This window comes from Stegodyphus dumicola, chromosome 5 (genome assembly GCF_044657685.1).
Source record: "Stegodyphus dumicola isolate Sdum_Otavi_A_Nest chromosome 5, ASM4465768v1".
Taxonomy (NCBI): Eukaryota; Metazoa; Arthropoda; class Arachnida; order Araneae; family Eresidae; genus Stegodyphus; species Stegodyphus dumicola.
Genome location: NC_140772.1, coordinates 104,965,586 through 105,105,724, shown reverse-complemented (window position 1 = coordinate 105,105,724; position 140,139 = coordinate 104,965,586). Strand labels below are relative to the sequence as shown.

Sequence of the window (140,139 nt, the reverse complement as noted above, 5' to 3'; positions counted from 1 at the left end):
AATTATTAAGAGGATTAAACCTCTGGCCTGGAAGGCAACCAGCAACCGAGTAAAAACTGCTAAGGCAAGCGGCCTGCTTCTACTAACTCCTTCCTCTTCCTTGCTCGGCAAAAAGCCACAACTTAAGTACTTGGCATTCGCCAGACAAATTTGCATAAATAAGTTAAAGCTTTTAATTCTGGCCGAAAGTAGAAAATAAGAAGTGATAGTAAAGATTTAAAATAAAATAAACGTTAGTAAAACTTAAGATCCTTACATACTTCCCGCCAGAGTTAATTAGTTTGAAACTGAGGACTAAAACGACCTTGTTGAAAACTTTTAGCTCTAGAATCTAACGCGAGGCCAATCTTTTACAAAAATTCCTCACTAGAAACTAGAAATTTAAAAAAAATTTGTTTTTACATTATCAGCTCCATGGACAATTACTTTTCATCTGTACTGCATCTAAACAGGAGCTTTTAGTTGAAATCTGGTTCCTTCCAGAGATCTGGAAGGAAAACTAGTTTAATGAAATGTTACACAATTAAATGGCAAGTAACATGAATATTTATATTTCTCCTAACATTCTTATTTCATTCATGACTTTTATTTAATTATCTCTCCCCGTGCTCTCTGACATGTGTTGTAAAAGAAAACACCGAACACGAATGTGTTTATGTACCAGTGTTCAACACTACCTCTATAATCAAACACTAACGTGTTAAAATTCAACATAACAAGACCTCGTAACACACCTTATCTTCATCTCTAAACCCTGAGGTACTATTCTGAAAGTGGCTAACTCTGAAGTGTAGCGTCAGAGAGCCTAACTACATTCATTCAACCTTTAACACATATTCACAATAATTTGGTCTTTTTACAGTCACACGAATAAGTTTAAAATTTTTGGCATTACTTTCACTTTTACCATATCACAGTATTTCTTAACATTTAAAATAACAGTTCACATTGTATATAAGGACATATTAACATGCCGCTAATTTTACGCATTTTAAAACATACATTAGTAGTACATTGTTAACTTCTATTCTTTTCCAAGCAAGTGCCAATTCTTCTACATTGAAATACTACATTTCAAAAGTCTTTCAGACTAAAACTTCTTTCTTGCCAGAATGTTTTAAATAAAATTTATACAATAACTTTTACAATATTCAAGTATTTACACATTCCTATTATAGATCAACTTTAGTTTTACTCGCGAGTAATTGAAAAACATAATACCAAAATAGGTAACAACTCATTTCTCGCCTTTTGGCGATAAAGGTAGACCTCACATGAGGTAAAACGTCTTGAAATCTGCCACTTGCAGTAAGAATGAAAGATTAACTTAAGTTTGCAAAGTAACATAAAGTTTTACTTATCTTTGTGATATTCGGACATTCTTTTCTCTGCCCAGTCCTGGAAGGTAGCGAATATTCGTGTTTTATTTATCCTCCTTCTTGTGCGGGCTGGCCCTTCAGTTCCTTCCTCTAGGAGCTTTCTTTTCCCTCCAGTTCGGTCACCCTTGAATACCTTCTTTTTCGCCTCTGCCTGTGGTCTTGGCCGTTTGATGGCCGCTGGTCTTCGCGGAACCGGGACACTTCTCTCTCGTTCCTGCTTGGATCTCGTTGCTGGCCGTTCAAATTTTCCTTGTATCTTTTCCTCCGCCGCTGGTGGTCCTTCCGCAATTCGGCGACATTTGCTGCGTAGAGTCCTGTCCGATGAGTAGATCTTCCGTTTGGGAGCCGGGTTATAGTTGCCGTTATTTCTCCTGGCTCTCTTTGCGTTCGTCGTACTTCTCCCTTCTTCATTCTGGGGGTGGTCGTGCGCTCTCTTTTCTGGACGGTGGAACGGCTTCTTTTTCTTGTTACCTTCTATTTTCCAACGGGGAAACTTTCTTTTCAATTCCTCCTGCCTCCTAATGGCTTGTCCTTGTGCTTGTCGTTATTCCACCTCTAGAGCTTGTGCCTGCCGTGCCGGATCCTGCAAAAGATCTTTAAATATTTGCATTTTATTACGGTCATAGTATGGTTTTATTTGGTCAATATTTGCGCAGCATATTTCACCATTCCTGGCTTTTAACACCACTACAGCGTGAGTTATTTTTTCTATGACATATGGTCCTTCAAATCGTGGAAAAAATTTGGCGGTTTTATCTTCTGGTGCTGAAGAAAGTGAATGGTTAATTTTTAATACTTCATCTCCTACTTTATAAGTTACTCCCCGTCGTTTCATATCATAATAGAGCTTCTGTTTTCTTTGTGCTACTTCAGTGTTCTTTTTTGCTTCTTTAATTAATTTTTCTATATCACCCATTTTAAATTCTGGGAGGCTCTTTGTTGAACATAAAATAATTTATCTAACGGCGTTATAATCTTTCTGCCTAAAAATAACTCAGCAGGAGTTTTGCCCGTTGTATCATGTTTTGCGGTCCTAAGGGCGAAAGCAAATTCATTGACATAGTTATCCCAGCTTTTATGAAAATTTTTAACATAACTACGGATAATTTTCACTATATATCTATTGACCCGTTCCGCTATATTTGATTGCGGCCGATACGGGACCACTTTTAAATGACGTATGCCCAGTTTTTGGCACATGTCTTCAAATATATTACTTACAAATCGAGGACCGTTATCCGATATAACTTTTAGGGGCGCCCCGTATTTTAAAATATATTTATTTAAAATAGAATCAGTAACTAATTTCGCGGAGGCTCGTTTTAAGGGAACAATTTCGATCCACTTACTAAAATGATCAACCATAACAAGGAGATACCGACTTTTATTTAACTGACTTTTTGGGAAAGGGCCCAATAAATCGATGCCAATTATTCCATTTGGAAATTCGGATTTAATACTATTTAGAAACCCGGCCGGGCGGAAATTAATATAATTAACGGCTTGACATGTTGGGCAGGACTGGACATACGCCCTTGTTAACTTTTGCAGTTCAGGAAAGTAGACTGCCTCGCGTACGCGCTGGATAGTTTTTCGAATACCAGCATGAGAAGCTAAAGGGCTGTCATAGAGCTCTTGCAGGATATTTAATCTAAGACTAGCTGGGATAACAGGTCGAAATTCGTTGTTGGAATTTGTAGTTTTTGTATAAAATAATAGACCATCTATTAGTTCGTAATGGGCCGCCCTATTTCTTATCGCCACAATATCTTGGTGGCTAAAATTTTCAGGATCCTTTAAATACTCATAAATGTTTCTAAATTTAGGATCCTTACCCAGTTCGGTTATTACAGTTTCTCGGGAATTTATTGTACACGCTGTGAGCATTGCCACCTTTACAGTATTACCTTCTTCATCTATTTTTATTCTGGATAGGGCATCTCCTACTCTATTTTCCTTTCCGGGGTATGCTTGATTACCAGATTATATTCTTGTAGCTTGAGTGCCCATCTTATTAACCTTGGGGATAAGTTTTTCCCTGAGTACAATCTAGTTACCGCCGCATGACCAGAATACACTGTTATTGGCGCTCTTCCAAAATAGACTCGAAACTTTTGCACTGCTAACAGAACTGCAAGTGCCTCTCTCTCAGTCGCGGAATAATTTCTTTGTGTTTGATTTAAAGTTCGACTAAAAAATGCCACGGGTTGCTGATTTTGCGAAAGTACCGCTCCTACCGCATAATCCGAAGCATCCGCTGAAATTTCTAAATTCTCATCCTTTTCAGGAAATTTCAACACAAGGGCTTGCGTTAATGCTTGCTTTAATTTTTCGAAAGCACTATTGGCTTCGGCCGTCCACGAGAATCTTGCCTTTTTCCTTTTTAATTTTAACAATGGTTCAGCAATAGCTGCAAAATCTTTTATAAAGGACCTATAATATGAACAAAGTCCTAGAAAAGAAGAGAGCTTCTTCGCCGTATTTGGCGGCGGATACTTTTGTACAGCGATTATTTTTGATTCGTCTGTCTCGATTCCTTTCTGAGATATTTTGTAACCTAAGTATTTTAATTCAGGGGCTGCAAATTTGCACTTTTCGACATTAACTTTTAGACCGGCCTCATTTAATAATGAAAACACCTGTCTTAAATCCTGTACATGTTGGTCCAGATTATCACTAGAAATAATGATATCGTCTAAATAGATAAATGTGGACTTTCCAAGAACAGGCCTTAGCACAATGTCCATACATCGCTGAAATGTTGCCGGTGCCCCTGAAAGGCCAAACGGCATACGCAGGAATGCATAAGTGCCAGACTTGGTTATAAAAACAGTCTTAGGCACGTCCTCCGGTCTAAGCCCTATTTGAAAATAACCAGTCGTTAATTCTAAAGTCGTCATATATTTGGTAGACGTTATGTTCCTTAGAATTTCTTCAATAATAGGTAACGGATATACCGGATATTTAGTTACGGAGTTTAATTTACGATAGTCAATCGCGAAACGCCACCTTTTTGGATGTGTTAATGGATAGTCATTGTTTTTCTTACATAAAACCACCGGGCTAGCATAACTACTTGAGATGAGCGTTATGATCTTTTTACGTAACATATCGCTAATGTGCCATTCTATAATTTTTTCTTTATTCTTATCATACCGGTATGCTTTGTGGCGAACTGGCATTGAGTTTCCGGTGTCAATACTATGGTTAGTAACTTGAGTAAATCCTGGAATATCACTAAATAACGAAGCAAATTCACTTACCACTTGTCGGATTCTTTGTTGCTCTTCCTTAGGCAGTTGGTTAAGGTTTAACATTGGCGGTTCCGTTTTTTCTTCTCGAACTGCTTTCATCGTCAGCTTAAGGGACACTTCATTAAAATCCAGCGTTGCTTCTGCCTCTGAAAGAAAATCTATCCCTAAGATAATATGTGCTTGCAGATTCTGTACTATAAAAAACATAACCTTTACTTGTTCGTCCTTGATACGGACGTATAGCGGTAATTTACCTATGCACTTGCATCTTTCTCCTTGCCCAGCTAACACTGTCGTATTATCCGAATTATATATGCGATATTTAAGAAAATACTTCCTAAAAAAATCTTCTGCCACACAGGAACACTGCGCGCCTGTATCCAGGAGTGCGGTGGCTGGGATGTTATTCACCAACACTTCAATCTTCGGAAGAGTCAAATTTTTCACCATTACTGTATTTAACTTGAAGGAAGAGGGGTTTTCTTGGCCTTCGGATTTCCGCACTTTCCCGTCAGCAGAAATCCGTTTTAGTTTAAATCTTTTTTTCTTTCCATGCTTTCCTTCTTTTTCCACTGGCCTTGAGACTTTTTTTCTGGATTGCTATTGAACTGTCGACGTTCGCCTGCTGTTTTTGGATGCTTGGGTTTCCTTGCCCACTGATTCGCTTTGCTTCCGTAGCCGTGTGCTTGACTTTGCTGTGGTCTTGGCTCACCAAATTGGTTTCGTTGTTGATATTGGCGTCTTCTTTCAATGTCCGCTGTTCTTCTACTTTCAAACTGGATTGCTAGCTCAAATAACTTTTCCAGTGTCGTCGGATTCCTTAATTCAATAAAGTCTTGTACTTGGGGAAGTAACCTCGGCAAAATCACTTGAATTATCTCAGGATCCGGACGGTTTCCATACAGGAGTTTGAAGACGTGAATTTTTCTTAAAATAAAGGTGGAAAGATTTTCGATTCTTTGCTTGATATATGCTGAAAAGTTCCGTTTCTAATTTCGCACGATCCTTTACGACAGGGAAGGCTTTTACTAGGGCAGTCTTGAAATTTTCGTAAATATAGGTGGGACTTCCCGCTTGACCCAAGAGACTTCTGCCTATGCATTTGAACCAATTAAGCGCTTGGCCCATCAAAGCGCTGGTAGCTAAGGTGACTTTTTGGGACTCATGCACGGGATACATCATGAAGTGGTCATCTAGTTTTTCCAAAAAGCTGGTTACCGGAGAGTTTCCATTAAATGTTGCTTCTGGTTTCATCGAAGAGCGCATGGTCTGGACGATGTAACCAAATCCTTCCAGGGCGGCAGCTGGCATTTCTGGATTCCGAGCCGCTTCTGCAGGCAGCACAGGTTCTTGAAACTCCGCCATGGTTATTCTTCTTCGTCGGGCGCCACTATCAGGTTCTGTGTTTCTCCTTACTTGCTTTGGGAACATTCAAGAACCGGACTCGGAACAGGGAGCTTACTAAAGCTATGTTCAATAAATGTGGGAAGTAGACAAGATACACAGGAAGGGTATACGAAACCCTTTATTTTTCATTCTTTACAATGGTTTCCGGACGTCGGAATACAGAGACCAACCACTTTTGGTCTGAACGTAAGAATATAAAAATATTAACTAAACTCTAACTTAACTTTGGAATAATAAACAAGGGCCTACGTGGAAGATTGGCCGTATATTAACAGGAAGCCGTATGTAGTACAGAGAACTGTTAACACTACAATACGTTTAAAATTATTAAGAGGATTAAACCTCTGGCCTGAAAGGCAACCAGCAACCGAGTAAAAACTGCTAAGGCAAGCGGCCTGCTTCTACTAACTCCTTCCTCTTCCTTGCTTGGCAAAAAGCCACAACTTAAGAACTTTTCGCCAGACAAATTTGCATAAATAAGTTAAAGCTTTTAATTCTGGCAGGAAGTAGAAAATAAGAAGTGATAGTAAAGATTTAAAATAAAATAAACTTTAGTAAAGCTTAAGATCCTTACAGTGTGTTCTCCACATTAGTTTTTTTTTTTTTTATTTTTTTTTTATTTATTTAAGAATGCAAATTACGTGTAGTACTTGTATTTCTAATATAAAACCATCTACATTAAATCTGATATAAAGTAACAAAACTATATTTTAAAAAGCAGTCTCTTATAACACAGAAAAAAAGAAATTTAGATTTACCAAATCTTTCTTATTTTCAACTACGCAAAGTTGTTCTTATTCAAAATTTCCAACCGGGTGAAAATTAAAAAAAAAAAAAAAAAAAAAAAAAAAAAAAAAAAAAAATTCTTGGGGTGGAGGGGTAAAGGAGGCTTTTCAGATTTTATATTACGTTTATTTAACGTTTCGTGTGTAACCTTTATTTGTTTAAGGCGTTTTGTGTTTTACTTTTATTGTTATCATGTTCTTTGCATTTAAACCACATAAAATTCAATGCAATAGCAATATCACAAAATATTTAAAAACAGCATATCTTTAGAATTTCCGATACACTGTCTCGCGAGCCTGGAGATAAAAATGTTTTTTTTCATACAGTGTTGCCATTGCTTGCTTAAAAATCGTTGAGTTTGATTATCAAAAATTTGTTAAACTTTTACGAAATTTAAAATAAATAATAAAACAAATTCGAAATTCAAAATTCGGACTTCCAAGTGCCCATGTTTGGTTGGAGGACTACGTTATTTAAAATTTGATATCTCTAGGTACCGTTCTTCTTTCACAATGCCAGAATTCTTTAGAATTCATAAACAGACTAAAGTTAATTATCGAACTGCAAACACATTATGAGTTATAATGTAGGACTTGTTACAAACCTGGCTGTGTCTAGGTTCCAGGTATCGTTGCAGGCTTTGAACCTAGACGATATTTCGAACTGAGTGAATGATATGCTGGATACTGTTGGATAGTGGATATGCTGGAATGATGTGCTGGACCAGCAAATACGCAGGACGAATCGATTGTATTTATTTCCTTACAGTCTCTTTTCCTCATACCTAGAGAATGACGGAGTAAAAGACAGCTAAAGAAACACTGAGAAGAATTTAAAAGGGAAGAATCTCGTTAAATTCAGTGTGCTTTGTCCGGAAATCTAGCTTTGGATTTTCAAATCACCAAGCTCTTATTATATGAGAAAAGCATATGGTAGGACTCGAACGTCTTTAATTCTTTCCTGCCTCCCTTCCATCTAATGGAAAACTTTTGGGTGTGAAACATCTTTAATTTCTTATATTAATCCTTTCCATTTAAAGGATGACTAGAAGGAATCAAATAGCGTTTTTTTCTTACATTTCTTTCTGCTATGGAACTTTTTTAATATTTTACATTCCGCCCTCCCATTTGAAAGATGTATCTTAGGAATCAAATGACTTTCCTCGCCTGCTATCTAACTGGGGAAAGAACTTCCAGTAGAACAACTCAACTCAGTGAAGATTGAATGAATCAATCTGCTAGTTTTCAGTTCAATCGTTATGAGTTTTCATGCGAGATCACATGGGGAAACGAATTTGACTTTTTTCGGGAATCGAGCCCAGATCTTCAGATAACAGTATAGGTATGCTGACTAATAGATTATAATAGGGAATGGGAGGAATATCTTTAAAGGAAGCTATATTTAATATAAAATATGTAACTTAACACTAAAAAAAACATGATTTGGGAAGGAGTCCTATTAATGACAGTACAACTATAAAAACACACTTGTATTCAAATTACCAATCTTTAAACTATGCGATTAGTTTATATCAGAATATTTACATGCAAGTGGTACAAAATCAGATTCTAGCTTTAGCAGATTTTAAGAATATTTACTATTTATTATGCTTCCTTGAATTTGTAAAAGTTTCAAGAAATAAAGAGCAACAGATAAACCTCTTGATTGGCCTGACAAATATATCTTCCAGATGGAATGATACAGCTTCAACATAGGACAGTTTATATAATGATTATAAAATTCGATTGCATAAAAGTTTGGACTGATAATCTAAAAGAAAAAATATTTATTAACGGTCTATAAATTTTTCATTACAATTCTACCGTTCCCCTTTTTGTTTCATCAGACAAGGTGTGACGGGTCTGTCATTGCATATCAACCCTGCATTAGACGAAAAAACAGCGCTCACAGTTTGCGGAGTTACGAAAAACTTCTGAATTGTCGATAAGCTATTTTGAGACACAGGCGGGCACTGGATCCAGGCCAGAATTTCTCCAATACACGGGGTTCTTCCTCTAAAAAGCTGCCAGTTGCTTAACTTATCTTCTCTTGCTGACAGGTGTGTAGACTCTACTACCTTCGCTAATAGAAGCTAAATGATATAGAAATAATGCAGCATTAAGCCTGATCATTTCTGATTTCAGTTTTAGTTTGTTAAGAGTTCAATTTAGTCGTGCTTGTATTTTATTGTAAGCACCGGATCTTGATGGGTTGCATATCTTCACTTTTCGAAAGAAAAAAATCTCTTTTAGTTCTGCATTTACTAACGCTTGAAAGTTACTATCAAAATGCAAGGTCAAAGACCTTTAGCAATAAAACTGGTATATTTTGAATTTTTTATTTTCCTTGGAAAGACGGGTTGAATTATTGATAATTGTAAAGATCTGCGACGGAAAGTTGAAAAAAAAAAAAAAAACAGCTTAGTATTTGTTTAAATTAATTGTAGTGAACATGGTACGTTATTACGGCTTAGCTAAAGGCGTAGGTTTAACATATCCTACAGATAACTCTATAACTTTGCATAACCTATTTTTTATTTTTTTCATTCATCATTTTCTTTTTTCCAGCAAGAACAGGTAATGATAATAATAATAATAATGCAGTAATTAATACTGATCATACAAACAATGAGACCTTTTACAGAGTTGCTAGAAATATTTTGTGCCTAGAATACTTGGGACCAGGACCCAAAACTGGATCCAAATAAATGAATCTCTAGCCCTGTTATAAAATTTGTGTATAGTCCGATTAAAATTTTAGATTTGAGAAATGAAGATTTTTTTAAATTATCCTTCATAGAGACTGGACTTTCAGCATCTCATATTTAAAAAGTACATTTTATTCAAAACGAAATTAATTGTAATAGCTTATCTAACACTCAAAAATAAATTTTTCTGAAGAATTTTTGGATTGAAATGCGTTTAACATTATTACTTTAAAAAATTTCAATTAAAGATTTCTATTTGGCATTAGAATCATCTTTATCAAAGTTATTACGGTTTTTGAAAGTCACGATGTGTTGTACTATGCATTTGCTCTCTATGTGATTTGGCAAGTGTTATTCGGGAATAGTCAGTTTCCTGCGAACTGTCGTTAGACGTAACTTAAGATGTTTTCTTACTGCTTAACAGCCTAAGTGATTCAATTGCAATAAAAGGACTCGTTAATTATTTAAGTCATTATATTATTATTTAGTAATATTTCTAATTGCCATAATTTAAAATGTATTTAATGTATAATATATATTTAACTGATAATTTTTATGAATATTTCCAGCCTTATTTTAATTAATAATAGATGTTTCTAATTCCTTATGTTATAAAACTCATTACAAAATCATTATGATTATTATTATACATATGGTTTAGTGGCAGACCATTGTCACATATAAGACAAAGTCCTTGTAGGGATAGCATTTCATACGCAGAGACACAAAACGATAATAAATTATCCATGTAGTCACTGGAGATGGCGCAAATGAATATCGGGTAAATAACGCTTTTCATTCATTTCTCTGTGTTGTTTCCGCTTACTTCGCGGAGGGGTGAAGAATGCATACTTTGAGTTCGGCATCTGTAGCTGAAACAAGAAAAATCAAGAGCTGAGCTAGTAAAGAGGCTAGAATCAAGAGTTAAGCTGTTTGGTTGATGGTACCATAACTGCAAGAGTCTGGTCATGAAGCTGGTTCGAAATAACAGGATTCTTTGGATATTTAAGGGAATTTTCAAGCAAATCAGACACTTTTTTGAGGGGGGGGGAACAATTAATTATATCAGAACGAATCATTTTGATTTGAATGTAATAACACAGCACCAGGCCGTTTTCTATTATAATAATCTTTGAAGTTATAGTTCTTGATAGAAATTGAACTATTGTTCACCTGATTAATTTTACGAAGGAATTTCCTTGCGAGTTTGGCGATAAAACTACTAAAAATGAAGAAACTTTGCTACAAATTGTATTAAAGAAGACTATTTACAAGAGAATTTATAAACTATGTCATTAAGTTTAAACTTAATAAAAAGGTCGGTTAAAGCATTTTGCTTCTAATTGCATAGTGTTTATATATTCCAGATCAGGTATAAGTAAATCATGTACAATTAAATGTGATACTAAAAACATCCTTTTAATTAAGGAGTTGTAGTTAAATCTTCCTGAATTAAAGTCAATGCTTAAATTGAAAATTTCACGCAAAGGAAGCAAACAGAACACTTTTCTTCTAAGCAGCATAAGCAACATAGTAAAATTCATGCTAAAAGAGTTTTAATTTTTAATGGAAGCTATTTTATTTTTAATAAATTAATGAAAATGAAATTTGCACAGAAGATGAAACATAGATGCTTAATATTTTCTTTCATACCATTCACACAATTCATACACCACAATTCATACAGTTTGGTTCACATATAAATGATATATGCATTCAATGGCTATAGTGGGATTTCATTGATACCTAATTCATATTATTTACACAGAATGGTTAACGTATGATTACTATTACTTAAATATTGACATTTTTTGGATATAAGGAGTAAGTACTTTGTGAATTTAAGTTCAATTATTGAACTATCGACGGGCCTGGACATGCAGTTCATGCATTTTGTTCCCTTACGCAGTGTATGCGCTCAATGATTATAACAAGATTACACTGATGTTTGATGTGAATATTAAATGCACACAGTTGTTACAAGCGAGTTACATTACTGCTTAAATAAGGATCTGTGTTTTATTCACTTATGCAGTGTATACATACCGTCGTTTCGACAGGATTGCACTGATATCAAAATTATACATTTTATATACACAGTGGTTGCATCGTGATAACACCAATGCTCAATTAAAGTATTCAACTAATGCCTAAATGTTCTAATTAGATACTTAAGTAGGTAGGGATATTTACTAGCGATGGATGATCAGCTCCGGAACCGATTCACTTTACTGAATCATAGAACCGATTCAATTCACTAAATCATAGAACCGATTCACTTCACTATAATAAACCAATGGTCACCACTCCGGCGAAAACGGTACGGCAGTTCACCGAGAGCTGTTGTTGGGAAGCGTGCTAAAAGTTTGGTTCCTGTTAATGTAAACACTAGCAGTCTTTCCTTTATTATTTTAGCGGAAACGTCTCTGACCTATTTTTTATGTGTGTTATGTATGTATATATATCTATATGTGTGTGTGTGTGCTTTTGCCTTGCTTGTGTTCCATCTACTAATTTAAAAACAAAACATTAAATAAACCGACGCATCTCAGCGAAACTGATCACCCCTGTTTGCAAATGGCTGGCATTTTTTTTTTCCGATTTGGCAGTACGAGGATCTGTTTAAAGTAAGTAGATTATAGGAACTAGTTCCTCGGATTCCCAGCTGTCAGCACTCCAGCGTGTTGACACTAGTCTCAGTTCTGGGTCCTTCGGATCTGATTATTCACACGCTCCTGTTGTAGCTGGGAATCTGATTACGACGGAGTCTTCATTATTCGTTCTTTCAAATCTGGCTCCTGGAAGTCTTGATTATTTGCCTTTTTCGCTTCCTCGGAGCTATTCCTTTGCGATTCATTTCGATTCTTTGGATACTGTTTCCTAAGCACATCTTTTGTAAGCACGAGTCGGTGCCATCTGATAAATTTAATTTGATTTAATAAAGGTACTTTACACTCTTTTCTGAACTTCATCGTACTTTGAGGGATAATTACCTGCAGAGTCTTTTAACGTCTGGTTAGTTTATACTACCCATATATATACGAGACGTTATGCCTTTTTTCAGATCTAATTTATTACACAATTTATATTCAATGGCCAACATTACTGAACCATTAGTACGATTTTGAGTTGACATGCTCCTAAGTAGTGTTTTATTGTTTTTAGTTCAGAAAAAGGTCTTTCGCCGGTAGCAACAGTTATGGGCAAGTTTAGCAAAATTCATAAAGCAATGTTTAAATTTGGCCTGATACTAAGGAAGGTAATGCATTTAGTAACGTCAGCTGAACCTTCTTTCTTTTTTGAAATTGAAGAAACAAGGTTTATTTCGTCTCTAATTGTACAGCGTTAGGATCAGAGGAATCCTACCTATTAAGACGTTTCCCAAATCTTTACAATGTGCCAGTAATTCATTTTACATATGTCTTTAAGTCTGGACATCGTATAAAACCTCAAAAGTATCGGCAAAAAGTAGGTTGAAACTCAGCTCCAGGACACTGAACACCTGATATATAGTAAAGAAAAATATTATTTTATATTTCTCTTTCTAATCTTGTATATAGGCTCATCTACACCTTCATGTGAAAAATTTCGTTTTTTTAGATTGAACGCAATGACTTGGTGTGGTCAATTCAGTTTTTTTGCGTCTGTTTCGTATGCTAAATTTTCAGCTTCCTTATCAAAGGATTCATCCAATCTTAATTCATTAAAAATGCTAATGAGCTGTTTTGTAAATCAGTAGCTTGAGATAAATTAAAATATTTTGACTGAAGCAGCTTACTTACCGGATTAATATGATTCAAAATTTTATATCAAATGACAATCGATCATAAAAACTTAAATTGCTTTATTGTGATCAGCAAACCACTGGCGTCATTTCGAATCATATTATCTATTTCTACATTTTCATAAATACTTCATAAAGCATCGTGAATATTTTCTATTTCAAAACGTAAACCTAGACGACTTTATACGAAAACCCAACGACTGTCGCTCAGTGGTTTCAGTGTAAGAGTTTTAAGGTTTGACCCACCGACTACCCATTCAGTCGACGATTCAAAACATGTATGCAATTTTTGAGCCATATTAAATAAAATTCGCTGCCTCCAAGGAAGATTATGTCATACCGTTAACTACCAAGTTTAATCAATGGCTGCTGCAAGGTACGTAAAACGCTTTGGGATTTCAAGTTTTAATTCTTGACTATACTCTCACTTTTTCTCTTCTCATATTTGAATTACTGTCGTAACCGTGAACTCACATATTCTCTACTTTTAATCTATTTTGATTCTATTAAAACACTGTACAATTTCTTATCAGTAGATCTTTCAATGGGAAGAAAACCCAGAAAATGTTCATTAACGTTGCATTTAAAGTCCGCTTCTGATTTATGATTGGAAAAATATCTTACTACAAATGTCACTTGTTCAACCATACTCGCATCGGAAGTACAATCAATAATAAACTAATAATATTTTGCCTTTTGAAATTGTTTTATACATTGCCCACCACAATTTCAGGAATAGCATGTTTTTGAAAGCTCACATTACAAAAATGTCAGTAACATTTAAATTCACAATTTATATGCATCACATTAACGAAATTTAAGAATAAAACAATAGCTACAACTTTTAGTTTTAGAAATGAATACTTATATAGATGTTGGAAAAAAACGTAAAAGTTGTAAGTTTTGTTCACGAGTGTTAATCTTAAACTATTATCGCCGATTTCGTTGACAATATCTAGTAGAGTCTATCAGTGTCCAGGAGAAGTCATTTGCCCTATTCGTTGAAGTGGCGGGCGATCGGATGGATGGAAATGGAGGTGTCACAAGCTGATACTGCTAGACGTTTCAATATCTTACTTAGTATGGTCCTCCGACTGTGGAATCAGTCTGAATCAGAAAATTTTGGGTCTAGAGGCTATGTTCCAAGCAGACCAAGAGTTGCAACAACTGCGGGAGATCATTATTTGGCTCTTTCTGCACGAAGGGGGAGCAACATTACCGTGCCTCATCCCATGGAAGATCATTAAGTGGCAAGAGGAACAACAATCTCAGCTTCTACAGTGCGCAGACAAATGCATAATACAGGTCTGTATGCAAGACTACCAGCTGCTTCTATCCCTTTGACCCGAGGACAAAGAGTTATCCGTTTGTGTTGGGCAAAAGAACACGTCTCCTAGACCAGTCAGCAGTCGGTGTCTGTTCTCTTCACAGACGAGTCCAGGTTCACCGTACAGAGTCATTCAGGTCGTCAGCTGATCTGGAGGGAACAACGCACCAGATACAACCAACCCTGCACTGTGAACGCACCAATCCCACACAGTTACAGATGTGGTAGAATAATGGTTTGGGCTGAGGTCTATCTCGGTGGTCACACTGGCCTGTATGTGTTTCATGGAGAACTTTGAGCGGTGCGATATATAGAGACGAGATCTTTGATCAATATGTATGCCCATATGCCGCTGCTATTGGTCCTAGATTTCTTCTTATGGACGACAATGCGCGACTGCACCGAGTTCGTGTTGCTGAAAGATATCTTGAGGGTCACGATATGGAGCGTAGGGAATGGTCAAGTTAATCCCCAGACCTAAATCCAATGCAGCATCTTTGGGACTACCTTGGAAGACAGGTTGCTGCTTTAAGTCCTCTTCCAAAGTCGTAAGATAACCTTGAACGAGGATTACTCCACTTCTGGTTGTTGCTTCCCATTTCACAGACCGACAACGTAATTCACAACACGGAATACTTCTGTCGCCAAGTACTGCAACTAGGAAGGACACATTCCTTATTAGAACCCATTTTTGTAATGTAACCACCACATTTTTCCTCAAAAAACTATGATGTTCTGTTTATCCAAGACCGGATTTCTTTGCCAAGAGAGCAGTTTTTTGTTATGCATTCATTAAAGAACTGTTTAGTGAACATGTCTTCTAAATTTCTAGTTTTTATATTGATTCTCAAGTTAGACACAAAAAACTTGATGTTCCTTATCTTTTAGAGGGTAGCGTAATATAAGACTATGTTATCATGTAACAATGCAATAATTTTATTCTGAAGGTTTTTTTCTCTAAATAGGTTGCTTTCTTTTCTCTCATTACAGGGGATCCTATGAACATGTTCTTCCATTATAGCGTCAAATTCAGCTAGCAATTGAATTAACTTCAGCAAATTTCCGTTATTAAGTTCATAAAACTTGTCGCTTGTATCCCGAAAGGTTAAAGAAATTTCACCAAACAATTTAATAAATGCATAAAGTTACTAATTACAATTAATAAATGCATTATGCATAAAATTACTAATTACAATTAATAAATGCATTATGCATAAAATTACTTCATGTCAATATTTAATTTTAAAATTAATTAATCTTTGTGCAGCTGAATCTACTGCCAGAAATAGTTCCAGCCTTCGTTTCAGCTCTATCCATGATTTCAAATTATTTGCATGAGTTTTCGCGTCTTCATGCTTTTTTGATTATCTCACAAATATTTTCCAGTTGCTATAACCCTCATTTTAAAACGAACTCAATTTTGAATTCCAAAACGTCTGCAAAAAAACAGAACACAGAATCTTTTGACATTGAATATATCAGCCGATCACTTGACATGTAGTGTTCATTTTTAAAAATTTTTTCATAGTACTTTGCACTAAATCTTCGATTTAGAACTTAATTGTCAAACTGAAATTCGTAAACGTGTGTGTGTGATTATGGCAAAGCTTCGAGGGCTGTCTGCCTAAGGGGAGGGATGCCTTCGTGGAGGACTTTCTAAGGGGAACTGGCTCGTATACACGTTACACATGGGGAAAACCACGAAAACGCCCATGCAGCCAGCCCGTTCGCGGGATTCGAACCTCGGACCGAACTACCAGTGTTCAGCGACTTTACCGCTTGGCCGCTGGTGGGCGAAATTCGTAAACGAATAAAGGAGATAATGAATAATGTTCGATCTGGGTCACTTATACCACTAAGCCATAATCCTGGGTCTAATGACAGAGTTTGGATGAGGCGGCATCGTTCATTTTACGTTGTATTATCTATTGCCTGGAAGCATGTTGAGCTGTGTTGCTGTCTGGAACAACTTGGAATTTCTTCATTAACCCTTAGGACTCCTATGTCGAGTGTAGCTCGACATCGCATTTCTTACACCAACTCCTTTGTCGAGCTAGACTTGACATTATGCATTGTAATTTCTAAAATAATTTTAAATGTTTAAATCTATTTTTTTCTTTCAGATATTTTGTAATATGTAAATAAAGACTAAATTTATTACATTTGACCAATTTATATTATTTTAAATTATTTTTAGTATTATTTTTACATTACGATCAAAAGAATCATTTGTAGTATGGTGTAGTGTTCGAACACGCAACCCAAAGCCTCTGTTGTATTTCAGGGTTGAAATGACTCCAAACTCAAGTTATAAAACAATAGCGAGAATTTTAATAAAAATGTAAATGTATAAGATTACAAAAAGTTAAGATTACATCAATCTGATACGTGAATAACACTTAATCCAATAGTACTTCTAAACTGTTACAAATATAGTTTGCTAAAACAACAGCACATTCGGAAAGATTAGTCCGTGCTAAATCCCCTAGCACAACAAAATACTTCAGAACAATGCTTCAGAAAATACTTCAGAACTCTAGTTTTCCCGGTGGACATACGGTCTTGGAAAAGTCGGCTCGTTGAACTTGCAGAGGATAATTTATAACTCCCGTACACACTAACTGAAGTATTCGTCTACGCTCTCTTGAAACAACCTCGCTTCACGATGTCCAAACCTCGACTCTCCCGTCGCTTTTCATACGCTGAATCGTAGCGAGAATACTATCCCCTCGGGTAAGAAGCAGGTACAGTTGCAATCTCCAAACCGCATTCTAAGCCCCATGCAAGAGCCCCTTTGTCTGGGAACTATTTCCTTGGAGGGCAAGATAAGGAACATCTGCGTGACCTTGTCACAGTAGAGCTGTCTTTAGGAAAGCAAGTTCCCTGCAGTCTGTCTATCATAAGAAAAGCTCTCGTCAATTAGTTTTCAGTTGTCTCCTGCCATAAAAACGAGCTATGACCCATTTTTCGTAAGGGTGTTCCACTCAGCCAACAGTCGCCAAAGACAAAATAACAATAAAGCAACCCTTGGTTCGCCCCTATTTCAAATATACTAGCCCTGTTGCTACAGCGACTGCCACCCGCCAGACACTGTGGCTGGGTCTATTCTTGTCGTAAACAGATAGTACGGCTTAGAGAAAAATCGTATTTTTGTCGTCTTTGATATTTTTTACATAAAAACATATGTTTTAATTAAAATAATAATAATTGAACTGTTATATTTATTTATTTATTTTATGTACTAATGAGTATAAAATTTAGATGCCTCGAATCAAGAGAAATTAATCATTCACTTATGAATATGAATATTAAAGTAGGGATGACGAATGTATGACTCAAATAGATAATGAACTTGAACTATTGGAAGATGATACGAATTTTACAAAAGTGTCTGAGTGTTTTTTCGGTTCCTTTTCAAACCAAGATCAATTCTGATGAAGAAATTATTGTAAGAAGAAGAAATTTAGAAGACTTATAAGCGATTAATAAGGACAGCAATAAGCAACCACCTCTTTCTACATATAAATAAGCAGTTTGTTGGAAATGATGTAAAATTATGGACAAATGAAGAAGACAATTATCGTCATAACATAAAATTCTCAGTTGGTGAAAATGTTGTTAGGCCATAAGTTCAATCCAGCTGCACATCAGCTCTAGACCGAGCAAATATTCTAATTGGCCAAATTGGAAAGATGTAAATGAGAATGAAATGAAAGCCTTTATTAGGGTCATCATAAATATGGGCCTTGTTGTTTCACCAACTTTGGAATCATATTGGTCTCAAGAATTTCATATGAAGGTGTCATTATTTAGAAACATTTTTTCACAGAAACGTTTTTTCCAAATATTTTGGTCACTACATTTAGAAACAATTTCACCAAACAGTCAAAAGACGGGGACAAGGACAGAAAGAGTGGGTAACTTTCTGGACTGCCTAAACCAAAAATTTATGGAAATTATATACCTCGTGAAAATTTGGCATTTGGCGAATCTAGAATCTCGTTCAAGGGGAAAATAAACTTTCTCATGTCTAACCCTAAAAAAACCAACAAAATGGGGATTTCGAGTTTATGTTTTAGCAGATTATAAGACAAGTTATTTATATATGTTACCGTGAAAGACCGAAATTGGAGAATGTCGACTTTCACCGGAGAATATCAACATTCACCAAATACGTCGGTGTAAGATCGAATTTTTCACTACATTCTTGTATATTCGGACCCTCACCGGTGTATGTCGACAATCACAGATATGCTCTGGTGAAAGTCGAAAAGAGAGGTCATAAAGTGCCATAATAGTTTAAGTTGTTGCAATAAATAAGATTTGAATCACATAATTTAGTAAGTTTTTATTACTGTTCTCATTTAGAACGTACTGCATAATTAAGTAAGTTTTTAACTTCTATTATTTTCCTTTCTCATTTTGAATGTATTGTGTGTTTTAGGTTCTCATGTTCTTAAGTTCTTATTTCAAGTCTCAAGTGCGTTTATTCGAGACTGAATTACGGAGAAAATATAATATTGTTATATGTTCAACATTCACCATTAGTACATGGTGAATATCGACATTGACCGGTGTAAGTCAGAAATAAGAGTATTTGGAAAATATTTCGGACATACACCAAGAGACTATGTGAATGTTGACATTCACCGGTGAACGTCGACATTCTCCAGATTTCGGTGTTTCACCGTAACATATACATTTGTTCCATATTATGGTAAAATTATAACAGATGGCTTAATTAGACCAGACCTTAATTTCACTAGCAAAATTGTGATGCAACTCTATCGAAATTCACGAAATTCGATTCCTGAAGGTAAAGGGTATCATATTTTTACTGACAGATTTTATACGAACCCCACTTTAGGTGCAGAACTTCTAAAACCAAATTGCGTTCTTACTGGAACAATTATGACCAATCGAAAAGGATTCCCAAAACAAATAAAAAAACCAAAATTAGCTGTTGGACATAAAATCGCTTATAGAAAAGGAAAAACGTTAGTAACATGGCGTGACAAAAGCGTGGTCACAATGTTTAGTACAAAACAATCTTCTGTTTTACAACCTACCAGAGAAAGATCAAAGCTGACTGAAAATGCTAGTGAAAAAAAATAAACAAACCGACTATCATATTAGATCATAATAAAAGAATGGGTGCAGTAGACTTCACCGATCAGTACGCTACATACTAATTATTTTATGAGGAAGACTTTGAAATTGTGGCGAAAGTTATTTTTCTGGAGATCGGAAACTTCCATTGGTAGCTTATACATTTTATTCAATGAATATGCTACGAAGGAAAATATCAGAAAAATGTCACACAAAATTTAGAGAAAATTTATTGATGAGTCTAATCAACGACTTTCGTGCTCCTACACAAAATACCCGGCCGATTATACACATATGATACTATCCAATGTTTATATGGGAAGACTCATTTATTTTTTCTCATAAAAAACACAAGGACTGTATAGTATGTTCCAATCAGAAGGTCAAAGGAGGTTGAAAAGAAACAGCATTCTATTGTGATACTTGTAATAGGAAACCCGGTCTTTATCTAGGAGAATGTTTTAAAAAATATTATGATTTGAAAAAATGTAAATAATTAAGATAAATAAATTAGTTAAATATATAAATTTTATTTATTTACTATACTACTTGTTTGAGTAATACTAGCTACAACTCAACTCTGTTTAAGTTTTATGTTTTAAAATAAGTTCTATCGTTTCTGTAAGAATAACTGCTTCTAAATTTTTTGGAATATCTGCAATTAAAGTGTTTTTTCATATTAAATCCATAATTATTTTCGAATCCTTTAAAATATTGGCGTCCGTGGAACAGGACTATGGAAAATTTAAAACGGGAAAGAACACAATTACGGCAATATTTCACAACTTCTTTGAAAGAAGTGGACACTGTTCTAAAAGATGAAGCAGTAAGATTGATTTGATATCTGTATTTAATATATTTAGCGATAAAGCTGACAGATTATTTCAGTTAGATGAAAAAGTTAAAGTAAAATGGCTAGAAATGGAAAATTTTAATGAAGATGAATTTTATGATATGGATTTAACGGAAAGCTATCGAAATCAGTGGGTTGCTATGAAAACGAAAGTTGATTTAATGTTATCAACCACTGAAAGAAAGGGGGATATTTCCAGTGTAGTAAATGAAACCAAGCGAAATTTCCGTCTTCCTAAGTTAGAATTGAAACGTTTTGATGGTAATATTAAAAACTGGCAAGGATTCTTGGGACAATTTAAAAAGATTCATGATGATGATAGCATTGATGCAGATGATAAATTTCAGTATCTTTTACAAGCAACTGAAGAAGGTTCATCGGCTAGAGATTTAGTTGCAAGTTTTCCACCATTTGGCGAAAACTATTATAATGCTATAGAACAGCTGAAATCTCGTTTTGCTAAAGATGAACTATTAATTCAAATTTATGTTCGTGAACTTTTAAATCTAGTTTTAACGCAAGCGAAAAGTGGCGAAACTTTTACTTTGCGGATTCTTTATGATAAATTGGAGACGCAGCTGCGAGCATTAGAGACTTTAGGGGTTACGTCTGAAAAATATGAAGCAATGTTATAGCCTTTTGTAGAATCAGCTCTGCCAGAAGCTCTTATCAAGGAGTGGGAACGCACACATAACCGTGTAGAAAATAAAGACAAGATGAACATGTTAGGAAATTTATTAGAATTTCTTCGTTTGGAAGTCGAAAGTGAAGAGCGATTACAACTTGCTCGATCAGGGTTTGCGAATGATCAATTTGAAAAATTTAAAACGAAAGAAAAAATTCCTACTGCAGCTTGTATTGTATCTAATGAAAAGCAAAGAGCTGAGAAAAATGACAAACATTGTTTATTTTGTAATAAGTCGTTTCATAATACTTCAGAATGTTTTTAGGCTGCCGAGATGTCATTGGAGGCGAAAAGTGAAACATTGAAGAAAAGGAGAGCTTGTTTCGTCTGTTTGAAACCAGGACACAATTCTAAGATCTGCAAAGCTTATTTAAAGTGTATTATATGCAAGAAAAAACACCATAGCATTATGTGTCCAAATATAAATCAATCAAAACAAGACAAACAATCTGAATCGGATGCACAGGTTCTTTTGTCACCAAAAAATTCTCCAACGTTACTGTTAACTGTATTGGTGAAAATCATCAATGGTGACAAGTCCGGAATCGTTCGTGGATTATTTGATACTGGTGCTCAGAGATCTTTCATACGAAAAGATATTGCGGAGAAACTAGGATTGAAACTTGTAGATCAAGAAATGATGAGTCATGGACTTTTGGTGGGCAGTGAAACTAAACAAGAGTCCCATAATGTCTACAATATTACATTACAAAGCTTGTGTTCAAATTTCAAGTACACTATTTCAGTTTTGGACGAAAAGAAGATATGTGGTGCGATTCCACGTGTAGAGGATCCTGATATTTATCCAATTTTGAAAAGGAAAAGTATACGCTTAAGGGATACAGGAGAATATGTGCCTGAAATAGGTTTATTAATAGGAGCTGATTATCTTGGCGCATTATTGACTGGGAGAATTGAGCCCATTGATAATAATTTGGTAGCTATTAAAACAAAACTTGGATGGACGCTTCAAGGTAAACAAAGAAACTACTCAAAATCTTTGGAGAGTATTGTATATGCTAATAATTTGGATTTGACGGAATTATGGAGCCTAGATGTCATCGGTATAAGATGTCCTGCAGAAGTAAAGTCAAAGCAGGTAACCGATGAAGAAACGGTAGATTTCTTCCGTAAAACTATTAAAAGAAACGAAGACAAAAGATATGAAGTATGTTTGCCATGGAAAAGTGGACGTCCAGAATTAGAAACGAATAAGGAATTAGTCACTAAACGGTTAATGTCAACTACCAAAAATCTCATACGATCTGGACATTTAAAAGATGTGTTTAATACGATGATGTGTTTAATGAGTGGGTTCGAGATGGAATTATTGAAATTGTAGATAAAGACGAGAAAAAGAGACACTATTTACCACATCATCCTGTGATAAAAACTGGTGTAACAACAACAAAAATTCGTGCGGTTTTTGATGCGTCGACGAAAGATTCCAAAGGAAATTCCTTGAATAATTGTTTAGAAAAGGGGCCAAATTTATTAGAATTGGTACCCAAATTGATAATGCAGTTTCGAAAAAACGCAATTGGCGTAACGTCAGACATCAAAAAAGCATTTTTACAAATCAGTTTGAATCGAAGGGATAAAGTGCCTCTACGAATATGCCTCTACGCCCTGCAGCCAATGCTTCAGATTCCAGTGAAGATGATGATTCATCACCTAAAATCCTAGATTTTGTTACTAGAGCTGGTCGACGTGTTAAAATTCTCAATAGACTTAATTTATAACTTTTGTTGCAATTTATAGGTATCCTACAAATTGCAAGGTTGGAGGTTGTTTGAGTTGTTTGATCAAACATGTTAATGTTTTGTATATGTATCTCAGTAAGTTTGACAAGTAAAGAATGCTGTTCAACTTCTTTATTGGTTCTTCTTTACTTTCAAACTGGAACAATTTTATCTCCTAGATAAACTGCTATATTTATATGAAGCGATACAAAGATACTTTTCTCAATTTAAGGATATAGATGAAAACTGAGCAATAAAATATAAATACCAGCAACAGATTTGTGTAAAATAATATTTGAAGTATCTGAAATATTTAATTTATTTGGTAACATAGAAGAAAAATCCTCAAATGATGCTATTTTGTCCTTTCTCAAAAATTCATTAAAAATATGCTTCTCCATCTTAGCTCTTTTTTCCTCCCTGCTCATCCTCTGAGGGGTTGGACTTTCAGATAAGTATTTTGGACAACTAGAAAAAATGCATGGGTAATTTAATTTAGGATGCCTTTTACACATCTGAATAAAAGTACCTTCGTTTGTTGGTAAATAATCATAGCGAATAATATCATCTTTTCGAAATGTTTTTCACACACAACGCTGCGATCACTTGAAATAAAATTTTTCCTCGGAATTTTTTTTTGATCCATAAATCCCGTTTTACTGTATCTTTTGGAAATTTGAATACTGATACATATTCATTAGTGCCATCGTAATTGGATTTGCATGCTCGAACGCAACATCGTGCAGGCATGATGAAGACAGCTCTACGTAGACGTCGATCGTTATTCTTGTTAACAAATAAGTTAACTAGTAATCTCAATTTAAAAACGAAAATATCCTTAACAACATTACTTAAATTTAGCAATAAAAAAGACACGAATAATAAAAATACACAGTACGCAATCAACGTAACTGCAGACGCCTTACGTGACATCAAATCACGTGATTTTGCAGCTGACCAGGCCATCTAATCTCGAAGGCCACGATATTAACAAGCATTGAGCTGAAACACTTTAAACCATTACTGGTGTTAAATACGCTACCTTTCGAAAGTTGAGCCCTGGGAAATGCATTCAACCAGATATAAATATTGTTACATTTGATTGAATCTAAATTTCACAGTAAACTGTTAGGTGGAAAAATATGATTATTAAATTTTAATTGTTTGAATGCTTACCTAAATAGTGCACATTCGGGAAAAGTTGTATTTGTTACAATATTGAAACAGACAAGGGTTAAATATGAATGTAAGGCATTTTCTGCTTTTGTTTACTGCTTGCATTCTTGGTGTTATTGGCAGTAGGTCCGTCTAGCAGTCGGGAGAGCCGGAGTTCGAATCTATTGCTGATTGTTCGCGTTTCCTGCTCCGAAATAAGTCTAATGACATTACATGGGATGTGACTTTGCTTTTATGTTTTATTCTTTGAATAATTTAATGCCGCAAAGAGTAATAACAACCATTCTTGAGAAAAAAGGCTCTACTTTCAGCCATTGGGAATTAACCCATTTATTAATTGATAGGCAGAGACATAGCATCCAAATGGATTATTAACATTTTCCTTGGAAGTTCAGGGAATATATTTACTACTGTATGCAGCACTTTCGCTGTCAAAGTAATCACCTACTATCGTTGTTTTGTACAGAGGGGGGGGGGGAGTTATCGTACATCTAAAGAGATTCTGCACTCACTTCTACAACGCAGAATGTAACAAAGGATTCATGAACGTGATCTTGATACATATCTTCTGTTGCATTCTCCCTTCTGAACTAGTGCTGATCGGTCGATATTCCATAGGAACTGCTTCAATTAAAGACGTGGCGTTTTACAAGATTGTTGCGGTATTTGCCTTAAGATCCCTACGCATTTGTTATTCTATGGTACGTTTTGACATATCTGAGGAGAGCATATCAGTTCGCTCCTATCCATATCGTATGCTCAAGGGCGCATTCATGCTTCTTTATCCTTAGTCTCAAAGAGACACAAATTCGTGATATCTTTTTTTTTTTTTCCCCTTAAGCATATGAGTCTTTTTATGCACTCCAAGGAGACGACTTTTTTATTACGCTTCCTATAACGCGCTAACTGCCGGTAAGTTCCCTCAACGAAGTACACATATCACCAGACGATGCTGCGCCTTTACACTGAATTAGAACGAATCTCTCCGAAGATCTGTCTCAGTTATCTGGGATTATTTTCATAAACAAGATATTAGAAAATGGTCCTTAGGAAGAAAAGCTAGCGACTTCATCAATGGTCTCCTCTGTCTTAAACCGCCCAATAGTACGCCAGTGGTGAGAATATTCTGTATATCGCAATAAATCTAACCCAAACAATCTTTCTTTCAGCATCAACAAATCAACGAATTTCAGAAATCAACAAATTTCTTTCAGCATTGGATCTCTTAGCCGCAAATCACTTTATCTATGATTTACAAATTTCCTTTTTAAGAAAACGCAGTTTAATAATTATTTTAACATTTTCATGTCTTCATCAGCAACACTATATTGCTCTCAGTAAAATCTATGGATATCCTCACTATTGACAGAAGGCATCGCATGCTTAACATTTCGCAAATAAAAGACGAAAGACGCATTTCATCTGCATTTAAGTGTTCACACTTTTACACAAAGACCTTAGGATCTTATTTTTGGTTCAAAATATAATGACATATATTATGGAAAAACACTAAAGAATATGTTTCCTCGAAAAGGATGCCATCGTGAAGTGTTTTCTAAGAGTAACTAGATCATAATTACATTATTCAAGGGAAATTATATTTACGTCCCGTGCTGTTGCGCGTTCAGCCGCTAGGAATAGATCTGTTTGATATATTGATGTCTAATGGTATTATTCACGCGGCCTTGTAAGTGTAAAGGTAACTGGCCACACACAAACAGAAACCTCACTAGTTAACCTTTAGTTAATACATTCGGGATATTTTGGAGTGATTTCACATATAATCTTCAGAAAAATCCTTTGTGATGAGCAAAAGATAACCAGTTTGCCTGCTGTAAATTGCTGACTTGTATGTCTACTATAAATAGTAACAATGAATTTTTTTTTATGTGTTTACTTTTATGGTTTTACATCTAAATATTCGCCATCTGTTAATTAGAAAACGAGCAAAATCAAACTAGTAAAACGTATTATGATTTCTTTTTTAACTGAAAGATTTTGAGATGGGATTTGACGAACGATTTTGTAACCGTCTGAATTAAAAGTATGATTTACAAACTGGTTTTTTAGATAAGTAGCAAAAATACTAAAATATCCGTAAACGAGTAAAACTAAATTCGTGACCCAGTAAATTATTCTACATTCGAAGTGTACGATTTCTTTTTTTTAGGTGTATTGTCATGGATGTAATAACGCTTAAGAATAGCTAATTTGATGCTTGGAATCTATCCAGGTCATATAGTTGGCAATCATTCTAGTGCTTATGATAATACCTCGGAAAGGGAGATGAAATCAAATGAAAAATTTTTAAAACTGAACGAATTAGAATGCGATCTTTTTCGGTTACTTTTAGTAAAAGAAATAAAGGAAGAAAATCTTAAAAACATGGAAGAATAGAAATATATAAATGAAATACTTGCTAAACGTTCCTACACCTCCCCTCAATTTGAAGTTGTAGTTATTATTCTGGTATAAAGCTTAACATTAATATCTGGTTGCGTTAGAAAATCATAAACAAATAAAGTTTTAATAATTTCACATTATGTAGAAACATTTTTGTAGCAGAATTCAGTGGAAAATCACGTTCGACATAAATGTTAGTTCGTATTACATATATTAGGTTTACGACAGCTATTTAAATTTTTTTTCAATTAATTCTTATCTAATAATTGTAAGAAAAATTTAATTTCATAAGAAGTATATTATGTTCATTTAATAGTGATTTTCGTTATATTATCCGTTTACAATTCTATCTTATTATAAAATAGGGTTTGGTTCAGAGTTAAGCCAGCTATTTACGTATAGTGAAGGATTTCCTGTAACAAATTTAATACATGCATAGTATGATAAAGAATAGCGGGATGATAGTATTTAAAAGGAAATGTCAAAAAACACTTTCAAACATTTCAGTTAAAATGTCAATGAATAGTAACTAATAAGATAGAGGAATAATACATTTGTGTTAAAAAAATAATCATCAAACGCTAAAAGAAAAGGCGCGAACGTAGAAAGGGTAATTAAAACATATAGTTCACATACGAGGTAGAGGCGACATCGAAAGCAAATAGGCAACCTAAGTTATCATAAAACGCAATCGCGCAGTCACACCACAACGCCTTAAAAAGCGGCATTCCGGAACTATGTGTCAGTTAGCAAGCAGGACAGATACCTTATAAGGTATTTTTGCCCTCCTTTCCGTATACTTTCGGGGTGTAATTGAAAGCATACTCTACGCGTATTCGAGAGGTCTAGGGTTTGAGTCCCAGGGAGGTCACTGCACATTTTTCACGTCTCCTGCTTTAAAAAGACATAATGACTCTATACCGTGTATTCCGAGATAGTCAAAGCGGGAAGCATGAGCCAAAGACGCTATTTGCAAGACTGAAATGCATTGGAAGGCTATCGTAATGCTGCAAGCTGGTGCAAGACAATCCGCTTTTGTGAGAGTGCTGAATGTGTATCATAATGTTATCAATAGGCTGTGGAATCGTTACTAGAAGGATCGAAACCCCTGTAGAAGACGTGGATCTGGACGCCGGAGGATTACCACGACGGCAGCCTATCGCATGCGCCATAGATCACTAACAGCACGACAGCTGGCTTCGCATCCTCCGCTTTTCTTTTTAAATACAATTTCAAACCACTAAGTTAAAGTGTGAATAGAATACTAGAATGGTTTAAAAAAAGTAAATGAAGTTAAAATTCAGAATATATTGAACATTATAACGTTAAAAAAAGTGTGAAATTGCATCAAAACTTAAGTAGTGTAACAAATAAACAACATGTGCGGGAACGTTTGTGAAATATAACATATAAGTTAAAAATCAGGGTATGCTGAAATTTATGAAAGGTATGAAAAAAATAGTATGTGGAAATTAAATAAAATATTACAAATTAGAAACGTTAAGTATTAAAAAATTATGACAGTAAATGAATATGTTATTATGAACAGAAAACCTAAGAAATAAGTTAAAGTTTCATGGAAAACTAGAAAGGATAAAAGTATCAGAATAAAATTGAGTAATAAAAACAAATTATCTTGTAGTTTCATTTTCATGACATGATGAACTACCATTAAAGGAAAGTCTTTTTTATATTTGTTTCTTTTACATTGTTTTCAGAGTCGCGCATTGAATAATTTAACACCAGATTTAAAAAATATATTTCTAAAACATATAATTCACTTTTTCGTCAAGAGAGGGCAGCATCGCCATTTCATCAAAATTAAGATGCAGAAAATATTTCCCGTTGCCAATTTTTAAAAAACTGACTTTAAATGAAAAGCAGGATGTCTACAACTCAACCAGCAATCCAAAAACAATTCAACTCAACTCGTGACCACACCTCCTAGTGTGATGACGTTGCCTTTGGCCCCGCCCTCTGTGTGACGTCATTGACCGCGCCCACACCTCACACCACGTGCAGGTGAACCCTCACTTTTTATCTACTAGTCCCAACTGCGTTTTGCCAATGTTCGGGGCCTTCTTGAAATCAGAGCTCAACTCTCATCTTCCCGCCATCAGAGCCAAGCATCTTCAACAAAATTGTTTTCAAAGCTAGTAAATCTATAAACCACACTTAGAATGATCTCACCATTAGCGAAAGCAACCAGCAGGCTAACCTGCGATCCTTTCCTCTGCTTGGGGACATAAAGGGAGTTTCGAGATAGACTGGAGGCCTGATATCATCAACAGTCTATGTGAAATACCTTGTTCTACAGACAACATCAACTTTATTCGTAGCTACTTTGAGAACAGCCAAATCCCCTTTATCAGTGAGACAGTTATGACGAAGGAAACCACGGGAAGCATTCATACGGTTCGTTCTTTAGCTGAACCTCGTAGAACCTCATATTTAACATCACCTTCCTGTGTTTCTACTACCTTGCATACGCAAGAGTGTCACTTATACGGACGATTTTCATTTGGTCATCACCGGCAGAAGCATTATTGAATCAAAAGTGCAGAGCGACCTAACACGTTTACATGAACAAGAGAACAGAAGGTGGATATTTCTACCACTAAGACTTTGGCCTTGATCATTGGTTGTAAACATGCTGTAGAGGTCTTGTATTTTTTTTTTCCCCATTCAGTAAAGTTTGTTACATGAATTACCTACCTAGGTCTTACTTTTGACAATTATCTTTCTTTGATGTCACATATTCGTAGCCTCAATTATCGTATCAGCACTTTGAAGAATAATATGAAACAAACTTCTGGAATAAAATGAGTAATTCTCTCTTCTGATTCAAAAGTGCTGGTATAAGACCATCACCAAAATATTTCTGTATAGCGACCTCTATCTGAGGCACCCATCTCACCTTTCATGCGAGAAGATGAGTATTTCCCATTCAGAGAGAACTCAGCTCCTAATTATTTCCAGAGCCACTCAAAGAGCTTGTAATGTGCACTTGAGCTGATACTTGAATTAAGTTCTATAACCCTAGGAAACAGTTAGCAAGTTACGTTCAATTTCGGCTTGTAACTTCATAAGTTTAATAGCATCTTCTAGTTACTTTTTTCCCTTAATTTTCTTTCTTTTCTAACTCCTTCATTTATATTGTTACGAAAACCCAGCTGCGGTAAGATAACTTTCCTGCAAAGCGGGTTTAAGGTTGCCAGATTTGACGCAAAATAGCTTATTTGGCGACAAAATTGGCGATATGCCATAGACGGAGCGAGAATATCCTAGAACAGGGGTCTGCAACCTTTTGAGTCGGAAGAGTCAAAAATTACAATTTACAAAATTTCAGAATCAGTACCTAATTCTTGTTAATCGATTCAGAACGATTTTTAAATGTTTTTTTTTTAATAAATAATATTTGTGTATGGAACTAAAGAGCTGCTGCTTCACATCCCTGTGTGATACTGGCAAATAAATTGTGTTTTGGTTCTTCACCAAGTGTTACCACCAATCACTCCAAATTCACGAACCCGTAGAACGCAACGATATAAAAGAGATCTTACTATGAGTAAATTCGGAACTATAGAGAGGGGGGGAAATAACAGTTAAAGATTATTCTGAACCTGCTTGATTCAAATCAATATCCTTTATTACCAAAAGGGCCTGTTAGACATTTAATTACAGGTTCATCAGGATCAGGAGAAACAAACTGAACACTTAATTTAATATATGATTTATTAGAGTTTGACACATTATACTTAAGCACAAGACAATTATTTGATTCAAAATATATTAAATTACAAAAAAATTTTAATATGTTTGTAGATATATAAAAAGAAAATATTATAAATTGTCCTTCAAAAAATAAGAAAAATTATTAAAATTGTGTGATAAATGTAAAAAAAAAGTAAAATTCAGTTCGGATTTAAACTATTTTATTATTCTAGACCAAATAAACTCATCACTTGAAAATTTAATTATTATTGATGACTGTTTAACAGAGAAAAGCAAAAAAAGTATTATAGTTTTTTTTTTTTTTTTTTTTTAATCATCATGGTAGAAAAAAATGCATGTATCTCTTATATATATATAGCAGAAGTTTAGTTCTTAACACCTAAAAGTATAAGAAATAACCGTAATTATTTTATATTTTTGTAAGCTTGAAGGCCAAGAGAAATTCAACTGATTATGAGAGAAATAGATGGTCCTGACAAATTTTAAAAAGGGTGTATGAAATGTATTCAAAAATCTTATGATTTCGTTATACTAGATTTAGTTAATCTAAAAAATGAGATATTGAAGAAATTTTGATCCTATGTAAATAATGGAAAGAAGGAAGATTGTATTTTTATAGAAAGAGTTTTAATTTATATAAAAAAATTAGCATTTCCTTATCAAGGTTATTTATTATGAGCGGTATAGGATTATCAGCATTTTCATTTCTTTCGCTTGCTTTTTAAAGTTTTTCAACTGGAATACCAATAAATATCGCAATGTCTTGATCATCTCTTTTATTGATTTCAGTCAAGGCCAGTTCGACTGCAGCCACTTCAGCATCATAATTGGTACAATTTACATCAACAGCCCTGATAAAGTGCCTAGAGTAAATCCCTACACCACCATTACTATTAGCACCTATAGTACAATCTTCGGCATACATATTCAACCCGTGCGTTTTTTGGAAATTTTCCTCTAGTGATTAAAGCAGCCATCCTTGATTCTGTCTAAGTGTAGGATTTTTTACCGGCCGGCGTAACCAATTCTAAATTATAATTTGCCGAGTTCAAATGTCTTAGAAACACATCAGTCTCAAATAGTGGCTATCTGTTAAAAGAAGGGATATCAAAATTACCCAGTTAATTACCCAGTTCACAAGGAACTGGGTAATTAAGTGCATACTATTATTTTATGATAAACAACTTTCATTTAAACCTCAGGAGAAATACCAATAGCATTATCCTCATATATATATAGTAGAGACATTTATATATATATATAAATTTATATATATATATATATAGTAGACATTATAGTAGTATTATATATATATAGTATTATATATATATTATATATATATAGTAGTATATATATATATAGTAGACATTATAGTATTATAGTAGTATATATAGTAGACATTATAGTAGTATTATAGTAGACATTATATATATATATATAGTAGACATTTATATATATATATATATAGTAGAGACATTAGGTATTTTTTTGGAAGCAGGAGTCATGAAAAATTAGCACCGCCTTCGCCGGGAATCGAACCACGGCCCTCTGGAATACGCGCCAAGCATGCAGACTACTACACCATGAGGGCACGCTAAGAAGGCGGGAGAAATACCTTATATATTCCCCCCTTTTAAAGGGCGACTGGGGTTTTAGGGGACGCAATCACCAATTCCTGGGTGTGAAGAATCATCATCCACCACCCTTTTAGTTCGGGCGCTACTGTAGACTATCAGACATTTTTTGGAAACAGGAGTCATGAAAAATGAGCAACGTCTTCACCGGGAATCGAACCAGGGATGTCTGGAATATCTACCCAGCATGTACACCACGAAGGCACGCTAAGAAGGTGGAAGAAATACTTTATAATATAGCTATAACTACTTTTCTTCAGGGAATGTCAATAGACCTATGGCCATCATATCATTTACTTACAAAAGATCTTTATACAATTTTAGACTGATTTCTGTGCCGTTTAATGAATGTTTGAAATGTAAAGAATATTGTTAAATGCCCTTTTTCTGGGCTATACGTCTGCACTTGATTTCCATGATAAAAGGGCTTATTAAAAAATTTCCTATTGATTTCCATTCCTCTTCCAACACTTACCAGAATTCATTAATTGTGTTAAGCTTGCGCTTAGAAAGAGCTCTTTCCAGGAAACCAAAAGTAAATGTCGTTAGGGTGAAATGTCAGAGAACTTCTGAGGAAGGAAAAAGTATAAGTACAATACCTATATCAGTGTTAAATTTTTAAAGGAATACAATGGTACTTTTCGAAGTACGATTTGTTGCTTAGTATTGATGAAGTTTCACTCTTTCATTCGAACAAAGATAGGGAATTTCTTCCGAAAATATCGGGCATAAAACCTTCTCTTGATACCACGTTGAGTTGATTTTAGCATTTTTTTGTTCACTCCTCTTATCTTTAGTTTTATCTTATGACAATCTTAAACCTCCTTAATGAAATTTCCTTCGCTTTGAAGGAACCAGGTTTGTACAAAATTTTCTTTTCGTTTCCGATAGCTTCTTGTTGCACTCTAGGTAAACCCATGCTTCATCAAGGGTCGCAATGCATTCCCAATTTCTGTGCTGCTAAATAGTTTTCATGCAGGGTTCTACAAATTATTCTGCGTTGAGCCCCATGCCTCGGCAAAAGCTAGTTGAGCATTTAGATTTTTTAGGTTTGTTTAGGTTGTAAATCTTAGTTTATTATTTGATTTATTGTTCCTACAGTTATATTGCTTTGCAATTGATTTCTTCGTCGGAAGATTTTCTCTTGTTACCAAAGTTTTAAGGTTAGAAACGTTAGTAGCAATTCGTACCTTTTTCGGGTATTCGTTTGAAGTCTTCTTTCAAACGTAGAAGTAGTAATTAACAGTTTTTCCCTTTCCTAAGAGTTGCACTTAGAAATTTTAATAACATGCATTTCACGATATTTTTTAATTATGGAATTGGAATATTTCTCTTCGGAAAGCGCAATAATATATTCTTCAGTCCGCAGCTTGTTTACATGCGACATTTTGAAAGAAGAGTAGGTTTAAAACTATCAGACGATATTTCTCGTTCAAATAAAAAGCTGTTGCTAGAAATTATTTTTTCGAAATATTTGCTTTTTTTAAATTCTTTATAGAAATCGTTGTAACAATGAGTAACCACCCTCTGTAACTGTTTGAAGTTGATCTTTTTGTATTAATATATTCTTTTTGCCAAGGGCTATCATGCTAGCAAATGAACCATAGAAAATGAACTAATTTTGAAATTTATTGTTTTACGCCTAAATCTTTCGCAACTTTGAATAATTAGAAAATTTACAACCAGTTACGACAGAGATTGGGTCCCGTGCTCAAGTACTCTCACCTTTCAATCCCTGTGCGTTGTAAATTCTGTTATCTGATCTGGTCAGGATGATTAGTGGTAACTTTCGATTAATTTTCATTCAATCGAGATGACGCTTGCATTTTATAAATTCTTTTATTACTACACTATATACATATTCACATATAGTTTAAGAATATTCGTTAACCTTACTCGCATTCTATCGATTACCATCATGCGCCCTCTATCGGCGGCTTTCCTACAATGCCGTCTATCGGTTGTTTACAATTCTATGATTCACATTAAGAGCTACAATTATTAGATCGCATTAAAACTTGTTTAAAACATTAAAACGTTAAGCCATTTTCTAGAAGCTTCCACAAATGTCTGTCATTATATGAGTTGGTTTGCGCTTTAAATAATAACGACTGACACAAAATTCACACAAAACATTTTCAAAAAAGATTTGTTCTTGAAATGGATTGGAGTTTCAATTAGGTACTTGCTGAATGCGCATTTAGGTTTTGCCTCTCATGATCTGGCTCATGTCTTATCCAGACTTATGATGCAACGAGAGAAAATCACTTCTTCGTATTGAAATGTGTTTGAGCAGCATTTTGTTGTATCCAATAATCATATAGCCCTAACACAACGTCATATAAGGATTTTAGTAAGAACTGATATTTGTTTTGTAATCGGTTATATCTTTTTCGGAAAAGAACTTTTCGAATACCGCCATCCACACTGATCGCTTTCTTTAGCGTTTTCGAAATATTCGCGGAAAATTCACACAAAACAGAGATACAGAGCGCACTTATATTTTGCGTTAAACACGAATGCATAGAAGCAAACATAATTATAATTTTTAAAGTGCATAATTATAATTTTTTAAGTAAAAGTTTTTTTAATAAAAATTGTATTGTTCCCTATGTTCCTTTTTCAATGGTAATGAGATCCATAAATTAACCATATCGTATGCTTAGAATTTCAAGTCAGTGTTATTTTCTATGTTTCAATAACACCTGAAAATGGGGGCTGCACAGCGGCTCTTAAAAGAAAAACAACCATGTAGAACTAGTAGGTATTTTTGGAAGCAGGCAAGATGAAAAATGAGCAACGCCTTCGACGAGAATCGAACCGCGGACCTCTGGAATACGGGGCCCAGCGTGCAGACCACTACACCACGAAAGCATGCTAAGAAGGAGGGAGAAATACCTTATAACCAAAACAGAGACATCGAAATTGATAACAAATTGATTGAAACTTACAGCTGTTACTTTTCAAAAATGTTTCATCAGTGTCGAATATAGCCATTCTTTTAAAGTGATTACTTATATCTGAAACTCCGTCATCAAAGGCAGTGACATGGCCAGCCGATGAAAATGCGGCGGTTGAAGTAAATCAATACGAGTTGTGAAAATATACTAAGAGGCTATTTCTCTCTACATAAATTTTTCTATCTGGTTATGCTATCTGACCATTATACATTTAAGCTTTCATTTCGAAAATAGAGTCTACTTTACAGAATATGATGCTCAAAATAAAGTCGAACTGCCTCCCGGCACAATATTAACAGCTTCAGCGTTTGTCTAGTTGGGCCAACAATATCCATTCACCAAGCCCTTACTCTATGTCAAAGCGCCAAAATACTACACCTCAAATGCGTCACTGAAAGTTGTCACTAGCAAGAACCTGGAAACTCAAGTTCCAGGCCATAGCAACCTACACGCAACAGATACCACTGGTCGTGTCTGCACTTTTCAGGGCCGGATAAAGGGCGATTGAAGCAATTGGGCCCAACTGGACCCAGCATTTGAAAGGGCCCCGCGTTACCATCAAAATGAACAAAACAAGATTTCGAAATTTAAAGCAAATTGCTTTTGACGATAATGGATAAATTATGAATTATTCAAATAATTAAAAATATATTTATTTTAAGTTGTCATTGCTAGATGAGATTTATTAATGTGTTTATTATTATATAATATATACTTTATAATATAGAAAAGTGAAGACGCAAGGAAATTAGATTTTCAAACAATTTTAGAAGAACTTACAGAACAAAAACTTAGAGATATGTAAATTCATGTATTCATATTCGGTGACGTAAATTTATATTCAATAGATGTTTTTGTAGTTTGAAAATTTTTATTTTTTAATTTATGTAGAAGTTTACCTGTCTGATGATCCATGACATTTGATATATTTATATATACATATATATACTGAATTTGAACTTTATTTAAATATTTATTATATAGAGAAAGCCCCCGCAAAAAAAAAAAAAAAAAAATTCCAATCGAACGCCGCACCTATTCGATCCGGGCCTGGCACTTTTTATCCCATCGATGCAGAATGCTAAAAGAAAGCTGCTTCGCATTTGAGAAGACCAGATTTATTTAATGAAGTAAAAACCTTTGAGAGACAATTGTGTGAAAACTATCGAGAAGCTTATCAGAAACACAAAGTACCTGAAAATAATCGCTAATGGAACACAATATTGAAAGAGGCATCTGACACGTGTTTTCCAATGCAACTCAGGAATGTTTTGGCCGTTATGACCACAAAGCGAAGATATTCACAGAGATGTACAAACAGATAACACAATCCTTAACTCTACACTGGTGTGCAAAAATTAAGGACCAAGTCGAAAAATTAGCATATCAGCTGAACGAAGAGGCAGAGCGGACAGAAAGACCAATCAGGAGATTAAGTAAGATGATGTACGGTAGCACATGCGCAGATATGCAGGTAGACGTAATGGAGGAGTGTCTGAGTAGTATAAAGCATGTTGTCGGTGTAAGATCAGTATTTCTGGCAAAGAGATTACACGTCGTATAGCAGTTAAAATCACATCGAGTTACTGCCTCAGCGAGAAATGGCGAATAATCAATCTGTTAGACGACATCTGGATGCTTTTACCCGAGGTCGAATCATTGGGAAGTTGGAGGAAGGCCGCAGTGTGACAAGTGTGGCTGCAGAGTTCGGAATTGCTCACAGCATCGTTTCACGACTTTGGAGACAATTTCAAACTACAGGAACAGCTATCCGGGGGTTTAGTAGTGGTCGTCCATGAGGAACCACACCCGCAGATGACCGGTATATTGCCTTACGGGACCAGAAGAAACAGGCGACAGAGAAATCGCTAGACACACGACACAGGCGACTGGACGACTGATATCGCGTTTTACCGTGGCCAGAATGCTGCACGGTGGTGGTCTGTTTGCACGACGCCCTGTACGGTGTGTACCTCTAACGCCTGCCCATCAGAGAACGCGTTCTCTGTGGTGCCGGGAACACCGGAATTGGAGAGACAATGAATGGGGACGAGTACTCTTTACAGATGAGAGCAGATTCAGTCTGAGTAGCGATTCTCATCGCATACTCATCTGGAGAGAGCGGGGAAGCCGCAATCATCCCTCGAACATCATTGAAAGGGACAGGTATGGAGGTGGCGGTGTTCTCGTTTGGGGAGGCATCATGCTTGGTAGTCGTACAGACCTTCACATCTTCGACGCAGGTTCATTCAACGGGACCCGTTATTGTAACGAGATTCTTCTTCCATATGTGCGTCTTTTTAGAAGCGCTATGGGTCCGCAGTTCCTTTTCATGGACGACAATGCACTATGTCATCTCACAGTAGCTGCCGAACAGCTGTTAGAGAGTGAGGATATTGAACGTATGGATTGGCCGGCACGATCTCCGTATCTCAATCCCATCGAGCATGTATGGGATTTTCTAGGCAGACGCTTGGCAGCTCGTACCTTACCACCAGTAACGATTCCGGAGCTTCGATTGGCGCTGCAAGACGAATGGGCAGCAATGCCTCAACAACTCATTGACACCCTCATTCTCAGCATGGGCAGACGCTGTGAAACCTGCCTAGCAGTCAGGGAATATCATATCCCTATTAAAGACCGGATGTTTCTTGCTGGACACCCATCACAGGGATGTTTCGGCCTTCAGTCGCATTGCGCTCCATGCTACTTTTTCAATAAAGCTTCTTTTTATCCCTCTGATTTCTCTTTTAGTAAGTGTTGCTTACATTACTCATGTCCTTACGTATTGGGGATCTTAAGGTATTAAATGTGTTGATTTGGAAAGCTTTTGTACAAAGTTATATTGAAAAAACCGTCTCGTCCTTAATTTTTGCACACCAGTGTAGTTATACTCCGAAAAAGTGCTTATGCTTCTTGAGAACAAATGTATCTTTATTAACCGTAAAGATTTCTTGCAACCTGGCCTAGCGGCATCACATCTAAACAGTTAAAAAATCCTGGATGTGAATATTTGGAGAAAAAGCAGCTTTGACATGAATGCCCTCCTAACATTTGTTAAAATAATAAATCCCTATTGGTCAAGACCAGAGCACGTTTCTGACACTCTTTTAAGTGTCATTTGGGCTTAAAAGGGAGGTCTTCGTTTCATTAACGTTTCCGAAAGAATTGTGAAAACCAATTTTGTTAAATGTTTTGCTGGCTGAGATTGCGCTGGTTATATCGGCTTTGGGGATCGCATCGGCACTATTTGTTGGCCGTCGAATAGAGCATTCAGCTTTGAAACTGTGTTGAAACTGCGGGTCTCCGAACGTCCCATTTGTAACGTAAGCAAAGACTCTGTTCAAGCAGAAGAGCTCAAACAGTGCAAACTTATAGCTTGGGACGAATTCATTACAGCCGATAAAAGAACACTATAAGAGATTGTGATTTCTCACTCTTCGCCAGTTTATGAACTTAACTCTTGCCTTAAGTCATCGGCTTTATGGAAACAGATTCGCGAAATGGAGATCAAGAACGAACATGAGTATTATATTTTTACTAGATGAAACAAATGCAGAACAGTTTATACAGCAGTTGCTATTACTTGACAATACACAATTTTCTGTCGACACCACTTGCTAGTCTAATTTCTTTTCACTGAAATTTCTTCGGTATGGTCAAATTGCTGAACAATTTAACAGCTAACGTATTTCTGTATATACGGAAAAATTATATCTCACATCGATGGCTCTGTGACAGGCTCATTTTAGCGTTCCAAACCGATAGCATTTCCGTTTGGCAAATCTGTCACCCTTTCGTCCATTGATTCAGTAAACTGAGCATTGCCTGACTTAATTTTTAAACGCTCTTGATCTCCCAGAAATACCCCTGCATAAGCTCACTTTAATTTAAAAAAAAAAGTATGTTTGCTCCAGAATCGGCACTCTGATTGTTTGTTTGTTTATGCTCCGGGTGGACAAATGGAAAGCATCATGCACAGTCAAGCTTTGATAGAAAAATAACTTTTTTTTTATTTTATTATTTTTTTATCAAAATAAAATTATTATTATTATTATTTTCGAGTTTGGTAAAATGTTGTGCAATTCACTTCGAACTGAAGAAAGAAGAAAATTGTCATCTACCTTAGATTCGAAAGAACGTTTAAAGTTTACAATTGGGTTCCCCTTGTTTCTTGGCGATTATTTTTTGACGCCAAGATCGGTGCCATGCAGGCACAATTTCAAGATGGCCGCTACACAAAACCAAAATAAGAAGTCAAAGACTCAGTGCCAGGCAAGCACAAACTTTGTGTCCATGTACACATCGATCTGTTTTCACTTAAAAAACATCCTAGAATTGCACAAACTAGGCATTGCGCACTGCCTTAAATTTGTCCATGTACACATCAATTTATTTTCATTTAAATAACAGCAGGAAGCTAAAACAAAGTTAAAACTATCATGGTAACCAGAAATAAGGTTTCATCGCCAAAAATTTTTTTAAAAATGTCGCTAATCGAAGGGGCACCCAATTCTACACTACAGCCGAAAGAACTGCACCCCATCCCTCTAAATGAAGCCTCCTCACTATGCGTTATATCATTTCATTCATACGAGCGAAAGATGCTCCGCATCAGCCACTCAGCCAAAGACGCACACTAGATGCATGTTTTTACGTCACAAACTTCTCTTTTCCCTCATAATCCTTTACGGCGCGTCCGCTGGGAGAGAAAGGTTGCTGCAATGCTCTCACTTTCCTGTATTTCCTTCACTAATCACTTTCCTATATGTGGAATTAATCATATTTTTATTCTTAATATCGCTCATTGCTGCTTCGTTAAAATACAAGTAAGATCAACTAACGCAATCCTTCAGCTTAAAGCACGGGCAAAGCCCGATACTTCAGCTAGTAAAATAGTAGAAAATAAATATTAAACATTCATTTTTTTTTTTTTTTACCAAATATCGGAAGATATTTCTATGAAAAATTACACTTCAAAGAAGATTTTTTTTTTTCTGCTAATGATTATTTTTCTACTAATTATCAAAATGCGGGAACTTTATCAGTGACTCTAAAGAGAATATATAAAGAGAATATTGTAAATAAGTGCTTTTAAGAAAATTCAATTTCCAAAGGAAAATTAAATTGAAAATTTTTTCGGAGCTTCACTTTTGAGCATAGAAAAAAATTTACTAAAGCAAGTATAGCACGATTATTTCAAGCAATACAGACAATATCATGGGATTATATTCATTGTTTGTATAAATAAAGGAATTATAGTAAACATTCTCATATCAGCGAAAAAAATTAAACGTTGGCGATTCATATAAAAAAAATTAGAATTAGAATCCTCAACAAGCATACTGGCGTCTGAAAATGTGTCGAAACCCAGTTTTCAGGAAGGCTGAGAGCAAGTTACCTTAAAAGGTGTAGAAACGGTATTGTGGTATGGCAACATGAGATTCCTAGATGTTTAACATGGAGATATTATGACTGCTAGACGTTACTTTGTACGAGTGAAATGCTGAAACTGAGTACCGTGTGCTTCACATGCATTTATGATTAATTTTTGGCTTAATACAAGCAGCATCGAAAGTTTCAAAGTCAGCCATCTGTCAACTAAAGTATGTATAATATTAATGCTTAAAAAAGATGCTTTCTTGGATTTAAATAAGAATAATTTTTGATTGATCAAGTTGCTTGAGTTTGTTTATGTATGACTTGTTGAAATTACAGTTCAGTGAACATACTATTGTCCTTGCTGAAAACTATATTTGTAATTTTTTGGATTATTCCACGAACATTATTGAACTTGAATTCTGTCACTGCTGTTCTTTAGATTCAACTGCATCAGATGTACATTTGTAACTGTCATTTATCCTCATGGCTACTTCAAGTAGTGGTCGACGCAGAGTCACGAGCAAGTTATACACAGCAGAGGACCAGGCGTTTAATCAAATCGCAAAAGAAGTAAGTTCGGTTAGTTTAATTGCCGATAACGGTATTTCACTATCTTAGCAAATTTTCCTTTTAAAACCACATATGATACAAATACTTCAGCACCGTAAAATTTTATACAATTTTAGCTGAATTTAACCCTTTACAGCATTTTATCTTTTAATTTGAAGATTATTCATTATTACTTTATGCCTTATAAAATTGTAACTAGTGTATTATATTATTTTTGGCATGGCATGTGATCTAACCAATGTATTTGGGAACTGTTAATTCCCTCACAACATCTAATATTACTTAAAGAAAAACGGTATATAAATGCTGCTCTTTTAGTTAGTTGTAATGTATAGTTACTGTAATATCTAACTTAAAAATATGTCTTGCACAGCTGCTTGGATAATTCAAGTATTGTCAATGAAACTGATGTTACTTGTTTGCAAAGTTTTTCAGTTTGTGTCAGTCACTGAAGTAAATATCAGAATAATTTTATTAACAATTTGTAAATTTTATATACTCTTTAGAAGCTTTTATACTTGAGTAGTATAAGAAATTCATAAAATAATTCAATAATATATGAAAAGATCACAATAACAACCTCGTATTTAGCGTACATATATTAAATACTTTAAGTACAAGGTTGTTATTGTGATTTTGATTGTCACATTGGCGTGTGTCTCTTCTATTTTATATGAAAAGATACTTATTCTTGTATAATAAGTGATTGCATTGATATCTTCAATCAAATATGTGATTAGGATTTAGCTCTTGTACTCAGTTTCGCTTGAGTCCAAATGTTGTAACACCATTTCATGATTGGAGTTATACTGCAAGTTTAAGAAAGTTGACATTTAAAATACTTTGATGCTAACATAACTTGAAATTTTATAGTGAAAGGGTGATTATTGGATGAAGAAAAGAAAAGTTATTTTTTGTAGCAATATAAGTTGTTTATAATCATTTGGCAGTTTGTTTGAAGTATCTTGACATTTGTGTGCTTTCATACTTCCATTCTGTAATCAAATGTATTAAATTTGAAAAATGATGTTTGTTATCTTTTGAGCAAACATAAACCAAACTTGTAAATAATAACTATATTTAAATATATTTAATAAAATAATTTCAATTATATTAAATATTTATTAAAATGCCTATCAAGGATCTGCAAAATACTTATATAAGAATTTACAGAATATTTATGCAAGTGTAATTGAGAAATTTATTTTTGCTAAACGTTCAGGTAAACAGACATAGATTGCAGATAGTTTTGCCCATATTACTGTTAAATGTTTATTTTCTGTAAGATTGTTCAGTATTCAGTAGACAAAATTACTTTATGCAAGATCGTTCAGAGTTCAAGAAAAATTCTTATGTCAAATTTTTCCATGAATATTACATATACAGTAAAGTACCTATATGTGCAGTACAATACAAAGTCTAGAATCCAGACATCCAGTATCCAGAATAATCTAAAATCCAGACGTCTAACTTTTGCATAATACAGCATGAGGAGCATCTGGATTCTAATTTCACTTCATCACTAAATAAAATATTTCTGTATTGAAGAAACAATCATTTAAGTAGCATAACTCTGTATGCTCAACAATTTGGCTCCACAACTGCCTTTTTGGTTGTATACATATCAGATTGAAACATTCTACATTGCAACATCATTGATTTTACAGCTACTAAATAATTTATATCTTGTGACGACAACCTGGAGAATCATTATTTATATATATTTTTTTTTTTTTTTTTGGTTGATCTTTACGTTATGGAAACTTGGCGATTTTTTGGCAAAAATTTGGCAACCAACTCTCCTACAGCAACCCTCTATTTTTTTCCCCACCGCCATTTTGTCTTCACGAAGTAAAGACATGTATCTTTTCTTTTTATCTACTGAACACTTCTTCCAACAATCTACTAGCCGAATTACACTTATGCTAGAAATTTTATCAAACAAAACTGCTTAATCATGGCAAATATTCACTGCAAAATTGGGAAAAAGTGCACAATACCATACTCCGTACGCGTTTTTCAAAATAACACATACACATAAACCATGTACACGCTGACTTATTTTTACTTAAAAAAAATCCCAGAATTGCACAAAAATGGCATTGCGCACACTTTTCACTATATCCATGTACACTGCTTTTTTCTCATAAATTATAAAAATTTCACGAAAATACATGACAATTTTCTCAATCTTTAAACCCGGTAAAAAGAATATATATGAAATTACCTGATCGCAAAAAAGTATTTACCCTTTACAAATATGAACATTTCCACATATAAAATAAATAAAATATCCAAAAACTTTTACCTCTAAATCATCTATTATATTATAAACGTCACCAATGAATTCATACCGCAACTATTACAAATACTTAGTCTCAGATATTTAAATTATTTCCATGCACGTTTACTTCAACTAAAACGTATACCAAATTCCTACAAACATAAAATTCACAAAATAACTATCATTTCATTAAAATATAATTAAATTCAAAAACACTACTTAAAATATAAATGAGCACATACATTAAATTAATAAAAATTACCTTACAATCCTAATTACTTTAAACTAAATCATTGCTAATAACAATTTTCCCAATAATACCAAATTCCTTTCCACCTTACATTTAGAACAATGCATAAAAATAATATCCTCAAATAATTAAAAATACTAACTTACCTAATCTTCTTCAGAATCTTGATTACGTGGCGGATACACTTTTCTAATTCATTCAATAAAATTATTGAAAGATTTTTTTCTGCGAATTTTTCCTCCATACTTCCTCCACTAAATAAAAAGCAAACTTCTCTTTATCACAATGCCTAAATACCCATTTCGAATTCACTTTAGTTCGGGCCATGGGATCCAAAAATTAACCAACACTATTTCACACAACACAGAATAAAGCTAAATACAAAATTTCCACATTTTTTTCCGATTTCCCCCCTTTTCCGATTAAAGAACCGTAATTCGTCCATTAATATCACATGACATATCCCATGATCTCTCATTTCCCTCACGCAAAATAATGCGTAATCGGAACTGAGTACTGCTCACATTATTACCAAAGTCCCAGGTAGTAACCTTTATCGCCTCCAAAATGTCGCCAAACTACCAGTTACCATATTTAAAGATCAACCCTTTTTTTTTTTATTTCATCACTACATAAATATGAACAGACAGTAACTTGAAAAATACCTCAATATATAAACTATTGTTTCTTAAATATTAATAACTGAATTACAAAAGATTGTTGATGATGGAGATTCGATGCTGATAGATGAATTGTTCAAAATTATCAATTTACAATTTTTTGCAAAAGAAAGGAAAAAATCGTGCATTTTTCTTTCAGTGGTAAAGCAGGTCGAAAATTTGTTTGAAACATTTGTTCATCTGAAATAAATAGATGTGTGATACCAGCCTTGTGTTGACATTATAACTTGCTATGATTACAGACTCTGATTAACAGTGCTGCAAAGTATTATTTATGTTGTGGAGAAATTAGACAAAAATTTCTTTTCAAATGTAAAAAATGCATTTTTAAAAGATACTGTCCAAAAGATTACAATTAGTGCCGTTTGAATTGAGAATAATTGATTTGTGATTTAGATAAGCCCAGTGTTGGCACCAGAGGTGGTGCAGACGTACTAGGTACCAGAATTTAGGGAAGGCAAAATTTTTAGAATTTAGAGAAGTACCAAGCAACAGAATTAAGAGATGGTCAAATCTTTTGAATTTAGGAAAGATGCTGGGCTGCAAAATTTTTAGGATTTAGGGAGGCACTTGACAGCAGAATTTAGGACAGGCAGAAATTGCATTGGGCTGCAAAAATGTCTATCATTGTCTCTAGATAAGCTTTAAGTACATGTGAGAATTTATTCAGGGTTCAGATGATTATATGTCAAACAACAAAATTCAGCACAAGATGTATTTAATTAGCAATCTCATGACATATCGCCAGTAGAGTATAGCAGATGCTAGCTAGGTTTCATGATGGCAGTCACAAATTTGAAGGTTTTCCGATATCGCAAAGAAAAAGTGATATTTTCCAATTAATGGAATTTGTGAAGAAATGAGGAGAGGTGGTAGTAAATCAGGATGATATAACAGAAGTTTTTCATTCTGATGACAGTGCCACTATCGGGCAATGGATAGCAAAATCTGTAGCATGGTTCTAAATTCGGAAAATGTCACTAATTATAGTGAAGAAAGCAGCAGAGAGGTTGTTGAGAATGAAAGAAATTTTGATTGACACTTTAGTAGGAATTCTTGATATGGCAGTTACAGGACTTGAAGAATGGAACTTTGTCACTGAACAAAAAATTTATGTTTATTTGTAGAAAGTATTAGCTCGAAAATGAAGCAACTTAAAACAGCATACATTGAAAGAAATGTTTAAATAAAACAGAAAAATAAATATTGACTCACTTAAGGTCATGGTACTTTTCCGTTTGGCCGGCGCAAATCTCGCCAAGCAGACTTTATTGGCGACAACATACAGTATACACATAAAAATATTTAAAAAAGTGTTAGTTCTAAGAATTCTTTTTTTGAAGGCATAAACATTTTAATATCGCTTAAAATTTTATAAAAAGCCAATAAATAAAGACAATAAATTTGTAAAAAGACATTAAGAATTTATTATGCTTTCATGGTTCAACATCCTGATTCGCCGGTTCATATCACGTGACCCCAAGCGATCTCATTCACGTAAACTACTCTACAAAAATCTAATGCTCTCAGTAATTATCTACATTAATTTCAAGTTAAATCTTAATTTGGAACAGAAGCTTAAATGCAAGAAATATTTCAATTCGTACGAATAGCTTACTCAGAAATTATGTAAAGCTGCAGTGCTTTACTTCGCTAATGCATTCTCATTAGAATTGATGAATTTAACCTTTGACTTTACCTTTTCTATATTTTCGGCTTCGGGTAAGTGCTGTGATTGCATCCTGATTGACTTAATTACCGAAAACAACCTTAGACATAAAACTGAACAATCTGATAAAAATTCTATGTAATTATATGCCACCATTGAAAGAAACAATCAATATGATAAGAAAAAGCTGCAACTTGTTTTGAAAATGAGGCGTAAAAGGAATATTCCGTTCCAGCGAGAATTTTCCGTTTGGCATCGGTTGTACCATTTTTGGCGACTTTATCGCTTGCGCCGGCAAAACGGAAAAGTACCAAGGTCATAAATTGTTCATTATTTATTAAACCATTTTTTCATATTTTTAATTTTGTAATTTTTAAATGTCATCTTACTATATTTAAACTGATGATCTGGAAAAGTCCAGAATCTCTGAAGTCCCAACAAGTCCAGATCTCGAACTTTGTGCTGTATTATGTTGTTGAATGTCATAAAGAAAACATTGCCATAAATTTTGAAGGCAGCACTGATAAATGGCATTTTGTGTGTAGATCCACACATAGTGATTATTGCTAATCTTGGGTAAATTTCTATAATGTTATGAAAATATGGTGCTATACTCTTCAAATGAAAAATAACATCTCTTCTTTTATCTGGTTATTTCAAAAATTCAGGTCAGGATTATATAGAAATGAGGAGTAAAATAGTTCAGAAATTGTCATTAAAATCATGTTAATTTTAGAATTAGCTGGTATGAATTGTGCAATTACATTATTTTAGAATAGGCATTTCAAAGTGTCTGATTTATGGGTGACGCTAACAAACAAGATGCATAGAGGGCACTAACTCTGAATGTGAGAGGTGCAAAAAGTTTAGTTTGCCAGGACGGAGACCTAGTGAGAGGTCATGGAAAGGGGGAAGACTCTTGGGAGCCGTTAGTAAAAGCGAAATTAACTTGTATTAATTTAATGTACATATTTCAGTTATTAGTAGTGTTGTTTTAGTGATTTTTCATTCAGCTTTTTGACACACATGGAATTTAGATCTGTAGTCAGCATTACTGCACAATCATTATAGAAAAATGGAGTAACAAAAATAATCACTGTACATCAATTTTAATACAAAATGCTGACTGAAAATTACTGTGCATTTTTATGAAATATTTCTCCTATCCATTAAGCCTATAATCTATTGAAATTTAACTTTATCCACAGTGAATTAATAAAACATTTATTAGGAGAATTGAAATGTAAGCATTCACACTACAGGGATCAACATTTTATCTACTGAAGTTCAGAGCTTACGTTGGTAAACTGCCAAAAACATACATTACATCACCTAATGCTCTGAAGACGAATAAAAGCTAATAAAAAAAGAAATCACCTTAATCATTTGCATGTCAAGGCATAGGAGAAAATTGGTCTTGTAATTGTAAATTCTTTGTTTACAGGCAGAGTTTAGCTTGAGGTGTTGGGAAGGAGTGGGAAAAGCTGCCGAATTATTCTGTAGGCTTTATCTTTGATTTTATTAACATAAGTAGACTATGTTAAGTAAAGAATCATTTAACTTGACTCTTAAATGTTTGGTCATGTTAAAGATAAGAACCTGTACCTGCTTTCCAAAAAGAATCACTTTACACTTTAAAATGTCCCAAATCTTATATTTTTTTTATTATGATTTCGGATATTTTTGAGTTAAAACTCGTTTTCCACATCCTACAATAGCTTTCTATCTCTGGACTCTTTCCAATGCATGATTAAGTCATCAGCGTAGTTTACATGCATGGAATTGTGGCCATCCAAGAGTTTTAAGAAATCATTTATGTATATCAGGTAGAGCAACAATTTGAAGATTGAACTTTGCAGAGCTTTGACATACATCAAATAAAGATGAGAGGTGAAGCCTTCATATCTCACTGATAAAGACCTGCTATCAAGAAATGATTAGATGATTAATAAATAATGACATTATTAGTTCAAGTGTTTACTTCTATATATATATATATATATATATATATATATAAAGCACATGATTTTGTAATGGAGATTGACCCAAGTGAAGAAAGAAGAGGATACTTTTTGAGAGATATTGAAAAACTTAGCACTCCTTGTAGAGACATTAGGTATTTTTGGAAGCAGGCAAAGATGAAAAATCAATTCTTTCACCGGGAATCAAACCATGGACCTCTAGAATACTGGCCCAGCGGGCAGAACCACTACACCACAAAGGTGCGCTAAGAAGGCGGGAGAAATACCTTATATACTCCCACTTTTAAAAGGCGACTGGTGCTTTTAGGGGACCCAATCGCCAAATCCTGGGTGTGGAGAATCCTCATCCAACACCCTTTTAGTTCAGGCACCACTGTAGAGACATAAGGTATTTTTGGAAGCAGGCAAAGATGAAAAATTAACAATGCCTTTGTCGGGAATCGAACCGCGGACTTCTGGAATACTGGCCCAGTGTGCAGAACCACTACACCATGAAGGCACATTAGGAAGGCAAGAGAAACACCTTAAATCCTTACCACAAAATATTTAATGAGTTGTTTCAGACGTCATAAGCAAAAATCACCAGCTATTTAAAAAAATAATTATATTATGAATTTAACTATTAAGCAGTTATAGAAATCCTTTCAAATAACATTTGATCTGAATTATACCTAACCGATTGTTTTCCATAGAAATTTCATGGAACATAATTTCCATTTGATGTGTTAATAACGTAATCCCTGATTTTGACAAATTTTACTCTATTATCACACTGTGTATTTTGAATATCTTAGGCCTTAGAAATGTTGCACCATTCTCTTCACAAAGGTGTAACATTTTGTTTTCTGGTAGATGTCATTAAAACTTATTTTTTCAAATCGCTAAAGATAGCTTGTAACAATAAATAAATGATACTTTTGAAAGTCGTCAAGAAGTCTTCATTCACTGTGTAATTGTGATTCTGATCTGGTATGCTGTTGTCATTTAACATATCAAATTTCCTTTGCTAAATGAGTTATTTATTTGAGGAATATTTAAACATATTAGTATTGTTGGTAACTACAATGTGAAAAAAAAGTGTGTGTGCAGTTAAAAAAGTACACTTATTATGAATCTGCAAATCTGAAGTATTTGTTGAATGTGATGCGTATTGTGCAAACTGTTATTTCATATTCTGATTATGCATACAAAAATCCTGCAATGATATCTCAAAATACAAAAATTAGTTTACAAGATTTCCCATTTGCAGCAAAAGTATTTAAAATATTTTGGAAAACATCAGACATTTTCTTTCCAGTATTTTTGTGTCATTTGTATTTTGTAATGTAAAATTTAAAGTTTCATTTTTGTAGATATACGAAATACTTATTAATTAGCAATTAATCACTGCAATGCATCCAAAAGTAAAAAATTGATGCTATCTCAGCTGTATTAAATAAATGAATCTGATTGAAACACGTATCTTTTCCTTAGATTTTAAAATAAACATCTTTTGTTAGGTATGTGAGAATCTTGTTTTTACCATATTTCTTTTCCTCAGACAATTTGGCAAATTTTAAATTTTATTTTTATTTGCAGTTAATTCTGGTTTCTCCTCCCACTCCCAGTTTTAAGGAAAATAACCTACTGCTTAGTTATCTTACTGAAATTCATCATGGAGCACACACATGTATTAAAATATTTTTCATCTCAAGTTTAGAAGTACCTCCACATATAAGCCACTTGATTTCAGAACTACTGAAACAAAACAAAACAAAAAAAAAAAAAAAAAAAAAAAAACTTTACTGAAACCTCTCAAGTGCAAAGACTTTTCTTAATCCTGCACTTTTTCAGATTCTGTACAACGAGCACTGCAAAATGCCTAATGTTGTGCTGCGTACTATCTGTTTCTTGTTACTTGTTAAAATCTTTTCTTATTTGAAGAAATCACAGTTTTTTTTTTTTATTCTGAAATGTATGTTTCATGAAAATTTCAAATTTCAGCGGCCTTGAAATTTTGCTAATGGACTTGTCCAAATTATGTGAGTCTAAATCAAGCAGTATATAAGTAACTGATAGTATAAAATGGCAAGTGATGGTTTTAAATCAGTAAGGATTATGTTGAATTTTAATAATTCTTTAAATAAAATTTTTAAACATTTTTTTTTTTTTTTTTTTTTTTTTTTTTTTTTTGGGGTAGGATTTAATGTTTAAGGTGAAGAGGTTTTTCTTAAAATATTCAAGTAATTCTATTTTCCTTGATGTACCTGAAAATTGTCAGGTCTTAATAGTATAGATTTTACTATAAGATGTCTTTTAGAAATGTTTAAATTTCTGAAACCTTTTGATTTATTCTAAACGTGATAGAATGCCTATGTTGGCATCCATTCAAATTTCTTGCTCATTTGCAGACTTTTGTTAATTTTCTTTTGGAGTTATAAATTAAAATAAATGCAAATTTATATGCATTTAAATTATAAAACTCATGATTTGTTGATAAAGTATTGAGTCGAGAGCTATCTGCTGTAAGGGGAAGGAATCATAAAGGGCTTTCTAAAAAGCATATGAATGAAAGTTTTGTTCAAGTTCATATGTAAATGTAATTTTTATGAATACACACCAAAAATTAAAATTTTTGCAAGCTGAATATGCACTTGAAAATATTGCGTAAAGTATGCAAACAATGAGTGCTTTTTTACTTCTTTGTTCAAAGTATTGTAATCACAAAAAATTTCAGGTATCATATTTCAATTAAAGTATCCATTTTGACCATTCTCGAATCCATTTGAATGATTTTTTTTGCATGACATCTGTATGTACAAGCAGAAAAAAGTACTCTTTTTTTTTTTTTTTTCCCCAAAATGTATTGTAAAATATATGAAAAATGGGTTCAAAAGACATTTTCTCATGACATCTCTACATCCATACGTACATTTGTATCTATCCCACATAACTGGAAAAAAAAAAAAAAAAAAAAAGGTTGTTGTGGAACATTGAAATTTTGTTTATGGGACAGCTACAACATCTAGTTTCCTTTTTTAATTGCAGTCAGCTGCACCAAATATATATAGTACCCACTGTGTTATTAGGCTCGGTGAGCTCAGTTTTCTTATTCCAATATGTTGGTAAATTGTTCATTTTTTGCTTTAAAAGTGATTGAATTATGATGTTCTAATGTTAAGGTTTTTATGACTAGGGCCGAATTTAGACTTGATAAGGTCCTAAGTTATTATGGGGCCCTATATAAGTCCAGATGTTATATGTCAGTGCCAAATAAGATTTTTTGATACCTAGAGGGTCACTCTGAAATACAATTAAGTATATAGATAGTGAAATAATAAGTTTTTAACTTAAAATCCTTTTTATTCATAACAAACTTAAAAATGCAAATTCTGATAAAAAGAAACAAAAGTTCTTTTAAAAGGCACAATTTACAAAGGCTTATTGTCTAATCGCTTGAAGCATGTTATACGAATTAAGGAATTATATTAAACTAAAATATTTTGTTTCTTGCCTTTTCCAGTGCATGAAATCATCAAATGATAAACTGCACAGTTTGTCGCTTTCTATGCACATGGAGACTGAGGGAACATAATTTATCTTGAGTCATTGTTCTAAATTCATTTTTTATCCTCTTCAGCTGAGAAAAAGATCTTTCTGCAAAGCAATTTTCAACCATCATATTAATAAAAAATCTCAAAATTTCTTCTACATTAGGGAGTGCTAATTGGGCACAATAGTTGAATATTACCCTATACAGATCTTTATGTGTCAGACTATCATGTTCTGCTGAACCATAGGCTTGACTATGTCTAACATACTGATGAAAATGCTTGACTTCTCCTACAAGATTCATGTCCACATCTTTAGGATATGTTTGGCATTAAGCACTTACTCCTTCATGAATCTCTTCTTCTGTAGTTTTTAATTTTGTTAAGAATGAAAACTTATTTGCAGTGTCTTTGTATACTGACGCCTTTTGTGCCAGACTTGACTTTAATGCATCCATCACAGGTGTAAATGTTTTGGTTCTGAACTTGTCTCTTGGCACAGCTTGCTGTAAAGCATCATCATCATTGATATGCCTTCTTTTATATCTTCTTTTCTTGTAATCAACATCAGGCAATTTCTCCTTTGCTTTTTCTTCAAAATCATCAAACATAATCCTGGAACCTTTAACAATATCCCAAAGTGAAGCCTACAATTTACTACAAACATCTTGACTAATTTGGGGCTCTTGCAATGATTGACTAGTCTTGTGAAATTCATCCGGCAAGTAACTCCACAAATATAACATTACCATAAATTCAAACTGCTCCATTTTATTCAAAATGTTTGTGGCTTGATTTCTTGTTTTACCTTTCTCTTTAGTATCAATATGTAACTGATGCAATGCAGAAATTATTCCATCGTAACTACCAGGTACTGCACTTGTGGCCATTGAATGTGCTTCCCATCTAGTCTTTGGGAAAGACTTTGGAACTTTTTATATAGAGCTTTTTGAATTTTGAAATGACCTGCTGGCAATAAAGGAGTCATGTTGGAAGGCAGGAACTGGATCTTGATGAATTTAAATTCTTTGAGGAGGTCATCTTCTAGTCCTGGAGGATGTGCAGATGCATTGTCCATTACTAGAGAGGCTCAGAGTGGCAAATCTATCTCAAGCAGATGACCTAAATACTTCATTGATCCAATCTGTAAAAATGTGTCACCCAGTCTTGTTGGATCTCTAGTAGCATTTAGCCTACTCTTCTGGACTTTATAATATTTCTTTATAATCATGGATTGTCTGAATGGTAAATGAACAGCAGTTTAATTTTTAAACTGACACTTGTATTTGTAAAAAATTGCAGCCCGGGATTATCTTTCATTAGCTTGTGGCCCAGCAGTCCTTTTTACTCTTCTGTATTATAAGTTCCCTTCAGCATCTTTTTTCAGAAGAGACCCATCTCATCACAATCAGAAACTTGCTGTGGCTGATAACTCTCAGATTTCCTAGGCTTCTTGAATACACTGATGAAATTCTAGGCTTCCTTTATGTCTGAGCTTCTCTTAAAATTTTTTAACCGACCCCGGCTTTCCTTGAATGCGTCATTTTTGTCTGTTAACAATTTTGACATTGTCTTAATGAGATCAGTATTGCCTTCTCACAAATGATGTTTTTGTTAACCCTTTGACTGCTAATGTCTCTAAGCGCTTCATATGAGCGTGCGGCTGCAGAATGACCGACCAAATAAAGATTTCATTTTTCTCATTGCTAAACAACGAACGAGGTATGAGGTTTCTGCGAGTGTTGAACATATATGATAGAAATAATTTCCGAACACACACGTGAGACAATAATAAACAGCCTGTGGTGTCTTCATTCTGAAGTGTTGAGTGATTTAATTCACAGTAGTTGTCTTTTAATTATTTATTGTTAACAGTAACAAACATGATTAAAATAAATATGAAATATCATACGCGGCACAGTGCCAGATCTATACATCTTACTTCATCTTTACTTTCTGTTCTAACTATATTTCCCCCCCACCGCAGGAAAAGCGAACATCGTTTTATCCCGTTAGGGAATTTTAGTTGGAACATCCTATGGCCTGTGACGAAGGCATTTATCATAAATTCAAAATCTTACAATAAAATAGTTCATCTTATACTTTTACAAAACTTATAGCATACAACATAGCATGAATACTTTGTATATAAAGGACATTTTCATCATACTAGCTACTACTATACATTTTATCTTACTAACTACCACAAGCTAAATGCAAATAGAAAAGAAAACAGTTATCATCAAACAATACTAACACAAGTAACAAATTTCAGTTACTAAATACTAAATAGATACCTGAAAATTCTGAAAACAATCATTCTTATCTCTTTCCAAGTTCCAAATGATATAGCATTTGAATAGGCTTTTTTATTACACCTGAAGAAGTTTTCACTGTGATACTTCTTACCTTGTTATCATGGCCTCTATGCAACTCCATCACCTTTCCCAGCTTCCACAGCTGCCGAGGTAGTTTGTCATCCCCTATCAAAACTACATAATTTATATTAAAATCAGCAGTTACATTAACAGGTTTGAAGCAATTTGCATCTTTTAATTGGAGAAGATACTCTCTTTTCCATCGTCCAAAAATCATTTAAAATTTTTTCCCCGATACAAATATCTTTTAATTAAAATCCTTTTGTCATTTGCAATATGTTCTTTAACATGACCAGCCTGGTGCGGTAAGGATGTTAAACACATTTTCCAGTTGGGAAATGGAGCAGGAGTGAGAGGGAATGGCTCTGATTGTAAATGTAAGTAAGTAGTCTAAAATTTAGAGTAGATTCTATTTCTGTTAAAATGGCTTGTAATTCTTCAAAGGAAACTGAAGCCTTTCCTAGTACTTTTCTCAAAATATCTTTCGTCATCTTCACCATTCTCTCCCAGTATCCACCCCACCAAGCTACTCTTTCGACAATTAAATGCCATCTTATTCCTTTTGTTCCAAAATAATTTTGTACAGATGGATCAACAATATTTGCATATAACTTCTTCAGTTCTACATCTGCACCTGTAAAAGTTTTGGCATTGTCAGAGTTTATAGTTCGGCAAACACCTCTTCTTGACACAAAGCGACGAAATGCTAGAAGGAAATGTTCAGTGCTTAGGCTAGAAACAATTTCAAGATGAACTGCACATGTGACTGCACAAGTAAACAAACAAATATAAACCTTGTCTCCATTTTTTGTAAACAAAGATCCAGCAAAATCAACACCTGTGATTTCAAAGGAATTCGCTTCATGAATTCTTTCTGCTGGTAATGGAGCAATCACTTGAGTGCTTTTTTTAGCCTTAAATTTCGTGCAAACAGAACAGTTATTCAAGCACAATTTTACAGCTTGTGCGCCTCGGATGATCCAATAATTTTCTCGAGTTTGAGTTAGTGTATCTGAAACACCAGCATGAAGCAAATTCTCATGTTTTCTTTTGATTAGCAATTCAGTGAATCTACATTTTTTTGGTATAATCCATGGATGCTTTTCTTGAAACTGAAAGTTAGACTGTTGTAATCTACCACCAAGACATATGAGTCCTTCAGGATCGGGTTTATACCATATATAATTTGGAATCAGAACTAAGTGATTCCTTTCGGGTCACTTTAACCCTTTAGCTGTCAAGTTATTTTGATGATTTGGGTACACAAATTGTCAAATTTTTCCCGAGATACAGTCGGGTTTGACAAAAAGATGAAGCCGAAATAAACGTCTCCCGATATATATTCGGGTATAACAATACGATGCACTCAAAAAAAAATTACCCCGAGTAATACTCAGGCGTGACATTTTCAAACACCAGTGCTGTACCCGAGATTATCTCGGGCATGACAGTTAAAAGGTTAACAAGATCCTTTTCAAACTCACTACACTGTATAAAACGAATCCAATAGCATTCAGCAGTTAGCACTTCTTTACGCCTTACGGAATTCCTCTTAGAGTTATTAATAAACTGTAGGACATATGCAGCGATTCGAAGAACCTTAGATAAGTCACTGTATCTGTGCAAATTCAACAAGCTATCGATACATTCAACGTATGTTGGTAAAGCAATACAGTCCCTTTTCTCTCCTTTTCCGCTTCAGATGTATCAATATCAGCATTCGGTATTTATTCACAGTTTAGAACATCAACTTCTATTAGCCACAAGGGGCCTCTCTGCCATGTTTCATCATTAATTAAAGATTGTGCACTTACTTCCCTAGTAAGTTTATCTACAGGATTTAACTTTCCGTTGCAAAAATTCCAATTCGATGGATTTGTCTTTTCTTTGATTTCCAACACTCTATTGCGAACAAATTGCTTCCAATCATTTGCAACACCTCTAATCCAATGTAGACATATTATGGAATCTGTTCACATGAAAATGTCACTTTCTTTCAGAGAAGAAAACGTGGATCGTATATAATCAGACAATCGTGTGGAAATCAAGTTTCCTAGTAGTTCTAATCGCGGCAAAGTCATTTCCTTCAGTGGAGCTAGACGGCATTTTGAAATTATAAAACTTGTTGCACATTTGTCATGTCATCTTGAAATATGCGACCGCACCATATGCCTTTGGACTTGCATTAGAAAATATATGTACTTCCAGCTGCTGAATCTCCAGCTCATCAAAATATGGTCGAAGTATGACAAGCCTCTCAAGCTCAGTTACTTCATTCCACCACTCCTGGAACATAGATTCCAATTCTGCTGGAATATTTTTCATCCCATTTTAAGCCTTTTTCCCAAAGAGTCTGCACTATCAATTTAATTCCAACGCTGAATGGTGTAATTAAACCTAATGAATCAAACAACATGCCACATGCACTTAGAACTGTACGTTTTGTTGGCCTCACATATTTAAATTTTGTAAATTGATTCAGATCTATCTTCAAGGTGTCCTTATCATTGTCCCAAATTAATCGTAATACCTTTAATCTGTTTGATTTGATGGCATCCAACATTCCATTTGGGTTTCCTTTCATCTCTGATTAAGGATAGCTGAATTCGAAGACCATTGCCGTAAATTCATGATTGCTTCACTCAGTATAAATTTAGAGTCTTTTGCAAGAGATACCGCTTCTTCAACAGTTGATGCCCCACTTATTAAGTCATCAACATAAAGTTCTTTCAAAATAGAACACGATTCATATTTCTTCATATTAATTTTCATATTTCTTTAAATGAAGTTGTATAGTTGCTGTCAAAATAAAAGGACTGCATTTCACACCAAAAGGAACACGTGTCATTCGTAAAATTCTATTGTCACGACCATTGAAATCAAGTTCGGTTCCCCCTCATTTCTCCAAAAAAACTGCAAAAACTTTCGATCCTCCTCTACTATGCCAATTTCTAAAAATGCTCTCTGAATATCAGCACAAAACGCAATTGGATGATAACAAAATCTTAAAATAATCCTGAGCAAATCTAGATTAAGGTTGGGACCACTATCTAAACGATCATTCAATGACTGTCCGTCTCTAACTTTCGACAGCGCATCATACACAATCCTAACTTTCGTACTTTCCTTTAATTCGCATACTACAGCATGATAGGCATAAAATAACCAATTTTCCTATCACAATCTCCATCAAATGCAACTTGCTCAATAATACCATCCCTTAACTGCTCATTAATTATTCCTTTATAACGAAAATACAGATGCGGATCATGCCTAAATTTATTATTTAAGCTTATCAAACGTCTTTCTGCAACTTCATAATTACTGTTCAATGTGTTACAACCCTCCTTCCATAATAATTTAGTTTCATATCTCCCATTTTTAAACGTGGTATTTCTGTCAAACATATATATGGCATCTGCATCTGATCGCGAAATTTCCTTTTCCTGATGTATTCCTATAGCCTCCAAATCCCATAAATTCCGAACTCTTTCAAAATCCTTTTGTTCCTTCACAGAGATATGGTTTACACAAGTCTTATCATAATTTTCATGGTTATCCGATCCCATTTCCTTGCCTTGGATTACAAACCCAAACAAACTGTCCGTAATAACTAATCATTTCCCTAATATTATGTTTCTTTCATATAAAATTTCCCAAATGTAATCTGAGCCGATCAACATGTGTATCTCCTTCGTATTTCCAATGTCGGCCAATTCTATTCCCTTCTTACGTGGCTGCGTAAAATGTCATACATATTTATTCATATCTATTTTGAATGAGTATCTGATCTTTTCTAAAAAAAAAACACTTTGAAAGATCCTGGATTTTAGAAGTTAGCATTTGTAGATTAGTATTTAATACATTCAGCTAACAGTTGAAAAGTCTCAGTTTTGATTCCCGGTGAGAAAAAAGCTAATTTTTCATGTTTTCTCTCTTTAAAATATCCAAGTTTTTAATTGTAATTTTGAGTTTATAGCTTTGCTTTATTTCTCATAACCTTACTTTTAACAAAGCAACAATATCGTTTTATGGGAGAAAATGCTGAGAAATAATAGCAGTTGGCTGTCAAATCTATGTTTAATCATTTCGTATTTTAACAGTTATCTATAGGTAAGAAAACGAGCGAAATTCTGGAGCTAAGGTTAGTAATGTTATGGTGTTAAATTATTATTATTATTATTATTATTTAATAAATGTTTGTAAAAATCGCTGCATGGAAGTCGTGACAAAGAAAGTGCACATATGCATCGGATAATTTTACACGGACGGATTAAAATAATGTTAACTATAATGTTTTTAATTTTCTTGCTTTCTTCTGTTAAGTATTTAATTTGAAAGATAATGATCGTACGCATTTTGAAATAGTAATGCAGCTGCTAAAAATCGCGCGGAAAAACGCACAATAACTTTTCATCTGGTCATAAATTTGCGCTTGAAAATTCATGGTTGCCACCCAGAATCCTTCATAGACGATGATTATTTTGGGCCTGTAATACTGGTGCAAGTTTTAAGTGTGGAATCTATATTAGCGATAATGAACCGCGAAATTGATAACATTGCATGTCACATCGAAAAATTTTCATCCTATCTAAAGTATCATTCTATACTATTCTGCTTAGTACGAAATGCAGAATATAATTTGCTGTTTTCATTCTTTTCGGGGAGTGGAGGAACTGGTTTTGCCTAGTTTTGCGTAGGAGGTATTTTTTATTTTTTTATGCTCGGTACGGAAAGGAAGGAAGGAAGATCGACGAAGGGTGCGCCTCGACTTCCTTTGTGAGATATTATTTTATTTTATTGTGCCTGGGGATTTATAGTCGGATTCTTGTTTATATATATATATATATTTCTCTTCTGCTTTTGTTTTTCTTCTCGCTTTTCCAATGAGTGAATTTTGTTTTGATATTTTTGGTCTCAGCTTCCTTCTTACTTGATATCATTCATTTTAAATTTGTAGTGTTATTCTGTGTAATAAACTGGTGAAATACCATTGTTATAACCTTTCGGTCTACCATTTTATTAAAAATTAGCGTATTGAACTTAAAAATCAAACGCTTTTGATACAACGCAAAGTACATAATGTCCATCCATCGCAAAGTGGATAAGATAGCTGAATTCGTACTGGTTTAGGTTCCTTTCGAATGAGCTGATTGCATTGGGTTTTCCTCATTATAATGTGAATGCGAAACATTTTCTTTTAACAAATTCTCCATGAAGACGTACATTCTCTTAAGCAGATAGTTTTATTCTCTTATCAATAAATTAACCAATCAAGAAAAGTGCATTCGTGATCTGTATCGATCACGAATTGCAAGTTTTGAAATTCTGTCCAGAGATCTTTCATGTTATTGAGCTTGGCATCTGTTCACCTCTTGCCCTTATGTACATGTCTCTCTCTGTATCTATCCTTTGTTATTTCTTGCCCTTTTATACATATAGTATCGGAAATGATCTTTACGGTAGTAATAATTCTCCCAATTTTTTTTTTTTTTTTTTTTTTTACCATTTCCATGTGAAGGAGTTAGTCTCATGTCCAGATCTCCGCATTTTATACTTGGTATGGCAGAACGCTTTTCATCTTTTGCGAGAGATTTAGGAAGAAATGGTGAGTGATTGATGATGCAGTGAAAGCCGTTACAGATAGTATTATTCAAGCAGCTGCTTTTTTTTATATCTTTGGCGCAGCAAAAAATTGCTTAGGAAAGTTTTCCTAGATATCCTGCTTCGCCAAAGCAAATGCGAGAAAGATACTGCAGTAAAACCAGAACAATTTGTGGATTTGAAATGTAGCGTACTAGTTTTTAAGGTCATGGAAATTTTCTGAGATTATTCTCGACACTCAACATCATTTTCAGAGTGGATACTTGCGGAGTTTGCGTGTTAATCATCCACTACGTGAAATTTTGGTACCGCTAGATTCTGCAGTCTTCTCAACTGTCACTGCCAGATGAGAATCTGTCAGTTCTAATGGACAACATTTTTTTAAGTTCGGATTAAAGTACCAGACTTTGTTTTGATTTTTGCTCCATCTTAGCCAGAAAAATTCTAGAACTCTTCCAAGAGGCCAGTTCGTTCGTTTTGTACTTTCTGTCTAGATGATGACAACGTCTCCAATTTACAAATGTTTCGACTTTTTGCCATTTAAATCGTCGTTTTTGATAAATGATAGCGACTCTGGGATAGATATTCAGCTTCATCAGAAGTTTAAAAGTAAAACCGGATGTGGACTATTGGAAACCCAATAGAAACCGAAAGGATGAAGCTCTTTTCAGCCCACCTTAGAATTGGTCACTACACATAATTACCTCCTAAAATTAGAACTGGCCACGTGCTAAACATAATTACCTGATAAAAGCCGAGAGAGCCTGTTTGCTCAAAGTGTAGTGCTTGTTTCTTGTTGCGTCGCATTTTAATAGAATGCTCATACTTTAAAAGACTTCTTTTAAAGTATTTTAATACCTCTGACTTATCTGATTAATAAGAAAGGAAGTTGGTTTTAATGTATTTCAGTATTTAAAAGAAAGTAATTTTTATTATTTGGTCTGAAGTGGTTTAAAATAGCTTAATGTATTTCATGCACCGATATTTTACCTAGTCTTACATTTTAATTCATCTGACGAATTACAAGCATTTATTCATCATCTCATTAATCGGTGCAGTTCAGTATTTAATTTTAGTTTGCTTGTGGAAATTTGCTGATGTTAATTTTTTGGGAGGGCTGATACATTAAAGAATATTAAACATTATAATTTTTATAATGCCGATTAAATGCATCAACCAACAAACGAATTTCTTTAAGATTTATTGCCGAAAATATTATAATGAAACTTTTGATAGCAACCCCATAGTAAAGCGGTGATCATTTCTGAGAATACAAGTAAATATCGGTATCGAAAACCATCTCTTTGAGGGGACCACCTTCGCAGAATACGATACTTATCTGTAACGGATGATTATCTTAAGCCTTATTGTACGAGTATATTCAATTAAACAGTAGCTTTTGTAACAGTAAAATATTTGTGAATGATAGCCATGTTGAGATATTTCTTAAGATTAAAAGAAAGATTTACTGAAGTTATTTATAAAAACCTGTTTTAGTTTATATTGTTAAATGTATTTTTTTAAATGGTTATTCCATATGTTTAGCGTCATGAGAATTAATCTTTAATTTCCAGGAAGTTGGCCAGGTCATCCAGAGAATGTTAATTAGCTTCACCAAAGTTTAGGTTTTTGATATTATTTAACCTTGACTTAAAGGTTGCCTAAAAGTGTTTGCTTATGCGGAAATGATTATAGGTTTACAGCCTGAAACAGAGGAATCCTTCACATTTGTCGTTAGCGTAATTTTGTTATTATTGTCACTGTCATCTTTTTTATGAATACGAATATTTGTGTATGGCTACGTAATGTTTTACTTTTTTTATTTTGAATAAATGTATGTCGGTGGTCTCACACTTGCAACACCCGAAACCGTTTCAATTCTGTATTTGTAGCAAATACGGTGTTGCAAAGATCTCAAGATGTTAGTAATTTAAAATTCGAGTTTATATTACTTTGTTTACCATTAAAAACCAACATGAATAACACACCATATAATATAAAAAAATGAGCTATTAATTTACAGTGTAAAATAAATCTTATTCGGAAATTTGAAGATTTACGAATTTTTGTACTAAGAATAATCGTTTTGTTTGGGAATACATTTATACGCGAACATCTTTTCTGTACATTTAAAAATCGATAAGAAAAGAATCCATTTGACTAACGAGCATTACAATCTGTGATGAAGGTAATTTGCTGTAATTTCTATCCAAGGCTATGAACTTTATTAGAATCGAAACGCCATTGGCTGTCGAGCTCTAGTAAGAAATAAAGAAGTGTGTAATTATTTTTATTTTTATTTCGAAGAAAAAATTAATAAATAAGGGAAAGCGACTGGGTTGTCCTTATATCAGATTTGTCCCACATAGAAAAGTTTCTCAGAAGACTAAAAAAAGTTTTTATAATTTGTTTATTTTTAGTTTAAATTAAATTATTTAATGGCTAATGAAACATGTTAGAATTATTTCAAAGAAATGTCAGTCTAAGAATTTAATATTTAGCTATCAATATGCTTAAATTGCAGAGTGTAAAAAGTAAACATGTCTTACAGTTACTAAACTTTCATACAGAAAATAAAATGAAAATGTGAGTTCATTTCATTTATGATATTATTATTATTTATTATGTTTTGATAAATGTTAGTGAGCGAAATTAAAAATGAATTTTTGTTTGTTTTTTAATAAAAATTTTCATAATGGGAGGAAAGAGGAAAAAAAAACTGCCCTTTCAGTTGTTTTCAGAGCTTTGAGGCCACTGCTATATGTCATCAAGAGGAATCATTCTACAAAGATTCTATATGTTGCTTTTGATGCTGAGTTTATGAAATATCGTGTATTTCCAAGATTCGGTAAACCAGACTTCATTCACAGTAATCAACGAAAATAATTTTATTGTACAAGACAGTTTTTATAATCATTTGACTAATAAATGTTTATGAAGGAAATTACCATTTCAGGACATATCTGTCCTGAAATTCTATTTGAAGGGCATGTGGAACACTTCAGTGTTATATGAATAATGCTTTATGATATAGAAATAATGTATGAATAGTGCATACTATTTATTAAACTGTATATAATCAAGAATAACCGTTTTGGTTGCAGGGCAAGATAATTTTACTTTGAACTCGTAGACAGAAAAAAAAAATAAAGTGTTTCTATTGCAACTGTCGCAATGTCTGCTGTATTGATAAGAATTCGCCACGATTATTTCTGTACAGATTCGCGAATTTAATGATTGTTGGGATGGCTGTGATTCAGGTTAAAACGAAAGAAGATAATTTGTTTCAACATTTTTTCTGCTTTGTGATATTTCTGTTAATTGGAAATTATACTGGAAAAGTATTATTAATCTTCGATTACTTAATTATTTAAATTGGTAGAAAGTTCTTTAGAATCACTGATTCACTAACGGCGTTTAATTGATTTACAGAAACAGCAGGATCTATCTAAATTTATTAGTTAAATACTTTTTCATTTTGTATAACGCTATGCCTAGTTTTCAGAAGGTCGTAATTTATGTTGCATTGTATTAAATTCTTCTCGAAAATATTGTGAAGAGAAATTTAATTTTGTGATAAAATTGAGATATCTTTTAAATAATTTCTGTTTTCGAATTTTTAAAAAGTATATAAATCTTACTGGTTATTTTAAATGCCGAACTCTTTTATATAATTGATATTAGTTTTAAATTAATGGACTGGGAGGAACAAAGAATGCATTTTTAATAGGCTATAATTGTTATTTTATTTTTTTAAAATAAATTTCCAAAATTCATATTTAGTGTTTCCGTGGCGCCGTGTTAGATTCTAATTATTGACTCTTTAAAATGGAAGCAATTTTAGAATCATTCATTTCAGAATTTTCTCTTAATCCACCCATTGCACATATAATCGATTATAGTATATAATATATTTCTCACCTCTGGTAGTAATATAATTAAAAATAAAAATTTCGCACCATATCTTAACATCTATTTTTATTACGAAACTTCCTCTTATTCAATCATTTTACGATAAAATTAGATTAAAATTCAAACTTGGTATGTCGTTGATTTGTAATTGTACATTTCGAACTATAATCTTACGCAGTTCTATCACCTTCTTGTATCCGCATTCTGTGCTCATTCTGCAATGACCATGTCTTTCAAATAGGCATACATTTTGTTCGATAGACGACGCCACGTTAATAAGATTTCTTTTTCAGAAATTTTTTAAAAAATATCTTTGTAGTATTCATTCTGAAAACTGTGCGAATGCAAAATGCATATTAATTAGAAGTATTAACCAATTAGCCAAAATCCTAGAGAAATGCATTTCTGATATTTGTAATGAACAGGAAAGTCAGAAACCTCAGCAAGCAGAACTGGCGCATAATAAGTACTTGAAAATAAAATTTCTAGCTATACTTCTGGAAAACCTCACATACATATTTACGATTATTTTTAATACTTTCATTCTATTGGCAGTAATATTTTAATTTACTATTTCAGAGTTTAAATAAAGGTAAAATTAAGTTTAGATTTACCTCGCTTTTTAGCAAAAACTTTCCTTTCCAGAGAGAGAGGCACGCGTTTCTCTTCGTTAAGGAGCAAAATATTGAATTTGCCTTAATTTCATATTAGCAGTATTAAATCAAAATATTAATGAATTGGTAGTTACTATGGTGTGATGAATGTTTATTCCAGACCTCAGCAGATTTGTGTATGTCGTAATTATTCTGCGTCTTATCAGAGTTTAAATCGTAAACAACCACTTGTGGCGATGAAAGTCATAATTTCCAAGTCTTCTGAATTATTCTCAGTGAAATTCATTGGCGTATCTTCAGGATCCATTTATTAATCGTTTTGGGGCACGGTCATTATATTTTACGTACTGGCATCATTTGCTTCCAACCATCAACTCTGTGTATATTCTTCGAATTTCTTCTTAGGGTTTGATTCAAATGTCAAGTTCTAGTACGATTAAATTAAAAAGAATCACAACCATGTCCAGCAATTTTTTAGAAAGCCTTCTTCTCTTTGTATTTAAATACAACCTGGTAATACATCTAACTTTGGATGCAAAAAGTTGTCGAACTCTTTCCCTTCTCGAAACAGCGTCTCGGAATTCAAGATGTAGGAAAACGCAAGGAAATGCGGTGATATAAGACAAAGCATTGCTTAAGATGTGTTGGCAAAAAAAAAAAAAAAAAAAAAAATTGGGGGGGGGGGAACCCAAATTATGAAAAACAAATGAATAAAGTTTTAATTTCGAAATTAGTTTTCATTTTGACTTATACCTAATTTAAGCATTGTTACAAATTCGCTTTTGTGCTAAGTTTGTGTACAGAAGCTTTTGGTTCGTTAACATAAGGATACTGTTTGCATCATTGTATTAATTGATCCTTATTCCCTAAAGTTCTCAACTTGTTTAAAATTTGGGCTATGTACTGCTAATTCAACATACATTTTTGAGCTAAATAATTTTTCACCTGGTATTTAATATATACTTAAATCCATCTTTCTGAAACTGCTATTTCGTTCCCCCAATCCATCATAAATCCATCATTAATCATAATACTAGTAAATTATGCTGCAGAATATATATATGTAATTTTCTGATCCTTGAAAACCATTAGTGGGCTGTTCTGTTAAGCCAGTTTCAGTCATAGCAACTCAGATCCAACTTCAGTTAGAGATTTTCCCGATTCAGATTGTGCTAATAATATCCGTGGCAGTTTAAATTAAAATCACAAATCCCTCCATCTTCCAATCGCTGAAAGGCAAAATTTGGGCACAAGATCTATGAGTTCTTTATGATTGTCGACAATGTTTCAGAAAAAAAGTTTTTTTTTTTTTTTTTTTTTTCTCAAATTTACGCTCAACATTGTTATCTTTTTCTAGTACGTTGATGACATATATCTTTTGTTTGAGAGGTCCCGAAAGCTGTTTGTGGCAGTTATTTCTTGTGCGAGCGGCATTCTGTGAATCATTCATGCCATCTCGTTTACTGATTATGGCAGATCGAAATTTTGTATTGTATTCTCCATCTCTTAATTCGACTTCTGCAATATAGCTGCGATGCCCGTCGCTGGCTTTTCCTCCTTTTCATATTCTGGATTGTAGCAGCAGTTTCACATATAATCGTGACAAATTTGCATATTTCATTAATTTGTCAAGAGAAACTAGCAATCTTTGGGATATGTTATGCATATATTGCTAAAATTTTGTAATTTTAAAGTTTTTTATTTCAACATGCGTATTTTAAGTTATAACGCTGAAAGATTGTTTTTATCAGCGAGTGTCATTGGTGTCTAAATTTCTAGGTGTGACATGTTATTATCCAATTTTTATTCTTCGCTTATTATTTAATATCTGCCTTATTAAAGGAGTTGTGAAAGATAATGTTCTAATCAAGTTTTCTAGATATCTAGCTGTACTATGTGTATAATTTATGCGTGATATAAATGCAGATACCAACAGTATGGCTTCATTTCTAAATCTGTTGAAAAAGCTTGGAATAAAAGTAAAAATATGATCCGTATTTGGCAATGCTTTTCATTTAGTTATTTATTAATCCTTAGTTTTATTTATTAATTTAAATTAATTGTCCTGTTATTAGTTTCGAATTTTATTCCGTCAAGTAGGCATTTATTTATTTCGCAAGATCAATAATCGAAAAAGCGAAGTATACATGTGACATGTAGATTTCAAAAATAAGAGAATAGAAATTTTAACGTTGGCATCTAAAATGCCGGAAATATGAGCAGCTAATTTTCAAAGTTATGGGAGTTTTGCGATACATCAAGGCATATCTTGTACATAGGAACTTGATTGTTGGCTGCATGCCTTTGTTCAGCAGGTATTTTTGCGTTCTTATCTTCAATGTTGTTCTCCTTCGAATTCTTTCTGAAGAGCTTTCTATTTAAAACAACTCTTGTGATGTTAATGCAAATGAAAATTTGGTACTGTATTTTGCGGTAGCATGCGAAGTGGTTGCCGAAAGAGCGATTCGTTTTAGAAATTTTCTACCTTAAATTTTTGAAAATTCACTTATATTTCAGATCTGTAAAACAATCATGATTTTCTACGACTGGGAAATATTGCTACAATTCAAGGCGGTAAGTTAACACATCGGAAATAATGTAATATGAGTGAGAAAAAATGTTTGCGTGTTTTATTTTGTAAATACAGTGACTAAAATATAAGTTTAAAGTTAATATGAGTAGTTAATAATGATTTAAGTTTAATGAGTGGTTATGTAATTTCTTGGCAAAATATGCAACGTATTTACATGTAAAAAATCTTAATCACTTTACTTTTATTAAAAGATTTGAAAGAATATTATGACAGATGTATGTATAGATAGATATAGAAACAGTTAGATGTATAAGTGTACTGTAGATCCTTGATTTCTTAAATTTCGTATTTAATCATTACGTTGTGGAGTTCAGTTAATTTGTGTGCGTATACGCAATTCGTTTTATCTGTTTGTTTACCTTTTTAGCCTAAACAGCGTTAGCCCAGAATTAATTTCGTTTTGGCTTCACTGTAAACGGCGTTTCTCTTTTCATATTGTTGCCACCAAATGTTATCACCCTGTATTATATTTAAAGAAATTGAATGATGAAGAATCTGTATGTTTCTCACATCAAATTTTGGATAACGTACGTCACCACCCGAATATGGGCATATGCAAGCCCAAATTTGGAATTTATTTCATATTTTTATAAAGCATTTATGAGTTTTTGATTAAGAAACTCAACGATTTCAAAGCGAGCAATGGCAACACTGTACAAAAAAAAAAAAAAAAAAAAAAAAAAAAAAATTTTGTCTCCAGTGCGCTAGACTGTGTAACAGGAATTCAAAAGATATGCTCTTTTTAAATTATTTTGTGATATTGCTGTTGAATTGAATTTTATGGTTTAAGTGCGAAGAGCATGATAGTTAATAAGTAAAGTAATGCAAAAAAGTTTTTTTTTTTAAAAAAAAAAAAAAAAAAAAAAAAAAAAACATTGTGGCTTAATATAAAATTTGAAAACTTTCAGAATTTTTTGTTACCTTCACTTCAATTTGTACAATACTTCCTTGTACGAAGTAAAAAGGAAGTATTGTAATCGCGAAAAGTTTCAGGCAGCATATTTCAACGAAAATATCCATTTTGACCGCTTTCGAATGCAATTTAATGATGTTTTTGGGTGATATTTGTACATAAGGACAGAATAAAAGACTTTTTTTCCTCCAAAAAAAAAAATTATAAAACTGCTTTAAAATGAATTCTGAAAAGAATTTTTCATGACGTCTGTACGAACGTACGCACGTATCTCGCATAACTCAAAAACAAGTAGCCTCAGAACGTTGATATGATTTTGTATATAGGACTACTATAACATGTAGATGTGCACCTCGTATTTTGGTTGCAATCGGCCGCGCCAAACGTATATAAATATATTTATAAGAATAAATTGAATTTAATTAAAAAAATTAAATTTAAATACAAATTTAATTAAATATTCTTTGCGCCATTGCTGCAAGGAATGAAATTTAAATTTAAATTTTAAAAAACACTTATAAAAGTAAAAAAGCAAATTTAAAGCCTAAAAAAAGAAAAAAGGACAAAAATTTTTTTAAAAAAATGTGCAAACATTTAAAAGATTTAATTCTTGAACTAATCTACAATATCATTTAAATTCAGAAGCATAAGCAAATCAAGTGCAAAACCAATCCATGAAAATAAATTCACTAATTTAGCAAATTAAAATTAAACTAAACAATTTTTTTAAAAATGCATAAGTGAATGACTGTAGAGTAAGCAGGAGACAGACTTATCAAGGGGAAGTTGCCTCCAAACCTAACTCTCCAATCATTCAATTCGTGTTTCGTCATTCATGCAGGCAAGGGTAAAAGTCAAAACCAAAAGTAAAAAGAAATACCAATTAAGTGGTACCTTTAGAAATTAACATTTAAGAATTAAATTTAAGAATAAAGTTCTAAAAGGAAAAGACTAATGAAGTCTTTTGAGAAACAAGCAAGTAAAATCAAGTATTAAATTAAACTTTTTTTAAAAAATTAAAATTTTTTAAAAAATTAATTTTTTATAAAAAATAAAAAAATAATCTAGAAACCAATGTATTTTAGAAACACTTGTCTACAGAAACCTCCCTGACAGGAATATGCATATCAATAAAAAGAAACTAAAAAAGAACTGACATAATCCATATAAACCAATAAGAAACAAAAAGAACTAATTCACAATTTTAAAAAAAAACAAATATATATTTAAAAATATAATTTCATATTTAGAAAATACTTAAATACTACATAAAAAATTTTTTAAAAATACTTAAAGCAAGTAAATAGTAAGTTTTAATTCTAACTTACCTACTATATGAGTGTTGGGGTCTGCAAAAGTGTTGTTAAAGAGAAGTAAGTGTGTTTTTCAAATTACATAGATGGCGCTTATGTAGGTAAAGTTGAGTGTCAAGCTGCTATCTTTGTTATATTAAACATTTTTTGTAAACATTTATATTAAAAAAATTAAATTAAAAATCCTAAAGGTAGTAATTATCAATTATTTAGGGAGTTAAGTAGCTGAGCTAATCAAGAGATGTAAGTTTGCTTGAAGGAAAATAAAGTTAAGTGGTTTTGTGAATAAAAAATGTAAACTGTTTGTAATGTGAAATGTGTGTTCTGTTGAAAAATTGTAAAAAACATTAAGTGAAAAATTTTTTTTCTGTGAAAATTTGCAAATAATTAAAGTAATTAAGAAAAACTGAAATGTTTTAAAATTAAAGTTTTAAAGTAAAGTTTCCCAAAAATTCCTTTACGAAGTTAATTAAAAGTTATATTTAATGAAAGAAAAAATTAAAAGTTTAATGAACTTGATTTCAATTGGTATATCAAAACTTAACTAAATACTGGCTAAAGTATGGAAAATTTGAAATCTTCTTCTTCAAACACACTTCTCTTTAACAACACTTTTGCAGACCCCAACACTCATATAGTAGGTAAGTTAGAATTAAAACTTACTATTTACTTGCTTTAAGTATTTTTTAAAAAAATTTTATGTAGTATTTAAGTATTTTCTAAATATGAAATTATATTTTTAAATATATATTTGTTTTTTTTTTTAAATTGTGAATTAGTTCTTTTTGTTTCTTATTGGTTTATATGGATTATGTCTAGTTCTTTTTTAGTTTCTTTTTATTGATATGCATATTCGTGTCGGGGAGGTTTCTGTAGACAAGGGTTTCTAAAATACATTGGTTTCTAGATTATTTTTTTATTTTTTATAAAAAATTAATTTTTTTTTAAATTTAAATTTTTTTAAAAAAAGTTTAATTTAATACTTGATTTTACTTGCTTGTTTCTCAAAAGACTTCATTAGTCTTTTCCTTTTAGAACTTTATTCTTAAATTTAATTCTTAAATGTTAATTTCTAAGGGTACCACTTTATTGGTATTTCTTTTTACTTTTGGTTTTGACTTTTACCCTTGCCTGCATGATTGATGAAACACGAATTGAATGATTGGAGAGTTAGGTTTGGAGGCAACTTCCCCTTGATAAGTCTGTCTCCTGCCTACTCTACAGTCATTCACTTATGCATTTTTAAATAAATTGTTTAGTTTAATTTTAATTTTCTAAATTAGTGAATTTATTTTCATGGATTGGTTTTGCACTTGATTAGCTTATGCTTCTGAATTTAAATGATATTGTAGAATAGTTCAAGAATTAAATCTTTTATATGTTTGCACATTTTTTTTTTAATTTTTTGTCTTCTTTTCTTTTTTTAGGCTTTAAATTTGCTTTTTTACTTTTATACGTGTTTGTTAAAATTTAAATTTAAATTTGTTTAAATTTAAATATATTTATATATACAGTCAAAAGTCGTTAATTCGGACACCCATAATCCGGAATGATCTATAATCTGGACCTCAAAGCTAAAAACTTTCTGCGCATGCGCCGCGGTGGCACCTTGCACAGGCGTTTTACGCGAGCGCGTAAGACCTTGACTACTGCGCATATGCCTGTGCGCAACTGCAGAATACGTTTTCGCCTGCGCGTTTAATGTATAACGGACGGTGTAAGCTAAAATTATCTAATTATCTATTTCAGTTAATGTTAATGATTGCATTGTTCCTTAATCTTCGAATTGGATCCCGCTTATTATTTTTAGCAGACTGTAAGAGCAGTTTTATAAAAGTAAACTTGAACTTTCGATTATGTCAAATAGAATTTCTGATGCTGGAACTTCCAAAGGATCTACAAAACGAAAGTATGTTTCGATGTCCAACAAACAAAAAGTGGAATTGCTGCAAAAAATGGATAAAGACATGAAGAATGTGACAGAGAGGTTAGTGAAAACGAAAAAATTTCGATTGACAAGTTAGTCGGTGTTCTCGGCACAGCAATTAACGGGACTTGAACAGCGGAACTTTGTAACTGAACAAGAAATTATGTCTTTTTATAGAATTAAAGAGAAAGTATTATCACATAAAATGAAGCAACTTAAACAACTTACATTGAGCGAAATGTTTAATAAAGTAAACAAATAAATATTAAGCTTTTTTTTTTTTTTTTTTTTTTTTTTTTTTTTTTTTTTTTTTTTTGTAAATTTTGATACCCTCTAGATCATAATTGTTCTTTATTTCATAAATTACGGTTTCATATTTTTAATTTTAGAATTTCTGCATGCGATCTTACGAGATTTAAACTGATGATCTATAATCCGGAGTCGCCGAAGACCCGACGACTCCGGATTAACGACTTTTGACTGTATATCCACTCAGTTATCCGGCTCAGTGATGTCAGTTTCTTTACTCTTATATGTTTGTAAATTGTACATTTTTTGCTTCAAAAATGATTGAATTATGTTCTTCTTATCTCCCGGTTGAGGTTTTTATGCCTTTAGTAAATTTGTATACAATATTTTTAGAATCTGGAATTTTTTCGAGGAAATAAGTGTTTAAGATTTACTTCGTAATTTTTAATAAGATATTTTTAGTTTTATGTATTTTTGCCTTGTCGCAAAGTGAGAACTGAATTGATTGAATGAGAAATACTCAATCATCTGATAAAAACTTTTTTTTTGTTTTGTTTTGTTTGCTTAATTTCTTTTATACATCGTTCTAGCTTTATTATACAGTCAAAAGTCGTTAATTCGGACACCCATAATTCGGAATGATCTATAATCCGGACCTCAAAGTTAAAAACCTTCTGCGCATGCGCCGCGTTGACACATGCGCATAGGCATTCACGCGTGCGCGTAAGACCTCTTAAGACTGCACATTTGCATGTGCGCAAGCGCAGAATACGTTTTCGCGTGCGCATTTTATGTATAACGGATGGTGTAAGCTAAAATTATCTAATTATCTATTTCAATTAATGTTGATGATTGCGTTGTTCCTTAATTTTCGAATTGGATCCGGCTTATTATTTTTTGCAGCCTGTAAGAGCAATACTATAAAAGTAAACTTGGAACTTTCGATTATGTCAAATAGAATTTTTGATTCTGGAGCTCCCAAAGGATCGTACAAAACGAAAGAATGTTTCGATGTCCATCAAACAAAAAGTGGAATTGCTGCAAAAAATGGATAAAGACATGAAGAATGTGACAGAGAGGTGAGTGAAAATGAAAAAATTTCGATTGACAAGTTAGTCGGTATTCTCGGCACAGCAATTAACGGGACTTGAACAGCGGAACTTTGTAAGTGAACAAAAAATTATGTCTGTTTATAGAATTAAAGAGAAAGTATTATCACATAAAACGAAGCAACTTAAACAACTTACATTGAAAGAAATGTTTAATAAAGTAAACAAATAAATATTAAGCTTTTTTTTTTTTTTTTTTTTTTGTAAATTTTGATACCCTTTAGATCATAATTGTTCTTTATTTCATAAATTACGGTTTCATATTTTTAATTTTAGAATTTCTGCATGCCATCTTACGCAATTTAAACTGATGATCTATAATCCGGAAAAATCGATAATTCGGAATCGCCGAAGTCCCGACGAGTCCGGATTAACGACTTTTGACTTTAATCCGGACCTCAAAGTTACAAACTTTCTGTGCATGCGTCAACACATTGTCAACGCGTAATGAGTTGACGCATGTGCATAATATTTTGACACATGCGCGTAATACGTAAACGCACGGTATAAGCTAAGCTAAAATTATCTAATTATCTATTTCAGTTAATGTTGCAGATTGCGTTGTTCCTTAATCCTCTTATTGGATCCGTCTTATTATTTTGGAGACTGTTAGAGCAATTTTATAAACGTAAGCTTGAACTTTCGATTATGTCAAAAATAATTTCCGATTCTGGGGCTGCCAAAGCGAAAGCATGTTTCAATGTCCATATCAAGCAAAAAGTGGAATTGCTGCAAAAAAAAAAAAAAAAAAAAAAAAAAAAAGGATAAAGGTATATCCTTTCTTTCTCTAACCATTCCGAAATCTGTTTATCAATTTCACGCTGCTCTGCAGGGGGGAAACGTTACGGCGCGCAATGAACTGGAAGTTGATTTGTCAGCACTATCCTCATCTTCAGGGCAGATGTTTTTATTTTATTCGGCTTATAATTCCTTACTAAATGTAGTATTTCATCTCGATGTACTCCGTCTTTGATATGATTTAAATCAAATTCCTCGTCATTATAGATTTCACGAATACACATCAAATATTTTTCTGGTTGCAATTTTCTAATTTCGACTATGCTTAATGTATGCTTTACGCATGCGTTGAAAGAAATGTTTAATAAAGTAAACAAATAAATATTAAGCTTTTTTTTTTTTTTTTTTTTTTTTTTTTTGTAAATTTTGATACCCTTTAGAACATAATTGCTCTTGATTTCATAAATTATGGTTTCATATTTCTAATTTTATAATTTCTGCATGCCATCTTACCAGATTTAAATTGATGATCTATAATCCAGAAAAACCGATAATCCGGAATCTCGTTGGAAGTCCCAACAAGTCCGGATTAAAGATTTTTGACTGTATTTGAATAAAACATGTGGCAACGATTAGATAATTCTTTAAATGATATAAATTTTGTGCATCTGAGTTATAATATGAACGAAATATAATACTGTTAAGTGAACCTAGCGCCAGAGTGTCGCTATGGTAAACAAATAGAGTGAATTTTAAAGAATGCATTTATTCTGTTTTGCTTTATGCGTTATTGGCGAAGTAGATTTAATTCAATCCAATAAGTTTAAATGAAATGCAATAAGAATGTGTATAATTTAATATTCCGTACAAGGAAATAGTGGTGTACACATCAGATTTTTTCTTCTTGCGCTCACAAATCATTATGCGAATATGCATTTACAACTTGCAAAGCCTGAAAAACATATGCCTGTGATCTTATCCCGCTGCGATGATTTGTAGGTGCTTTATTTTTTACCACGATATTTTCTATGACGATGTTTTTAAACTGCGAAGTTATTGAACTGCATTATTTTCGACAAGGATATTTTGTACCATGATGTTTTAGGAACTGCAATGTTTTCTCTCCGCTTTCTCTTCTCCCACGGAGCCCACCAGCGGCCGAGCAGTAAAGTCGCTGAACGCCGGTAGTTCGGTCCGAGGTTCGAATTCCGCGAACGGGCTGGCTGCTTCATGGTTTTCCCCATGTGTAACGAGCCAGTTTCCCTTAGAAAGACCTCCACAAAGGCATCCCTTCCCTTAGGCAGATAGCCCTAGTGTGCTTTGCCATAATTAAATAAACCAAACCATCTCTTCTCCCACGATATTTTGTACCGCGACGTTTTCGCCTTTCGTTGTTTTCTCCACAATGTTTTTGCCGCAACGTTTTCAGTTGTAACCCAACCGACAGGCCAGAATTTTCCCCTCTTTTCTTCCTTCACCCCTCCCTCTGCCATTTTGCATAATGAAATGTTTTATTAACAAAAGAAAAAATTGCTAATTAAACATTTATGAAAACATAACAATTAATATCATAAATTAAAAAAACTCAGATTCATATTTATTTTCCATTCAAAATCTAAAGTTTGATACCTGCAAGGCATATTTGCTGATTACGCTTTGCAGTTAAATATTAGAAATACATAAATTATTAGACTGACATTTCTTTCAGGTAATTCTAACATGTTTAATTAGTCATTATGTAATTTAAACTAAAAATAAACAAACTATGAAAGTGGACATATAAGTGGGACAAAATGCGAGAATAAAAAATGACCACCTCTTTCTTTCTTTTATTTATTATATTTTTTGTCGAAACACACGTAAATATATATATATATATATGTGTGTGTGTATTTAGGTAAAAATGGTATGCATGAAAACAAATCCTGCACAATAAGACAAAAATTTAAATATTAGGAATAAATGATAAAGATCATACGAAAATATTCTGTCAATTCCATAAACAGTGTACAGTCTATAAAAGGGTCCATAAAAAAGAAATGAGAGAAGGAAAGCTGGCAAGAATAATGCAATAATTATTCAGAAAAAATTTATATTTTGTATTATATACAAAATTGGCACAAACAAAATCTTTCACCCCACTTGTTACCAAGTTTCTAAAGGCTTTGAGAAACTACCAGAACGTTGACAGAAAATCATAGATTTTGTTGGTAATTACTACCCACAAAGGCACTGTTTTCAGGTTTTTCTTTTCTAACTTTATTAAGAACGTTTTTTGGTGGAAAACTTTCATTACAAGCAGATATTTTGAACTTTTATCTCCTATCTTTTTTTTTTTTTTTTTTAAATTCATCATATGTGTAATAAAGGCTGTGAAGTCGGAATCGGAGTTGCGCAGATTTTTGGGTAAAAGGAATCGTTGAAAACAGGTCGACTCCGACTCCAGTTTTTCTTAGACAGTTTGAATTTTAAATGAAATTAAAGTGAATTGAAAAGAAAAATTAATGACAAACTGAGCCATTATTTTTATTTATGAGCTATATACATTAATAAATAATTATTTTCTATTTTATTAACATACGAATAAATAAATATGAGGGAGGAGGATGGATGTGATATTTGCCATTAGTGATTAAACTGATTCAATTAGTTACAAATCTCGCTGGCAAATTTAGGTAAGCAGCAAGAACTCCAAGAATTTATGCCATTCTTAGAAAGCGACCAGGAAAGGGAACAATTATTGATCAAGCAACACGATGAACAAGTACATATTTGATGAAATAGAGGTTGTTAGAATTAAGAAATTTTTTAAAAGATGTTGACAACCCTAATGTTTCACTAACAGGAAGACTGGAGAATGATCTTTCCAGAATTGAAAACTCTTCTTTTTACACCATATATAGCCACAAAGAAACTTCAATCTGAAAAATTAACAGAAGGCAAGAATGGAAGAATGTGACGTTTGTTCTTTCTAAAATGGAGGGTTTATTACAGAAGGAATCATTTCTTCAATAAAGAAAAGAGAAACTAGTTTGCTAGACAATGAGATCTTGCTGTGTTTAATATATATAGATCCAAAACACCGAATTTTGTTGAATGACAAACAAATTAAGAAGGCAAAGAAAGTCAACTATAAATTTTCAATAAGAATGAAATTATTTTCAGAACAATTAGAGTATTCAAATCAGGACATTCAAACTGCAGACATTGCAATTGAGTCTCTATCATCCTCTTTGTGATGAATTAGATTCTGAGAAATATTTTTGATAATATTGAAAAGGCTAAGGTAAAGTGAATGAAAATAAAGAACCAAGAGCCTTTAGATATAAAAATGAAAAAATACAAACAAGATTTCTGCACGGCCTTTGAAGAAATAGAGAAACATGATTGCTTTTGCAAGACACATCTTTTAGAACTTATGAAAATCTATCCTGAAAAGTTAACCACTTCACCGGCGAGCAAAACTTCTATATTTTGTACCATTTTTCTCTTCCAAAGGTAAACATTTTGTGTCTGAAATTTAGCTCAGTTAACGAGAGAAATATTTCCTTCCCCCTTCCACTACCTGTGAGGTCTATTGAGAAATTCTATTGAAATGAACCTGAACCTCGTACTTGTCACACTCAAGGATGTCAGTGACAACCCCATAAAGGCGACCATCGAACACAAAAGCTGGTACCTCGTAGAGGAGATATTATCAGCTTTGACCACACTACCATTTAAGACCAAGCTATGTCGTCCCTGGAAATCTGTTTTTATAATTATTTTAAATATAGGAATAATTTTAAAGTGTAATATATCATACATCATTTTATAAATAATAAAACTATATTCGTACGAAATATTCCTAAATTAAAAATCTTACAGAAAAATAAATAAAATATCTTAATATCTTATATAATATATATATATAAATGTGTGTGTGTGTATTCGGGGTAATGATGTGATGATAAAATGTGTTAAAAACTCGCATCCGTCTCATCTAATGCTATGCATTTTAGGACTTTTCGATTTGCATCTGATAATTAGTAAGAAGAGTAAAATCGATTGAAAGTTATTCAAATGCAAATGCCATTTTTGATTGTGAAATAAAAGCTTTGTTAATTAAAGCAAAAATCAGTATATTTGCTTATTTGAAATAGCTATAAATAATGTTTTGCTACTATTTTTCTTAATGCACTGTAATAAAACACGCTCGAATTACTTCTCATATATTTTCATACATTTAATTATTAGCCCAAAAGTGCTATTAATCTCATATCGGGATTTTTCGTCCTGTCACTTTAAATGTCTGAATCATTTTTAAATTGTTCCCACCAAGTATGTTATCGCCTTGCATTATTTTTAAAGAAATTAAATAATGAAGAATCTGCATGTATTGTGAAAAAATGATGGTAGATACAACCGTCAAATTTTGAATAATGTAATTTTCATGCGAACATGTGCACCTGAAAGCACAAATTTTAATTTCGAATTTGTTTTATTATTTTTTCATATTTTGTAATACTTTAATTAATTATTAGTTAACAGTCTCAAAGATCGGAAAGCGAGCAGTGGCAACACTATTCCAAATAAAACATTTTTTATCTCCGACTCGCGAGACTGTTGCCATTCGGAAAAAAAAATAAGATATTTCTCTTTCATTATCAAATATTTTGTCATTTTGCTGCTGAATAGAATTTTATGTAGCGAAAGTTTATATTTAATAAATAAAATTCACATAATGATATTTGATTAATAATTGATTAATAAGAATTAACTTAATATAAAAAGTCTAAATTTAATAAATAAATTATTAACCAATAATGAAGACATTTATTAATTAATCATGTTGCTTTTATTTACATTTTTAGGTACATGCACAATATAAAATCTAGATCAAATTACTGTCGGAAGAAGTACTCATAGAAAATAAATCTAAAAGTGCAAAATAAGCGCAATTAAATACAAAATAGAGTAACAAAATATCCGAAGGTTTTTCAGATTTTAACGATCGTTCCAAAAGGGGTTTGTTAAGGTATTTTAACACTCTCGCTGATTCCTTAATCTGCTATTGCACTCACTCAATCCATTTTTGTTTGCTAACCCATTTTTTGTTTGTCCTCTTAGCTTTATTAATAAGCATCGCTTTCATCGCACATACAGTTCAACAGCAAAATCACTTTTTTAAAAGCAGCCTATTTTTAGAATTCCGATACAATGTTAAAAGCTGCTATACATTTTTATATTCTATTCAGTCTTTTCTCATTTCAAAATATTAGTGTTCAGTTTTCTTAGTAAGATAGCTTACACTTTTTTTTTTTTTTTTTTTTTTTTTTTTGTCTTTTTAATACTAACTTTTCGTATGTTAACTTTATTCATCAAATATAAATTTTTGCTACATAAATTCTATTCAGCAGCAAAATCATAGCATATCTGATACTGAAAGACATATATCTTACATCTTTTTCCGAATGGCAACAGTCTGGCGAGTTGGAGATAAAAATGTTTTATTTAGCCACTGCTTGTTTTCAATTAATTGAAAATGAATTAGAGTTTTACAAAATATGAAAAACTAATAAAACAAATTCGAAATTCAAAATCCGCGATTTCAGGTGCACATGTTCGCGTGAAGGATTGCTTTATTCAAAATTTGATGGCTCTGTGTAACATCGTTTTTTCACAATCCATGCAAATTCTTCAATATTTAATTTCTTTAAAAATGATGCAAAGAAATAGCATATTTTGCGGCAACAATCTGAAAAGTGAAACGGTCATCTAAAGTGATTCGACGCAATAAAGTGATTCAAAGCAAAAATTCCGAAACGAGACTAATAGCTCTTTTGGGCTAATAAATTTAGATTAAAAAAAAGTCTAATATGTATTAAAAAAAGAGCAAATAAAATAACATGCAAAATGATAATCCCAGATTGTGGATAACATCAAGTGATTAGAAGTCTTGTGGAAATCAAACTAAAACGATAGCTTGTGCAGCCTGATTTGAAAAGCGACCAGAGCCTGTTTTTTGCAGATGCAAGAATTTTTCTTTTTACTTTTTGCTTTTCCACAAGCAAAAAGATTCTAATCTTTCAATTTTATTCTTATTCTGGGATTATTAATTTTAATATGAGTTTATTTGCTGTTAGACATCTTTTTGTTTATATTTATTTACTCTATTTTTAATTATTTAATTGTACTTATGTACTTATTTATCACTTTTATATTAATCCTCTGCCCTCTTATTTCTCTTCTCAAGAGATATTAACCACTCTTTGCTGTAGTCCTAATAAAGAAGACTTAGACGCTCCAGAAGGTTTAAAAAATTTTTTTTATTATTATTATGGATACAAGAAGTAGTCATTTTAGTTCCCTCCCTACAAGTTTTCCAACTATTTTTTTTTTTTCCCTGAAATAATAACCAAAGAAGAATAAATTAAGATTTATTCTTTCCAAAAATAAGTTAAACTATTGACCAAAAAATGAAAACATCTCGTTTATTTTTGTGAGCCCACCAGCAACTGAGCGGTAAACTCGCTGAAAACTGGTAGTTTGGTCTGGGGTTCGAATCCCTGCGGAGAGGCTGGCTGCATGGGCACTTTCGTTGTTTTCCGATTTGTAACATGTATACGAGCCAGTTTCCCTTACAAAGGCCTCTACGAAGGCATCCCTCCTCTTATGCAGATAGCCCTCGAATGCCTTGCCGTATACATCTAACATATTTTTTCTGCATTTCATTTAAACTTATTTTCTCGAATTATTCTAATTAACCGATCCCTCATGCAAGTTGAAAATGAGACGAAAAATAGCACTGAATATCCCGGGAAATTTTTGTCATGCAGATGTCAAGTTTCTTGTAACTTTTTATTTTTATTTATTTATTTATTTATTTTATAACGAGTACAGAACTAGCCTAAATAGGCATGGGAACCTGAAGAACACATTGAAAGATAGATTTCAATATTTATCCAAATAATTTTTTTTTCTTTTAATTTGACATTGTCAAAACATGCATATTTTCATCATTTATAATACTTTCATAATTGGATATACATGACTACCACCAAAGATTGAGAAAATAAAATAAAAGCCGTGTAAAAACATTTAAGCTGGTAAGGGGCAGTATATATATATATATTTGGTACTGCCGATTGCAATAAAAAAGAGAAGTGCACAACTAGATGTTATAGCTGCCCAACATACAAAATTTCATTGTTATAGGACTAATCGTTTTTGAGTTATGCGAGATACATACATACGTATGTACGTACCATACAGATGTCAGGAAAAAAAATCTATTTTGAATCTATTTTACTGTTTAACTACCCATTTAAGAAAAAAATGACTTCTTTATTCTGTCTGTACGCACAGTTGGAAAAGGATTGTGAAAATGGATTTGGGAACGGGCAAAATGGATATTTCCGATGAAATATGAACCCCAAAAATTTTCGCGCTTATAAACTTCCTTTACTTCTCACAGTAATAAAATAAAACAAAAGCGAATACAATCACTTCAACTAAAAAACAGCCAAATAACATGAAAAAGTGGTACGTTTTCAAAGTGAATTCATTTCTCTACATTCAAAAAGTTAAAAAAAAAATTCTTCAAGGAATCAAAATTAAAACAGAAAATATTTTATTTATAATAAGTTAATCATGAAGGGGTAAGGGAATTATTTCTATGCGAAATTCTTATTACTTCAGAAAGAGTTCAGAGTATACAGTGTATGTACTCAAAAAAAAAAAAAAAGGCCACGTTCGGATTTGAAAGGATAGCATTTAAAACCTTCAGACTTGTTTGTCAGTTAATGGGAAGGTGTGTGAATTGTTGTGCATCTCTCGAAATCTGTGTTAAGGGGGATTATTCCCTCGGAAAAAGCGATCCCCCGTCGTTTGCTTTTCAGGTACAATCTGTGGAGTGAGTCTGGTCAATTAAGCCATCAATCACTTCTTTTCCTTTTCGACTGGTACTGAGGGGTAGGAAAAATAAAAAGCGTCGAATCTCTCTCGGGGGTCACGGTTCATGCCAAATTTCACCTCGACGATAGTCTGCCGTCGCTGACGGTTAAATAAACATTTCAAACTGACAATACTCTATCGGGGCAAATGGTGAAGTGGTTAAAAGAAGTAGTCCTAACAGTAACAGCTCTTCATCCTCCTCAAGTCAGTGTGGAAAGTTCTCAGCTCTGAAGGTTATCAAATTGGATCTGTGCTCCTCCAACAAAGAAGATCTTGCTGAAGCTATACTGTTTTTTAGAAATAACTAATGCCAGTTTTTACATTTCATAATAAGTGCTAATTAACATAAATAATTTGCTATGCCATCAATTTTTTTCTGTAGTATCTATTACTTCTTTTATATTAAAAAAATACTCTGTAACCCATGTATATATGTGTACGTATACATATATGAGGGAGTCGGAGTCTATCATTTTCCCTACCGACTCCACAGCCCTGTGTGTAATTTATAATTTTTTTAAGACTGCGAATTTCTTTCTTGAGGAAATCTAAAAAAGCAGTTTCCTACGTATTTAAAAGAATTCCCTATCGAGTGGAGTAGCGCATTTCAAAATTTTGTAGTCCAGTGGTAACTGTAAATTGTAGTTGCTATTTAATGTACATAATTTAGGGAAAACATATCCATTTAGTGAATTTTCCTAAATATAAGAACTTACCTCATCTTCAAAGAATCTATTCTATCAAGGGATTATTATAGCACGTATATACAGTCAAAAGTCGTTAATTCGGACACCCATAATCCGGAATGATCTATAATCCGGACTTCAAAGCTACAAACTTTCTGCGCGTAAGACCTTTACGGCTGCGAGTATGCATGTGCACGTGCGCAAAATACGTTTACGAATGCACGTTTAATGTGTAACGAACGGTATAAGCTAAGCTAAAATTATCTAATTCAGTTAATGTTGCAAATTGTGTTGTTCCTTAATCTTCGAATTGGATTCGGCTTATTGTTTTTTGCAGACTGTTACAGCAATTTTATAAAAGTAAGCTTGAACTTTCGATTATGTCAAATAGAATTTCTGATATATATTTACTAATATGTAAAAGATCTACAAAGCGAAAGTATGTTTCGAAGTGCATTAAACAAAAAGTGGAATTGCTGCAAAAAATGGATAAAGGCATATCTTTTGTTTATCTAAACTTTACCGTTTGTTTATCTAAACTTTGTTTATCTTTAACACGGTGCGCAATGAATTGGAAGTTGATCTGTCAGCACTATCCTTATCTTCAGGGCAGATGTTTTTATTTTATTTGGCTTATAATTCCTTACTAAATGTAGTATTTCATCTCGATGTACTCCGTCTTTTATATGGTTTAAATCAAATTCCTCGTCATTATAATTCGCTTCCGATAGCGAAGAATGTGACAGAGGTTATTGAAAACGAAAAAATTTCGATTGACAAATTAGTCGGTATTCTCGACACAGCAATTATAGGACTTGAAGAGCGGAACTTTGTAACTGAACAAGAAATTATGTCTGTTTATAGAATTAAAGAGAATGTATTATCACATAAAAAACGAAGCAACTTAACTTACATTGAAAGAAATGTTTAATAAAATAAACAAATATTAAGCTTTTTTTTTTTTTTTTTTTTGTAAATTTTGATACCCTTTAGATCATAATTGTTCTTTATTTCATAAATTACGGTTTCATATTTTTAATTTTATAATTTCTGCATGCTATCTTACCAGATTTAAACTGATGATCTATAATCCAGAATCGCCGAAGTCCCGACGAGTCCGGATTAACGACTTTTGACTGTACTGAAAAAAGAAATTGAGGATGAGAGATAGTTTCGATATTGTTTGATCTAACTCATATTATTAGCTTCATCATTTCTATAATATTATGTATATAATAATATTTGGTAACATTTTCAAAATTAAGTGTGCTGGACTTTCTTATTGCTGTTGAAGTAATCTATGTTCAGAATTGCAGATATTTTACTCTTTTTATTTTATTATTGCAAAACTGAGCCACATTTTAAACATGGCATTGGTTTTTATGCACATGTAAGATAGTTTGACTACATGTTGAGCCTTGTTAGCTCCATGTACAAGGCAAGGCAAAAAGGATGGACATTTTTTTGTAAATCACAAAATCATTAATTTTTCCTAAAGAGAATTTCATTGATGGATTTGAACGTATTGAAATAGTATTTGACAAAATCAAGTGAGGAAAATAGAAAAATCTAAATTAACAGACACCATATAACATCTTCCATGTGGTGTCTGTTAAAACTGGCTAATTCTTGAAGACATTCTTGAAAGTTGGCATCCACTCTTTTTAACTTCACTCTGTTGATATGGGCAATTTCCACACGAATAGCTTCCTTCAGTTCTTCCAATGTATGGGGCTTATAATGAAAGTCGCTGTGCGGAATACCCAGGCTTCAATTGTTGCACAACAGTCAATTTTTAGGGGTGGGATTGAAGGTCTAAATGCAAAATATGCCTTCCTGAATGATTACCGAGTTCAGATTCATAAAAATACGTCAGAGCAGATCAACTCAGACTGCACAGCATGGCTTGTCTCTTTCCAAATTTTATACTACTCAATATACTGGATGGTATATCTCATGTATGAAGTGCTTTGACCCAACATAAGGTAGTTTTATGAGTGGGAACAGCTCAATTTCTGTGGATACTGAAATGTGGCAAAACTCTTGCTGAACTGTATGATTGACTCCTCGTTCTTGGTAAAATGGCTGTACTCAAAAACATTGTTCTGTCTTTCATGACTCCATTGATACAGCTGAAAGAAAAGAAAATGTTAGGACTTTACGAACCTAATGCTGCCTGCCACAGGTTTGTCACTTCATCTAGTAATGAGTAGTTCTAGCAGTTTCAAAAACCTTTATCTTTTCTGCCCCATCCTGTATTTAAGCTATTAAAAATTAAGCAAACTGTTGCATATGAAGATTGCTTGAAATCTGTATTGCATACTTGTTATAAAGTAATTTCTTAATTATGTGCACATTATAATCCATGGAGGGAAATGTTTCGCATTTTAGCTCAATAAAATTTCATTAATATTTTATAATCCACATTTGCTTAAATCATTTTCTCTTCCCCCCCCCTTTTAATTTAGAAGATGGAAAAATAAAGCTTTACAGTTGATTTTGATGACAAAATAAGTTTCAAAACGAATTTAACGTTAGATTGGCATAAGTTTTATAAAAAAGAATTTTTCTGTTTGAAGAAAGATTTTTCTGTTTTTTGTGTTACATTCCATTGAAAGTCACAAAGCTTTTTTGTAAAGCTAATATTAGTCTGAATTTTAATTGTATGAAATGTTAAGATTGCCATGCTTCTTCTCTATCTAATAAATAATTTTAATAATTATGTTTGAGCTAAATATGTGTAGTAACAGAATAGTTTCATAAAAATGATTGTGAATCCTGTACTTGCATTGTAGCTCTATAAAATTACATCTGTTAATTTAAAAAAACTCCTGTTTAGTGATTAGCAAAGGTCAAACTTAATTTGATGCTCATTTCAATAAAAGGTAAATACATCATAGCAACACATGTGTACCTTTTAAATTCTTATCCTATGAAATGCTTTTTTTTAATTAGATGGAGATTATATTTAACTTCTAGCTAATCAAAAATGGAAAAAAAAAAAAGGTTACATTTAATCTTTTCTGTATTATTATCAAAAGTAGAGGTGGTTGTAAAACTGACCAAAATATTTTTTGAGATATTTTAACTTGAAAAATATTTTGGTCAAAAAATATTTGACCAAAAAGTGTTTTGAAAGGAACTTAAAAAATGGAAATTTATATTTAAATTAGAGATAAATGGACCTCCAGTCTGATTATATCATCAGTAACTTATTAATGTTTGTCTCTTTTTTTTTTTTTTTACATATTAGGCTGAAGCTCGATTGGCTGCACGACGTCAGGCCCGGGCAGAGGCCAGAGAGATTCGAATGAAAGAGCTTGAAAAACAGCAAAAAGAAGTAACAAAATTATGTTTTACAAATTTTAATAATTTTATTACATGCAATTGTGACATATATTATTAAAAAAATTGGAATTTGAATTTCTATTTAAATAGTATCTTGTCCTTTACTTATAAACCAACATATCATATTACGGTGAAATTTATGTTTTACTGCTTTTATATGTTGTTTTAGAGGGCTAAGCAACAGAAATGAAGAATGCATATAAATATATAAATATTTAATTCTTAAAATACTTGACATAAAATGTTAAATGCTAAAATTTGACATTTTGGTTAATATACAGCTGTGCATAGCTAATGATTTACTAATATTACAATGTAATTGTATGCAAGTTACAGCATAAAGTTAATTTATATTCAGTCATCAAATTACTGTAATACATAATTGTGTTATTCAATCATACGAAGTTTTTCCTTAAGAGTAGATAATTACAGTCATAATATAACTATAATACAATATATTATTATGAGTATGTAGTATATAAAATTTGCAAACTTACTTGGACCTGTTGTTATCCATTCATGTGAAATCATTGTGTATAACACTGTCCTGTTTATTTATCAGTGATTCATTTGTACTATTCAAGTGTGTTGCCAAAAATGTTTGAATGGACTGATATCTAGCAAACAAAAAAGACATTTTTGACTTTGAATTAGAAAAAACTTCCATCCCAATTATGCATAAGCTATGTTTATTATCGATCTCTGAGAAACTCATTTTTGAAACCACTAGTTTGCGTGATAGATGGAAAATTGATGATGATGAAAGCCATCAAGGAAACAAAAAGTCCAATTTTAATAGACTTCAACCTCATAAACTCATCATGCGGTATTAGTATACAGTCATACCCTCTTCACACCTGAAGTTAAAATATTTACTTTAAAAATAATTCGTGAAGTTTATATGCTTGCTTTCTGTCTATAGATGGGAAAAAATAGATTTTTTTTTTGGTACATGTATATTTGGGGACCAAAAAATTTAGGTACACATATGTGTACCTTGGGTTTCAAATAAGTAAATAATCTCATATTTTAATACTTATAAATTTTAATATTTAAAGCCGCCATTAGTTTAAAATATAAAATAAAACATGAACACAATATAATTATACAATAACATCCTAATGTATGATTGTTTTAATAATTTTAAGTAACTTTAACTAATATTTTATCTTTATCAACACATTATTTTGTATGAAATTTTTCAAAGTAATTGTTTTTAATACACATAAATACATTTTGCATTTGATACAAAATATTCTTGTTCTTTATGTGCACTCTGGCATTCTACGTTTAGATGCATTTTTGTTATCCATGAGTCTTGGTAAGCGATTTACACCATCCAGACTCGTGTTCTTTACTGGTTGAGAAATTACTTTCCTCTGCTTTCTTAGGGTATTCTTCCTCACCTGAACTTGAAGGGAGTCTTAGCTCTCTCTATTAGTTATTAAATTTCCTTCATATCTGCACAATGCTGATGCATCTAGCATGCGATATTCCATGAGGAATTTAGTACCCGTAAGATTATTTCGCTTGTAATAGCGGACATGCATCACCCAACACTTTGATACCACCAAATCCACAAAATGGAAGAAAATTCAAACTGACCTCTTTTTTTTTTTTTTTTTTTTTTTTTTGTCATCTCAGTACACCAATAGTACGTGAAAGAAATCATATGCTCTTCCAAAGAAATGTTTTGCGGTCAAGGCAAAATAAGGCATTTTTCCTTGATGAGATTTAAAAAGGTACTTTCCAAAGTTTATCATCATTTTCATGGAATGCTAAATTAGCTGCAAAATGAAAATTTTGGGGCAGAGTGAATGGTCTGTCTCTGGCCATTGTTTCATGAAAACATCTTATTGATAGGTTTCTTGACTAATATAATTCTGCTTGAGGAAATTTTAATGTGCCCATCCAAGTATTGAGATCAACAAGTCACATTATTTCATTTGTGTTCATGTTTACAGATTTATATTTCTGATTAACAGACTACAAATTAGTTTGGGCAGCTCCTTCTTCAAAACATTCCATGCTCAGGTATTCAAAACACGAAGCCAAGGGTGAAAAAGGCTCTGAAGCATTCTCAAAGTCATCCTGCAAGCATGTTAACTTGAGTTACTATCAGTTACAACTAATAACATGAAATAACAAAGAAATTACAAACAATAAATTACATTAAAAATATAAAATGAGGTCAGTAATAGCTATGCATTGTCTTTATTTTAATGGGTCAAAGAATATGAAGAGTAGAAATCCAATATTATCAATATTATATTTTAATTCAAAAATAAAACGAGAAAAGGGTTAAAAAAACCCTGTAAAATACAAATAATTTAAGATTACAGTTACATACTAGATTATATAATCAGTTATGCCATCAGTGAGCTGTTTCTAAAACATAAACTTTAGAAACAGTAACTGAAATTACGTAATATTAAAAAAAAACGTATGCCAGTAACCAACTGAGCGTAATTTCTCTAACGGACTGACGTCCACATATGTTGACCTATACACATTTCAATGCATTGCCACAAAAAATAACTTTACGTGTGTTGTTTGTTGACGAACAAACAACAACATTAAACAAAAGCGCTAACCTAAATAGCTCTAAATATTCACTTTAAACATTAATTAAATTATTAATTAATTAATTATTACTTACATTTTCAAAGACTTTTCGACAGCGCCATTTTTGCAAAACAATCCGCTTGTAGCTCTGATTTCTTCAAAAGTATGCACCTGCGCTGCCATCCATTGGTAAAAATCAAAAGCTGAAACATCCCCGTACGTGGTAATCGAGTTACAATTGAGTAAAAGTGTACTGGAATATTTCTAGCATCGCAAAATTAAAGGTCCACATATGTGGACCTGTGGAGTCAGGAGGCTAAGCAAGCAATCCAGATATGTTAAGAGGTTTTAAACCCTTTCAAAGCACAAGTCAGATGTTTTTATGACACCATTTGATTTGTGCTTAGGTTTAGTTAGTAAGTGGAATGTGAAATAATTGCTTTCATCAAAGGTTTACATCCACATATTATGGCTTATGTGTTTGGCTTAGATAATGTATCAAATATTATATAGTCTCATTGGTCAAAGAGCATAAAATTTGAGCCAGTGCAGACGTCATAACAACATATGTTATGATATCTGCACTGGCTCAAATTTTTATATTCATAATATGCTGTTACATGAGAAACTGTCTTTGCCTTCAGCACTCGCAAAAAGTTATATTATAAAGTGTTCTATGCTTCAGCAGCATCAATGTACGAAATATCTAAAGAACTGAAGTAAATTATCACTATGTCTTGTAAAGTATCACAAAGACTGGGAAAGGGTGTAAAAGACACTTTTAATTAGCTCAATTAAAAGTTTAACAGAAGGCACCACTCAGGCTTACAGAAGCCAGCATTTATGGCTTAAATCAAAAATAAGGAATTTATGTAACTAAGTGAATGTGAGTTAGCCTGACGGCTACACAAATAGCGTAATGTGCAAGTTGACTCAGGCCTAAAGTCAACGTGACAAGCCTAATGGCGAAAATAATGCATCGCTGCAGAACTCAAGAGAATAAAATTAGCAACATGGCCTTCAGCCAGCAGAATATGCTCTGATTCTACCTTCTAAAAACTTTCTTTTAAAAACTATCTCTTTTCTACCTCATTTGAATACATATAAGCTAAAAATTTTAATTCTGGCAGGAAAATGGGAAACAAGAACGACAGAAAACCAAGTTAACATAAAATAGGTTGATTAAACTAAATGGAACCTTGCAATTTTCCCTACCAGAATTTAAATATACTCCATAGATGTCCTTTAAAGACCTCATTAAGAACGTAAATCCTAACTACCTAAGAGCCAACTTCTTACAATAACATAGAACTTAAGGTAAATAAAATTTTACATTCAAATGACAAAGAGCTGAATCTTGTACACATTTTTTTTCCATTTACAATATGTCAGCTGCATAACTCCTTCCAGGACGCCTATTCTATGATCACTGGATCTGTCTACAACTTAAGCGAACAATATTGACTCAAAGAAACCGGTATGGACAGCTATCAACAACTTATCGGAGAAAGCCATTCTGTGGTCCTCAGTTGGTGGGCGGGTGGGTCCATTTAACTTTACTGAAAGGGGACAAGGCTTCAAGGAGCTTTAGACCAATCGCAGTACAGACGAGTAACGAAATTTATAGCGGGCGCTGGCTGAAGTTCTAGGAATATTCTCCCATTATTTCACTAACTCACACGCTGCATTTGTAGTTCGAAAAAAATTGCACAAAACAGTATTATGACCAACACGCAGCGGAATATGCTGCTGTGTTATGTGAAGGAAAATTCCGTTTTTTAAGGGGAAACTTAACTCAGGAATTTAGAGCTAAGAAATAAAGAGTGATATGGGATACCACGAAAGCAATGGTAAATAGATAAAAGTAAATGAATTAAGCTTACTTCAAATCCTTTTAGAAATAAACAATTTTAATCATTTAAATTTATAATATGATTAATTTGCATTACAATCTAATAGCAAATTAAGTTTTTTTTTCTTTCTTTCATTTTTTTTTCCCATGCTTACATTAAAACTGTTTTCCCGCAATTTGTTTTACAGTTACTATTGGAAAAATATTTCTTTACATAATAAATTAGAAAGAAAATATTTCTTTCTTAATATTTCTTCCCTTTTTTTTATTTTCTTTTACTATGAAAATTTCTTTCAGGAAAAGAAATAAAATTCATTCGCTATTACAGTATGGCCGATTGCTGCTGCATTCAACTATCACACACGCATCAAAATGCTTTATTTTAAATAATTTATTCTATAATTAACATGAAAGAAAATATTTTTTCAATATAAAATATATAACCAAAATTAAACTAATCTATCCTGTATGTGTGATTAATTCGTTTTGCAATTTTTGTCGCACAATTACTAACACCTTTTGTTTAATATTACATTGCTGTTACTTGAATTTTGTTATATATATAAGAACTGCTCAGTTTAAATATTCTTCCTTCTCAAAAGATTTTATTCTGTTAAAATAATTAAAAGATAGTAATATTTTCACAGTGTAAGTACTAAAGTAAAAATAATCAGTGTAGGTCTCTTGCAGTTGAAGTCCTTGTCAAACCAGCGTTTCGACACATTTTAAATAGAAAACTAATAATAATCAATATCTCTTTTACAATATAAAAATGAGAATGCTATGAACAGCTTTTTTTTTTTTTTTGGTGTTGTTGTTAAATTTGCAAAGAAACAATGATTTTTTAATACTATAATAGGTTACAAAAGTACTATTCCATGAACAAACCCTCAGTCTTATAGCATTGTTACTTTATAGAATAATACAATAATAATGCAGTATAATTCTACTAAGAAGCCCACCAGCTGCCGAGCGGTAGAGTCGCTGAACGCAGGTAGTTTGGTCCGAGGTTTGAATCCCGGGAACGAGCTAGCCGGCGTTTTTGTGGCTTTCCACATGTGTAACTTGTATACGAGCCAGTTTCCCTTAGAACGTCCTCACTTAGAAACCAGTTTTAAAACGTAATAAAATTACACACAAAATAATAATAATAAATAAATAAATAAATAAATCTGAAAGCCTTCAGATTTTATATTACTTCCAAAGGGCCATTATTTAACGTTTTGCATGTTATCTTTATTTATTAAATATCATGTTTTTCGCACTTAAACCATAAAATTCAATTCAACAGCAATATCATATAATTTAAAAAAAGCATATCTTTAGAATTTCTGATACATAATCTCCCGCGCTAGAGATGAAAATGTTTTTTTCTGTACAATGTTGCCATTGCTCGCTTTGAAATCGTTGGGTTTCTTAATCAAAAACTCATAAATGCTTTACAAAATATGAAATAGATAATAAAACAAATTCTCAGTTCCAAATTTGGGCCTCCAGATGCCTATATTAGGATGGAGGATTACGTTATTCAGAATTTCATGGCTCTAGGTAGCGTTGTTTTATCACTGTGCGAGAAACATTCATACATTCTGCAGATTCCTCATTATTTAATTTCTTTAAATATAATAGAGTGCGATAATACTTGGTGGCAACGATTTGAAAAGTGAAACGCCACAAAATGGCAAAACGAAATTAATAGCCCCTCTGAGCTAAAACTTATTTTTGAAAGTATCACATTAGTAGTAATACAGCTACTGAAAAAAATATTATAAAGCTATTTTATAGTTTTATAATTTTTTTTTTTAATTTTTATTTTACAGTAGTGTGAATTTCGCGTAATAATGAACGACATTCCTTTTTGTGTTCACAGTATTATTGGTAAGGTATTCAACTGTTAGATTTTAAAGTAAACGTAATTCTTGCTGTACATAAATCGAGTAGAAGCTTATCGGATGTCTATATTTGTGTTAAATAAAGAAAGTTTATGTGCTTGATAAACTTATTATCTTCTACATTTTTAAAGCATACAATTACAATTTATATCTATAATTTCTGGAATAGTATAACTTTTCTTTCAGTAGAAATTGCGTTCTTGTTTTCTGAATGTGGCTCCAAATACTCTCTCAGTTCATCGCAAATTAAAATAACTATAAATTTTGGCAATCTGAAATACGCAATGAAAACATCTTTTGGCAGAGCAAAAGCATCAATATATTTTCTATAAATTCGCCACCGATTCAGAGATCTACGACCGTATTCTTCGTTTAAATATGAAAAAATCAGCAGCGAAAACACATACAAAGCCATTGTCTACTTAGTACGTCAACTGCACAACCCTGATTGACGACGCGGCAACACTTTTTCACGCGCTTTCGACAACTTCCGTACTCAGAGAATATAGGATGTCGGGCAGACCTGTTTTTTACTAGCAGCGACATCTGGCGGCCCACAACTTGCTGTCGACTCTCGTAGCGTAGAATAACCGTCCAGATATTAAGAAGGAAAAAGACTAGCAGAAAAAGTCAAAACATAGTACATTACCTCAATTTAAATTATTTCTTCTAAACCTTTTCTTATTTAAACATTTTATTTAACATTATCTGAACTTCTATTCAACTCATGTAATCTATCAATAAAATCACTTTCCCACTGCTGGCCAGTAAAGATCAAGTCGGTGTCTTTTATATAAGTGGCACAACTCCGCCACCTAACTCACAACATATATGTTAGAAATTCAGATTCGCTAGACCTCAGAAACACCTTACTTTCAAAACTGCACCTGATGTGCCAACAAGAACGTGAATTTATTTTTGGTTCGAGAGCCTACCCAACTCATGCACACAGCTAGCTTTTTGGTTTTAACTTTATTTCTCTTAATTTGCTAGCTTGCATTTAAATGTCTGATTAACACTACATGATTTTAATTCTTACACTATCCAAGTTTTAATTTACTTACATATATTGAACAGTACTTTTAACATTTACTATACGAAAACATTAGACATACTACATTAATTGAATCTTTTATCATACATTAAATTAGGAACATTCAGCTGTACTTTACATCAAGACACACAAGTTACTTAGAATTTCTTTATATGTTCAATAACTTTTCCTCACACCAGTCTTTCAGATCAAAACATAGCTTCTGTTTTTAAACTCGAATGAATGAGTAACTGCAATTTAACTTCCTAGCTTCTTACTACTTAAACAACTGCTTTAACCTCACTTTAAGCAAAATTCAAAATAGAATAGCAACTCTTGTACTTTTAAACATAAAATAAAAATGGATTTTAATAAGGAGAATAGGCCTTTTTGCTTTTCACTAATCTTCCATTCTTTTGCTCATGAACTCTTGCCAAATGGGGGAAAACTTTGGCTTGTCATAATTGGAACCTTCTTCAGAGCTGAGTCTCCTCCTTCGACAGAGCTTTCCTTTTCTGAGGCCCATCTTAGACCATCCTTACCTTTCCTTGACATTGAGAATTCTTCGTGTCTGCTGGTCACTTCTTTTGCCTTGAAGTTCTCGCTGGGCCTTTCTGTAGCAGTTCATGTGAACCGGAAGACTTTAATTTCTGCAGTCTCATATGCATTGCTGAGCTGGGCATTTGTTGCAAAGAATCTGTGGTGTCAACACATCAGTATACTTGTAGATAGGACACTTTTTCTCGAACTCTGAGTGTACATTGAATATTATTTGAATGTTCTCATGGCATACTGGACTCCTTTCTTTCTTGGCCTTTTATCCTTTCTAGATTCTGGCTGCTTCCTTATTTTCTTTGGTTGCTCATCTATAATGTTAGTTCCCCATCTTTTCATGAACATGCACTTTCGAAGTCCATTGTGCTGTGCCGCAGTTCCTCGCTAGCTCTGATTTTTCTTGCTGTCGTTCCCTTAATGAATATTTGCATCGTATTTCTATCATAATATGGCTTGATTTGGTCTACGTTTGCTACTGTCTGTTAGGTAAACAACCATTTCTTGAATTCTTTCAGTTATGTATGGTCTTTGAAATCGTGGACTAAAATTAGCCACCCTATCTTCCCCAGCACATAATGAGTGTTTTGTTAAGTACATGGTCTCCAACCTTATAATGCACTTCTTGCCTTTTTCTGTTATAGTACAATTTTTGTTTTTCCCTTGCCATATCTTTATTCTGATTGTTTATTATACATTGGATCATGGTGCTGTCTTCTGCGCAAAGAATAATTTATCCAGTGGCATAACTAGTTTCTCACCTAAGAATAATACTGCTGGAGTCTTTCCTGTCTTGTCATACTTAGCTGACCCTAAGGGAAATGATAACTCATTGCTATCCCAGCCCTTATAATAGTTTTTCATGTAGCAACATATAATTTTAACTATGTTCTCACTAACCCCCTCTGCTATGTTTGACTGTAGCTGATAAGGAACCATTTTTAAATGTTCTATGCCAAGTCCTGCTCATAATTCTTAAGTATTTTGGTAATAAACTGTTTTCCAGTATCCAATATTACTTTTAATAGAGGTCTGTATTTTAAAATATATTTATTTAAAAAAGAATCTGCAACTATTTTAGCCAAGGCTCTTCTTGGGGAGACTCTTTTTACCTACTTAGAGAAATGGTCTGCAGTAATGAGTAAATATCTGTTTTTATTGACTTCATTCAGGGTTCGTAGTGGTCCTTACAAGTGCTTATAAGTCCTTATATTTGAAAATAAAATATAAAGGCCCTTATAGGTGCTTACTTTTTCTTTAAAGCCCTTATTTTTTTGCTTTTAGTGCTTATTTTTTTACTTTTAGTGCTTTTTTTTAATGAACGTGCATTTTTCCCCATACCAAAGCCGAAACTAAATAAACAACTTTTCTTCCTTATATGGAACCTCAGATGCTGAATCATATTCTCAGAAATAGCTTTTCCCCCTTTCTCTGCATTAATGTAACCTTTGGTGCACGGCAGAATACAGACAGGTGCACGTCGTTCTCTATTGGTCAAAGAATTGCAAAATGGTAGAAAATTCTGGTGCATTCGGTATTCTTTTCCTCCCACCCAAATACTACACACGTTTGAATTTCTGTCGAGATTTTAATGATTTGCATTCTCGTTCCGCGGGGTCAGTTCATATTCACATTTTATTATATGATCGTTATGCTTATATTATGAGCATATGTATGGATATTTATGATAATATAGTTGCAGTAACTGCTGAAGTATAGATAAACTTCCAAAAATGGATAAGTGTGTTTTAACACAGATTCGCTTTTCAAGGAATAATATTCGGAATGGCCTAAATAAAGGTAAAGTAATCGAATAGTAAAAAGAAAATTTTTTTTTTTGCTAATACAGTATGGAGGTTGGGTTTATGTATGGAGGTTTTCCCCTTCTCCACAAAATCTCGAATGTTGAAACCATTACAGTTCGCTGCAAAACAAGCAACAGACTTTTTTTTTTGTCACTTTCCAATATGGATTGAATAGGACTAAAATATCTACGGTCTACTAACTCAAGCGAAGAATGATTCTGTTCCGGAAATTTAACGCAGTCTGTTCAAAATTAGAATGAAAAACATCCCAGAAAGAAAGTCTCTTTCTTTTTCTTTATTTAGTTCTTTATTCACCGAATATCGGGAGCTGTTGATTGCGATTGCATAATATCACGCATGGAAGAATTATGGTCCACGTATTGTGCAATATGTTTGCGATATTTTGCAGAGATAATTAATTTTGATGTTCAGTCTGAGATTTGTTTATGAACACTTAAGAGCTTTATTGTGTTTGCTAAGCAGAATATTTTTCAGTTCCATTGGTCTATTTTTATACGATTCACATATCGAAATGTCTAAAGCATTTATTTAGCCGAAAAATCTAAAGAACGGCTACAATCTACCCCTTACCCTGATCCTCTTTTTCCAGTTATGCTCGACTATCCAGAATATTCGAAAGTTTCCGAGTATTCAGGTTAGTTAAGCTTTTATTGTTAAAGGATGACTGCATGAAGCAATTTCCCATCTTCTGATTTCAGAAATGTTCCTCTTTTTTACTTAAATTACTTTGCTTGCAATATCTGTTAAGGGAAAACTGTTATACAGTGAAAATTTAGGAATGTTCAGAATTTTGATTTAAGTTAAATTATTTAAATATTAATATGAGTAGAAAAATAAATTGTATTTATTATAAGGTGCCAAGCGAATACAATAAATATGGCTTATTATTAGTTATTTTCTCTTTTTTGAACTGAAATTATGTCATTAAATCTTGTAATATAGTTTAGTTCTGCATATTTTGTTTTTCTCTCATTGTAAACAAGTTTTGTAAATTGAACTGTTGTTTAAAATTTAAAAAAAAAAAAAAAAAAAAAAAAAAAAAAAAGGTTATTGTTTTCCATGATTGAGGTAATGCTCATTCTCTCTTAATAAATACTGCATTTCTCATATTTTAAATTACAAGTCTAATTTTTCTTTTAAGGTAATGCAGTTGTGTATAATGTAATTAGACAGGTGCTTATTTTTTTTCTTAAAATGTGCTTGAAAAGTGCTTATAGGTTATTTTTTTAACTAAAATGTGTTCTTATTTTTTTAACTAAAATGTGGCTACGAACCCTGTCATTGCATGGATATGGGTCTAATAAATCCATTCTGACTTATTCATTTGGAAATGTTGCCTTTATATTATTTAAGTAACGAAGTTCAGGAGTCATGAACTGACGCTCCATTTATAAGCAGTTTTGAGTTGACTTGCCTTATAAAATATGTGTCAACATGATCAAAGACCACTAAAATTGAACACACCAATAGATGAAAGAATTGTGACACTTGTGATAGGTTAGGACAAAAGAAATTTATTAAGCAATATGTAAAAAAATATCAAAGCTAGTGGGATTTTGCCAGCATCAGTATGTCATATTTGGATAAAAAGTTTCGTAGAAAAGAAAAATATGTGCCTGGTGTGTCCCTCATGGCTCAATCCAACTTCATTGAAATGAAGACTTAATGTTGAAGCAACATAAATTTAAAAAAAAAAAAAAAAAAAAAAAAAACCTTTAATCAAAGTTGAAGTTGCTATCAATCCAGTGGATCATCCTTTTTGGAAAATTTCAAAATGCACAATGATAGGTGATGTAAGTGGTAATCTCTGCCTAGAATTACTAAGGATTATGACAAACTGAGATCCATAAGGGAAGAAGGTGTCTGTACAGATTATTACTGTGAATTGTTGTGAAATTAGAGCAGAGAAAGGTATTAAAATGATAGCTTAGGGAGGATAGGCATCTGTGGGAAATTTGTGATAGATCTGCTGAAGACATTGGATCATGGATAAGGAGAGAGACTATACAGTGTGTATCAATGCAGCAATGACAAACTTTCAGGAGAGATAGAATACACCTAGACGATGGGAAATCACATAGGAATGCATAGTAGGAAACGTTTTCCTGGTCTGGTAGTGATGACACAAAAAGGAAGGATGCAAACAGTGAAACAAAACATGTTTTATTATATTTAGTACAGCCAAAAGTCGTTAATCCGGACTCGTCGGGACTTCGGCGATTCCGGATTATAGATCATCAGTTTAAATCTGGTAAGATGGCACGCTGAAATTATAAAATTAAAAATATGAAACTGTAATTTATGAAATAAAGAACAATTATGATCTAAAGGGCATCAAAATTTACAAAAAAAAGCTTAATATTTATTTAGTTAGTTTATTAAACATTTCATTCAATGTAAGTTGTTTAAGTTGCTTCGTTTTATGTGATAATACTTTCTCTTTAATTCTATAAACAGACATAATTTCTTGTTCAGTTACAAAGTTCCGCTGTTCAAGTCCTATAATTGCTGTGTCGAGAATACCGACTAATTTGTCGATGGAAATTTTTTCGTTTTCAATAACCTCTGTGTCACTTTCTTCGCTATCGGAAGCGAATTATAATGACGAGGAATTTGATTTAAATCATATCAAAGACAGAGTACATCGAGATGAAATACTACATTTATAAGGAATTATAAGCCAAATAAAATAAAAGCATCTGCCCTGAATATAAGGATAGTGCTGACAGATCAACTTCCAATTCATTGGATAAAAGTTTAGATAAACAAAAGATATGCCTTTATCCATTTTTTGCAGCAATTCCACATTTTGTTTAATGGACTTCGAAACATACTTTCGCTTTGTAGATCCTTTACATATTAGTAAATATATATCGGAAATTCTATTTGACATAATCTAAACTTCAAGCTTACTTTTATAAAATTGCTCTAACAGTCTGCAAAAAATAATAAGCCGAATCCAATTCGAAGATTAAGGAACAACGCAATCTGCAACATTAACTGAATAAGATAATTTTAGTTTAGTTTATACCGTCCGTTATACATTAAACGCGCATGCGTGAACGTATTATGCGCACATGCATATTCGCAGCCGTAAAGGTCTTACGCACGTGCGTAAACGCCTATGCGCATGCATGAACGTGATGCATGGGCAGAAAGTTTGTAGCTTTGAGGTCCGGATTATAGATCATTCCAGATTATGGGTGTCCGAATTAACGATTTTTGACTGTACAGCAGAAATCTAATTAGAACAAAAACAAACAGCTATCGTCATTTAAGAAGGTATTCAAAATTACAACACCGGATCGTGATGCAGGCTTCACATCTCTGCATAGAAGACGCATGATGCGCGGCTCCTGCATCACAGTCCAGGTCGTAATTTTGAACACATTCTTTGATGATGATCATTGTCTCTTTATGTTGTTTTTGTTGTACTCCGAATAATAAACATGTTTTCTTGCCCTGTTCATGTCCTTTCTTTCTTGACTTTTGTGTCATCACTACCGCACCAGGAAAGTGTTTCCAACCATGCATTCCTATGTGATTTCCCATCGTCTAGGTGTACTCTATCTCTCCTGAAAATTTGTCAATGCTGTACTGATACACCTTATATAGAAGGGAAAACTGCTTCAAATTGAGTAAATCTGTGAGGGAAAAATTTAAGAATTATTTTTTAAATCTCCTTCATATTCATCATTAGGTTGTTCCAGTAAGTTTTACTTGCTCTAAAAGTAACATGATTACAGTATTAATTTGCAGAATTTCTCTCTCTCTCTTTTTTAAAATTTTATTTATTTATTATTATTATTATTTGTTGTTGTTTTGTTGTTTCTTTCTTTGGCATTAAGTATATGGTATACAGTTTAAAATCATTTAAATTATTATATACATAATATAATTTAAGAAATTAAATTTGTGTTTTCTGTAAGAAAGTCTTATTAAAAGTTCCAACAAGCTACATGTAGTTAATGAGCTGCAGTTAACCAGCCAGAGAGCCACACGTGGCTTGCTAGTTGCAGTTTGGCCATACTTGGTACAGTCAAAAGTGTTTAATCCGGACGTCCATAATCCGGAATGATCTATAATCCGGACCTCAAAGCTATAAACTTTCTGCGCCTGCGTAAACGCATAATGTGTCTACGCATGTGCATAATACCTTTAGGCATGCATTATTGAATGTATAACGGATGGTATAAGCTAAGCTAAAATTATCTTATTATCTATTTCAATTAATGTTGCAGATCGCGTTGTTCCTTAATCTTCTAATTGGATCCGGCTTGTTATTTTTTGCAGACTGTTAGAGCAATTTTATAAAAGTAAGCTTGAACTTTCGATTTTGTCAAAAAGAGTTTCTGATTCTGGAGCTGCCAAAGCGAAAGCATGTTTCGATGTCCATCAAACAAAAAGTGGAATTGCTGAAAAAAATGGATAAAGGCATATCCTTTGTTTCTCTAACCATTCCAAAATCTGTTTGTTGATCTGTCAGCACTATCCTTATCTTCAGGGCAGATGTTTTTATTTTATTAGGCATATTTATTTATGTTCTTGATGGACTCCATTTTTGATATGATTTAAATCAAATTCCTCGTCATTATAAATATCACGAATGCACATCAAATAATTTTCTGGTTGCAATTTTCTAATTTCAACTATGCGTAATGTATGCTTTACGCATGCGCATGTTGAAAAAAATGTTTAATAAAGTAAACAAATAAATATTAATTTTTTTTTTGTAAATTTTGATAGCCTTTAGATCATAATTGCTCTTTATTTCATAAATTACGGTTTCATATTTTTAATTTTATAATTTCTGCATGCTATCTTACCAGATTTAAACTGATGATCTATAATCCGGAAAAAAGGATAATCTGTTCGGCGAGTCCGGATTAAAGACTTTTGACTGCATATCTAAATAAGTATTCTTATGCATGTAAATAAATATATAAAGTGCATATTATTTTGTGAGTAAGACTGCGATTTGATTCTAATGAAGTATGTTATAATTCTGCTAAAAGTAACACCTTTCTTTCCTATTCATCATAGGCTGATGAACAAAGTGATAGGCATTATGAGCTACTTACAGATGTTTCTCGTAATAGCCGTCCTGCTATTGAAGCAGTAAGTTATATTTCAAAGAATACATTTTATCTTAGATTTGAGTGTGATATTTATGTTATTAAATTGTCTTTTAACACATTCGCTGCCACCAAAATTTATATATCCATCCTCAGAAGCCGAATTTAAAAAAAGTGTTTTAATGATTAAAAACGTTCCTAATATTTTAATAGTAAAGCCAGAAAAAAAGAAAAACCTTTTATTTTCGTGTTTAGTGTAAAAACATTTCTGACGCTCTAGAGCGTCAGTGGCACCTCACGTTCAACTTATTATCTGTATGCCACTGACTCTCTGGCGCGTCTCATCATTTTTCTGCGAAATTATTGACACATTATATAAAGTCACAGTTTAAAAGAAATAAAACGTTTAATTGGATAAAGAGAAGTGAAATTTATGAAAAATTATAAAATGTAACAGTAAAACATAAATATGTATAAATGTAAATGTAAGATTATAAAATGTAACAAATATTGTATAATATACATAAACAACATAATAGAAAATGAAAAAAAAATTAAACTTATTACAAACAAAATCTCAGTGTAGAACAGTACTGCATAAATATATTATCACTTATGGTATATTTCACAGCAATTCAAGCAATATCCTGGCTTGTCGGGACAGTCACGGCATTCATACGTAGTGTCCGTGCGTTTGCCTTGAGAGGAACAAAATGTACACCTTTTTCTTTGTATTTTGGTTTTACCAGGTGCAAGTTCTCTTTTCTGAAGAGTATGTCTGAGATTCTTGGGAGTCGGCTTTTGTTCGTATGTTGATGGCAAAAGTGATTTTACAACGTTCAGTCGGTACTCCTAAAGTGATATTTTTTTTCCGGAATATTTATTATAAAGAGCATGTGAATTCATTGGCATTACTTCAATAGTATGAAAGAACAATTTTTTATACCAGCGTAGTGATTTTCTCTCCGAGAGATAATATGACAGCATTTGATCTTGCCGATCTACACCAGACATAAACGCATTATATTTGATGATTGGCAGAGGCTTCTGCTTTATTTCATTTAGTTTATTTAAAATGTCAACCATTTCATTTTTGTATTCCGTAGAAATATAAGACACTTCACGCTTATCTTTCCATTTTCCGATCATTACTCCCTAACAACACCTTTCAATAGTATCGCCTTTTCGCAATTTAGTAGTTTGAACATTCTTTGGAGTGTTTTTTCGAGTGGTTCTCAATGTGCCTGTGCAGTGTGTCTTTTTATCTAACAGTAACTTGGCCAAGTCAAAGCTATTATAATAATTGTCCATGAAAACATGGTGACCGACATTTAATTTTTCATTCAGTAAATGCAAAACAATTTTTTGTGTATGGTTTTGCCCTCCATAGTCATCTAATAAACCAGTATACACGGCAATCTTTTGCACTATTACACTTGATGTGCTCAAAATATAAAGTTTTATACTGTACTTATGTCTTTTATTCTTTATGTATTGGCGAAACAATAATCTACCTCGCCAGAGAACCATAGATTCATCCAAAGAAAGTTCTCTATTAGGATAATATATCTCGCACATTCTTTCGTTAAAAAAATCGATAACAGGGCGTATTTTATATAACCTGTCTGTAGGTTGAGGTTCTCCAGGTTCACTATTTTTTGCAAAATGTAATGCACGTAAAATTAATAAAAACCGATTTCGGCTAATGCTATTTGCAATGCCTGCATTATGAAATAATGGGTCCTTCTTCCAGTAGTCCTGAAGTCTATTCATTCTTAGTGTCCCCATTTGCAAGAATGCTCCCAAAAAAACTAAAAATTCATCCACTTTTAAATCTTTCCAAAGCGTTATTCGTGACTTTTCTTTCGTTTTATCGCTATTTTGTATTTCTAACGCGTAACGATTTGTTTCTTCGACTATTTTTTCCAGAAATACTTCAGTGAGGAAAAGGCGAAAATATCCGATAGGAGTACTTTCAGTTGGCTGTATTAGCAAGGACTCAGATTTTGTAAATGTATGACTTACCATGCAACTTGAATCTGTTTTCCAGTCAACCTGTCGAATTACCGGTAATTGTTGATCTTCTGTGTCAGAATCCGACATTTTTAAGTTATCCACAGCGACATCACTATCTCCTTCCGATTCGCTCGTAGAATCCCAACCGTACTCTTCATCGTCTACGCTGTCATAATCAGAAAGATCACTCTTTTCTAGTAATTCTAATATTTCGGCATCAGTCAGTTTTTTACTTACTTTCCTTTTCTTAGGCTGTGAAAGTCCTCCAATACTTGTACTGTCCGCCATTTTTAAAAATGCACAAAAAAAAATTTAAAAACCACGCACTGAAATTATAAAAATAATGCTTCACTAACGTGCCACAAAAACCTCATCGTTCAACCTCCAAATCCGAACTAAAACTAAAGCAGTTTACTTATCATACTCGATTGTCGCCCCAGAGCGTCACCGGCATGGGAGGTAGCGCCATGCTGACGCGCCAGCGCGTCAGTGGCAGCGAATGTGTTAAGTAAGTTTTCAATTGAACAAGCACCATAAAATTATAAATATTTAATAAAATAAAAAGTTTAATGTTAAATTTATGTTTAACTTTCAAGTATTTTCTGCAAAATGCTTTTCTGCAAATGGCTTTTTATATTCTCAGGCATTTTATTGTTTTTATGTTTGTGTTGGCAAGTAACACATTATTATCCCCAAAACTTAAAAATAATAGCAGGCCAACTGATTATTCACTTATGTATTATTTTCATCTAAGTTGAACATCTGTGTAAGTTTGTTGAATTTGTTATAATATAGTTTTCCATTTGTTGCCAATAATTTTTTCCCCTAATAAAAATGATTCAATCTTCTAAACTGTAGGAAATGATATCAGGAGGGAAGAAAGAAGAATTTTCACTGCTGCCATCTTTTAAACTGCATCTTTCCTCATAATTAAAATTTCAGTCTGAAAATTAATAATTAAACAATTAACATGTCAAAAATTGTTATATTGATCCTTCCACCACCCACTTTTTTATTTTTGGGGTTAAACATGTTTATAATAATCTAAATATTTTGTTAGTAATTGAGTATTAGCAACCAGAAATTGAACATGAGCTTCTGTCTGCTCTTCAAAGATGTTGCACCAGGGAGAAAAAAGTGAGCGTTTTGAATGTGTAAAATTTGTGTGATATATTTTTATCTTGTAGTTACTGTATATTACCTTGCGTGATTAGAATTATAAATTCTAATTAATTTATTTTAATGACTAGTTAATTATTATTAATTTATTTAATTATAATTATTTATTTATTTCAATTACCAGTTAAATTTCTAAGGTTTGTTATTACATACATTTTGAGTCTGATAAAGTAGATAAATTGTTTGTAAATTAGTAGGGGAAAAACACAAGTGAAATATATTTCTCCAGTAAGTACTTGCTGTAAAAAAAAAAAAGTTGTAGTAGTTTTATTTACGTGACTCTATTCTTATGAGCAACAGAATACGATATAATCACTAATGTGACCATTATGCATGCATTCTATTCATTAATCTTGTTTTGTGCAGTCTTTTGCTTTTCTGTTTATCTCTATAATCTGTAAACCATAAAAATTGTATATTAGAAAAGGTTGATGGGGAAGAACAGAATGCTCTATGAAACAGGTTAATAAATGTGACACAGAGAAATATCTTATGGTCAAATAATAATTGTTTATAATACTTCATTGGTGAGTAAACGTTCCCACTAGTGCTAGTGCTGCAAACTGTGATGCTGTTTTGAATTCTTAGTTAAGCATTTTTCTAAATGAATTATATAGAATTTTGCTCTGATAATTTTTAAAAATTCCTATTGTTAATATTTAGTGACGATCTGTGACCAGTTTGCAGGTCTCCATTTACTTTCCACCAACACACTGTACTTCAACTGAGTGAAACAGAGAAATTTTAGCCTAAGATGCATTGCTTTATCAATATGAACTCACTTTAAATTTATCATTTGAAAAATAAAGAGTTATTTCAAGTGTGCCCTACCTCCTTTTGCAATTGCCAAAAAAGGATATTTGTTGCTATACTTTCAAACTACTCACCAGTGTATTTTAAAGAGTATATAAAAAAATATGTTTTTCTGTGTAGTACAACCTTTATAATTTCAGTTGTAATTGAAGATTTTAGCATAATGACATATGAAAAATGAAAATTTATAACCTTCACACTTTTTGAAATTGCTTTGATAACAACAAAAGTATGATTTAAAAAAAGAAATTGGAAGAGTTCTTTGGTAGTTCTTTGTTGCATTACCAAATAAAAAACTAATTGCTAAAAACTAAGCCAAATATCCCATTGGCATCTGTTTAATTTCCTTTGATCATGTTTGTGTACTTGTGTATGTGTAACAATTATGACAATAAAAGGTAAATCAATAGCACTTTTTCAAAAAGGGAGAAAGATGTTGTGAAAATGTCTGCAACAATAATATCAATCTTAAATCTGGGGAGGGCTGTATACAAGTATTACCGTATGTTCACGAATACCACACACCACCGAATAAGACGCGCACCCAATCTTTTAGATGCACCAAAAAAGAAACAAAAATTTTCGCGAATATGATGCACTTATTTTCACAAAGCCCACTCAAGCTTAATTTTCAAAAATAAATAAATAAATAAATAAATAAAAAACCTCTTTTCTGAATTACGAGCATAAAGAAACAAAGAAAGATGATACCGATTGATGGTTATTGGGAAAGAAATCTGAGCTACCACCTGCAGCTCCTGTCTAAGTAAGTAACAATTTAATGAGAAGGAATAAATCAGTTTGCAAAATTTAATTCTATGGCAGAAGAGAAAAACTGCTAATCTAAGAATGTTATATAAATTTATTTGTTAAACAACAGCTTCAGTCAGCAACAATTACTACACTAAATATGGCTTTAAAAGTTCCAAGTGTTCCTTTAAAATCTACCGGTAATCTAACAAAAGCAGATAACTTACTACACCATGGCACTTCTTTCCACTTTTTTCAGTCTGAAAATACAATATAGATTGTAAATCTTCCTCACCTTCTGTGCTGCTGTCATCACTCATGCTTTTCAAACTGCCAGTATTATTTTCTTCCTCATCATCCTACACTGCACAATCCTCACTTCCGTCCATGCTATTAATATTCTGCACTTTTTGAAGATCTTAATAAGTTCTTGTGAAATTCCATCCTGTGCGGCTTTGATCTGTTCACAGATTTGAATTATTTCGAGCTTCTTGATGTGACCAGTTGGTGTCAGTGCTTGATTTCCGGCAGCATCCATTCCATGTACATTCTTTCAATGTTGCTTTAAATGGATGATTAATGTATATATCTAGTGGCGTTGTATCCTCTACAAATCCCAGGCCAGGATTTATTATTTGAGAGGGTGGGTGCAGTAGCACCATATAAAGTTATATTTTCTGGGTGTATTTCATAGCTTCAAAAAGAAATAATTTGTGCCCACCAACTTGCATTTACTTGGCCTATATTGTTTTGTTTCGCGTAAACCATGCACCTTAATTTTTCCGATTAAAATTATCAAAAAACATGCCCATGTTGCTGGCGAACATATTGTATGTAAAACAGTTCAACTGCCCCAGCCCCAATGCTTTTAAAAATAATGAGGATCATCTAGTGCATTTGTTTAGAGAAAAACTGGCTAGTCAAGTATAGGGGGGAGGGGGGAGTTTAAGACAATTTTCCTATCATAAATAGATTCTAGCAAGATTTATATACTCACAATTAATGCATATTTGTCAACTTTTGTGAGTTTTTTTCGTAATTTATATGAAAATTGCTCTTATTTTTAGATCTTAAATGTTAAAAATTGTGGTAGTTTGGCAATTAGTGCAGTGATTTGTGTTGAAAGCATATGCATTTAGCAGATATTTGGATTAATGTTTAAATTCATACTGATCACATCATTCATTGTGAACCCAAAACAACTTTTCTTGTTTTTGCGGTATGAAGTCTTGTATTGTGCATTGCCAGATTTGATGACTTAATATTTTGACAATTTTAACATCAAGCCACAGAAATTTTGATCTGGTTGTTTGTAAATTTAATGACAAATTTTAAGGAATATAATAATGTTGTTAAGGTAATACTGAATTAAAGTAAAGACACTTTAAATTGTATTCTTTAGAATAATAACATTAGAATATTTCCTTCTGTCATGTTTTAAAGCACCTTTAATTTTCATTTTTGGTGATTTTCAAATATTTTGATAGTGAAACTTAACAAGATAATTAATCCTGTGAAGTAAAATTTCAGAATAATTTTTAGGGAAAGAAAAATGCTACAATAATTATGTTAAAATTAATTTCATTTATCTAATTCTGTAAGCATTTTTCCTGCTGTAATTCTATCAAAATTTTTAGGTATGAGGTATTTTCCTTTGTAAAATACATTTTGTGTCCCCGCCCCAAAAAAAAGTTTCCTGATTTTATTCTTATGAAGTTGGAAGATATATCAGTGGCTAAAAATCTGAAAATTTCTTAATAGAATGAAAATGTATTAATGATACAGAATAAGTGTGTTTTACAGGTAGATTGCAATAAATTCTTTTATGTTTGGAGAATTTTCAGAAAAGCAGTGAAAGCAAATTTATTCAAATTTTCTGTTGTACTTCTGTATTATTATGCCCCCATTATTTAAACGGCACTAAAAGCCTTCTTGTTAATTGTCTCTGCCAAAGAAACAGTTCTCTTGATAAGAACAGTTCAGAACTATTCTCGTGATGGATGGATTGTAAGGAATTGTAGTTAGGACTGGATGCTGTTTGGTAATGGTTTATGATGAGCTCCAAGAAAGATTTCCACACTGGCACAATTCATGGACAAGAGAACTTCTGGGACCTTTTAAATAATGGGGGCTATAATAATAAGGAAATACATTTTGTACTTTTGATCTCTCAGTGTCTTTTTCTTGACACATTTTTTTTTTTCTTTCTTTTCTGTTCTTTAATATTTGTGATTGCAAAATTGATTTCTGTGTTACTAAAAACATTGAAAATTGACAATTTAAAGGATTCACAGCAAAATATTGTTTCAGAGACTGAAGATTCATCTTTATTTCAACATCTGTCTTATTTTGTGTATAGAATTGTGGTCACTAAAATATTCTTCATCATAAACTTTTTCAATAAAGGACTTGCCATCACTCAAAACGCTTTCTAAAAGATTCTTTGATCTTTGCATTTCATCACCATACTAAGATACAGCACCATGTTAAACAATAAAGTAAAATGAGGAATTAAAATCAAATTAGGAACTCGCACAAGTAGGACATACCTGTTGAAATCATTTCCGAGAAAACTGTTTAGAATTATTTTCTTGGTTTTAGTGCCAAAATCTCTCTGGTAAATAAACTACAAAATACCTATATTTATGTACTTTTAGGTACAAGAGGCATAAAGTTTATGTATTGCCTTAATTTCTTGAACATATTTCAAGATCCACATATACATATACTTATTTCAAGATCCACATATACATATACTTTCTTGAAGATGTCATAAAAATATACAGGTTTTACATATACACCTTTGCTTGTCAAAAGGTTAAGAATGTGACCTCCAATTTAGTTACTAGAATTTTAGCCTACTACTAACAAAAGATATTGATGTAAACAACAAAAGCAGACAGCTCGGGTTTTTATAGGTGCAAGTGCACCCAGGGTAAAAGTTCTTTGCTTCCATGTATAGAAATGTGTGCAGACCCTTTTAAAATTAGTGTAATTGTATATCATCAGTCATCAATACTGTATTGCAACTCTATTCATCCATTTCAATCTAATAATACAAATAAAAAATACTTCCACAGGTAAGAACTCCTTCCTATATTTCTGGAGCATCATCTTATACTAGTTCTCGAAGAAGCAGTGAAGATTCAACAGATAATCTTGATCTGAGAGAACTAAGAGCATGTTTAAGTGGAAGAGACTTAAAGGTTAGTGCAAACAGAGTTCTAAACAATAATAATTTTTATATACATTAAATTCTTGACCAAGTATATTACCAGTTTTGAAGAATACCTATTAAAAATATGAAGCATCCGATGTCATATCTATAATAATTTATGTAAATTGTGAACTTGATTCATTCAGATTTTAATATTTTGTACTGTTATGGAACTTGGTTACTTTGTTCTGTATCATCTGTTATTAGCTAAATTGCTTTCTTCCTAAAAATGACCACAGCAAATGTATAAGACCACTATATGCTATACAGGGTGAGCCAAAAGTTCATTAAAACTTTTTAAAATCGTAAAAAAAAGGAAGAAATTATGATAAAGAAGAGGGTTTGCAAGAAAGGACTCACAAAGAAGTTTTTTTAGCAGCAAAAACATTTTTAGTTAAAAATATCACCAGTAGAAAATAAAGAAAAATTATTTGGAGTTTTTTTATTTGTAAAAAAACTCCACAGATAGAGTGAATTTTGAGTTTAAATATATATTTTATCTTAAATCTTTGATTTGTTAGAAGTATGGTAGTAGAAATTGTCAAATATTCCTTCTGTCAAATTTACTGTAACCGGAAAATAAAATTTAAGGTTCTACAATGAAATTTCAGCATTTTGTTTCCTTGTATTAAGTTACATCAGCTAAAATGAACATGCAAATCCTTAAAAACACTGTACCCTTGTATTAAGTTACATCAGCTAAATTGAGCATGTAGATGCTTAGAAACACTGTATCAGCATGTGGTGCTTGAGCTGCTGTATTTTGGCTATGGTAGGAATGTTGTCATCTTATTTACGTTTCATAACTTTTTCTGGTAGCTTCAAACTGGCAACATTTTCCCTCCTTTGCTCCTCTGAAGATCAATGAAATCATGAATGCTGATTCAGCAGATACAAGGGCACAACTATACATATAAAAATTTAATTTTTGTGCTTATAAAGATGTACCTCTATCTTAATTTAAGTAAGATACCAGCAATCTTGATTAGTTAGTATATTTCCTTGTCACAACAGTTGTTGTGTACATGATGTAAGGCATAAAAAGCCTCAAGTTATAAATAGAAGTTTCAATAAGTAATTTAGCATCCATAAAATTTACACTTCAACATCTTCCATAAATGAAGTATCTGCATTTGCAATAATAATACCTTTATCTTTAAATTAACATTGGTTTCATATCGTGAAATGCTAATACTAGATTTAAATGCAATACTGAAATCAGCAAATGTGCCATTTGAATTATTATGTTATATGATTATAAAGAAATTATGTCATTTAATTTCTGTTATGATTATTAATTCTAATCTTCAATCTAGGCGATTTTAATTTTTAAATAAAGGTAGTGAAATCACCAAATTTTAATATTATGAATGTTATATATTATTTTTACTTGTTTAGCCAGCTCATTAGAAATTTTGTATTTAAATTTTTTAGCTCCAGCTAGCTGATCTGGAAGAGAAATTTCGTAAAGCTATGATAAATAATGCTCAGTTAGATAATGAAAAATCAGCTTATATTTATCAAGTTGAGACATTGAAAGATGAAATTGAAGAGATGCAAGAAAATTTAAACCAAATCCAAAAAGAATATAGGGAAAAAAAGCGGGTGAGTACCATTTTAGATGTAATATTTCCATTATGGATTCTGTATTAGCTTTTGATATGCACTGTATTTTTTTAGATATAAATAATAGAAAGTAAATGTTTATTACATATTAAAATACATTTCATGTTAATTAAAATTTTTCATACATAATGATTAATTTCTTTATGTCTGTTTTTAGTGATTTGAGTTTATTAATGCTTTATCTTAATGATATTTTATGTGCTTCATAGGAAAAGCAAGTATTCATTTGTGTAATATATAAAAGTATAGTTATTCCTCAGATATCGCGGTTAATAGGGACCAGAACTGGCTGCGATTATGTGAAAAACCGCGAAGTAGTGTCACCCTTTCATTTTTAACATATGTACATTTTTTGTGTATGTATATTATCAATAAGTGTATATGAAACCATATAAGTGCATATGTTATAATTAGAACATTAAAGAACCCTTCAAACATGTAAATAAAATATTAATAGTATAAGTAACATACATAAAATAATGTATAAATAATATAAATATGATATGCGCGTGTATGTAACATACGTAGATGTAACTAAAGTGTACATACTGTAAATATGTTTTTAGAACTCTTTTATTCTTATAAAAATTTTCTTTTATGACAAGTTAGTAACTCACCTCTGATAATAGCTTCTCTTCACTTGCTCATTATAAATGTTGATGAAACATCTATGCAGTACAATAGAGGTGAAGATGATTTACTGCATAGGTTAATGAGAGCATTACTGCTCCTCAGATGACGCCTCATCGTCAGGTGCTAGAGGCACTGGATCATTGTGGGCAGCTTCGGTTAGAGCTGCTGTAAGAGGCGGCGTAGATGCAGCAGGAGGAGCTTCTGCAGAACGTTTTCAATGAACAAGGAACATCGTGATGGGGAGTTGTGACCATTGTTTTTTCTTCTGAACAAAGATGCCCTTGTACAATGCCATTGTACTGTCAATACGGTTACTGAATTCTATGGCTCTGACCATGCTGTCGTTGATTTCTGGGGCCCTTTGTTGCAGAGCTCTTGCAGTTTTCCCAAGGCAAGGCTACAGTCTTCAGCTTTGTTGTTGTCATCGTCGTCAGCTACTTCCTCTTCTTCCTCACTTGCTGATTTTTTCATTTCGGCGAGTCGGTCGCCGGTTTGGGGGTTCGAGTGGCACTCAACTAGTGTGTTCACGTCTTCTGTTGTCATGTCGGAGAACCCTTCAGTGACTACCAACCAAGCCAGCCTCACAGCCTTATCTACAGCGGAGCGGTGAGCTGCATCAGGTGTAAATCCCTCATAGTCATGGCGGGATGCTAGCCAGCCAATCAGAGACTTGAATTTTGAATTGTGTGGGCACTCCCTGCCTTTCTGCTGGTGTGCAAGCAACTTTCTCGCCATAATTTCTCAATTTTGAATTTTTGATGAATATTTTTGAACAATCCACGATAAATGAACTGCGAATTAGCGAGGGATGACTGTATATGTTTTATTGTGTTTAAGTGTTAGAGGATGCTACTTATTAAAAACAATCAAAAAGCTGCTCTGACATATGTTCTTGATGTACTCTATCAAGTTATGATATAATAAAAAAATAAGTGATTTATGTTGCCTGGGTATTAATTTATATGAATGATTAACATTTCAGTCTGATTATCTTTATTTAAATCATTGTTCAAATAAGTTTTAACCCTTTGAAGAGCACCGATATGTAATATATACCGGTTGTTTGTCAATTTTTTAACCTCAGAAAAAATTATAATTTCTCTACACCAAAAGCTATAATCGTAAGTTTCTAGTGTTTCCTTTCGATTCTAAATGGCCACCCTATGAATGCTCAATATTTTGCAGTTATGATATTAATATACCTCGTTCCAAAGTATCATGTTTGAAGATTGATAAATTCTATTGGAGGGAAAGAAAAAATTCAAAATCTGCAAATTTATGACGTACACATGCTGAACCTTTTATATTTACTGCATTTCAATCAAAACTGATAATTAAAAGAAGATTATGTATACGTTTTTAATACCGGTATATAGTATATACTGGCACCCCTACTGAGAGTACCTTGCCAATAGATAGCAGCACTAGGCTTCTCCTTCTCTACTGTGAGAGATGACAGCATTTCTTTATAATAGTTTATGATGTAACAATTTGTTTATGATTAATTTACTAGCTGTTTAGGATTCAGTATTATGTTCATGAAGGGATGGGGTGTTTACTGACCCTGCACTAGGACTGAATACAAGTATATTTGTTTCTTTTTATTCTTTTTTTACTTTGCGCAAGTTTCATTCGTCTCTATTTAGCTAAAATTTTAACTTAAGCACTTCATCCTTTCCCAAGAAAAAGACTTCAAAATTGCCATCTGGAGTCAAAATTTTACACAATTGTAGGCTTTAAATGTGGCATGTTAGTCCCCAAAAGACGCCCTTTGCTTCTTGTTTTCCAAAATCCTAGAATTCAACGAAAATGAAGGGAGGTGATTGACAACTGATTTGTCATTCGGGAGTCAAGCCTTCCTCCCTTTGTGTGGTGTGATAAGATCATACAAAGAGAAAGCTCACTTAAAAATGCGGGAAATGGAAGTGCACTGAAGATCCATCTCTTAATGTAATCACAAAAACTGCTGATTTGAAAGCATGCTTTTATTCTTATCGTCTTTGTTAATTTCAGATGAAAGACTAAGGAACGCAAGAGAAATTTAGGGTTAGTTTGTTTTTGAAATAAATTTCACAGTTTGTGAAATGAGGGAAAATATTTCTAAGGCCCATTTTAGATGCAAACTAGAATTTATCCAAAAGTTGAAAAGGAGCCCCTAGGAGGCCAAAGGGGTTAAAAATCGAAATAAGAGCTTTCAGGTGTATAAAGTTGTTTAACGGCGTTTCTTCTGAACAAAAAGATATATTGCATACAAAAAATCAAAAAGAGCCCTTACGGTCCTTGACCATGCTGTCGTCGATTTCTGGGGCCCTTTGTTGCAGAGTTTTTCCAAGGCAAGGCTACGTTCTTCAGCTTTGTTGTTGTCATCGTCGTCAGCTACCTCCTCTTCTTCCTCACTTGCCAATTTTCTCATTTCGATGAGTCGCTCGTTGGTTAGGGTGTTCGAGTGGCACTCGACTAATGTGTTCACTTCTTCTGTCATCATGTCGGAGAACCCTTCAGTGACTACCAACCGAGCCAGCCTCACAGCCTTATCTGCGGCGGAGGGGTGAGCTGCATCAGGCGTAAATCCCTCATAGTCATGGTGGGATGCTAACCAGCCAATCAGAGACTTGGATTTTGAATTGTGTGGGCACTCCCTGCCTTCTGCTGGCGTGCGAGCAACTTTCTCACCATAATTTCTCAATTTTGAATTTTTGATGAATATTTTTGAACAATCCACAATAAATGAAATGCGAATTAGCAAGGGATGACTGTATATGTTTTATTGTGTTTAAGTGTTAGAGAATGCCACTTATTAAAAACAATCAAAAAGCTGCTCTGACATATGATCTTGATGTACTCTATCAAGTTATGATATAATAAAAGAAATAAGTGATTTATGTTGCCTGGGTATTAATTTATATGGATGTTAACATTTCAGTCTGATTATCCTTTGTTCAAATAAGCTTTAAACATTGCAGGGGGAGGAGAACTGGAAATTTCTATATTTCCAAGCTAAAGTTGTAATTTTATAAATTACTGCCATAATTAAGGCATTTTTGATTGGAATATTTTTATTTAATATAATTTTCTTATTTTTTACTGTTTGTTATTTAAGTATCCAATTTTCTTTTACTTTTCAGTAAAAACTTTTTGTTTATGTTTTTGTATTGTGTATTAAAATAAAACAAAAAACAGTAGCATTATTTAAAATGACTTTTAAATAATGCTACTGTTTTTTGTTTTTTCTATTTAATATATATATATATATATATATATGCGTGTGTAAATTGTATCTGTACCTTTATATCTCTAGGTATATGATCTATTAACAAGAGATTTCAAAAGTGTTAAACAAGAAAATGAATGTCTGCTTCAAAGCTTAAAACAGAGGGACCAATTAATACAGGTAATATTTTATGTCTCTCTCTCCATTAAGTATAACTTAGATCATAAGTTCTTTTAAAAAGTGTTTGTGTTATGAAACATTAACTGAAATTTTCTCCGGTAAGTGCAACAGGAATTATTGCTCTTAAATCAGTCATTAAAACTAAAAAAATGCTATATATAATTGATTTTATATCCCCTTCCCTATTCATCATAAAATGAAACAAATTCAGGATGCACTTCTTATTCCTGTACACTTTTTGTTGTTGTTGTTGCTTTGTGTGTGTCTATGAATAACTAGTTATCCCCTTCCCTTCCTCTTCAACTGACAGAAAATGCTTAGTGTGCATGATTACAGTTTGCACTTATTTGCTAAATTAGTTGAACAACTGTATCACTAAAATTTTTCTAGACATCTGATAACTATATTATATTTTGCAACTTGAGTGAGTGAGTGAGAGGTTATTGGCACAAAACCGGAGATGATTAAATGCACCAAACACAAGATGGGATGATTACAATTGATGAAATTAAAATACAATAAATAAAACCAAGTGGACAAATGTACCAAATCCAGAAGATGAAGTCGTATAAAAACAAGGTAAAAGCACACATCAAAATCCAAGACACAATCTTTTTTTGTTAAATCAAACAAATTACATAAGGTGATAAAAGCCAGTCTCTTTTGAATAACAAAATTAATTACAATTGACCTCTCTTCTGATTAAATGGTCGAGAGGTAAGTCACAGCTATTAAAATATTTCTGACGAAGACTATTAAAATATGATGAACAGATACACAAACATTACAGTTTAAACGAATAGGCTCATTTTCAGCTTTCAGAAGGTAGTTATGTGTCGCTTTAGTGTCACCAATTCTGAGGCGAGTCAGAAGAACTTCCTCCTTACGATTTCCAGCAAAATCCCAATGCTCAATTCTAGGCTTTACATTTTTTAACTTGTTGTTAAGCTGAACGTTCCAAATTTGCTGCCATTTTTTCCGGATCTTTCCCTTGATGACACGAGCCCACCAGCGGCCGAGCGGTAAAGTCACTGAACACTGGTAGTTCGGTCTGAGGTTCGAATCCCGCGAACGGGCTGGCTGCATGGGTGTTTTCGTGGTTTTTCCCATGTGTAACGTGTATACGAGCCAGTTTCCCTTAGAAAGTCCTCCATAAGGCATCCCTCCCCTTAGGCAGATAGCCCTAATGTGCTTTGCCATAATTAAATACACACACACCCTTGATGACACAGCAGATGTCTCTAAAAGGGACAGCAGATTTTGCTGCGATATCTGCGAGCTCATTTCTCTTTATACCTGCATGTCGAGGAACGCAGCAGTACAGGACTTCATATCCTCGAATTGTTAAGTTTATATGAAGCTTGAGAACATCCACTACCACAGGATTTTGAGTGTTGGGAAAAGCTTCCAACGATTTAGGAGCACTATACGAGTCTGTATAAATTATGAACTTTTTGTGGCAGAGCTTTATTTTGCAACTTGAATAGTTCTGTTAATGTTATGTAAAGTAGAAGTAGTATTGTAAGTAGCTCAGAATGACTTTTTTTTTAATTTATTTTTAATAGATTATTTACTTTTTTATCTTTTTTTTCAACATCTGCATTACTTAGTTTATTTTGAAACAATACATCAATTTTGAGGAAGTGGTGGTAAGCAATATTATTTTGAATAAAGATGCACCTAGCAAATTTTATTAGCTTTATATTTTAAAATATTGATAAATAAAATGGAAAATGTCAACCGTGATTATGATATTGTCTTGTATTGAAAACAGAGCTGAGCATTTAATTATTTTTCTAATTTTCTTTATTTTGCTGGTGAATCACATGTAATATTTTTTAATTTTTTAACTTTTAATAATCCATTGATTTTTATTAATATGAAAAATTGGTGGTTCCAATAGTTAATTTAATCAATGAATATTTTAATTAAATTAAATTCATGATGTATATGCAATCCTTTAACACACATGCTGGAGTCAAAAATAATGAATTTATTTTTGACTCCAGCAATTAAATGAATTATCTGTGACTACAACAGCATCCCTTCTATAAGCAGAGAAGGAGGAGTGACTGAATAAAACAAGTAATAATCAATACAACGAAACAGTAAGGCAAAAAATTGATAAAGGTTTCAGATTGTAACAGTTGTCCAAAAGGATTTGTTAAGGTTTTTTGTCGCTAAGCTCGAAGTGTACCTGTCTGTTGCTTCACTCACTTCTACTAACTTATTTGTTTTTAGCTTTATTATTAAACATCATTTTCTTTGCACTTATGCCACATACAGTTGAATAGCAAAATTACAAAAATTTTGAAACCAACATAGCAAACCTACGTGTGTCTAGAATTCCTTATGTAGCCTTAAGTGTTAGCATAATTGCCTGTTCTCAGTTCATCATATCAACATTAAGTATTCTTACGTCTTTTTATTATCAAAGTTTTGTGTGTTTACTTTATTTATTAAATATCACATTCCTGGCGCTTACGGCACATAAAATTCAATTCAACAGCAAAATCATGAATCATTTAAAAACAGTGTATCTTTAGAACTGCTGATAGGCAGTCTCACAAGCTGAAGATAAAATTGTTTTATTCTGTGCAGTGTTGCCAATGCCCGCTTTGAAATCATTAAGTCTGTTAATCAAAAATTTGTTTAAGTTTTACAAAATATGAAATAGATAATAAAACAAATTCAAAATTTGGGGTTTCATATGCCAATGTTCAGGTAGAAGACAACATTATTGAAAATTTGATGCATCTAGGTACTGTTGTGTTTTCACAGTCCAAGAAACATGCATACATTTATGCAGATTCTTCATTATCCAGTTTCTTTAAAAATGATACAGAACTATAAAATTTGGTGCCAACAATTTGAAAAGGGATGCAGCCTTCTCTAGGGATTCAATGCAACAAAAAACTTCTTATGGCTGTTCCTTTTAATATATACTATAGCTAGAATTATGCAAACAGATATTCTGTGCTGAAACATTTCTCAGAATTCTGTCCTCTAAATAACTTTAAATCACTTTGAGATTAATATAAAATGTGATGTATTTTAAGTTTATGCTTCTTATTTCTTACCTGAGGCAAGTACATTCACTCCATCTTTAATGCAACTGAACTTAAATGACTGCATCATACTTATGCAGTTTTAAAAATGTAATCGTATAAGAAAATTGTTTCAATTTTTTTTTTTTTTTTTTCCTCTTTTCCATTTATTTATAAAGGAACATGGACTTGTTCTTGTGAATGAAAATGTTATAAATGGTGATATAAGTGAAGAACATTCCCCTAAACTTAATGGAAGAAAGAAAAGCAAGCAGTATTCTGCAGCCTTAATATCTCAACGTTCAGCTCAGCTTTTAGATCAAGTGGGAAATGGTTCTTTAGGTAAGTTACATGAAAAAAAAAAACGTAATACTCAGATTAAAAACCTTATTATGCTAACTTCTGTGCCTAAAATTCCATTCTGTGCATATATTTTCCATAAGCAACAAACCTGATTATTCTCTTCAGCATGATGTAGCTGCAAATAGTAGCCAGGTATTAAAATAATTTTAGGCTTTTCAGAAACTTTATACTTTTAATATTTTATGTTTAAAAAAGTCATGTTTTTTTTTTTTGTTTTTTTTTTTTTTTAACTAACCCTGAAGACACTGCACCATGACAGGGGAATTTATTGATGTAATTTTGTAACAGATTTTTTTTATGTAGTTGTTTACAGTTTCTTTCTAAAAGAAATAATGCATTAATGATTTATGATATTAAACCTATATGAGTAAAATGCACATAATAATGCACTGATGATCTGAATTGCATTCATACTTATTATTCAGGAAGGTGAACTTCAGTTTACTGAAAACTGATATATTTTCCCTAATGTCCTAATGAAAAATGCAAGATATGCTGGAAGTAAAAGTACATTATTCATGTTTTTCTCCATTTGTTTAACATCTAAAACTAAAAATAAATGTATGCCTGAAATTTTCAAGACTCATCAAGTTCAGAATTTGAGCATTTTGTAAATAATGATACAGTGAGTGGTTTTGATTTATATAAAATTAGCATACAGTGAGTATTAGCAATATATCAGCATACATTAAAGAGAAGAAAAAAATGCTTATTTGACCCTAAAAACTAAACAATTTTAGATTAGATTCACAGAATTGTTCTGTATATTTCAAGGATATCAGCTTTTAACTGATAAATTTTTTAGTTGAATTTAGAAAGCACTTGAATTGATTTTGGATGATTCTTCAAGAGCATATACTTCAGTTCTATTGATATATTTGTATATTCTGCATTTATAGGTTTGATAATTAATTATGCTTAACTGAATTTTAATCTCATTTTCAGATGTTAGGTTAAAGAAATTTGTAGAAGAAAAACAAGAACTTTTAGATGAAGTAAGCATTTTCAAATTGTTATTTATTATTTGCATTGAAAAATTTAAGTAATAGGAATAAAAATTTTCAGTTGTTAAATACATATGCTATGCTACAGGTTTAAAATTTGATTAATCTTCTATACTGATGTTTGCTTCTTGCATAAATGTTACTTTTTCCAAATGCTTTGTGCAGTATTTTTAATATGTGGTGTATATGAATTTATGCATACATGCTATTTTAACAAAGCTTTGAAAGTTAAAAGGCTTTACTTGTTTGTTTAATTGCTACATGTGAAGTTTTGATTTCAAAACATCTCTCTAAAAAAAAAATAAAAAAATACTGACATTGAATGAATTGTTACAGATCTATAGGTTACGTTTAGATTTGGAAGAAGAAAGGCAAAAATTATCTAAATTGGAGAATTCTTCAACAAACCATGGTCCTCATGTGAATGGACCAGATATAAAAGTTTTAGAAGTTCAGCGTAAGTTCATAAATATTTTCTAAGATTATGTGAAATGCATATATTAAAAATAATAGCATAACAAACAAAATAGAAGAATGTAAATTAAAGGATTTTTATTTCTTTAAAATTCAATAAGGATTATAAAAAGTTTAATCTTGATAAAAGTTTGAAAATTTACTGAAATCATTAAAAAAAATTTTGTATAGTTTTTTTTTTTTCTGATAATGTTAATTAAAAAGACAATTTTCTTTTCAAAAGTATAGGTTAATAACCATATTCAGTGCATATTTAAAAACAATTCTTGTTGTGCATAGACTGGCTGAAGGTTTTTTATCCAGTTCTTTTATTTAGAATCAGATGACGTTACTGGCCTTCTAACTGATTCTTTTTCAAATTTGCCTTCTTCATGTTGAATTATACTTTTTATATTGTTTCACAAATAATTAAAACACATGATAGTAGACATGACTTTTTCCCCATTTCCTTATCTGAAAAAGAAAAAAAAAAAAAAACTCCTTGTAGTTGGTTTTTCAATTTTTCAATGTTCTGAATTCCCTCAATTCAAATGTCACAGCAGGGCTATGGAGTTGGAATCGGTGTTAGGCACATTTTGGGGTAAAATGAATCGGAGCTGGAGTTGCTAAAAACAGGTTTTTGTTGGACAGTTTGAATTTTAAATGAAATTAAAGTGAATTGAAAAAAAAAATTAATAACAAACTTGAGTTATTATTTTTGTTTATGAACTATATACATTAATAAATAGTTATTTTCTATTTTATTGACGTATTAAAAAATAAATATAAGGTAGAAGGATGGATGTGATATTTGTCATTAGTGATTAAACTGGTTCATTTAGTTACAAATCTCTGATAAATTTAGGTAAGCAGCAAGAACTCCCAAAATTGATGCCATTCTTAGGAAGCGAGCAGGGAAAGGAGCAATTATTGATCAAGCAGTGCGATTGGGAAGTACATATTTGATGATATAGAGGTTGTTAGAATTAAAAACTTTTTTAAAAGATGTAGATAACCCTAATGTTTCACTAACAGAAAGACTGTGAAATGATCTTTCCAGAACTGGAAACTCTTCTTTCTACGCCGTGTATAGTCACAAAAAAACTACGACCTGAAGAATTAACAGGAGGCAAGAATGGAAGAATGTGATGTATGTTCTTTCTGAAATGGTGGGTTTATTGCAAAAGGAATCATTTCTTCAATGAAGAAAAGAGGAACTAGTTTGCTAGACAATGATATCTTGCTGGGTTCAATGTATGTTGATCCAAAACACTGGATTTTGTTAGATGACGAACAAATGAAGAAGACAAAGAAAGTCATCTATGAACTTTCAATAAGAATGAAATTATTTTCAGAACAGTTGCAGTATTCAAATCAGAACAGTCAAACTGCAGACATTGCAACTGAGTCTCTGTCATCCTCTTCTAGTGATGAATTAGATTTTGAGAAATATTTTTTGATAATATTGAAAAGGCTAAGGCAAAGCGAATGAAAATAAAGAACCAAAAGCCTTTAGATATAAAAATGAAAAATTGCAAACAAGATTTCTGCATGGCTTCTGAAGAAATAGAGAAATATGATTGCTCTTGCAAGACACCTCTTTTAGAACTTATAAAAATCTATCCTGGAAAGTTAAAAGAAGTAGCCTTAACAGTAAGAGCTCTAAGATTATATGAAATGCATATATACTCAAGTTGGTGTGGAGACTCTTCTCAGCTCTGAAGTTTATCAAATCGGATCTATGGTCTTCCGACAAAGAAGATCTTGCCAAAGCTATACTGTTTCTTAGAAATAAGTAATGCCAGTTTTTCCATTTCATAATAAATGCTAATTAATATAAATAATTTGCTATGCCATCAATCAAAACTTGTGTGTGTGTGTAGCATCTAGTACTTCTTTTATATTAAAAAAAAATAAGCTATAACTTATGCATATATGTTTACATATAGATATATGAGGGAGTCAGAGTCAGTCATTTTCCCTGTGTCACAGTGCAAAGTCACTGTTCACTATCTGCCTATGGATGTGCCTTATATATAATCCTTAGTAATCAGCATATAACCTGCCAAAATGTGATTTGTCAATCACTCATGTGATCATTATCTCTGAAACACTGAAGCATTACTTAACGCTTAATCAGTGCATCCATATTGTAATATTGCAGTTGTTTCATTGTGGTTCTAGACAAGAATCATGATGTTTTGTTCATCACAAATTCAACCATGACTTATATTAGTCATAGAGATATTTTTTTAAGTATTTTTACTTGTTGTGACCACATATTGAAGTCTGTCATTATCTAGCAGCAACATTTCTTACTTATCATTTCAAACACTTCATATGTATAACTCTCCACAAAATTCAGAACAGAGTTGCTTTGCAATGTTTAAAAAAAAAAAAAAAAAAAAAAAGAGGCAGATTTAAAACTTTTTAACCAGGAAAGTATTGCTCATTTTAGATAAGATAATTCACAATTTTTCTGAATATACAAGCATGTATAAGCAGTTGTCTTAATTTGAACTTTTGTGAATGTTTAAAGAAAAATCAGTGTTATATTTGTTATATTTGCTTCTCACCCATAAAATTTTTATTACCTGTGACGGCATATGAATATTTATGATTTAGAGTAAAATAGAAACCATCGAGTGTAAAGTATATCATATTATCATTCTGTGACTGTTTGTTCATCTGTATAGGTAATTAAAAAATTATGCATAGCAAGTAAATGTATAGAGAATTCAAAAGTGTTTTCATGATGTGTGGGAGAATGTGTAATTTGCTTTAAGATGTTTTGAAATAATTCAGGATTTCATAATGAATTTATCTGTGTTCAACTTCATTACATTTTTTATTGATGCACTTTAAAAAAATAATAATAATCTTTTCTTTTTTTAGGGGAAGCTAACAAACAAGTTAGTGATTACAAATTTAGATTGAAAAAAGCAGAACAAGAAATAACTACTTTACAAAGCAATGTAAGGGAATTTTCGTTCTTAATTTTCTCATTTGAATGGTTAAAAAATAAAAATAAAAAATTACAATTGAAAATAAATGTAGTAAAAATTACAATTGAAAATTTTCGGCATGAAGGGGTTACATAAAAATTAAAATTAACTGATTTTATGTGCAAGGTTTAAGATGGCATTAATGAAATAAATTTGAAAATATGTAATTTTTTATCTAATAGAATTTTCATGTGAAATTTATTTCCTTGTTTACATACGAGACATTTTTTAGAGCAGTTTTCCTGAATTCTGTTAACTGCGTTATATTTTTAGAAGTTAGTATAATCAAGATTTTTATATTTTATGGCTAGTTTATGTAATTGAAAAATTACATTTTAGATTTACAATTAAACTTTTAATAAACACAAAATGGGTGGGAAAAATTCAAGTAATTCTGAATTCTGTATTTTGACATTATTTTCTATTTTCTATTTATCAAAATTGTTCTACATTTTTAAAGTTATTTAATCCTTCACTGGACTTTTTTAGAAACGTATTTTAAGTAACAAACTTTAGGTTGAAATTTAATGTCCAATCACTTATTTTGTAGGTATTTAGTGCCCATTATAAATTTAAATTATGAATAGCTTTTAAATATCTTTTAATATAATTGTCTGAAACTGGTGATATGCAGGCCACATGCAGTCCCTGAATACATTTCAAGTATGCATTTGTTGTAAATATGACAGAGCAAAGATTTCAAGATTTTAGTTATTTAAAGACCAAGTGTACATTGTTTTCATTACCTGTAAAAATGGACCTGAATAACATACCAGAAAGTCTGTAAATGGAGCTAATTAATTTAAAATGTGATATAAATCTTATTCAAAGATTTGAAGATACACATATTTTTAACTTTTATTCATACTCATCAAAAAATAAATATGCTGATTTACAAACTTTTGCACTAATTGCTTTGTTGGGAATATGTTTATATGTGAACAGCTGTTCTTCACAAATGAAAATTAATAAGAAAAAAACTTGAGTGCCTGAAACGCATGAACAATCCACGATGAAGAGAATGTCTATTAATTTCTGTCCAAGTCTATAAACTTTCTCAGAATCAAAATGCATTAAGCGAGAAGCTGTAATAGGAGATAAGGAAAGTTTATAATTATTTGGGTATGAAATCTTAGCAGATTTTTTATTTATGATTGGAAAAATAAAAGAAGTAGTCAAGGTTTTCATTATTCATTCACTTTCATTCCACTTGTAAAGTTTTCTCTAAAAATTAATTGAAATGGTTTTAGTTTAAATTGAAGTAAATTATTTAGTAGTTAACTAAACATGTTAGAAGTGTTTGAAATAAATGTCAGTCTAAGAATTTAATATTTAGCTGTCAGTATATTTGAATTATTAGGTTGTCAAGAAAGTAATTTCAGTTTCCACAAATAATTGTGTCATTTTTGTTTTGTTATTTTTTCGTCAAATTGTATAATTTTTTTCTTTTAAGTTGTAGCAGCTGGCACTTAGGTGTGTAAAAAAGGTTCTGTATATTTTTGTTTCAACTGTTAGTTTAGGGTCGGTTTTAACCCTTTATGGCATGCTACATTTTAAAGTTGAAATTTTGATTTTAAGAAAAAGTAGGCAGTCTAATTAGGCCTAGAGGAGTACACAAGTAAAATTTTGTGAAGATAGCACTTAACATTTTAATTCTGTGGGTGTGCCCGGTGCAGGCACACTGATTGAATAGAGCTTCAAAAAGAGTGCTGAAACAAGCATTGCTGGGAAGTGCGTAAAAATGTAAGAGAATTTGCCTACGATTTAAAAACACTAGATTCTGAATACCGTAGCAGATTTAGCATTACCTAGGGTGTGCCACGGGAAGACCTGCTACTCTACACGCACCCCTAAAAGCTCTTTTTTGGTTATATGATGATTACATGCGTATGAATGGGAAAAAAAAGTAACTTGGGTATATGATATTTACATTATTTACATTTCATATTTACACTCTAGTCTATTTTTTTCATAGTGGTACTTTTCGAAGTGCCACCTTTGAAAAAGCACAACCCAATATTGTATGTTTTGCACATGTACCGGGCTCCATATCAGATTCACTATTTGAAGCAATTCGTGAAGCACTTTCAGTACTTCAGAAATGGTCAGCCCCCTTAAATCCGTTTGCAAAATAATTAAAAATCTGTAAAAATAAACTAATATTATATGTACAATTAGAAATTATAAGCTATAAAATAAAATTAAATAAACGTCTAGAACTCAAAACTACTAAACATAGCGCTAGCGAAACTTTGAACGAAAGCGAATGAGAAAAAGAGAACTGCTGTAGAGAAAAACCAAACAGCTAACTGATAAAATTACTCTTGACCTTCAGAAAATCACCCCAACAATTTATTAGTTAATAACGAAATGTCCCCTCCCCCCCCAAAAAAAAAAAGAGAAAGAGGGGGGGAAAAAAAGAAAAACAGGAAATGAGACTGAGATGCGGAGAAACAAAGAATACAGTCTATCAGTTGTGCCCGGTCTGGGAACACCTCGGGTTCGCCGTTCGATTTTAGGCAAGATTTCAAGGTAAAAATTTAAAACTAATATAGAATAAGGAGATTATCTTACAGCCAAAAAAATAACATAGAAATTTCTTTTCAAACAATTCCTTTTATACCCTAAAATAAATAAATAAATAAATAAAAATCTGAAGGATTTCTTTGAAAAATGAGGGTCTTAAAACACTAAATGTGGCTAAAATATATGAACTGGTTTGTGTTGAGCTGCCATCTACTATAAATAAAGAAGGTTCAGAGTAACCTATAGTAACCTCTAAATCCTTTTTCATTCAATTTTTCTGTGCGTATAGAAGGAAATTTTTAGGTGTGCCCAGACCGGGCACACTCTCAAAGGGTTAACATAAGATGCAAAAATAAACATTTTTATTTTTTATTTTCATCAAGAAATCAGCTGAGGTTCACAGAGAGATATGGGAAGTTTATGGTGTTGATTACTTAATAGAGCACCTGTTTCAAAATTGGTTTAAAAAATTTCATTTTGGAGATTTTTCTCTTGAACATGATCAGTGTTCTGGTCGACCTTCTCAAGTTGATGACAACAAAATTAAAGCCATAATTGAATTGAATCGACATATAACTGTGCAGGAGATTGCAAAAAGGTTAATTTTATCACATACAGGAATTGAAAATCGCATAAAATGGACTCGTTAAGAAGCTTGATATTTAGGTTTCGTATAAATTGAAAGAAATTCGCTTAACATGAAAAATCAATGTATGCGATGCGAATTTCAAACATAATGCAGTCGACCCTTTTTACTTCCCTGTACAAAGTAAAAAACAATTATTGTAATTGCGAAAAGTTTCAGGTATCGTATTTCGACGAAAATAACCATTTTGACTGCTATCGAATGCAATTTAACTATGGTTTTGCATGACATCTGTACGTAAGGACAGAATAAAGGACTCTTTTTTTCCCAGAAAAATTATAAAACGATTTTAAAATGGATTATAAAGAAATTTTTTTCATGGCATCTGTATGTACATACATCGCATAACTCAAAAACGAATAGCCTCAGAAAGTTGAATTTTTGTATATAGAACTGCTATAACATGTAGATGTGCACCTCCCTTTTTAGTTGCAATCGGCCGCACCAAAAGTATATAAATATATGTGTTTATATATATCCACTCTGTTACTCGGCTCAGCGAGTCCAGTTTCTTTATTCTTATATGTTTGTAAATTGTGCATTTTTTGCTTTAAATGATTGAATTATAATGTTCTTATCTTCCGGTTAAGGTTTTTATGCCTTTAGTTAATCTGTATGTTATAGTTTTAGAATTATCAACAATTTTTAAAAGTTGTTTAAGTGTGGCTAAACCTAACTTTTTTTTGTCATAGCAGCCGTATTTGTTTACATTTCAAACTTAGCAGAATAGTGTATTTGTTCCCAATCTAGAGGAACTAAGCTTTACAACAACAAAGTAACGTCTTCTTTTATTATTATGAATTAAATTATGTGTAAATCATTCTGGAATTATCATTTAAGTTATTAAATAACTCCATATATTGACTCACCATAGCATCCTCAACAAATTATATCAGTTTCTATCACTGTCTTTTTGCCGTGTGAGACCAAAAGTAAACTTTCAGTTTTGTGTGCCAAAAATTCTACCTTCTTGCCCGCTAGCCAAATTGCTTGTTTTTGCGTAAAAACTGTAATTTTTTTTTTAAAAGATTTCTTTAACCCTATTTGGTATTTTATGTTTTTCTATGTCTTTAATTTTTAATGAAGATATTTTGTGTTTTTATTATTTTTGCCTTACTGCGAAGTGAGAATTGAATTAATTGAATGAGAAATACATCTCTAATGAAATTCGAGTAAATAAGTGTTTCATATTAGCAGAAAATACTGTAGTCAGTCTGTTTTGGACAGAGGAGAATGTTTATGAGTAGCGCATGCATATTAGGTAAGCAGCGCTGAATCGTCTGTGAAAAAACTGTTTATTTTTTATTTAATTTCTTTTGTACATCATTTTAGATTTATTATAATATTTGAATAGAACATGTGGCAACAATTAGATAATACTTCAGATGATATAATTTTTTTGCGTTTTGAGTTATAAAGTGAATGAGATGTAATGCTGTTAAGTGAACTTAGCACCAGAGTATTGCTATGGTAAGTAAATATAGTGAATTTTAAAAAGTTCATTTATTCTATTGTGGTTTATGCATTATCAGCGAAGTAGATTTAATTCAATTCAATAAGTTTCAATGAAATACAGAAAAAAAATGTGTATAATTTAATATTCCGTACAAGGAAGATGTGTTGTACACATCAGATTTTTTAAAAAGAATTATCACTGGGGATGAAAAATGGATGGTGTATAATAACACTAATTGAAAAACATCATGGTATGTTTCAAAATAATCTAAGATTGCTATAAATGAACATCAAACACTTTGAAACAAATCATCAATCATAGTATTCGGTGGTTCGGTATTCAAACAAATCTATGTGCTTTCGCAATAGAAATCTTTCAAATAGGAACCGAAGTGTTTCTAATCAAATAGTGTGCAAAGCAACAAACATCCATCCATCGAGCTGCCGGTGTAGAGTCTATGGAAATTCAGAAAGCACATCGTGTTTCATACGCTACGCTAGCACCATCTATCAATTAATCAAAATAATTTCCCATGGTATGAGCATGATGAATCAACACAAATCATGTTGAAAGCTAAATTGCATCAGAAAATGATCATGTTGTCAGTTAGGAGGGAGTACAAAGGTATTGTGTAGTTTGAGCTGCTTCCAAGCAACCTAATGATTGACTCAGATGTTTACTGCCAACAACTTATGAAATTGAAGGAAGCAATCGAAGAGAAAAGGCCAGAATTGGCAAATTGCAAAGGAATCATGTCCCGCCACGACAATGCGAGGCTTCACACATATTTAGCAACATGTACAAAATTATTTGAGCTTGGTTAGGAATTGATGTCACATCCCCAATGCAGACCCAACCTTGCACCATAGGATTATCATTTATTTCAAAGTTTACAAAGCTTCTTAAATGTTAAAAATTTCAGTAATAACGATGACCTTGGTTCACTTGGTTGAGTTTTTTTGCTGATAAAGACCAGAAGTTCTAAGAGTACACAATTATGAAGTTACCAGGAAGATGGCAGAATGTCATTGAACAGAATAGATGATATTTGACTGATTAAAATTCATTTTTTATATAGAAAAATTGAGTTTTGTTTAACACAATAAACTGAAATTACTTTCTTGTCTACCCAATACAAAGCATATGTAACAAAAATGTCTTTATCAAACTTTATCAAATCAAACTTTAGTTATCAAGTAAAAAATGAATATAAAATTGATTTTTTTCCTTTGCGTTATTATTATTGTTTATGTATGTTTTGATAAAATTTAATAAGCAGAATTTGAAATTTATTTCAAATATTTTTATTGTGTTAATAAAAATTTTCATTCTTTAAAAAAAAAAAACAGTCTGGCCTGTCAGCTGCATTCAGCATGCATGCAGCTTGAGTTTTAGACCATTGTTCTAATGTTTAAGAGATTTTTTTTAATGAAAAATGTTTTCAGATTTCCAGATTAGAAAGTCAGGTTGCTAGGTATAAAGCTGCAACAGAAAATGCTGAGAAAACGGAAGATGATTTAAAAGCTGAAAAACGAAAAGTCCTCAGAGAAGTATGAAATGTTTCTTGATTTTAAGTATTTGAATATCCTAACCTATGAACTATACCTTAACTTTAAACTAACACAAGATGATGACTGGTGGTGGGAGGGAAAGTAAAAACAAATAAGATGAGACAACTAACTCGCCATGAACCTTGTTCTCTAAGAAAAATTCCTAGGCTTCACCAGTAGGGTGGCCTCAACTTGTGTTCTGAATAAGTTATAGAAAATTGAAAAAACGTATTAATTAAACAAAAATTGTTACATCACAATAATCATGGATGAAAACAACTTAATTATTTCCACAAATATCACTACACTTTCTTTTTCATAGTAGCCACACAGAGTGTGACTAACATTGCATATGCAAACAGGTTGATTTGTAAATGACAGAACAAGCTGCTCATTTCCTCGCGATCAAATCGCAAATCACAAATCATTTCAACTGAGCATTTTTGACAAAACCATAAAGGTCTTTGACATTACCATGGTAGAAGCCGTCCATTAACTCTATTACATAAAAATATATGCATTCTGCATAAACTTATTTAGATGCAATAACTAATTTACATGTCAAATTTATGTAATACGGTTCAAATATAAACTTATTTGGATATAAAAATTATTTTTCATACTATTTAAATAATCAGTGACTGTTATATTGTCTAATTTTTTAAAAGCATACAATAGAGTCATATCCATAAAAATAAAATGAAACAAAATTAATACAAAAGGATTTTATTAAATATACAAAACTCATTTAAAAACAACAAACATGAACAGATAATGCATGTATTTAACAACATTTCACTTTTAATCAGGACTGAAATTTTTGAAATTATTCAAGTTTTAATAGAAAGCATTTGAATAAGAAAATAAAATAATTTGATAAAAAATATTTGAATTAAAAAATCCTGCTAAGATAAAGTAGTTTCATGTTTTTATAAACACAAATTTAATTTCAGTAATGATGCTATAGAAATTTTATGTTGGAAGTAAAAAAACTAAAAGTAAATTGATATGAATTTATAACAAAATCATATTTATTATGAATGTCTGCTTGGAATTACAAATTATAATATTTAAACTTTCTGTCATATTTTGTTGTTCATTTGTTTTTAGAATCATTATAAGTAATTTATTTGTTAAGTATAATACATTTTTTAAATTATGAATTCATCAGTGTAATTCTAAAGATAGAACTGACATAATGACTGATAAAAGTATAGTTAAAATTGTATATTGAAATTATAACTTCAGGTTGTGACTTTGTTTTTATCTTCCTTTTTCTTAAATATTTGGTATTTGTAAAAATTTGCATTTTGTCAATTTAATATGTTAAATAATTTAGATTGTAGAATTGTGTTATGAATGATCTGCCTGTTTTAAAAATTAACCCTAAATCAAAAGAAAAAATTTAATCAATAAATTTATTTTTAAAAGTTTTCATTTCTTTTTGTTTTTAAAGCTAAGAGAAGCTCAGTCACGAATAGAAGAACTGGAGACTTCAAATACTCATCTTCAGAAACGCATTGACAAGCTGAAGTCTGCTCGAAATGCTTTGATCAAAAGTTAGTTATCTCAGGTTCACAATACAGTGTAAATGATGTTTGTAAAAGCTGACAGTTTTAATACATTTGGCAAAGGTTGCAATTATAAAATTTGCACACTTTGACTAGTGAGACCTTTATTAGACTCAATGTGCAAATATTTAACCAGCTGAAGGTCATTTAACAGAATATGTTGAAAAGCTTCTCTTTGTGTATATTGTACTTATCTTAATATGATGATTAGTTGGCATATGAAGATACCAGTAACATGTAAGTTGCAAGACATGTAAGTTATGTAAACTTAACTGTCACTTCAGGTGCTCTTCTATTTGATTTGATGGAACATTGCAAATCAGTTGCCTTAGATTTTATGTGGTAAAGTAAAAATTATAATTTATTTTGCAGTTAATCATAAGAAACAAGATTATGTCATTCAAAATTAATAATCTGTTACACAATTTTTTCTCTAATTTAAAAGCCTTTTTTTTTAACATACTGCTTTAAAAAAATGCTTATTGCTCATCAAAAATTCAACTTTTTTTTCATGTTTAGTTTTTAAACTTTTATAAAATTTTAATTATAAAGTATTTGCAACAGTGTATTCAAGAATTCTATATATTTATTATAAACATATGAAGTATAATTTAAAATAATTCCTATTTTATTTGTAGAGTTCATTAAACGTATTCTAAAAAGCAATATCGATGAATATTAATTTTGTGTTCTGATGAATATTAATTAATTTTAATTGAAACATAAAAACATAACATTTATGTGTATTTTTATACCAGTATTTTTAAGTTCAAAAATGTTCTTTTATGTAGTTTCTTTTTTGCATTATCACTGTACTTTCTGTACCCAGTAATTTAGATGAAATTTTGCAAACTCATTTTCTTTTTTTACTATTGTCAGTTATAAGTTACTGAATTTGCCATGTTCTTGCCTTACCAAAAAATATTTTCTTGTAAATATTTTCTTTTATATGTGATTTTTGTACATTCATATGATAACAAAGAAATATGAAAATAAGAGTAACCTGTAAAATGTTTTCCAGAAGTGGCCCTTTATTTTAAAATTTTGATAATCAGGTACTTCAATAAATGAAAATTTTATAGTTGCTTTCAGATGCTTTTGAGTATTTGTATTTAAAGACACTGATCATAATACAGTTGTATATTAGATTTGCTGTTATGCCGTTGCATGATTTTATATTTTCTAGTATGTTTTTTTCTTTGAGTCATTTCTCTATATAGCTTTTTTTCTGTGAATTATAAGAAATGGGTAATTTTTATATATGCTGTGTTTCATATTTGTTTTGTTTTGTTTTGTTTTGTTTTGCTCGTTTATTGTTTGTAGATAGGGGGAAAATTCTGGTTAATTATGGAATTTGATTTAAAAATTTTTGTCCGGTAAGTTTTTAGTTAAGGTACTATATAAGGGCCATATGACATATATCTGTGATATTTTTGCATTTCTTGTGTTCTGTATCTTCAGAACTTCTTGTTATTTAACCTTGAAATATTTTTTATACTCTTCCCTTCCTTCCTTAACATTACTGATAACTTTTTATGGAAATTAGTGTAATGTGCACCATATTTTTTAAGGAATAGTAAGTGATCATCCCATTCCATTTTACTGGTTTTTTTTTTAGTATGATAAACTGTGAACATGCAAAGTGAATTTTTTTTCACAGCAATGCTATTTTTTATTATATCTTTCTTCCATTTTCTAAATGAATGCCATAAGTGTATTCTGTATTAGTACATAAGATGTATGAAGATTTTTAATGCATTCTTTCACAGCAAAGCATTCCTAAGTTCCTGTTTTCTTAGATTTATGTATGTTGTATTTAAATTATATTAAATGCTAAGATTGTAATCTTCTAGAGTATATTAAAAATTTAAAAGAAAATGTTGAGAACCAGCAAAAACAAATTTAGAACTTTAGTAAAAATGAAGTAGTCTAGGCTAAGTGTCCAAAATGTTAGAACAGTCAAATTGAACTATTTTTGTTTTCCTCACAGGGATGAACAAAAATAATTCAATTGCTCATTGTAATAAATTGGCAAGAGAGATCACTGGTACTATGCAATTTTCAAACTGAAAAAATAAAATAAAAGCTAATTCAGTTCTTGTATTTCTCAATATATTATTCTTTTGATATTTTCATTTAATTTTTCTAAAAACTAAATGCAAAAAATTCATGTTTTTGTTTATAGTTATGCAAAATCATAAGCTAAACATGTTTCTCTAAAATTAGTACACATTATTAATGGTGCTTTTCACACATTTATAAACCATAGCAATTGTACATAATGAACATTATAGAATGTAACAAAGAGAAATAAATAAAAGTGAAAGCAATTAACTCAAAACGCATGCCATCATCCCAGAATAGTTGCATAGCACCACCGTAGGGGATGAAGATCTTATGCAGTTGTTCTGAATTAATCATTTATTTTGTTTTTTCAATTTCAAAATTACATAGTATCATAAACATTGACCTGTCCTACCACTTAATTAGAATGAGGAATTGAATTACTTTTATGCATCCACGTGATGAGAGCAAAAATAGTTCAATCTATACATAAAAGTTCAATCTAGTCATAAAGACATTCTATAATGTCTTTATGACTGCTGTAACATTTTGGCCATTTGGCCTAGGCTACTTCACTTTTGATTAAGTTCTAAATTTGTTTTTACTAGTTCTCAACTTATTTTTCATATGCATTTTTGTAATACTTTGAGTGGTTATAATTTTAGTATTTAATATAATTTAGTTATGGTAATTTTTTTCTGCTAAAGCACAGCTATTGTTTTTTTCACTTAAGCAGTATGTGTATTCATTAAGATTTTTCTTAATTCATTTTCATATATATATATATATATATATATAATGTATTTTCTGATATTGATATTCTGCGGTGATTGTCTTTCTTTCATTTAAAATATCTTCCTAAATTTGAAAATAAAATAATGCTTGGATCACTAATTTAAATCATTCACTACTTTAAATTTCTTCCTTTTAATATCAAGTTAGTCTGTAATTTAGCGTCATTGGAGCTAAAGAAAAAATTGCCCTTTCTACATCTTGTACATAGTATGGTTTTGTTGAAATCTTTCTTTCTTGAATGTTTTTCATTCTTTGACATTTGTTATTTGTTTTATAAATTTTTAATTGTCTTTATGATATAAAATTGCCATGTAACCACTATTTTTTTAAATACTTTTCCTTTTTTCTTAATCTGTTTTTTTCTCTTCCTCCAATCAGATAAATACTAAATAATTTAATGTTTATGAATTGTTAAAATTCAGGATTTATCATATGTTTAAGTATTTTTGGAAGGTTAATAACTTAAAAGTAACCATACTAGGCTGAAATATCATGTTAAATTTTCCCCCAGTTTATACTTATTTCTGCAGTGAGATAAACGTTATATTTTTTAAATGGGCATGAAATGTTAAAATTTAGGATTTATCATAAGTATTTCTGTAAAGTTACTAACTTAAAAGTATCCAAACTAGGCTGAAATATCATATTTAATCCCTCTCAGTTGATATTTATCTTTTATTTTTAAATGGTCCTGTGTCATTTTCTATGAGAACTTTTTTTTTTGGGGGGGAGAGGTTGGTTAAGTTTTTATTGCATAAAATGCATTTGTAATTTGGTTACTGTAATGCAGTTAATATTGCTTCACTATCAGTATTCTAATTAGTATTTTTTTTTAATTTAATAGAATTTCAAGTTCTTTTATTTTGCACTTTTAATTCACTTTTATTTCTCCTTGTTGCATAAAAATTAAATGAAAATATCAAAAGAATAATATATTGAGAAATACAAGAACTGAATTAGCTTTTTAAGTTTTTTATTCTGTGTAATGTATGTATTTGTACATGTTGTTACATATATTGTGACTGAAAACAACGAAACTACTCAATAATGCAGCATTTGTATCATTAGTGTTCTGTATTATATTTCTGTATAGATTTTATTTTTCAATTAAATTTTTGATCAATTTTGAAAAATAGTATTACAGGTCTATAATTTTATGATAATTACATTAGAATTGTGTGATAATTAGCACATTTCTATGAAAACAATGTTACATGTTAGTAGACATAAGATAAGGGCGGGAAAGAATTTACTTGAATTTTTAAATTTTGTTGGTTATTATCAAACCCATATTAGAACAACATGAATAGTGGTAAATCAAGCAGTCCATTTAATCTCATAATAGATTGGCATTTTGAATCTTATTTTTATAATTCTCTGTTTTGCTTTGCAAATATTACTACTTTGTTTTGCATATAGGAATATAAATTAATTAAAATTAATATTTATATAAATTAATTGGGTTAAATATTCATGTAAATTACTTTTGTTGTATTAATTTTTGAGCATATTAAGTTGAATGATTGTTTTCATTGTAGTTGGAAGCCAAATAAATATTTAAAGAATGAATTCATATGCTTAAATGAGCTCAATACTTTCCTACAGAGAATTTATATAATATAGTAGATGTTTAATTTAACATTGTTTCATGTATAATAAATTTATAAAAAAAAAAGACAAGACTTGAAATTTTAATTATTGATTCCAAAAGTGTTTTTTTATTCCCCCCCTTTATGATAGAACTTTTGTAGTATTGGTTTTTAGTATATCTTCATGCTTAAAATAACATTTAAAGTTTCATGCAGTTAAAAATCTTGTCACTATACATAATCTGTTATTCCCAAAAGAATTTTGCAAATTCCATTTATCTCTGAATACAGTTACATCAATTAAATAAGTGTATGATTTTTTCTTCTCTATTTCTTTTCTTCCCTGTATTTGGGGAGGGGGTGTATGTTGTGTATTAAAAGAATTGCATTTTCAAAACTAGTTATTTTAAAAAAATCTTCTTTCTTAAAATTTTAATAGCAATTTTCACTAAATTTTGATTATCTCAAGTGATATGCCAAATGTTTATTCATAATTTGATATGCCAAATGTTTATTCATAATTTTTTAAACATCTAATCTAGATTAAAGATTGCATTATTTTGCTTAGAATAAACTATTTCTTCAAGAATAAGGCATATTTATTGATGTACTTGAACTAATTAAAAAGTTAATATATGTTATTGTTTATATATTTTCAAAATTCCAATTTACAACTTGAGGAAAATACATTTTTACATGGAATCAAAAGTGTAGATTTGTTTTAAGTTATCATTGATCAGTGTCTTTAAATAAAATCTTGCGGTTTTTAACATATCCTTATAAACTAGCACATAATGTTGTTCCGAAGCTTGTCTAGACAGGAAGAAAAGTACTGTTGTAATATTTTTTGTGTTGTTAGTGCCATGTGTTTTCATTTAGTTAAAAATCTGTATTTTATATTTGGATGCTGTGCTTCCATTTTTATATTATCTATACTTTTTCATTAATTCCTTTTACCTCTGTTGAGCAGAGTACATTTTGATATTATTTTCTTTTTATCACGTATTGCAAAAATTATCTTAAGAAAGTCTTAAAAATTTATTGTGTAAAAGTAAATTGTTATTAACAAATGGTAAAATAATTTTGAGAATCTAGATTTGTAGCAAAACTATGCAATTTTTGCCAAAGTGCCTGAAATGACATTATCCTTTTTCACGTAATCTGAAAACATTTTCATACATATACTAGTGTGTCTTTTATCTATAAGAGTTTGTTTTAAGTTGCTTCTCCCAGCTCATTTTCAGTTACATGATCTTTTAACATCAAAATGTATCATCATTTTTATTCTGTCACCATACAAACATGTGAAAAAGTTAATTTTGTAAAATATTTGTACTACAATTGTGAATTGAGCCTGATATTTCATTGTAAATAGTATTGCACAGGAAATTGATTTCTTGAAATTATTGCTTCTTTTATATCTACATCATATAAGGAATTTCAACAAACTTATAAGATTTTAACATGTCCTACATTATTTTTGTGAACTGCATTCATGTGAAAAGTTAATATGATTTGAGAGTCTGGTACTACTGATAAGAAAATTTCTGATTCATTTTTAAAAACAGAATAACATACTTGTAATGCTTGGATGAGTTAGCAGGAGTAGATTTTGAATTTATGTAAATAATTTTTCTAAGTTGTCATGGAGGAAAATCAATATTGTAAAAATTAAAAATAATGGGATTCAGCAGCTGTTAATTGTTTGGTAAACTGCATTACAAAGCTGTGTATTGTACTGTAAATTTTAATTACAAAAAAACCTTATTTATATGGAGTTTTTACAAATAAAAGCTCCACATGTAGATCAGATTCTGAGTTTAAAGTTAATCTAATTTGTTAAAAATACTGTAGCAGAAATTTTCAAAAATTTTCCATTCTGATTAACCCTGTGAGTGGCATGGCTCTTTGGATCTGCTCATGAAGACATGTAATTAAACACCTGTTATCTAAATTTTTATAATTACTTATTTAGTCTGTGTTTTCATAAACTTTCATTCATTAAGATGATACATATATTATTAAAGAAAGCAAAATATTTAAAATTATAATCTAATATATTCCAAATAACAAAAATTCAGATAAAGGCAGTCATGCCACTCAGGGGAAATACATAATTGCTACTTAAAATTCTTATAAACTGGATATTCATTTTTTTATGAAAGCTGGATATAAAACTGCTGTTTTATTAAAAACTAAAAATATTGGCTTAAGTACTTTTGAGTTTTAAGCTATTATTCTATGCAAAGTCTTCCCTCTTCCTTCTTTCTTTTAAATCAGCTTTACTTTTCAGTTTTTAATAAAACAACAGAGTGAGTCATTTGATAGATAAAATGATATGCAAAATTGGAAGAACAGTCATATTACTTCATGAATGTTAAAATGATATTTCATTATTTGTCTAGAAAATTGTCAGAGAAAAGGACAAAATTTCAATCCCTACATTTTGTAAAAAAATATATTTTATTAATGGCATGCTTTATTTTCTCTTTCATAAACATTCTGTTGATTAGTATAAGCATTTATATATCACTGTAAAAAACAGTATTATCTTCATGCTCAAATCCGTTCTTAAATATATAAATATTGATTCTTAGTATATAAACATATTATAGTCACATCCGCATGAATTGCGAAGAAAATGACAGTATATAGCAGTGTAAAACAGCCATTACAGTGAAACAGCTAATACTGCTTCTCATTCTTTTATTACTTTTCATTTATCACAATTTTACAAGCATTTATGTTGCTTTTAACTGACGATAAAAGTATGTTTTACCTTGATATTTAACTGAATTGTAAATACATTTTTAGTCAGATGTAGTGTTCAGATTTTATTCAAAAATAAAGCACAGGTATCATCTGTCGCAAAACTTTCTAGTTACAATCATCATTTTCTGTTGTGTTTGTTTTTGTTTAAAAAAAGTCTATTTTTTTAATTGTATGCAGATTAATAGATAATTTTTAGTGTCACTGTATGCTGAATTTGAGTACTCATTGTTTGAATAATGATTACTATATAAGCCGTAGTTTAAAACTGACATAAAAAAAATTTTGCTAATGTAACTTGTCATGCTGAATCTTACTACTCCATAATGTAACCAAATCCTAACTGTATGGCTTGTCAACTATTTTTATTATTATTATTGCTGTTGTTTTTTTCCCTACCTCATAACTATTAAAAATACTTTAGGATTTTAGCCCTTAAAAATCAAGAAGGAAAATTTATGTGGTTTGTGTCATTCTTGAAGAAAGGAGTATAAAAGAATATATACAAATAAAAAAGCATGAATAGATACACTAATACTGCTGTAATGTATTATTCTCAGTACTATTTTTTATATTTCCACATTGTGAATTATCATCCATTCCTTGCTGTGCATAAAAACAAAATTTGTTGTTAAGCTTGTTTAAATCTGTAGATTCTTATTACTGGTATGGACATGTAATTATCAATCCTAAAAGAAATTAAAGGAGAAAATTGTGAAATGTTATCTTCAGTATCCATAGAATCTTTCTGTAATAAGGCTAGAGGTGGCACTTAGAGATGAACTTAGTAGGGTGACTGCATGACAAGGAATGCTCAAAAAAGATGTGGATCTTCTGTTTCAGCATTTCATTAAGGCTGAGTCAGTTTGAAAAATTCCAAAACTTGATCATTCTTTTGGGAGAATCTACTTCCTAAAGCCAGGGAGGAAGTGCAAAAATGTAATAGATTTGAAAATCGTGTGCAAAAAAGTCATAGAAGGTAGATACTAAGCACATTATTTTATTAAGTTACGTCTGCAAACTCACCATTTATATTGATTTCACTAATTCTAGAAATAATTGCAGTGCTGTTCATACTTAAAATTTCTTGGTTAGTTTCAGAATATTTTTTGAGCCTAAATCTTCAGTTCCTTGTAAACTAATAGTGCATATTGTTAAAATAGTATGCTGTATTTATTCTTTGGAAATAAAGGAAGATGTTTAACCTGCATCTCAAAAGATATCAAATCTATTGATAGACCAGCTATTATTGTTAGTTTGTAAGAATAACTGTATTCTGTAATGTGACAGTGATGCAAGTTAATGTGTCGATATATATCCCTTGCTTAAATGTCATGGACAAAGATCGTAAATGCAAAGAAAGTGTTACCACATTAAAGAAGCTTTAAAAATGTCATACACCATATTTACTTGCATATGCCCCCCCCCAGTGTTTTCACACAAGGTTTTTAAATTTTTTTTATTATCATCATTTTCCCTTTCCTCGAGGCATTCAGAAAGCAAATTTCCATAAAATTTTAAAATGGGTTCATCCATGTAGTACTTGTTTTAATTTTACTAATTGATTTGCTCATGAATATTGCGTGAATGGGCTCTAATTAATGAAATAACTATAGTGAAAAGCTTCAAGAAAATGGGGTTATCCTATTCTGTTGGTAATTTTGAAAATCATTGCTTGAGGAAAAACATATTCAACTGATGATGGTGACAACTTGCAAGCTGTAGCAGACAACCCAAACAGCCGTTTTAGCAGCACTGGATGAATTTAGGCCTTGGAAGTAGCAGTGGGGCAACAATAAGAATGGGCGAGACTTTACTGTTAATATTACTATCTGTTTGTATTGGGATGTAGATGTCTTTTAAATATATAATATTGGGATAGTGCCAATAGTTTACCCATGATTATTTTTCACTTGTAATGTTCTGTAACTCCATTCTTTTGATATTAAATCATTCACATAAATTCACCCTCTCGATTTTTGTATGATAAAATTAGTGAAAAAAAGGGAGAATATGCAAATAAACACACATCTTTTGTATTGCTGGGTTCTGTTCTCCTAAACATGCCTGTCATTTATTTTGTTATTAATTATTGATTAATCATACATTTTAATTGGAATAATGAATGGCCCCTAGAAAATATTCAAGGCCTGAAGTTTTTCAGTTCCTGTTATGTTTGTGATGTTTCTTTGTGAAGATATTCTTGTTTTAATATCATACCCATGGAATTTAAATAATCTGTTATAACTAGAAACATACAGATAGGCAATTTCACTGTATTTTAATTAGATAAATGCAAAAGTTATTCATAAGTGTTTCTGGAAATTATTTGACCAATAGTACACCCTTATTTCGATACTTGTAGTCCTCACTGGGAAAAAAGAAAAAACTTTTCAGAAAATTTTAAATTAGGCAAAAAAAAAAAAAGCACGATGGAGTTATTGAAAACCTATGTCAAACTATTGTTGTAAATTGTTGAACTGAATTAGTTGTTTTTGCCTAATTGTAAGTAGTTGACTATAATTGAAACTAAGTTGTTGGTGTCTGAAATCTTTGGTTTTCTGTAATTTGGAAATTTTTATAATGCATTTTAAACTTTTTTGGCAACTTTAGTTTGGTTTATCATTAAATAAGTTCTTTCAGATAATAATTGAATAATTGAGTTATATTAAATCTTAGAAATAATTAAATCTTTTTTTAATGCTCCGAATTAAAGTTTTTGGCAGATTCTTGTTCTCTTTGAAAAAAAAAAATCCTATAAATCTTTGAAAATACAAATTCTAGACATATTACTATTTCTTTTAAACAGTTAATAAAATACTTTTTTCTTCCAGAAAAGATCTATATCATGTTTTAAGTTGTCTAACTTTAATAGGCTACTATTCGATGTTTCGATTGCTACATGTATAGGAAAACTATGAACTTTACTGTAGATGCAAAGAAAAACTGTTCCCATAGCTGAGAAAGAATTTAATCATTCTTCTGTACTTTTTGCCATAATCCACATTTATACTTCATTTATACTTATTTTGGCCTTTTTTAAAAAAGAATAATGAACAAATAAACCATTCGTGGAAGGTTTATTGGAATTTTTAAGGGGCATATGCATTACTGCTTTCACTAATTATTTTTGTAAAAGTTATTTTTTAATTTATATATAAAATAATTTTAAAAATTTCACTCTACAAAAACAAATGTATGGAATTAATTTCTAGTTTGCATTTCTCTATTTATCATCTGATATTTAGGTAGTGCAATAAAACCCTAATGCATATATTACCTTACATGCTTCAAGAATTTCAAGTTTAGTTTAAAAAAAGAAAAAAAAGCATTTAAATTTGTAATTATATTTACAAATTGGGCATGGTCCATACTGTATTTTCATTCAGTAATAAACTTTATATTAATAGACTCCAATGTTTTGAGTACAGCAAGTGTAAAAATTGGCTTATTCATTCTCATCTGCAGCTGATGCTGTGCTGCTTTTCTTTCACATTTGAGATCATTTTTATGGATAATGAATTTTTATGATGCAATAAAAAAAATAAGATACTCGTTGATTAATTTATTAGTTCAGTTTGCAAGGATGTAAGAGTCCTTTTTATTCTTGTATATAATTTTTCATACACTTTTGTAGCTCAGCTGCTTTTATGTCTTGTATTGTTACTGAGGTCTATTACTCTGTAATATGTACTAGTATAATTTTATAAATAAAATGTTTCATACCCTAAATTTGTATTTTATTAACCCCCCCTTCCCCAAGAATGAAAAAGATTGTGTTGATGAGAATAATTAAGCTCTTATATAGTTGACCGAGCACTTTTAAGGTTTCAGTTATTTAATAACAAGTCCTTCAAATTACATTTATTCTTTGACTGCTGGGAATCTTGTATACCAGTTAAAGATTTTGACTATGAACAGGAAAAGAACATCAAATTACGAAGGTAAATTATTGAGCAGTCAACAGTAATTAAATTCGTAACCTTTACAGCTGATATAAAATATGAAAAAAAAAAACTTTTTAGTTATTTGGTTTTAGATCAATGCATTAAAAGTAAAAAATGGTTTTTTATTTATCATAATCATATGTGACTAAAAGTAAAATCAAGGTAAGTTTTAAATTACCATATTTAATAATCATGCCTATATTTTAAATCAGAATTGTCAGGTTGAATGTAGTCATTCTTATACATGGCGTTTCTGTACTATCAAGTTCTGTTGTTATTTTGTTTGGTTTATTTGATTATCGCAAAGCACTTTAAGGCTATCTGCCT

General features: G+C 31.9%; 1 protein-coding gene across 1 annotated transcript; it reads left to right on the top strand.

Moving 5' to 3' along the window:
- The first annotated feature begins 40,351 nt into the window (after positions 1-40,351).
- On the top strand, positions 40,352-139,597 carry LOC118182733 (leucine-rich repeat flightless-interacting protein 2). The gene is made up of 13 exons (XM_085816943.1): positions 40,352-40,547; positions 40,763-40,893; positions 84,513-84,599; positions 99,371-99,445; positions 107,241-107,366; positions 108,812-108,982; positions 112,935-113,027; positions 116,254-116,416; positions 117,383-117,432; positions 117,778-117,898; positions 120,790-120,869; positions 126,973-127,077; positions 128,534-139,597. Exons 2-13 carry the CDS (start codon positions 40,807-40,809, stop codon positions 128,639-128,641), a joined length of 1,266 nt encoding a protein of 421 aa, XP_085673069.1. The 5' UTR covers positions 40,352-40,547; positions 40,763-40,806; the 3' UTR covers positions 128,642-139,597.
- Positions 139,598-140,139: the final 542 nt, after the last annotated feature.

Bases quoted from the DNA above. Each gene is read 5' to 3' on its own strand.
- LOC118182733 (XM_085816943.1), top strand. From the start codon at position 40,807: ATGGCTACTTCAAGTAGTGGTCGACGCAGAGTCACGAGCAAGTTATAC. The intron at 40,894-84,512 runs GTAAGTTCGGTT...TTTACATATTAG, and splicing joins TTAATCAAATCGCAAAAGAA to GCTGAAGCTCGATTGGCTGC. The intron at 108,983-112,934 runs GTGAGTACCATT...TTATATCTCTAG, and splicing joins AATATAGGGAAAAAAAGCGG to GTATATGATCTATTAACAAG.